Raw genomic sequence first — 144,179 nt, forward strand, 5'->3', positions numbered from 1 at the left:
GGAAATTGCATGGGGAAAACGCGTTTTGGGACCCCCCTTTTTTCTCGGCCCCCGCTTGACGAATCACCACAAAACTTTCAGGGTAGGAGCGGAGCGGAGCTGGCCAAAAGTTTGGAAAATTTCGCGAAGATTCGTCAATCGGCGCCAGACTTATTGGGAATAGAATGTTGCGGATTTCCTATGGAAAATAGGTCCTAACTATAACTATCTACTGGCGACTGCCAGTAGATAATATATATATATATATATATATATATATATATATATATATATATATATATATATATATATATATATATATATACGGATTCAAAGCGCTGCAGGGCAGAAAGATGTAATTATCAGCTATCTCGGCCTGGAGGCCCACTTGGGTATTGTAATGAACTTTATTTATCACAGATTGAACGGAACCCACGGAGGTAAGAGAGTGCCTATTGTCATAAACTACAAACACCAGCATGCTTTTCATGGAGCCCACCTGGGAGCAAAATTTATTAGCGCATGCACAAGAGTGCTTGGGGCAGCGGTTCCATGCTTTTATTTGTGACTTTCCTCCGAAGAAGAAGCTGTTAAGCTTTGAAACTCGTTAGGAACGTGAACTTTGACTCTGGACTGTGCAAGCTGTTTTAATAAATTTGTTGTGAAAGCCACCCTGCAGCAGGCTTGTTCTCGCCTCAGGGCAACTTTGTTTAGAGGGGTGTGTGTGTGTGTGCGTATGTATAAGTGTATAAATATATATATATATATATATATATATATATATTTATAAGCGCATCGTGCGTACATGGCCCATCCCACGTAACGTGGGCACGCGGTGCGCGCAGCGCACCGCGTGACCACCGTGCGTGCACGGCACTAACTGTGTAAAGTGTGCGCGCAAGGTGCGCGAAGCGCACCGTGCGTGCACGGAACGAACTGCGTTAACTGGGCGCGCACGCCACGAATGGCGTAAAGTAACTTAGCATTTAAAAAACCGTACAAATTCACTGAAAAAACCATAGGTTTCACACACGTTATAGTTAGGAATTAGCATTTAAAAAACCTTGCAAATTCACTGAAAAAACCATAGGTTTCACACAAGTTATAGTTAGCTGTACATTTCACTCGTAAAAAACCAATGAAATTCCCCCGTTATAGTTAGTGCAGGCAACTATAACTCACGCGACCGCAATCCTCTGCTGATGACATATGTGTCTTTATGAAAAAAAAATATTTGTAATATATGTATAGCTAAAATTTAATGGAAGAAGACATGGGCAAATAAGTGTCTAAATACAGTATTAGCATCAGCAGAGGATTGCGGTCGCATGAGTTATAGTTGCCTGCACTAACTATAACGGGGGAATTTCATTGGTTTTTTACGAGTGAAATGTACAGCTAACTATAACTTGTGTGAAACCTATAGTTTTTTCAGTGAATATATATATATATATATATATATATATATCTCAAGACCAGAGTAGTCGAAATGCATTGGTTTGTGAGAGGACTTGATGGTGTTGGCTGTTATACACTGGATTAAACAAGCCTTTAATTTATCTCCTGGAGTGCGAGTAATCTTTGGTTTGGTAATAATACGTAATGCAGATCTCGATTCCTTTTCGGCACTACTCGCACCGATCGTGAGCACGCTGGATCAGAGGGATCATTTGGTGAAAAAAAATATCTATATATATATTCACTGAAAAAACCAAAGGTTTCACACACGTTATAGTTAGGAATTAGCATTTAAAAAACCTTGCAAATTCACTGAAAAAACCATAGGTTTCACACATGTTATAGTTAGCAGGACATTTCTCTCATACAAAACCAATGAAATTCTCCCGTTATAGTTAGTTCAGCTAACTATAACTCGCGTGCCCGCAATGCACTGCTGATGACGTCACATATTACATCACTCATGACATGGTCAGTGACATCACTCATGACATCACTGAGGTGAGGTGAAGAAATGGAAGCATGAAAAGGGAGGATTGAGTAATACTAATATTTTTCACTTATTTTTTTTAAAAAATTAATTTTTTCGAAAAAAAAATTTTTTAAAGTATTTTGCAAGGGAACAGAATTTTTTTTTTTTTTTTTCTTTTCAGTTCTGCAAAAAAAGAAAAAAGTATTAATATTCAATCATACATTACAAAAAGCATTACATGTTTTTACATATTTTACAAAGCAATTTTTTGCCCTTTTTTTGCTGTTTTCAGATTTTTTTATTTTTCACTTAAAATAGTGAAAACAATTGTATTCATCATTTAACAGCGGGCAAAAAAAAAACAATCTGAAAGATTGTTTAAAAAAAGCCCTAAAACTTTCCTCACTAAAATATACCTTGTTAGAAATATTACATATATATTACAAGTACTTTTCTAGATGAATAAAAATTTTCTAGACAAACCGTCATTAAACCTTGTCGCAAAAGCACACATGCCAAAATAATTTCTGTCAAAGGAGTCCACAATTGTTTTTATTACTTTTCCTTTAGGCCAAATAGTAATCTCAAAATCCTTTTTAAGTGATATCTTCAATTATAATCCTTTTAAAATTACAAAAAATGCTTTCTTCAGATGCAGTTTTTAGTTTTCAAAATTTAGGTTTCAGAAAAATAAATAAGAATTGGGTAAATCATAAGGCAAACGTTGCTTGAAAATCAATTGGGAATCATTACACAGTGTCCAGCCTTTTTCACATTTAAGATAAACTTTGTATTGTCCAGAAGTTACAGTAGGTCCTTCATGAAAAATTATTGCAACTGTAACAAAAGTTTTTCCAGAAATTGATAATTGTTGTCCTGTAAACTTCTTTATTAAAGTATCCAATTTTGAACCATCAGCTCTACAGCGTTGCATCATTAAAATTACATACTGACCATATTTCTGTAAAAATAACGTGGAAAACATGTCAGATTTGCATTCAGAACATTCCATGTTGTGATTGGCATCTTTAACTAATTTACTAAAAGTCACTGATTCACTCTCTGGTAATGGTAAAAATATGAACCTTTCTGAATCAACATGACTACTACATGTGTTCATACAATTTTCACAGCAATGTTCCCATTTGTAAGAGACACCAAATAACTTTTCTACTTCTACTCCTTCATCTTCAAGTACACTCAAAATATATATTAAGAATTCCTGTGCATCTTGCTGGACATTTTCTTTAAACTGTGTAGAACCACAACATACATCTAAAAGATTTCTAACATCAGTAGCACTTTCAATTTTAGTTTTATCAGTATTCAGCTTCTCAAAAAGGAGACTCAGCAGAGAACACAATCTTTTTCCATGATTTACTATTATCATACTAGCAACTTTTCAAGATAAAATACAACATTCAGCACTACATTTGCATAGCAGTTGACACCAGAGCTATTTTCAAAATGGCAACCAACAACCTCTTCAACACTGTCCTTTTTCTTTTTCCTTGCTATCACATCACTGTCCTTTTTTTTTTTGTTCTGTTCATCCACATTACAGATATTTTCAAATCTCCTTTTCCGAGAAGCAACATGTTTTTCAATCACAGGATACTGACCTAAATGAGGAGCATAGGTTCTTCTTAATCTATTATACTCCTTTACATAGTTTGTATCAGCACTAACTTTTGAGTCATCAAAGTCTATCATAAATAAACCAGATAATGTTTTCACTCGTGACAAAGCAACATATGCCATACCTTCTTTGAACACAGTAGAACCAATGTTTACAAAAGCACTATCTACAGTCAATCCTTGAGACTTGTGAATAGTTACAGCATATGCTAGAGAAAACGGAAACTGCTTCCTACGTACATATAAGTCTTTCACAAGCATGAAACGAACTGAACAACGACAAATGTCTTTAACTTCTTCTATCTGATCAAATTTTATTTTTAAACATTCAATTCCTTCTTTTTTCTGAAAATTAATAAAACCTACAACTCTTCCCATAGCTCCATTCACTAAACCTTTTTCTACATCCAAATTTCTCCTTAAAATCACTCGACAATTCATGCAAACATATAGATTTTTTTCTAATCCAGCTGTTTTGGAAATGTTCTTCTCTAGTGAATCCAATTTATTTTTCAGATTGCCTGTTAATGTAAAAGTAATTCTTTCATGCTGAATTTTGTCCTCTGCTTCCATTTTCTTAATCTCTTCCTTTTCCAATTTCAAAAATTCCTCATTGAATATTGAGCACTCACGTAGTGTTGGCATTAAGCAGATTACAGTATTTTTTTCTGCAATGTTCTGGTATATTTTCTCTGCAACTATTTCTTCATTTGGAAATAAATTATGTAGCAACCGACTCTGTAATGCTTTTTTGCCAACTTCTGTGAGTAGTCCAATTCTGACATCTTTCAGAATACTTGCATAATCTTCGTCGTTTGCTTGTCTCATATTGGTAGTGAGTTCTTTGTACTCAAAGAACGACCAAATATTCGCATTACCAATGCTTCCTAATGACTTCTTCGTGTCTTCATGTGTCACAGTATTAAACACTGGTTGTCCTTTAACTGGAGTGAGCTGCAGAAGATCCCCAAAAACTATGACGTGTTTGCCTCCAAATAACACGTCATAGTCTCTCTTAAGAATTTGTTGCATTCTTAAATGCACAAAGGCAAGCATTACATTTGAAACCATGCTCACCTCATCAATAATGAGAACTTGCATCTTCTTCAACACTCTTGAAACTTCGAGGCATGCTTCTCCAGTTAGCTTGTGGTATTCTATTTTGTTCTCATGCTCCACTGGTAACATTAGCAAGCGATGTAAGGTAATTCCTTTTATGTTATAGGCTGCTAACCCAGTTGGAGCAGTTACCACACAAGACAAATTTGAAGCTGTTTTTTGCTGTAGATAGCTTCTGATGACTTTTATTAAGAAACTTTTACCAGTTCCAGCTTGTCCACTCACATACATCTTGATTGGTTCAAATGATGTGCATGAGCACTCTTTCTTTTCATGTAGTAATCCATGATCAATTTTTTTGATGACTTCTTCATAAATGTCTTTTTGTTCTTCATTCAGTTGTTGTTCCAGATTTAGTAAGTCGATTGAATCTTCCTGTGCTTGATTCATAGCCGTTTCTACTTCAGTCATGGCTACTGCAGCTTCATTTTCTATGATTGGTTGTCCTAGGGGATCTTGACTAAGTGTTCCTGAACTTTGGCTGTCTTGAGAACTGTCTCTAGCTACTTCAGCTGCAATTTTTGCTTCCTGTTCATTTTCTTCATTTAACATTTGGACATAAGTTATGAAAGTATTGCATTCTATGCTGTCTTTGCAAGCATTAAAGGAATCTTCATAGCTCTGAAAATCTCCAAGTAGTTCGTCCTCTGAACGCCATGGTTTAAACAGCTGTAAAAGAGCCAAGTAGTAAAATTCCTTTTGATCAGTAGTTTCGCAACTGAGCTTCCTGTGATTTATCAAACTTCCTTTTGTTTGCTTCACCAAACATCCTTCCTCACCAATGACTTTGTATTTTCCATTGTTGATGTCTTCTGTGGCTTTCCGTGAATAAATGTAGTTCTGCAGCACTTCATAGAGACACATGTTCTCAAGATGATGACTTCTCTTTGGGTAATATGTGTCCAACATGTTTGATTTCAAAATATCTGTACTTTCTGGGTCATTCTCGGCCAAATATTCAATTTCTCCAACAGATTTCAGTACCCGATTTCTCATTCCTGCAAGGCCTAAGCTTACCCAAATTATTCTTCTGGATTTCGAGTAAAGACTTGCAGATGATAACCTATCTGAGCATTCGTAGGATCCAATTTCTCGATGCGATAACATCTTTAAACTGAAACTGTACAGCTTCTTACTGACAGTCTTCTCGTGAGAAATCTCTTCCCACATTTCCTTCAATTCTGTTTACTCAGATTTAGTGATGTAAGATGTCACATACCGAGCAACAGCAATCAAATTGTCTGCCACATACTGAATATCCATGTTAGCATTCCACATGGATAAAATGACTGGGTTGAAGTCATTTATAAATTTTGACTCTTCATTTCTTTTTAGGTTGTAGGTATTTTTGGGAGATTTTCTGGTTATAGTATGTCGCACAGCTGACATAAAACTGTTGACTCTTCCTTTTGAAAGAACAGGTCTAGGAAATCCAAACCGACACTTTGTGTAGAATTTATCTTTCGTCTGGTACTTCCGTCGACAGTATTTTCCACACCGATGACTTTGGAAACGTAAAACTTGCTCTTTTAACTTTTTCTCTTCTGTGCTTTTAGGTATAGCACATGTTGCATATTCTTCAATGAAAGATAACACTGCTTCATCAGTATCTGTTCCAAACTTTGGGGCATCCTTGATCCACAACAGCATATGAATATGAGGAGCACCTCTTGCCTGGTACTCTTTTCTCCAAAAGAAATCCACTACTTCTCCAAGAGGTGGATTTTTTTTATTACAGATGAAGGACATCATAGCCTCAAATCTATGATTGAAATATCTGCAAACATTAACTGGATCCAATGAGCACAGTTCTCCAGCTGTCTTGTATTTAATGTTTTTAATGTTTGAATTTGCCTCTCTTAGAAAATCCAGTAAATCATCCCAAGCGTACTCGGCACAGCTTAGGGTTAGAAACCATGTAGGAGTTCCTAAATTCCGGAACATGCATTTTAATTCACCATGGCGTCGGTACCAATATGCATTTGTCCCACGCTGACAAGCCATCAGATTGATCAGTTGTGTTTCCAAATGATCATCTCGGTGCTGCACTTTCTCCATAAAATCCTTAGCAGACACATTTTGTAAATGTACTCCACTTTTTAAAATGTGATTTACTGCATAAGATAATGCAGACAAGTCGCTTTCAAATAAAAGATGGAACAAATAAGGAATACTTTGACGAAATCTTGGATCTTCTGCATATAGTCTTGTAGTCCGATACTCAGAAGCTGGAATCTGTTCTGGACGTTCATCGTATCGTCCTCCTTTTCCTGTAGGAAACAGCTGGGGAAAACATCGAGCTTCCAAGCTCTCCTCCCATACACTCACGGGAGTTCCTTTTGCTTTCTTCATCTGAAACAGATCAATAGTGTCTCCCATAACTTCTTTTGAATGAAGAGGATGTATGCTAAAATGTTCATAAATTTCTTCTTCCTTTGACTTGTCCACTTTTTCAATTTGACCAGTTGGTGTTTCTGTGTCTTCTTGTAAATCTTCTTCTTCTATATAAATTGATTCATACCATTTATTATTTTTTTTCAAATACAAATTTGCTCTTTGTACTTTTCGTACATCCACCAGCTCCTGCCAAATCTTCTTATTCTTTGTAGGTACACCATTAACCAGAATTACTAATGGTTCAGTTTCCAAAGTATCTGCATCAATAGTTTCCATATTTTTTTTCAAATCCAAGGGCAAATACACCACTCTTCCTTTTAAACCTCTCAGTAAATCAGAAGGAGGTAATTTACCAGTTTTGGGCTCCATACGTACTATGGTCTGGAACGGATGAACACATTGAATGAGTATAGACTCATATGTATTTAATTCAGAAAGTTCGGCAGGAATAGCATCCAATTCTAAATTATTATGTACAGCTCTGGTCGGCATTCTATTTTCTTCTAACTTATTATAACAGTATTTACAAATACGCTGATCTTCACCCAATTCAAAACAATTTTCAAGAAATATATATGTAGCAAAATCCTTCCACTTATAATTATCTTCATTTTCACTGTTTTTATACAGATCAACATTCCTTGTTTGAATTTTATAATGACTTCTGCGGCAACAAATACAAGTAATATTTGGTCTTTCATTAGAGGTGATAGTAAATTTTGTCATTTCATCCTCAACATTTTTAGTAATAATGAGTTCTACATTCTGTTTCTCATTTGCCTCATTTACTGTGTCCTTTTCTGCACTTTCTTCTTCTGGACCAAAGTAACAAAACTGAATCTCATCAGTAACCTTCACTACATCTGATACAGATCCACGGAACAGAGCATTATTCAACTCATTCAACTTTACTGCTGGACTTTTAGCAAAATACAATGTTCTCACAAACTTTCTCATTTCAGTATGATGAACAGCCAGCATCCTAAAATGATGAAAAACACGTTTACACACTTTTCTAGATAGACAAGCCAGAGAATGTCCCTGCAAACCAGTATTTTCTCTCACTCTGCATGGATCTAGTGTTTGAAGCACCTTCATCTTCTGTTTTACACTCTTTTTACTATATTCTCTTAGAAAGTCACGTAATTTATCAATAGATTCCTGACGCACAGTACAAATACTACTACAGTTCCAAGTGTACACTGGGGCTTTTGGACGTCTCCCCATAGCCTCAGCAGCCATTACTTCTTCCTCATTCCTTGGGACCATTTTCTCTTTTTCCATCACACAACCATCCTTAACTTCATATGCTCTACCATTGGTGTCAACTGCATGCAACAAACTATTACTTTGAAGATAACTCTCTTCATTAAAAAATGGTTCAGTACTTGAACTGTGTTTCCATTCTCCCAAGAACACTTTACAAAAGTTACTTTTTTTCACTTCTCTTTTCCTTTTGCTTTGTGACTTCATTGCATTGACTAATTTATCTAATCTACGCATCCTATTCAAAATTAGAATAAAAAGTTTTCTTTTTATTTCCAAAGCCTTACTTACAATATTTTCTATAAAAAAAAATTTCTTTATAAATTTTGTTTTCTTCTTATATTTTTTCACATCCTTTAGCAAATTTAACATCACTCTTCTATGAAACATTTTTCGACGAATATTTTTAAAATCTAATTTTCGTGTTAAATCACTTTGACATACTTCTGATTGTACATTAGCTTTTATTTTTTGCTGTTGACTGTGTTGTTGCTTTGTACATAAAACTCTCTTTGTTTTACAGTTATTTTTGCCATTTTTGTGTTTTTTGAAAATCTTTTTTAAGAAATCTCTGCTCTGTTTACCAGTGGACTTTTTCTTTTTGCCATCACCAGCTTCTCCTGCTATTTTTTTTTCCCAGTTTTGTCCAGATATACTTGTTGTTGCTTTTCTTTCCTCTTTCTTGTCCTTAAAGGCATTTTTTTTTCACTGTTGCTCAGCAATACCTGCAAGGAACTAAAAAAAAATCCTTTTTGTAATTATAATTCATTAAAATATTTTTTTTTACTTTTCATTTATTTCAAATGTTTTTCCATTTGTCTCTCATTTGTGATTTACTAATTTGTGCACAGTGCTAACCACCACAGTTGAAAAAAAACAAGCTGCCCCTTTCCTGCAAGTGCATTTTTTAACAGAAGAACTGCAACACAAATTATATCTGTGGCCACAATTCCTGTGCGCACACAGCCTCATGGTGTGCTTGTAAACAGAAAACAGATTTTGATTTCCAAATTCAAAGCACATTTACTACTCTGGTAGATCAAGTGATAATTGCTGTTACAGCCTTACACATTTTCCTTGTAGATCACAGAGGCAGAAAAGTGCACATTTCCTAACAGCTACTTCATACCATAAGTATCTGCAACCTGGGTGAGTGTTTAGAGTAGAGCAAAGAAAATGAGGCCTTGGTAACGTTGAATGTGTTTGCATTACACACAGTCCTGAGTAGTACGCATGGGAGTGTTGGAGAAGCTGCTGCGTGTGTCCCAAGAGTGTGTTTCTGCAGAGTATGTATTGTCAGCTGCAAGAGACATGAGCAAGGAGATTTCCAGAACTGCATGAAGACTGCAGGGATGTACGTAACAGTGCATGTGTGCTAAGGGATAATTTGTGTAAACACAACAGGCTGCCCCTTTCCTGGGACTGCAATTCTTACTGAACAACAACTTCACAAACTAAATCTCTGCCCACAATTCCTGTGCGCACACAGACTCATGCTATGTTTTTTGGAACAAAACAGTGTCCCTGAATAGTACCAAATTACTGTTACAGCCTGACACATTTCCCTTATCATTTACAGAAGCAAAAAACAGCACATGTCCTAACAGCTCCTTAAGGCCATGACCATGTGTTACAAGGTGAGTGATTAGACTAGATCAATTTACATGAGGCCTTGGTGACGTTGAATGTATTTGCATTATACATTGCTATCTGAAACAGCACACAGAGCTGAGTACTACACATGAGAGTGTTGGAGAAGCTGCTGCGTGTGTGCCAAGAGTGTGTTTCTGAAGACTGTGTATTGTCTGGTGCAAGACAGATGAGCAAAGAGACTTCCAGAACTGCATGAAGACTGCAGGGATGTACGTAACAGTGCATGTGTGCTAAGGGATAATTTGTGTAAACACAACAGGCTGTCCCTTTCCTGGGACTGCAATTCTTACTGAACAACAACTTCACAAACTAAATCTCTGCCCACAATTCCTGTGCGCACACAGACTCATGCTATGTTTTTTGGAACAAAACAGTGTCCCTGAATAGTACCAAATTACTGTTACAGCCTGACACATTTCCCTTATCATTTACAGAAGCAAAAAAGAGCACATGTCCTAACAGCTCCTTAAGACCATGACCATGTGTTACAGGGTGAGTGATTAGACTAGATCAATTTAAATGAGGCCTTGGTGACGTTGAATGTGCTTGCATTACACATTGCTATCTGAAACAGCACACAGAGCTGAGTGCTACACATGAGAGTGTTGGAGAAGCTGCTGCGTGTGTGCCAAGAGTGTGTTTCTGAAGACTGTGTATTGTCTGGTGCAAGACAGATGAGCAAAGAGACTTCCAGAACTGCATGAAGACTGCAGGGATGTATGTAACAGTGCATGTTTGCTAAGGGATAATTTGTGTAAACACAACAGGCTGCCCCTTTCCTGGGACTGCATTTCTTACTGAACAACATCTTCACAAATTAAATCTCTGCCCACAATTCCTGTGCGCACACAGACTCATGCCATCATTTTACACACATAACACAGGCTGCCCCTTTCCTGGGACTGCATTTCTTACTGAACAACATCTTCACAAATTAAATCTCTGCCCACAGTTCCTGTGTGCACACAGACTCATGCCATCATTTTACGCACATAACACAGGCTGCCCCTTTCCTGGGACTGCATTACAAACTGAACAACATCTTCACAAATTAAAACTCTGCCCACAATTCCTGTGCGCACACAGACTCATGCTATGTTTTTTGGAACAAAACAGTGTCCCTGAATAGTACCAAATTACTGTTACTGCCTGACACATTTCCCATATCATTTACAGAAGCAGAAAACAGCACATGTCCTAACAGCTCCTTAACACCATGACCATGTGTTACAGGGTGAGTGATTAGACTAGATCAATTTAAATGAGGCCTTGGTGACGTTCAATGTGTTTGCATTACACATTGCTATCTGAAACAGCACACAGAGCTGAGTACTACACATGAGAGTGTTGGAGAAGCTGCTGCATGTGTGCCAAGAGTGTGTTTCTGAAGACTGTTTATTGTCTGGTGCAAGACAGATGAGCAAAGAGACTTCCAGAACTGCATGAAGACTGCAGGGATGTATGTAACAGTGCATGTGTGCTAAGGGATAATTTGTGTAAACACAACAGGCTGCCCCTTTCCTGGGACTGCATTTCTTACTGAACAACATCTTCACAAATTAAATCTCAGACAACAATTCCTGTGCGCACACAGACTCATGCTATGTTTTTTGGAACAAAACAGTGTCCCTGAATAGTACCAAATTACTGTTACAGCCTGACACATTTCCCTTATCATTTACAGAAGCAAAAAAGAGCACATGTCCTAACAGCTCCTTAAGACCATGACCATATGTTACAGGGTGAGTGATTAGACTAGATCAATTTAAATGAGGCCTTGGTGACGTTGAATGTGTTTGCATTACACATTGCTATCTGAAACAGCACACAGAGCTGAGTACTACACATGAGAGTGTTGGAGAAGCTGCTGCGTGTGTGCCAAGAGTGTGTTTCTGAAGACTGTGTATTGTCTGGTGCAAGACAGATGAGCAAAGAGACTTCCAGAACTGCATAAAGACTGCAGGGATGTATGTAACAGTGCATGTTTGCTAAGGGATAATTTGTGTAAACACAACAGGCTGCCCCTTTCCTGGGACTGCAATTCTTACTGAACAACAACTTCACAAACTAAATCTCTGCCCACAATTCCTGTGCGCACACAGACTCATGCTATGTTTTTTGGAACAAAACAGTGTCCCTGAATAGTACCAAATTACTGTTACAGCCTGACACATTTACAGAAGCAAAAAAGAGCACATGTCCTAACAGCTCCTTAAGACCATGACCATGTGTTACAGGGTGAGTGATTAGACTAGATCAATTTAAATGAGGCCTTGGTGACGTTGAATGTGTTTGCATTACACATTGCTATCTGAAACAGCACGCAGAGCTGAGTACTACACATGAGAGTGTTGGAGAAGCTGCTGTGTGTGTGCCAAGAGTGTGTTTCTGAAGACTGTGTATTGTCTGGTGCAAGACAGATGAGCAAAGAGACTTCCAGAACTGCATGAAGACTGCAGGGATGTACGTAACAGTGCATGTGTGCTAAGGGATAATTTGTGTAAACACAACAGGCTGCCCCTTTCCTGGGACTGCAATTCTTACTGAACAACATCTTCACAAATTAAGTCTCTGCCCTCAATTCCTGTGCGCACACAGACTCATGCTATGTTTTTCGGAACAAAACAGTGTCCCTGAATAGTACCAAATTACTGTTACAGCCTGACACATTTCCCTTATCATTTACAGAAGCAAAAAAGAGCACATGTCCTAACAGCTCCTTAAGACCATGACCATGTGTTACAGGGTGAGTGATTAGACTAGATCAATTTAAATGAGGCCTTGGTGACGTTGAATGTGTTTGCATTACACATTGCTATCTGAAACAGCACACAGAGCTGAGTACTACACATGAGAGTGTTGGAGAAGCTGCTGCATGTGTGCCAATAGTGTGTTTCTGAAGACTGTGTATTGTCTGGTGCAAGACAGATGAGCAAAGAGACTTCCAGAACTGCATGAAGACTGCAGGGATGTATGTAACAGTGCATGTTTGCTAAGGGATAATTTGTGTAAACACAACAGGCTGCCCCTTTCCTGGGACTGCATTTCTTACTGAACAACATCTTCACAAATTAAATCTCTGCCCACAATTCCTGTGCGCACACAGACTCATGCCATCATTTTACACACATAACACAGGCTGCCCCTTTCCTCGGACTGCATTTCTTACTGAACAACATCTTCACAAATTAAGTCTCTGCCCACAATTCCTGTGTGCACACAGACTCATGCCATCATTTTACGCACATAACACAGGCTGCCCCTTTCCTGGGACTGCATTACAAACTGAACAACATCTTCACAAATTAAAACTCTGCCCACAATTCCTGTGCGCATACAGACTCATGCTATGTTTTTTGGAACAAAACAGTGTCCCTGAATAGTACCAAATTACTGTTACTGCCTGACACATTTCCCATATCATTTACAGAAGCAGAAAACAGCACATGTCCTAACAGCTCCTTAACACCATGACCATGTGTTACAGGGTGAGTGATTAGACTAGATCAATTTAAATGAGGCCTTGGTGACGTTCAATGTGTTTGCATTACACATTGCTATCTGAAACAGCACACAGAGCTGAGTACTACACATGAGAGTGTTGGAGAAGCTGCTGCGTGTGTGCCAAGAGTGTGTTTCTGAAGACTGTTTATTGTCTGGTGCAAGACAGATGAGCAAAGAGACTTCCAGAACTGCATGAAGACTGCAGGGATGTATGTAACAGTGCATGTGTGCTAAGGGATAATTTGTGTAAACACAACAGGCTGCCCCTTTCCTGGGACTGCATTTCTTACTGAACAACATCTTCACAAATTAAATCTCAGACAACAATTCCTGTGCGCACACAGACTCATGCTATGTTTTTTGGAACAAAACAGTGTCCCTGAATAGTACCAAATTACTGTTACAGCCTGACACATTTCCCTTATCATTTACAGAAGCAAAAAAGAGCACATGTCCTAACAGCTCCTTAAGACCATGACCATATGTTACAGGGTGAGTGATTAGACTAGATCAATTTAAATGAGGCCTTGGTGACGTTGAATGTGTTTGCATTACACATTGCTATCTGAAACAGCACACAGAGCTGAGTACTACACATGAGAGTGTTGGAGAAGCTGCTGCGTGTGTGCCAAGAGTGTGTTTCTGAAGACTGTGTATTGTCTGGTGCAAGACAGATGAGCAAAGAGACTTCCAGAACTGCATGAAGACTGCAGGGATGTATGTAACAGTGCATGTTTGCTAAGGGATAATTTGTGTAAACACAACAGGCTGCCCCTTTCCTGGGACTGCAATTCTTACTGAACAACAACTTCACAAACTAAATCTCTGCCCACAATTCCTGTGCGCACACAGACTCATGCTATGTTTTTTGGAACAAAACAGTGTCCCTGAATAGTACCAAATTACTGTTACAGCCTGACACATTTCCCTTATCATTTACAGAAGCAAAAAAGAGCACATGTCCTAACAGCTCCTTAAGACCATGACCATGTGTTACAGGGTGAGTGATTAGACTAGATCAATTTAAATGAGGCCTTGGTGACGTTGAATGTGTTTGCATTACACATTGCTATCTGAAACAGCACACAGAGCTGAGTACTACACATGAGAGTGTTGGAGAAGCTGCTGCGTGTGTGCCAAGAGTGTGTTTCTGAAGACTGTGTATTGTCTGGTGCAAGACAGATGAGCAAAGAGACTTCCAGAACTGCATGAAGACTGCAGGGATGTACGTAACAGTGCATGTGTGCTAAGGGATAATTTGTGTAAACACAACAGGCTGCCCCTTTCCTGGGACTGCAATTCTTACTGAACAACATCTTCACAAATTAAGTCTCTGCCCTCAATTCCTGTGCGCACACAGACTCATGCTATGTTTTTTGGAACAAAACAGTGTCCCTGAATAGTACCAAATTACTGTTACTGCCTGACACATTTCCCTTATCATTTACAGAAGCAAAAAAGAGCACATGTCCTAACAGCTCCTTAAGACCATGACCATGTGTTACAGGGTGAGTGATTAGACTAGATCAATTTAAATGAGGCCTTGGTGACGATCAATGTGTTTGCATTACACATTGCTATCTGAAACAGCACACAGAGCTGAGTACTACACATGAGAGTGTTGGAGAAGCTGCTGCGTGTGTGCCAAGAGTGTGTTTCTGAAGACTGTGTATTGTCTGGTGCAAGACAGATGAGCAAAGAGACTTCCAGAACTGCATGAAGACTGCAGAGATATATGTAACAGTGCATGTGTGCTAAGGGTTATTTTCAGTTTTGAACATATGGCATCTACATGTGCCTTTGCTATTTTGAAAGGGAAATCTACCCTGTTGGTTTCAAATTTTTTAGCTTTTACCTCCAATTTGCGATTAAGTGATTTCTGCTGAGTGCTAACCACCACATTTGAAGAAAACAAGCTGTCCCTTTCCTACAAGTGCATGTTTTACAAAACAACTGCAACACAAAATACATCTCTGGCCACAATTCCAGTGTGCACACAGACTCATGCCATCATTTTACGCACATAACACAGGCTGCCCCTTTCCTGGGACTGCATTTCTTACTGAACAACAACTTCATAAATTAAATCTCTGCCCACATTTCCTGTGTGCACACAGAGTCATGCCATCATTTTAGGCACATAACACAGGCTGCCCCTTTCCTGGGACTGCATTTCTTACTGAACAACATCTTCACAAATTAAATCTCTGCCCACAATTCCAGTGTGCACACAGACTCATGCCATCATTTTAAGCACATAACACAGGCTGCCCCTTTCCTAGGACTGCATTTCTTACTGAACAACAACTTCACAAATTAAATCTCAGACAACAATTCCTATATACACACAGACTCATGCTGTGTTGATAGGCACAAAACACAGGCTGCCCCTTTCCTGGGTTATCAATTCTTACAGAACTAATGCTTTTTTCAAATGTGCTGCCATTTTCCTCTCTTTTCTTTCAAAGTGGTTTCTGCTAAATGCTAACCATCACAATTAAAAAGAAGCTGTCCTTTTCTTTCAACTGCAAGTCTTACTTTTCAACAGCAACACAAATTAAATCTCTGTCAACAATTCTTCTCTGCACATAGACTCATGGTTTGATGGTAGGCACAAAACAGTATTCCTCATTGTTACCAGTACACATTAAATTAGGGTGAAAACATACTCCATAATATTTTACATATTCAAAACAGTTAAATATCTCCCAAAACAGAAAATGTAAATCACAACTTTAAACAAATAATCACAATTCTTTTTTTTATATCTAAATTAACCACAACCACCCCCTCTCAAACTCATAACTCACCTTTAAAATTAGTTAGTTGTGAAAGAAATGTGGCAGTCACACAGCAGTTTATCAGACCAGAATCTCTGAGCTGAACACCTCTCTCCTCTCAGCAGAACCAGTTAATGGCACAGTTTCCCTCTCTTTTTTCCCACATATACATGTTAATTTCAAATCTCAGTGCTTCCCACATTTTTTCAAATGAAATCACACATTTCTATTGGATGAAAACTTCAACCCCTTTCCAAATGTACCCTTCCCCCAACTTGACTTCTGCCTGCTACCATAGCAACAGGTCATGGAACACTGCTGTGAAGAGAGAGGTCAGAAGTTCAGCAGACAATGTTTCATATCCAAAGAGCAAGAGTGCTTGACTTTTCAAACCTAACAGCCAATCCATAGTAATGTTCTTTGGTAACACATTTTTCTGTACCAATACAAAACATGCTTTTTAAAATTTAAACATACAGCCTAGTTTTTAGTGTAGAATGGTTTGAAACAGCCAATGAGTTCCTTTTATTAAAAAAAAGTATGTGTGCCCCCATTTTTCAACTGTCTTTCATTTCTTTTTGCCTTTCTACTGAAAGACACCTCCTGAGTGCATCCAGATCTCCTTTGAAGATGTTCACAGTGTGGATTGTAGGTCACAGCTATGTCTTCTGGAGTGAAAAATTTGCAGAAAAAAGAGGTATGGTGAGAGACCTTGCTTTGCCAAATGTAGACATTAAATGGATTGGTCAGAGAGGGTTAAAGTGGCACCAATTAATGCCTTTGGTGAAAACCTTTGTACATCTCCCACAGCCTAACCTTATTATTGTGCACTGTGGTGGTAATGACCTAGGCACTTTAACTGGGGTAGGTCTGGAAATGCTTATGAAGGACACCTTTGTGCAATTGATGGCGCTTTTTCCACAAACTGCCTTTGTATATTCTAACATATGCCAAAGGCAAAAGTGGAACTGGTCCAACCAATTTTGTCCGCACATTGACAAAGCAAGGAAGCACGTCAACAAATCTATTTCTGCTTTCCTCAGAGACTATGGTATGGGATCTATATACCACAACAACTTGCGTTACAACATGCAAGACATTTATAGAGGAGATGGTGTACACTTCACTGATGAAGGGAACAGAGTCTTCCTCTTGAACTTTATACTCTGCATCGGTACTTACTTGTAGGTACCAAAAAACAAACAATAAACACAAGGGCTCTTTTTAGAGCCACCTTATATCTAAACACTTAAATGCGATTTTTTATTATTTTTTTTGAAAAGTTTTTTTTCGGGTGCGCGCTGGGTGCGCGCACTCGGCGATATTTTTTTTTCAAAATATAAATCTTTTTTTTTGCCCTACAAGGTCCTACTGTGACCCCCTTACAATGCCTAGTGGGTCAATATCTCCCCACTCTGCCCCCTTTTCAAGTTCTCCCCCTTTGTTTATCACCCCCTCTTTATGCGAGAGACAAAATGGCGGCCGCTGCTTCCTGATTTCCACCGATTCGAATGTTTACTGACATCTAACAACCAATCAGAAGTGCGCTCGCGCACGGCAAGGTGCGCGCACAGTACTTGCTCAGTGCGCGCACGGTACGCGCGTACAGATATATATATTGATTTAAATGCTAATTTCTCAGGAAATACTGAACAGATTTACACCAAACCTGCAAAAGGCACTTCATGGACCTTATGGCTACCTCTCTGCCAACTTTCACATAATTCTGTTCAGCCGTTCGGGCTCTAGCTGCGACTAAAGTCCCTATGGAAAAATGCATGGGGAAAACGCGTTTTGGGACCCCCCTTTTTTCTTGGCCCCCGCTTGACGAATCCCCCCGAAACTTTCAGGGTAGGAGCTGAACGGAGCGCCCCATTAGTTTTGAAAATTTCGCAAAGATTCGTCAACCAGCGCCAAAGTTATTCAAAATAGAATTTTGAGATTTCTTATGGAAACACGGTCCTAACTATAACTACCTACTGGCGACCGCCAGTAGGTAATATGTATTCATAAATGGGTGATTATACATATGAGATTTTAAATGTGAAATTTTATTTTGTTTGCATGACAGGATTAAAGTCATACATACTTTTCTAAATCTAAGTGGTATTTGGTTGTGTTATGCTAGGCATTTGGATTGTATGTATAGTGTGAGTGTTTGATGTGAGGATTGTACCTAGAGGATCTGAATACTCTTGTGTTTTGTACAGATACATCGACTGGGCAAATGGGGACCAAGAAAAAAGGGAGGGGGCAAAAGTACCATTCCCCGCTTTAATTCCCATAGGAACGTTTGCTCTTTAATTCAGAGAAATGGGCTAAACAAAATTACACCAAATTTGTCACAAATTGGAACTTTACTCAAGGATTGTGCTTTTTTTTTGTTTATTTTGTGGAAATCCCTAAAGGAGTTTCAAAGAAACTAGAGTTTAAAGAGGGACTGAAGGGGTTAAACTTCAAGACTTTTTTGTGATATATGGGCAATTAAGGATCCAGAGATATTCCTGAATCTAAGAATTGAAATAATAGTCAAATCTCATTGGCCGAGGGAGATATTTCTCCCATTGGCCATTTGTAATCCGCGGATCCTGGGAAGGATCCACAGACCAAGATTGTCTGATTGGCTGACCTCGTCACAGTTCACATTCTAGGTGTTTGGAGGGGAGAAGGTACTGCAATCTGTCTAAGAGTGAGCACCCACCTCCAGTATACAAGGGCGAGGACTCGGAAGACGGACAAGGGGATAATGTTTTTCTAATCTCTGTTGTTTTCTGTGCATCTTTAACACAGGAACTCATTGTAAGAATAAAAATTTAAGTTGTCACATACTCGCCTATGGAGTGAGGTTAATATTTTTTGCACTGACAGTTTGCCACACTATTTTCCACTAAACAACAAAACATGTTGAGTATCCTTTTGATGAGGGACAAAGAGGGACGATTAACGAAATATATGTATTCTCGCAGAGATGCTGGGGCTTGCAGGTAAGCGGTGTGTAACATTTTATATGCCATTTCGTCCCTATTACACATTGGAGTGGGCTATGTTTTCAAATTCTTTTATTCAATATCAGAGGTTATTTGTTGTTTTACTTGATTGTAGTCAATTTCTTTTATTGAAAATCACTTAATTATTTAAAACGCCCCACACAATTGCAAGCAATTGTGTGGTGCTTTTTAAAGAATTAAGGGGCATATGTATCAACCGATTTTGTATTCGCAAACGCTGCGAATCGCAAAAAAACAGCGTTTGCAAATACAAAATCGCAAAAGGAGATGTATGAGGCATTTCAGCCTCGCAATCTTAAGGAATCGCAAAATTTGCGATTTCTTAAGTTTGCGTAAGCATTTAAGAAATCGCAAATTGCGATTTCTTAAATGCAATGTAACACGCACCCAAGTTGTGCGATTTCTCCTTAAGAAATCGCAAATTACCACCAACTTCAAGTTGGTGGTAAATTGCGATTTCTTTGAAATATGCACTTTTTTGCATATTTCAAAGTGCCATGTGGTGCACATACATGCCCTTAGGGCATGTATGTGCGCCATATGTGCACAGATGCTGATTTCAGGGGTGCATCAGGGTGTCATCATGACACCCTTGCACCTTTGAAATTATTCTCAATTTGCGATTAGCAAATAGCGAATCGCAAATTGAGAAGGACTTCCCATTCATTGCTATGGCCAAAGGAATGAATGGGAAAGTATTCCTTAATTGCGATTTCGCAATTTGCTAATCGCAATTAAGGAATTTTAAGAAATCGCAAAAGTTTTGCAATTTTTAAAATACATCCCGTTTTGCAATTCTCAAATAGCGATTCTCAAAAAATCGCTATTTGAGAATCGCAAATGGAGATGTTGATACATATGCCCCTAAGTGTTTTTCAATAAAAAGAAATTGACTACAATAAAGTAACACGACCATCTGTCTCATTTTCATCTGGTAAGCTATTTATTCAATATATTGTCCTAATTTTGCTAAATTTGATGTACTAGGACATTTACACTAGAGAATACATGTTTTTCTGGGGTGCCAGGTAATCTTTGTTTGCTCTGGACTGCTTTGAGTTATCTAAATATGATGTATTAGGACATTTATACTAGAGAGTACTGGCCTATCTCGGGTGCAGGGTCATTGTTGTTTGCTTTGGGTAGTGGTGGTTTGTAACCACTGTTTAGGATGTATGTGGGTCACATCCTAGACCAGTTGCACCGAGGCATAGTGTAGTTTCAACAGGCTCCCACAAGTAGCGATGTTTGGTGCTGGACAGTTAAAAGCTCTGACCCCTTTCTTTGGTTGTTTGTTGTTTGGTTCCTCCTTAGGCTTCTTCACTTTCAATTTTTGTCAGCTGTCTGCAACTGAAGAACCCCATGCATGGCAAAATACTCTTCAGGCTGCTTTCTTTTAATGTCTTTGTTAGCACCTAACTTAAACATAGACAAATTACATTTAAAATGGCGCTGCCTTTGGATAAACTAAGACATATTGAATGTTTGCTTCGAAGACTGAAGCTAAAGATCAGGGCCCCTCTTCCTTTGAGAAATACACATCAACGGCTTTGGCTTAACACTTGATTCTTGAGGTGAACTACACAGAGGTACACTACATAGGTTCCCTGCCATAGTTGCTTAGTAATGCTTTGACATACTGGCCATGTGCTCTCCGGTATGCCACTTCCCTCCCAAACTATGCCCGCAATGTGCCGCTGCATGGTATACACACACCTACGGGGACACTCAACTCAATCCACCTGATGTCTTGGGAGGACAATGGGGTAACCACAATATGAGGATCTCTTTAGGGAGGGCGCATAGTGGACCCATCAAGATTTTATACAACAGCATGGAGTACCAGGCTCCCTCATCTTGGTGTATGCCACACTTCTCCGATATATACGTTCACATTGGGCACCAACAGGGGCTGAACCGGATACACACGCACAGGTCATTTTGTTGTTAAATGGTTATATAGATGGTTGAGTGCTCACTTACATACATCATCGCCTAATTGTCACCCCAGTTCAGACATGGCCATATGTAAATCAGTCTTGACCCTGTGCCTCATGGGAACAGTCCAGCCCGAACTGCCAAGCCATGTCTTCCCTGGACCGGAATCAAGCATTCTAGGACTGGTTTCGGGGTTTCACCCCTCTTCAGCCAGGATAGCTTGACTCCAGTGGCGTTGTGAGCACGGGTCCCACGTCTGGGCATACCCTTCCCACATAGGGAGAACAGCAAAACACACAAGATGATGGATGGAATGTTGCACATTGGCAAAACATTCACCCCCAGTCACAGATCTGGGTTTAATCCATCGTTATTTTGCTCACCACGCCACCCCAGTTCAGACATGGCCCTGTGCCTCATGGGAACAGTCCAGCCCGAACTGCCAAGCCATGTCTTCCCTGGACCGGAATCAAGCATCCTAGGACCGGTTTCGGGGTTTCACCCCTCTTCAGCCAGGATAGCTTGACTCCAGTGGCGTAGTGAGCACGGGACCCACGTCTGGGCATACCCTTCCCACATAGGGTCCAAACTGGAATGGCATGGTGAGCAAAAAAAGGATGGATTTCGGCCCAGATCTCTGTACTGGGGTGAATGTATGACATTGTTCTGCATTCTGTCCATCAATAGTTCTTTTTGCATTTGTCACCCCGAGTGGGACGGGATGCTCAGACGTGAGTCCTGTGCTCTCCATGCCACTGGAATCAAGCTATCCTGGCTGAAGAGGGGTGAAACCTTGAAACCGGTCCTAGGATGCTTGTTTCCAGTCCAGGGAGGACCTGGCTTGGCAGTTCGGGCTGGACTGTTCCCATTGGGCACAGGGTCAAGACTGATTTGCATATGGCTGGGTCCAAACTGGAACAGCATGGTGAGCAAAAAACGATGGATTTAGGCCCAGATCTCTGTACTGGGGCGAATGTATGACATTGTTCTGCATTCTGTCCATCAATAGTTCTTTTTTGAATCTGCGTCTATTCTCCATCCCCGACAATCGGGTTTCCGTCCCAGACACTCGACGGAGTCAGCATTATTAGAGATCACGGACACCCTTAAATTCATCTTGGACAGTGGCAGAAAAGCAGTCTTGATCTTGTTAGACTTGTCTGCCGCGTTTGATACCATTTCCCATGACATCCTGTTGGCCAGATTAAGAACATGCGGCATCACAAACTTGGCCATGGCATGGATATCATCATTCCTGTCTAACAGGAAACAAGTCATCTCTTTGGGATCTTGCATGTCATCGGAACGCACTGTCTCTACGGGTGTTCCTCAAGGGGCCTCCATCAGTCCCCTGCTGTTTAATATATACATGGCCCCTCTGATCTCCTTGATCTCTTCCTTTGGAATTGAGACCACATCCTACGCTGACGATACTCAGATCATTTTGTCTCTGGAGGATAATACAACATCAGCAGAGGAGAACTTTAAAATCTGTTTCTCAGAGATCATTAAATGGATGACTAACAACCACCTCTGTTGTAACACCGACAAAACAGAGATCCTTCCCATTGGCAAAAACAACGCTTTCCAACCCAAGGATTGGTGGCCAAAGGATGTGGCAGCACCTCCATCTATTGTAGAGGTTGCCAGAAATTTGGGAGTTTCGTTTGACACCTCACTTTCATTCAAGCCGCATGTAGCAAAATTAACAGGGATTTGTTTTAGCCAAATTCGAACTCTGAAAAAGTTCTTCAATGTCATTCCAGCAACAGCGAGAAAAACAGTTGCAGTTGCTCTGATTCTGTCACGGTTGGACTACTGCAATAGCCTTCTTGTTGGGACCAATAAATCGTCCTTAAGACGGCTTCAGGTTGTCCAACATGCAGCAGCTAGACTAGCCCTGGGCCTTCCTCGTAAATCTTCGGCCTCAGCTGCATTGAAGACCCTACATTGGCTATCAATTCCCAAAAGAATTCTTTTCAAACTCCTCCTGACAACCTTTAGAGCTGTTCGAGGAGTTGGCCCCGCTTATCTCTCTGCCAGGTTCAAACCATATACCACTGCCAGAACGTTACGATCGAGCTCAGCTAACCTCTTGGCAGAGGGCAGGTTCAAACTGTCAACTAGGGGAGGAAAATCAGCCTCAATACTTGGAGCTAAGGCATGGAACCAGTTACCTAGGGAACTGAGGGCAATACAACAGCAAGAGCCATTTAAACGTGCCCTTAAGACCTGGATATTTGGTTTATCTGATGCCTGCTCTCTTGCTCTAATTTAGGTTACTTTGTATCAGTTTGCTTGGTTATCTACAGCGCCAGGAGGCTCCAGTCGGAGTGACAGTTGCGCTATATAAACATACCCTTCATTTCATTTCATTTCATTTCATTTCATTTCATTTTTGCATAGTGTAGTTTCAACATGCTCCCACAAGTAGCGATGTTTGGTGCTGGACAGTTAAAAGCTCTGACCCCTTTCTTTGGTTGTTTGTTGTTTGGTTCCTCCTTAGGCTTCTTCACTTTCAATTTTTGTCAGCTGTCTGCAACTGAAGAACCCCATGCATGGCAAAATACTCTTCAGGCTGCTTTCTTTTAATGTCTTTGTTAGCACCTAACTTAAACATAGACAAATTACATTTAAAATGGCGCTGCCTTTGGATAAACTAAGACATATTGAATGTTTGCTTCGAAGACTGAAGCTAAAGATCAGGGCCCCTCTTCCTTTGAGAAATACACATCAACGGCTTTGGCTTAACACTTGATTCTTGAGGTGAACTACACAGAGGTAGACTACATAGGTTTCTATTGCCTGGGGTAACTTGAACCCCTAACCTGCCATAGTTGCTTAGTAATGCTTTGACATACTGGCCATGTGCTCTCCGGTATGCCACTTCCCTCCCAAACTATGCCCGCAATGTGCTGCTGCATGGTATACACACACCTACGGGGACACTCAACTCGATCCACCTGATGTCTTGGGTGGACAATGGGGTAACCACAATATGGGGACCTCTTCAGGGAGGGCGCATAGTGGACCCATCAAGATTTTATACAACAGCATGGAGTACCAGGCTCCCTCATCTTGGTATATGCCACACTTCTCCGATATATACGTTCACATTGGGCACCAACAGGGGCTGAACCGGGTACACACGCATTGATTAAGGTAGTGTATGAGATGGGCACAGGTCGTTTTGTTGTTAAATGGTTATATAAATGGTTGAGTGCTCACTTATATACATCATCACCATATTGTTCCCGCTGTTGAGCGGACACTGCAGATCTGCTCCACATGTTATGGGCATGCCCTTCGCTGGCACCTTATTGGGTAGATATCAATAAAGCACTCTCTACACTTACAAGCGACTCCCACTGGGATACTGTAGCACTGTCTCTATCTTGGGCCTATACGTCCAAACCTATGAATTACAAAACCAAGAAGCGATTTGTAGACCTAGCGTTTCTTCTTTTTGCGAGACGTCAGATTAAGAGACTTCCAAAATCCCCTTGTGCGCCCCGTACCTCGAACTGGAGAGACGAGGTTATAAACTGGGCTACATAGCCAGGGCCGGCTTAAGTGCTGGTGGCGCCATGTGCGACAATGTCTGTTGGCGCCCCCCAATGACCACCTCTGCCACGGATTCCCTCACTAGCACCCTTTAAGAGTGCCTCTCAAGTCTCCATAACCACTGTCTCTCAGATTCATTTAGTTTTATAGCACCACTCATACCAGTGTAAGGTGTCACAGCACTGTACACCACACACACATTGCACGGAGACAATCATATGTGTGTAAATCAGTGTATAGGAATTGTTACATCAGACAGTGCTACAAGGTGTAGTTTAGGAGTGACATGCCATTGATACTGGTAGGCAATATAGTTTAAGTTCTTATTCAGGAAAAACACAAATTCTGAATTTAAAATGTAACATCATTGTTAGGGGTTCTCTTTCATAATAAGAATTCTTTTCTACCCAAATGAACCCTTTTCACAAGATTAGGATGCTGAAAGACTGGGCAAAAAAACATATAGCTCTAACATAAGCCTTGCAGTTTGCATGCAGCTCTTTGATGACAGTTAATAGCTCAATGTTCTATATTAGGATTTTGACTTAAAAACAAAAAGTAACATAAGGGACTCTCTTGCAGAAGCAGTAACCCACTGACCTATTTACATTATATGCACTTCCTTATCGGCATGGTACACGTTCTTAACAGCAGGCATTTTAACCCTCTGCGCTACCTCAGGATGAGTCAAAACTTACACAAGGCAAACCTCCAGTCCCTTTCCAGGAAGACGATTAATCACTGGACTTCTCTTGACATTTTAATTGATGTCTGAAAGTTGCTGGAGGCCAGGAACGAGGCAGCAGGTGCTTTTAAAATGATAAGACACATTTGCAAAAATGACGCCCTGTACATAGCAAAGTTGTGCCCCGCACAGGAAGGAATACAGAGGCCTCCGTGGGCTACCTATCGCGATGATTTGGGATGACCTCCTGGAGTCCTTTCGCTCCCAAAAAGACACTGAATAGTAGTCCTTAACTAAGTGAAACCATTACCACCTCGTCACCCATGACACCTGACAATATTTAAAGGTTCTTTATTGTAGTCCACTAGGGCACGCACTAGTGACGGACCCTTAGATCTATATTCTGTGATGCACACGTCATATCAACTTGCCGATGAGCATGGCTGATGGCTGGCTGGATGGGGTTAGGGAGGAGGGAAGGGATTCTTGACTGATTGTTTTTGGTATCTTTTATCGTCCATTACGTCACAAATGCATGTCGTCATTATACTGGATGTGGAAATTGTAACTATTTTACAGGCTTTGTTTTTTTTTCAATAATTCATAGAAAGTACTTGTTGTTTATGACAATAAAGAATTTGATTTGTTAACACCCCAACTAACGTGGCCTCGCCGTGCCCAATATGGAACCCTATACCTTGATGCGCAACTCTAATGGGTGGCCCGTTGGCTAGGCGCCAGATGTCTGGCAGACACCGCCGCGCGGCAATCAGGTCTCACCCATCCCCAATTGGCGACATTGTTTCACCCCGGCAGGGTGGGTAAATCACCTACCCAACTACTGACAAAAGTAGCTTACACTTGCTTTCGCCGCAGTTTGTGGCTCAGACACACAGTCACCCCTTATGCACCTTCCCTGACCATACTTGGTACACCTAGGCGGCATAGAGCAATCACTGGGGTGGAACTCTCTCAATGGGAAGAGTCGAGAATACAAACCTTAGGAGACTTACACTGTGATGGGCAATTATTACCATTTGGCACGCTCACTGAAGACTCCAACTTACCACAAGGCCAGTTTTTGCTACATGCGGGAATGATGCGTACACTAAATACAATATGAGGGGATATGGCGCAAGAACCTTCAAAACACCTAACAATACAATATCTGCACGAGCTGGGCACGGGCCGACATCTTACCAGATGGTTGGCTGACTCTTTGCGATTGCACACAACATCCCCACTGGGACGAGGATCTGCAACGGGTTAGCACAGACCGAGAGTGAGAGGATATCATTGAAGGCCCCACAGGCATTCCCCGAAACGCTAGATTCCGGCTCATCCAATATTTCATAATACACAGAGCTTATATGACACGAGACAAGATCAATCAATATTTCAATTGAAATTATGCCAAATGCCCCAGGTGTGATATGATAGGTGGGAACCTCCTGCACATGCTATGGGCCTGCACAGCCATACGATCGTACTCGGTCACAGTCACTAAGGGGCATATTATCAAGCATGACGTTAAAATTATCGCCGCTTTAGCGGCAGAAAACTGCTCCTAAAGCGGCGATAATGGGCTTGAAAATATGTCCGTGAGAAGTCCAATAGAACCCATGTTGACACCAGAACATGGGCATCTATTGGAATTCTCAAGGGCATATTATCAAGCCCATTATAGCCGTTTTAATTTTAACGCTGTTTCTTGATAATATGCCCCCAAATACTTAGCTCGCAGCACGGAGCGCGTTTTAGACTGGTTGTGGGAGACATGCATACTAGGCCTATATCAAAGACCTAAAAAAATACAGAGTGACGACCTGATACATAGACTTAGGACTCATGGTCGCCAAACGGTTGCTTACCACACGCTGGAAATCCCCCGAACCCCGGTTGCGATTTGCGAAGGCCTGGTTCCAATCCCTTGTCTGTTGGGCGCAGGCGGAAAGTGTAGCACGTCACCGGAAGACACTATAGGGATACGTAAACAGCCGCTAGTAGCAGAGTGAGACGTGATACTGACAGACTTTCGTACATCCTGGCAGGAATTCACTGAGGCGCCGGACACTGCCCTCAAGCAGGATAAAGTGTAAGAATCAGCAAATAGCATATCTCAGTGCTTTAAATGGGCCGGTACTCACCGGTACCGAGTACCGGCACTTCTTAGATTTGTCACTTTGAGTACCGGCAGTTCTCTACTGCCCAGGAGAGTACCGGTACTCATGAGAGGTAGGCTCACTGGCTGAGAGTGCTAATGAGCAGGAGTGGAACTGTCTGGCAGCCAAGGCGCCGCTTCTGTAGCCCCGATCTGAGCCCCTGCTGAGCTATTCAGCAGGGCTCATTTGAATAATGTGCGGTGCTCACCGTCACCCTGTGCTTGACAGAGCAGGGTCGCAATTCATTTTACCTGCTAGTGTGCGCGTGTGATTTTCAAAGCGCAGCACTTCAGGTAGTGAAAAGTCAGTGCAGGGTAATACTTTAATCATAGAAATGTTATCAGGGGCAAGGGCGGCGGATTCTCACACGTCCAGTACTTTCTCTCGATCAGAGGGTTAATGCCCAGACAATGCGATCGAAGAGGCCCCTGGAGCGCTAATCCAACTGCTTTCTGCACTGGCGCCTACCTTCCTAACGCCAAAAGCCTCAATGACCCTGTCTGTACATAGGCTTTCTTGATGAGACACTGCAGCAGGGCTCGCTGTCTGACTCTGAAGAAGAGACAGGCTAGAGAGCCCCGCGGTGCCGGCCAGCAGCTCCTCGGTGGATCGTTCTGACAGCTGTAAAGAGATTCAGCTAAGTCAGATATTAATTTAATAATTTCCTGCAGCTGACATTTAAAATGTTTGTTACGGAACTGATTAGGGGGCTACAGCACGGCAGAGAGCCTTGCAAATGGGCAAACTAGAGTGGTCTGTCTGTGCTGAAAATGCGCTATCTTCTGTCTAAACTAGCAGTTCTGCTGATTTATTAGTAGCGCAAAGTGTTTAACATCCCTGATCGACGGTGCACTACGAAGCAGCACCCTTTATTTTCTCAGCACAGTTAGACTGGCCAAGTCAGAGATAAGTCATGTGATTATTGTTCCCGCTGTAGAGAGGTCAGAATTGTCTCTACTGGCAGTTTTCACTCTCATCATTAAGTAGGGTAGAGGGTTAATATGCCTACTTCAAAAAAGCATATTGTATTATACTGTATTGTATGTGGATAGCTCAGTGAGTTGCTGTTTTTGTCACAGAGATCCCTTTGTTACGTGTGGTTTGGCCGCACCTGAAGCTGAGGTTGGGGTGGAGGGTGCTGATTATAAAAAAAAATTAAATAATAGCTTCAAGAGCACCTGCTGCAGAGTTTGACTTCCTTGTTGCTCAAATTAGTGTGATTTCTGATATTTGTCTATTTCCATTGACTTCATTCCATGATGTTGGTAGCAAGAAAGTGCCACTCTAAGTGTTACACATCTACTTGTTGCCTGACTCGTAAATCCACTGAATCTATGAAAATGTCACACATTAGCAATCTGAAACATTAGCAGCTAAACTCAAATGAGTGCCATTTCTGATATTTATATGATTACCTCGTCTTCTTTGCTTAATTTTGCTCGTAGGAAAGTGTCACTCAGTCGTTGAAATGTCACTCATAATTACAATGAAAACATGAAAATGTCACACATAGCAATCTGAAACCTGGGCAGCTCTGGGGTCCATTCAGGCCCTCTGCTGTCAACCACATTCACAATATCCTCTGCATTTGCGCAAACACAGGAATCATGGCAGTCCCTTGTCAGAGGCAATTAAAAAAGCCATGGTGAAGAGTATAACATGGCTTTTAACATATCAGAGTCTTTTGTGTGTCTGCTTATGTTTGTGTGTTTGCCTGCATTTGTATGCCTGTTTTTGTAAGAAAAAAGCAAGAGAGAGAATCAAGACACTCTCAGGAGGTATTTTAAAGAAAATGGGTGGCTCTTTGTGTGTACATGTCTGCGGCGACAAAGGTTCATGAATAACGTAGTAGGGAGGATTGGTGGGTGAGTTAGTGGATGGATGAGTGAGAAAGGGTGGATGTATAGATGGATGAATAGATGGATGAGTGACTGGATGGATGAGTGGATGGATGTATGGGTGAAAGAGGATGGACGATTGGATAAAAGGGTGGATGACGGGTGGATAAGTGAAAGATTGGATGGATGAATGAAAGGGAGGGAGGATGGATGAGTGAAAGGAGGGACTGAGTGAAAGAGTGGATGGAATGAAAGGGTGGATGGTATAAAGAAGTGATAGGGTTGATGGATAGATGAGCAAAAGGATTGATGGATGAGTGAAAGGGTGGATAAAGAGATGGATGAGTGAAAGGATGAATGGATAAGTTCAAAGATGGATGTATGGATAGGTTTGGATATGAAGGGTGGACTGACGGAATGGTAAAAAACCGAATGATGGATGAAAAACTGAATAGACGACAGAATGTAAAGGGTAAATGGTGGACATCAGCAGGTAAATGGTAGGATGAAAGGATGAATGGATAGATCGATGGAAGAGATATCTTCTGGGGAGGGTCATGATGATTTGCTTCATTTGCTTGGTGCCATAAGAGCTTTGGTTTGAAGTGCGGGTATTTTCAGTTTCTTCCTACTCACGTGCTCAAAAATATAAAGTATTTTGCCAAACAACATCAATTAACAGTATGGCATTAAGAAGGTGCAACTATTGCAAAAAAAGGAAATGTTAACATATTATCGCATTTCTCTTTAATTTTGTGTAATGAGTTAACCTGCTTTGTTTATATAAACACATTTATCATGTGTTTTGGTGTGTGCTGCAACTATTATGGAAGTTGTTAAGTATCATTATGTCTTGCTCTTAGCCCCGCCCTTAGCCCCGCCCACTCACTACACCTTTAGCTCATTTTAATGAGTACCTGCACTTATTTTTTCCCATTTAAAGCACTGCATATAGTGAGGAAGGGAAATGCAGATAGGGATGGAGGTGGCAGTCGGAAGTAATGAGGTACAGGGCCGCACACACTATTTGCCCCTCACACGCGACCAAACTGTTTAAGGACTATTTAATAAACAAGGGTGGCAATATATATATTCACACGTATGTAAAAATGTCATGCAATAAAGGTGTAAAGGTGAAGGTGAGGGGAGAAGTATAACTGTCCCATATAAATGCGGATATGGTCCGTTGTCTCACTTAGCTAAGTAAGGAAAGGAGAAAAATGTGATGTTCTTGTTATTGTTGTATCAATGTTATGTTGCATAATGTTTACATCTTAACTACCTTGGCATCGTAACTACCATGCACACACTGGTCAACATCATATAAAGATACCGAGCCAGCCAGTACTATAGTAGCTTCCATCCACCGGGAGCCTGATACTGTAACGATGGATCCTACAATGCTTGATATGCTATGCTCTGACTCTGAGGAAGAGGCAGAAGTATTGGAAGAAATTAAGGGAAAGAGACCTTTTAGATCATGCAGAAGGCAGCAAAACAAGAGGGGGGGTAAGACTGTCCACAGGAGAAGAGGGGAAAACCACCTGCCAGATAGCTACATCTCCCCTAAATCCAAACCTAATGTAGAGATCATAAAGGAACCCAGTATTACACTGAGCCCAGAGCAGTTTGGTTTGCTAATTAAACGTATAGAGGCGGCTGTTGACCTAAAACTTAAGGCTTCCATTGACTGCCTTACAGTCAAATTAGACACCGCGAACGCGGAGCTTAAAAGACTAGGAGGTCTATTGGACCAACAGTTGGCTAAACTTTCTCAGGTGAATCCCTTACCCCCTCAAATTAGTTTAGCAAGCCTCGAAGTCATGGGAAAAAGCGTCACAATAGCCCCCAACCCACCTTCTTTGATCCCTCCGGCTAGTTGTCCGGTTAACAACCCTACTGTTCCCCCAGCCATCCATCCCCCACCAGTAGATCTGGATGTTGATCAGGCTGGGCGCTTCCAGAGATCTGGCCCCTTATATAACACTAATGCTGTACAAGGTAGGCGCATCAATACTATTAATTTGCCCCCGGATTGCGCCCCTTATGTCATTGTACTTGCAAATGTTCCGACGTCTTGCTCAGGTAATTCTGAGCCGCAAGAGGAAGCGCATGATTCTCTTAAAAACAAAGTGGTGGCTTGGTTAGGTGCTAAATGTGGTTTCCCTTCTAAACATGCTGGAGATATTATTACGACGAGGAGAGTGAACTGGATTGGCCCATCGAGGAAAACATGTAGAGGGGATTGCGTGGTTGTGAACTTTAAATACCCACAACATGTGGCCACAGTCCTTCTACGGGCAGCATCCCTGTTGGAGGACAGTAACAGTATCCGAGTTTGTCCGCTTGGGTATTTCTACAACCAGGCAAATTTTCCCTCCTTGCCCAGACTAAGATTAAATCCATTTACCCCGGTGGGGTCCAGTTGGGCTCATCAAAGTTCGTTGCAGGGCCGTGATAACCCTAGTACATTTGGTCCCCCCATTACAACGTATAATAGGTTTAATGCGCTCTCAGGCCTCGACCTCTGTGATTGACGGGGTGAGGGAGAGGGTACAGAGGACGCCGCCGTAGCGGCCCCAACACCAGCGGTCCTTGTACCTTCTTCTGAGGCGGTTAAGAACAGTTCACCAGAGATTATTATCGACAATGGGGACACGGTTAGACTGTTATCTTGGAACATTGCTGGGTTGCGGTCCAAGAAGGGAGACCCCAATTGGGAACATTTTGTAAAGCGCTACGATATTATCGCCTTGCAAGAGACTTGGGATTTGGAGTGTGATTACTGGTTAGACGGCTTCACATCCTTCTTTGTCCCTGCTTTGCCTTCTCCTGCCGGACGGAATAAAGGAGGCCTTATGATGCTGGTTTCGGTGGATTTAAAAGGCAAATTGATCCCGATAGACTGCGCCTCCCATAGTTTTATGATTCTGGAGTTAACTTTAGAGGATGGTGGTAAACTACTTTTGGTTAACTGTTATAGTGCTCCTAACAGCAATCCAGAATCCATGCATTTTAAATGGTTATCTGACTTTTTAATTCTCTACGGAGACAAGCATTCCACTCTGTGTCGATTCATTTTAATGGGTGATTTTAATGTTCATTTGTGCTCACATTGTGTTTTGGTGGAATCAGACGGGCCAGACAGCGTGTCCCTCCCTCATTTAGAACACACACAGAAGGGTCGGGCACTTGAACATGTACTGCAGGAAAATGAGCTATTTGAACCTGAATTTTATGATAATAGTACACGGGTTGCCACCTACACGGGAAGGGCTAGCGATTCGATAATTGATTTTATATTTGTCTCGAGATGTTTCCTTAATTATGTGATTTCATATAATGCCATTGCTATGCCTATGAGTGATCATAATCCTGTGGGATTGGTGTTAACAAATAGTGCCTTTTTGTCGAAATCTGTTGTTCTCCATCGGACTATATTGCCTGTAAAGGAAAAGGATCAGGGGAGAAGACTTAAATGGGAGACGGTTGTACCGGAAAAAATTTTCTTAACTTTATCCAACTCAGTCGCGGAAGAGTTAATTGTGTGTGCCACTCCGTCAGCTGGGCACAATGATATTATATCTTCCTTTGAAGATATTTGCCGGTTTGTGTCTAGCAGTCTCTCAGCCAAAGGGCAGGGGGCCAAACAAAAGCCGGCTAAAGGCTGGTTTGATAAAAGTTGCAGTAAAGCTCATAACCGCCTTAAAAAAGCCCTCAATACTCGCCCAAGGGATAAGGAGCTTGTGGCGCGATTAAGAAAGGATTATAACACGGCCACTACTTTGCGTAAAAACGAATTAAAAAGCAAAGCTTGGGAGGACTTAAGGGATAAAGCCACTCTAAAAAATAGCGCTGAGTTTTGGACAATAATAAACTCCCCATTACTTACAGGAGTTCAAAACTCAGTACAGGAATTAAATATTCCAGAGGAGGATTGGCTATGCCATTTCGAAAAAATCTATGACAGTAACAGGGAGCCGGACCCTTTCACAATCCCTGCAAATGAGAGCCCCATGGAGCCTGTGAGATTTGAAACCAGTGAGGTACTTAGAGCCATAGAGGAGACAGCAGGTCGCAAGGCCCCGGGCCCCGATGGAGTGCCAGCGGACATGTTCAGGGCAAACCCGCTGCTTTGGGCGAATATTTTAACTAGAGTTTTTAATGCGGCTGCAATAGTGGGTTTCCCTCAGTCCAGGTCTTTAGCTACAATTGTCCCAATATTCAAAAAAGGGCAGAGAGGAGATCCAAAATGCTATAGACCAATATCGCTTTTGGACTCCTCGGTAAAAATTTTAGGCAAGGCTGTCCTGGCGAGGATTTCTGCGTGGGCTAAGGGAAATAACATCTTGTCCGAGGCACAATTTGGCTTTAGGTCAGGGAGGAGTACTGAGGACCAATGCCTCAACCTCCACCTCATACTGTCCAAATACACCAGAGCAAAAGGGGGCAGCTTATTCCTTGGTTTCATGGACTTGTCCACAGCTTTTGATCTTGTTAATAGATCTAAGCTGTGGGCAATGCTCCTGAAGATGGGCCTCGACAGTTCCTTGGTACACTTTCTGGCGGAGCTCCACAAAGATCTGAGGGCCCGCATCAGAATGACCACCGACGGAAAGTGTACCGAGAGTTTCAGATCCACTAGAGGGGACCGTCAGGGATGCATCCTGGCGCCAATGTTGTTCACGCTTTACGTGAACTCTTTGGAGGGCTACCTAACGTCTGCCACAAAGGATTTCCCGAGCATGGGGGGTGCACCAATTCCGGTGCTCCTCTATGCCGATGACGCGGTACTTATAGCTAGGACCCCAGTTGCCCTACAAAAGCTACTTGACGCCTTTGGCAATTTTATGTCTAGTCTTGACCTGGTGATCAACAAAAGCAAATCACATACCATGTCAGTAGGATGTGGTAAGCGTAAAGAAAAAACCTTTTTTTGTGATGGAGAGGTGATCACTAGTGTCAAAGTCTTTACCTATTTGGGTGTGATTTTTGACCAAAGGGGAACCTGGACACCGCAGCTAACATCTAAAATGAATGCGGTAAGAAGTTCATATGCTGCAATTTTGGGGTTTGCTAAGAGATTGGGGGGGAAACCTATGGAGGCTATTATGGCCGTCTATAAAGCTAAGACAATCGCAATTGCTAGATATGGTGCAGCTGTATGGGGTTACGTTAATTCTAAAGATATCCAGACTGAGGAAAATAAATTTCTTCGCTCATTGCTGGGTCTACCCCAGTCAACTGCTACCAACTCAGTACACCTTGAGTTGGGGATGGGCTACATCCTAGATATAATCAATCTAGCTCCACTCTTGATGTGGATAAAGCTTTGGCTTAACCCGAACCTTAGCCTTAATCATCGGATCATTAAAGATTGTCTCCAACTTGATCACAGGAGGGATATTCAGTGGCTGTCTTACATTGAAACCACGACAGCATTCCTGGGACGCCCTGAAATTTTTAGTAGACCAGAAGCCCTGTGTAAAGCTGACTTGCCGTGGGTGAAAACAAATTTTTTTAGAATACGCATGGCCGAGCGTGAAGCTTACGATCTATGTAAACCCTCTGTGAGGGCCCATGTTCTGATAACTCCATCTTGTGTGCTGGCTCCTTATTTAACAGTGGTAACCAATCCTTTTCATAGATGGCTTTTATCCAAATTTCGGTTTAATCAAACTTATACGGTACTGTGGGATGAGAAAAACTGGTGCAAGCTTGAGGAATCGTCTCCATGCAAATGCGATGGTTTCTCTACTCAGGATAATGCCCACTTTCTGTTTTTTTGTTCCTTCTATCATGAACCTCGCACTAGATATTTAAAATCTATTTTGAAGGACCTGGGTTTTATCCAGTATAAGCCTGCATTGTTATATTTACAGATGTTGCTTTCTCCATTTATTATGTACTGTACTGCTAGTTTTTAGGCCGCATCTGTCAGATGCAAGAGATTAAGGCTAAGATTGGAAGAACAATAGAAATTTGTATCCATCTTTATCGCATAGTTGAGTGCATTTGTAATGTATTTTATGTAAATAATGCCTTTTTATTCTGCTTTTTAAATTTATCAATTGTTTAATACTGTTTTAGATGAATTCTATGATATTTGCTGTAGAATACTTTTATGATTTTAATTAATCGAATAAAGTGGAACTTGACTTGACTTGACATATAAAGATTGATAAATGTTAAAGAATATAAACAAACCGAATTTGAATCTGAAGATGTGGTTTTATTTCTAAAAGGTGAAGCAATATGTGAGACTCCAGCACATCCGTTTTATTATTTTTGCTCCTAATAGGTTCTCTCTGTTTACCAGTGAATACGATTGCCTCAATTGAGCCCTCAAATTGCCCTACTAGATTGTGTTTGTTTAATCTGCGCTGCTCCCACAATCAAGCTAAGGAATACCAACTGAATGTTTGGCTTCCAGTTTCACATTCCTAACAATAAAGAGCGTTTAAAAAATGTCAGATTTACATTTTGCTTTTTTGTGCATATATACTTTGTTTATCTAATTATTTTTCTTAATTTTCGAAACAGTTGCAGACCGCAAATTGCAGGTTTTCAAAATCAAGTGCTGCAGAAACACCGATGATGTGGTGCAAAAATGTGCATGTCTTCGATACATTTGACCACACGAGGGGGCTGCTTCCCTTCGAAACGTTGCCAGTTTGTCTACCTACCTATGAATTCCTGCGTGGGCTGCTCCTTGTTACAAAATGTCTGAGTCCCGCTATCCTGTAGAACAGAGAAAGGGGGTTGTATCAGGGGCATGGCTTCTGTGGATTCTGGCCTCCAGCGTGGTGCTGTCGCCTACTCCCGGGTATGTCATTGTCAACTCTGTTTCGTGGTCTGTCACCAACGAGGTTGAAGAGGAGCTGGACAGCTCCTCCACCGAGGAGGCCCTGCCCGCGCTGCTGGAGGACACGCTCGGCATTTGGAAGCACAGCTACCCGGCCTCCCTGTACAAGGAAGATGGGGAGACCAAGGCCAGGCCTGGCCCTGAGCGCTCCAAGCAGGCGTCCTCGCCGTCCAGGATGTTTTCCTACAAGAGGGAAGGTGCCAGTGAGACGGCGAGCCCCTCTCGGGCCCCTGGCTCCCCCCAGGAGCAGGGGGCCAGGACCGCACGCTTCCTAGCGCAGTCCAACAACTGGGGCTTCCTGGCGACGGAGTCTACTCAGGAAAAGGTACGTGATGGTCAAGAACATAGAAATATACATCCATCATGTAGCGCTTAATGCAGCGCCTCGAGCCTGTGTATGTGGGCTGTCGGTGTTGATACAAGAGGCACAACGAGATAGTTGTTCATGCACTCTGATTGATAAAGTCAGTTTATGTTTGTGTTCTTGACCTAATAACCCTCTTGTTTTTGGTGTATTTGGTGCGTTTCTGAGCTCGCTGGCTATGCTGGGGCACCCCACTAGCTTTTAATGTCCATTTCCAGCGTTACTTTAAATCTTTCATAGCAGGTTTATTAGTTCATAGCCTTTAGCAATCACATGGGTGTCTTGGTTAGCTGTTTAATTTTGTGTTTTTTTTAGCAGGCTAGCATGGTTCATACTAGAGGAATGTTAACGGGGATGCCTTAAGAATAGCACGCCACTGCTCGACGAAACGGCCCTCCGGAGCGTATTTTAGAACATTTTCCTACACCACAATACCCAAACGACACTCATATTGTAGCCAATCAATTTTCACCATTGTCTCGCGCTTTTCGAACATAAATAACGTCCTCCCCTGCACTGGAGACAGACGGCCCTAGTTGTACGCAACAGCCACAAGCGGGCCTGTTGCCATGGTAGACGCGCAGCAGATAAATCGTGTAGTAAAGCTACAACGTGCCGCCCACAGGTAACTATGTAGCGCCTCTATGTCACGTGCCGCAGGATTATATTAAGTCGCTCCAAAGGCATGGAATGAGCTGCTGCTAATAAAGAGCCTTCTCGAATTGCGCGAGAAGCTGAAGACCTGGCTTTTCGAGTATTCCCGCCCTAGGAGTGCCTTAACTCACAACTGCTCAGTGCCAGGGCACCCTCAGGGTGCTAGTGCGCTCTGCAAATCTGCATAACATTCAGACTTGCAAGGGAGACCCACTATACTCTACAGAAAGAAACGCGGAAGGAGTTCTTTATTTATGAGTATTTGTATTGATTTGTAGATCGCAGTCCCATACCTGCCGATTAGAAGAACAATCTCAACTGTGAGGAGAGGGCGGAGCCTTAAAGGGGGTGGGGCCTCATGCCAGTACCTACGAGGCACTTTTGGACCCCACCTTGCCCCAAGCCCCCTCCCCCCCCAAAACAAGCATTGAAAAGGCAATAGGTCTCGCCTTTGATTAAGTTAAAGCCATTTGCTTTGCTAATGGTATTGTATAGCAAAGCAAACAGCTTTAACTTAATCAAAGGCGAGACCTATTGCATTTTCAATGCTTGTTTTTTTTGTAGTGTGCTAGGAAAAAAAATGCAACACCCTCTCCTCTTACATGGATACTCAACTGAATTGTCACATAAATGTTCTCATTTTGAAGTCAGAGAAAGAAAAATATACACCAAGCTCCCTCTGAAGTGAGAGCTTGATATTTTCCCTCGGTCTTTGAATGCACAGCAAATATGACAAGATAAGAACATATTTAAAGGCCTGTTTACAGAAAGCGAGCTCGTGGAAGAATGCATTAAACAAGGTTTGGCAACAGAAGGGACAAACTCAAGCTGGATAGTCTATAGCAAAACAATTCAGCAAATAGAAAGCCAGAAAATATGAGCTACAAACCACAAAGCCAATGCATGGTTAGCAAAGGGCAGAATGCATTCCTAGTTCAGCTTCATGAAAGTCCTGAAAATGTTCTTAGCAAACACAGCTGCGCTGTCTAGTAGGCTTCGACCAAAAAACGAGTGTAATTCCATGTTATAGGGACAGTTTGTTTAGTTCTAACTTATTATTAATCAAATAATAGTATTTGTCAAGTTGTTGCTTCAATTCAACTCAACTAATTGGGATGGCACTTTTTTTTTGCAGCACGCATATTATCCACTGAGCTATCTCATTTACCTGTATTTTCCGGCTAAATCTATCTCCTCATAACGTGAGCCGTGAATACTCATTTGCGAGAAATGTCCGTTATATATACTTGGTTAAACATGTTTGTAAAGCACCAATGGCAAAGGTCAAATCCAATCGTCATTGTCCCAGGTAGCATTTTTGAAACGTCAGAAACCCTATTTCTGGACCTGGAATGCTGGCAAGCATGCCCACGCATACCACCACTTTCAGCATCCCTTTGAAGGGCGGCGCCGCAGCACGGCGCCAAGAGTGTTGAAATCACGGGCACTGTAAATATGTCCGCACTTGGAAGAGCCCGGAGGCCTTTGGCAGGAGCACCCCACTGATGAGATCCTCCCAGGTGCCTCGCTGATCACCGATGTATAAACACGTGGGTGTGAGCCCGAGGCAATGCCCGCTACAGTGGACTCAAAAGAGAAACGATTTGAAAAGACACTGCACCAGGAACTAAAGTCATAGGAGAGCACGGAAACGCACGGAATACTAGCAGTATAAAACCCACTCTCATTACGAAATGCATACGTCTCATGACCACTTTACATCCCAATGCACGTGTGTGCAAGCGCAAACCACATACGGAAGCAAAGGTGCCTTCCATGTTACCCTGTTTGACCTCTGACACCAGCTGGGAGGGCAGATACTTAAAGGACCCAATGAGAAAGGACCAGATAGATCAGGGTTGAAATCTCTACTGCCGACACCGCTGGGGTACAGGAATTAGGGGATAAAAGGTCATGTGTAACACAAATGTCGTGTTTTCGTTACTCTTACATTATTCTTCAGTGCTCATAGCTAGGCGGAAGGCAGTAACGCGCACAGGCAGTAAAACAGTGACAGAGCAGGCTCGCGCACATACAGACAGCACGGCAATGACACACACTCATGCAGCAGAACAGTGGCAGACACACATACAAACATATGCAGCATGACGGTGACGGGCGTACTTACAAAGGTGGTGAAATACAAAGGCAGTGACACACAAACCAGCATCCAGTCACGCGCAGCAGCAAGACCATAATACAAACAAGGGGTAGTAGAATGAGGGAGGAGAGAGAAAAGCGCGGCCGAAAGTGGACCGCGCCATGCGCGTGCGTGAAAATAATTGCAGTGCAATCAAGTAAATCGCGCCATTTTGTTAAACACATGATTCTGTTGATTTCATGTTTTTTTTAATTCAGGCTTGTTAAATCGACATCTTGGATGTCTCGGAATGTAAAATTCGTACACCAATGAAAAAAACTAGGCATGCTCGCTTTTCCACAAGCCAAAAGCTGACACGGAAAGAAGTTTGACTTGCTTGTATTTTTCCGACATGCTAACATGTAAATAGTGCTTACAGAGTAATTGAAGGAGGCCGTGTCCCTCCGCAAGTAAACGATCAAATCCCGGTGGGCGGAGCCAAAAGGGGACAGGGTGGCAACCCTCAGTGTAATGATTACCTCCGGTGCAATCATTACACTGTGTTTTGCATCAGCCATGACGCAAAACGACGCACACCTATGAAAATTGGAGGCAGAGCCGCGAGACGACTTCTCGAATCGTATCGATTCCAAGAAGCCTCGTAAGACGAGAGCAGCGCATGCGCTGCTTACGTCAAGAGCATGCTGAGTCTGTTGCGGATGTCCTAGGCTGTTTGCACACCCGTTAATGGACGTCGGCAGTTCAAAGCCCCGGAAAACGAGCTGCAAAACCACTTGGTTTTCAGCTCATTTTCCATGCCACTGTGTGATATCAGCACCTCACCAGGAGAATGTGTAATGGGAGCCGATATCATGTGTCACATGGTGGCACCATGTGAGTTGGCAGGTATGCAGTCCAAGGTATCGTGGCACTAGGGTGTGTAGGAATGGCCTGTTGTGAATTTTGTGGGAGGGAGACAGGCATTCGCCATGTGGCTGTGTGTGGGGGAAGTTGACAGGTTGGCCTTTGAGACGTTTCTGGATTTGTTAGAAGGCCGGTTTAATTTGCATATTTTAACCAACAGATGTGTTTTTGCACAGATCCGTGGAGTGCCCTTTGGGACAGTCTTATCTGTGAGCGACGGCCCTGCTGACAACAGCACAGGAATCCCTTTCTTCTGTGTCACCCCCAAAGGCAGTGCCATGTCCGACCTGATGAAGAACCCCATGGCTTCCCTGACACTGCCTGAGACCGATTTCTGCAGGTACCTGTGTTGCAGCAACATTGTCTGTTTGATGATGCTGCTTTTCTTTGTTAGGACTTGGACCTTACCCAGAAAAGTCCATACCTTGTAGTCGAAATGTATAAAATGTGGAGTGCAATGAAGGGTGTAGGGGTAGGGTCAGTGGGGTTGGTGAGGGCAGAGTAAAGGATCTTTTAAAAAAAAGTCAAGTGTAATAATTGTGTAAGCCTTTCATCTACGGGTAACTGCATATAAAATATTTGGTTCAGCTAAATGCTCAGCAGTGGCCCATCTTTAAGGACAGAGGGGCCACGCCCGCACCTTTTGGGCATAAAGATTGTCTGTCAGACTGAGCAAAGTCAGCCTGACAGACATGCTTTATTTTCATGTCAAAACAACAATTGATGGACAGAATGCAGAACAATGTCATACATTCACCCCAGTACAGAGATCTGGGCCTAAGATGCTTGATTCCGGTCCAGGGAAGACATGGCTTGGCAGTTCGGGCTGGACTGTTCCCATGAGGCACAGGGTCAAGACTGATTTGCATATGGCCATGTCTGAACTAGGGTGGCGTAGTGGGTAAAAGAACGATGGATTTAACCCAGATCTCTTGACTGGGGGAGAATGTCTGCATTGTCAGCATTCCGTCCATCATTTGCTTGTTGTAACGCGTTATTTTCATGTCAGGCAGCCAGGAGCTAGACATGTGTTAAATGCACAGGCTCCTTGCTGCCTGAGCTGAACTTTGCTGGGCTGAGGATGTCACAGCTCCTGTGGATGTGACCTCCTCAGCTCGGCAAACGTCCTTGAGGCCCTCATCCTCATGACAAGGGGGAGTGTCATTGATAGCCTCGTACCTAGGCGCTTCAGTTTTAAGCCCTGAAGTGCCCAGGGCCGAGAGTCTGTCACTGACACCTCATCACAGAGTGAGTGGGGTCAGCGGTCTATCTGACCCAGTCCTACTCTGTGACAAGGTAGGGACTGCATCTGAGGAGCGGCATCAGTCCCACCCCTCCTGGCACTTCCAAGGCTTACCTCCCCGAGAGCTGTAGCAGGTGAGTGTTGTGTTTTTATTGACTGTTTGGTGCATGTATGAATGTATGTATATTTGTGAGTGAGTGTTGTGAATGTATATATATTTGTGAGTAAGTGTTGTGAACGGGTGTGTATGCACATGTCTGCTTTTGAATGCATGAGTGTGTATGTTTGTGTGCCCCACCCCTATAAGTTGTATTTTTCTCCCACCACTGTACATGCTTACAGAGTTAAATGTGATTTTATTTGATTTGTAAAGCAGATATTGTTGACAATTGAACACAAAAAAATGTGAGATGCTTGCAGATTTTAATAAACATTCACACAATGTTCCATAATGACAGTAGGTTACTGGGAGGGAGCTCATTTATCAGGATTGGGATCGGTGGCATATAGATTACACATACACACATATCTCCAAAGTAGACTTATAAACCCAGTGGCTGTTCTCACGTTTATTGGAACCCGCTGATCCAGAGCGTATCTGGTATCATGTTGAGCTCCATGGTGGATCTGCATATCCACAGAGCCCCAAAATAAAAACTTTTTTTTACCAATTTGACCCAAGGGGATCCTTCTGGAAACCCCCCAAAAGGCCGCCCAGGGGGTAAGGGGTGCCCTTACCCTGCCCCTTGTATCTATTTTCTTTTATTTTTTAGGACTCGGGGACCGAGTCTTAAGAAGGTGGTTGCAACTTTTCTTTTAGGTTGCAGCCAGCAAATCACAATGGGTGGTTGAGCTTGCGGATCCTCTGTGGAAGTGTGTTGTAGAGTAGAGTGGAGTTGCATGTCGTACATTAAAGTGGAGTGCCATGTCATACAGCAGCATGTCATAGAATATCTGAGAGTGGAGGGGCGTAGATTGGAAAGGTGTGTAGAGTGTAGTGCCATGTTGTAGAGTTTAGTAGCATTTTGTGCAGTGGCGTGGAGTGGCGTGCAGTGGAGAGGTGTATGGTAGAGTGGGCTGGAGTGGCATATTGTAGAGTGTCATACAGTGGAGTTAAGTAACATATAGTGGAGTCACACAGAGCGGAGCAGAGTGTTGTAGAATGGAGTGTCAGAGTGAAATGGCGTGTCGTAGAGTAGAGTGGAGTGGTGTGTCATAAAGTGGCTTTAAGTAGAAGACATGGAGTGGAGTTTCATAGAGTGAAGTTGCATGTCATAGACTGGAGTGACATGTCGAAGAGTGGAGTGGCATGTCGGAGAGTGGAGTGGCGCGTCATGCAGTGTCTTTTGTCATATGTAATTTGTTTTATTTCAATATGTACTGCGGAGTGGTGTGTCATAGAGTGGAGTTGCATGTCATATATGGGTGTGTCTTAGAGTGAACTGGCATGTTGTAGAGTGGTGTGTCGTGGAGTGAAGTGGCGTGTCCTGGAGTGTCTTTTGTCGTAAATTCTTTTTTTTATTTCTCCGGTACTCCGTGAACTTTTTCAAAAATATATACAACAATAACAATACTTTTCCCGGAGGAGCCTAGCGCGCAACCAAGATGGCCGCGTAGGTGCGAGGCTCCCGAGGACCACCAAGACCTCCTGAATTAATCCTGGCTATATCCTGTCCTTGTTGAGGGGACTGCATCGGTGAACCCGAGCTGAGGCTCCATCCGTTTTTCCTTTTCGAATCGGACCCCGGACACCGGTGGGAGCACCGATTGAAGGTTGCGGCCTTCTCCGCGCTGGCCCCCCGGATTGGAGTAGTGGGGCGATCCGGGGACAAAGCGAACAACAGCGGCGGGCAGGGCTGGGCGACTCGCGTACCCCGTGCTTTCACTTTCGCTTTTGCGCTCTCCTTGCCCTCAAGCGAGGTAAGGTTGCGGAGCGGGGTGCGGTGGTGTGGCCTTGTCCAGGTGCCCGGCTGACCCGCCGGCCGTGAGTCGTCCTGCGGCCCAGTGGTCGCCCTCCCCCCCCCCCGGAACCCGTGAACTGGTTTATCGGCCCTTTCGAGGAGATTGGCGCGACGGTGGGAGAGCAGGCATGTCCACCAAACAAGATGGCGACCGGGCGAAGGTGAAGACGACCCACCGCGGCCCGGCGCCTCAATCCAACAGTATGGACCGCTACACCCTCCAGAAGGGATCTCCGGAGACATCGCGCACATCCCCGGCGGGCCCGACGGAGGCATCTGCTCAACCGGTGGATCTGACCCTCCGGGACGTCATGGGCGCCATCGCAGAGATGAAGGCCTCAGTGGACCAGCGCTTCGACACCCTAGCGCAAAAGATAGACTCGGTCCTGGTGGATGTTAGCCTTGTGAGGGCTGACTTGTCCAAAACCAACGACCGGGTCGATTCCCTGGCCCACACCACAACGAGCCTCACGACGGACGTGGTGGCCCTCCAAAAGGAGGTGCGCCGGCTTGGCCAGGCGAGCGCCCTGATGGACCGGCGACTAGAGTATTCCGAGGGTCGGGCCCGGAGGAATAACGTTCGCATTGTGGGAGTGCCGGAGGGACGAGAGGCGGAGGCGGAGGCGGCAGATCTTTTTGTGGAAGAATTGATCCTTACCCATCTCCAGCCCCGGGGGCTGAGTAAGCTTTTTGCGGTGGAACGTGCTCACCGGGTCCCTGGGGGCAGACCTAAGGCCGGTGCCCCGCCGCGGCCTCTCATTGCCCGGATTTTTAATTTCCGAGACAGAGACGCTATCCTGCAGACCTCCAGGCAACAGGGACCGGTCAAGCTTGATAACATGGATGTGCATTTCTACCCAGACTTTACTCCGGCGGTCCAAAAACTGAGACTGAGTTTTCTTGGAGTTAAACGTCGCCTACGGGACCTGAACCTTAAGTACTCAATGCTTTTTCCAGCTAAGCTAAGGGTGGAGGTGGATGGGCGCACGCACTTTTTTGACCGACCCGAGGCGGCTGGGGACTGGTTGGACACTTTGCCTGGAGATCGGGGCCGGGGGGGTGGGGGGGGTGCGGTTGGCGGGGAGGGCCCGCCGGATCAGAACTGAGGGGTGAAGAATAGGCCTTGCTCTGGACAACATTCCTTTACCATCTTCTGATCGTTTATGCTCCCCTCCGATGGAGGTCGGATGGGTCTGTTGGGGGCTTCCCTCCTCCTCTGGGGGACTAGTTAGCTTTTCATCTATGGGGCGACAGGCACACTGCACTTTGGGGGGGCTGTCTGGGCTCATGCAGGGGTGCAGGGAGGGGGGAGTTCTGTTGGGATGGGGGGGTGGGGGGGGTGTGTTGTTTGTTTGCACCGCAAGGCAAGCCCTTTACTGTATTGTTGCTCTCGAGATGCTCTGTGGGGGACGACTGATTGCTTCTACGTATGATGGGGGGTAGGGATTTGACTGTGTTGTCATGGAATGTTAACGGCCTGGGGGACAGGATTAAGCGTGGTGTGGTCCTGCAGTACCTGAAGCGTATCTCACCAGATGTTATCTTCCTGCAGGAGACGCACCTTATAGGTAACTCCTTTCATGCCATGAATCGGCGAGGCTATCGTTTGGTGGCCCACTCGGGCTTCACCTCGGGCTCGCGGGGGGTGGGTATCATGATTAAGAACTCGCTCCCGTTGGAGATTGATGAGGTGCGCCATGATGAGAGGGGACGCTACACTGTTCTGGTGGGTAGAATGGAGGGTAGAGTGTTTGTTTTTATCTCAGTGTACGTTCCGCCTGGGTTACAATCTACTACATTTGCGGATTTGGGGCGCCTCCTCCTGGACCTCCCGGGTGGCCTGCTGGTGGTTGGGGGGGACTTTAATGCGGTGGTTTCTGGGTCCATGGATCGCCATCCCCCTAGGGACCTCCCCCGGGCACAGACCTGGCTGTCCGGCCTTTTAGATACTCTGGGCCTGGTGGATTGCTGGCGACTAAAGCATCCCGCACAGCGGCAATACACCTTCCACTCGGGTGCCCATGGTAGCCTCTCGCGGCTTGATTACATCCTTGTCCCGGCGGCCTATGCTGGGAGGGTGGGAGAGGTGTGCCATCTGGCGCGGGGCATTTCAGATCACTCCGCAGTACTGTTACATTTCGATGTCTTCCCTAGGGGGGAGGGCAGGGTGGCTCCAATCAATGCTTGGTACTTGCGTGACCCCACTATTCGTGCCGACTTGATCAAATCCTTACAGCGATACTTTGATGAGAATGTGGGGTCTGTCCCTTCGGCCATCTCCCTGTGGGAGGCTTTTAAGGTAGTTCTCAGAGGGGAGGCCCTCTCCTTTATCTCACATGCCCGGAGGCGCGAGCGGGAGGAGGTAACCCGGGTGGAGGCCGAAATTGCGGTACTAGAGGGTGACCTGGGGAGCGGGGTAACAGACGCCAAGTTGCATGTTCTGCACCTCAAGCAGGCGGCCTATAGGGCCCTCGTCACGGAGGCGGCCAGGGGCCTCAGTAGAGAGCAACAGGGGCGACTGTATGATGTGGGTGATAAGGCTGGTAAATTGATTGCGTGGTTGGACAAGAGGGAGAGAGCGAGTCGTGTGGTTCCTTTGATTGAGGGGATGGATGGTGTGCCTGTCACCGAGCCGGAAGCCATTGTCTCCTGCTTCGCGGATTACTTCCGCGAGGTGTACTCCCCGGTTTCTCCCTGCTCGGAGGAAGATTCCCATGCCCTCCTTCGGGACATCGCGCTGCCCTCCCTTACGGTGGAGGACAGGGACTCGCTGGACGCTCCTCCCACCTCAGACGAAATTGCCCTGGCTATTCGCTCGGTCGCATCCGGCAAGGCCATGGGCCCCAATGGTATCCCCATCGAGCTCTACAAGCTGCGACCGGATGTACTAGCGCCCCACCTGCGCGCCATGTTCCTGGCGGCCCACTCGCAGGGTTCCCTCCCGCCGGACCAGCGTCTGGCCACAATCGTGGTGATCCACAAGGAGGGGAGACCCCGTGAGCGGGTTACATCCTATAGGCCTATCTCGCTCTTGAACGCGGAGCCCAAAATCCTCGCCAAGGTACTGGCCAACCGGCTGGTTGGCGTGGTGGGCGATTTGGTCCACCAAGACCAATCTGGCTTTATACCCCATCGCAACACGGCTCTTAATCTGCGACGCTTGCATGGGGTGCTCGCGCGTGTCCCGTTTGTGCGGGAGCCGGCCATCTTGGCGTCCTTAGATGCCACCATGGCGTTTGACACGCTTGAATGGCCATACATCTGGGCGATGCTGGCGAAATTTGGATTTGGACCGGGATTCATTAGCTGGGTCAAATTGTTGTATTCGGGCCCATTGGCGCAGGTGGTGGTGAATGGGCGAGTCTCGGCCCCCTTCGCGCTGGGGCGGGGCACGCGTCAGGGTTGCCCCTTGTCACCGCTCCTGTTTGTATTGGCCTTGGAGCCCTTGGCGGAGTGGCTGCGGTGGCACCCCTCCATCCGTGGTCTCCGCTGGACCCCCGAGCATGAGGACCGTGTGTCCCTCTACGCCGATGATATCCTTTTGTATCTCGCCTCCCCGCGTAACTCGCTGATTGTCCTGGTTGATGTTTTGCGCTCCTTCGGTCGTAACTCAGGCCTTGTCATCAACTGGGCGAAATCCTGCGTGTATGTGCTCTCCGGGGAGGCTCCGGCCCTACCACGGGACTGCCCGATCCAGATTGCCTCCCAGGGGTTCCGGTACCTGGGTATATATATTACTCTTGACCCGGAGGCCCGCTACGAGCGGAACTTACTGCCCCCCCTCCAGCGCTTGCGGGAGGACGTTGCGCGCTGGCGGCGTCTCCCGCTTTCGCCGCTTGGCCGAGCGGCCTTGTTTAAGATGATGTCCTTGCCGCGCTTTCTGTATGCGCTTCAGAACACTATGGACTTGGTTCCGGCGCGCTACTTCCGTGAGGTGGAGAGCCTGCAACGGCGCCTGTTCTGGGACGGGAGGCCGCGTATTGCCCTGGCTAAATTGACGCTTCCGTGGTACGATGGGGGGGTTGCCCTCCCGGACATTAAACGGTATTACTGGGCCTCCCAGCTAGCTGCGATTAATCACGGCCTGTACGGGCCCGCCCTGAATCCGGCATTTGAAATGGACAAGATGCTCCTGCCCGGTGGCGATTACAATCGAGCACTCTACTCTGGCGCGCCCGACTCCCGTCTGACGGGACCGACGCGTGTCATGGTGCGTGTATGGCACGCGGCGAATGCAGCTATGGGGTGGAAGGACCGTTTGACCTGGGCGTCACCGCTATATGCGTCTGAGAGGTTGGGCTCCCTGTGGACATCGAAGGGCTTCGAGAAGTGGGACACGATCGGAATCAGCACAGTGGGAGATCTCTGGACGAGGGGGGGATTCAAAACTTTCGAGACGCTGCAGACGGAGTTTCAGCTGCAAGGCAGTGAGTACTTTCGGTACTTACAAGTTCGCCACGCGCTGGGCTCCGTCTTCCCGGATGTCGCGTCCATTCCGGAGTCCTCCCCCCTGGAGGACAGAGTGCTGGATGGCCATGTCCCAGACAGCACGATCTCCCTTATATATAAAAAACTGATCAACGACAGATCGTGCCTGCTGACTAGTCTCCGCGAGGCCTGGGTTGCCGACGGGCTGGAACTGGACGACGAGGACTGGATTTCCGCGGTGGCCTCTCCGAAGGAGGTGGCCATCCCGGCTCGCCTTCGCTTCGTCCAGCTTAAGATCCTCCACCGGGTTTACGTGACGGGGCCAAGGCTTCTACGTATGGGCTTTGTTGGTGACGGATTGTGTAAGCGTGGCTGTGGTGCCTTGGCAACTTTCATGCATATTCTGTGGGAATGCCCACAGGTGGAGCGATTCTGGCGTGGTGTGCATGAGGTCCTGCGTGTGGTGACGCGTGTTGCGCTGTTGCCTGAAGCGAGGAGATGCTTGCTGAATGTGTGGGAACCAAATGACTATTCGGTCCCGCAGACGCGGTGGGTGACTCTGGGATACATGATAGCTAAGCGCGATATTGCTCAATTGTGGGGATCCCGGTGGCCCCCAGCAGTGTTGGCCTGGAAAGAACATATGGATTGGTGTATGTTTCGTGAAAAGGTAGTGTATGTGGCGAGGGGTAAGCCTGGGGCGTGGGTGAAAATCTGGGGCCCCTGGAACGCCTATCGCGGGGGTATTTGTGAGCCGCCACTGCTGCCGGCCGCCTCACCAGCTCCGTCCCCCTAGCCGACCCCCTCCCCCAGCCGCGGGCATGTGGTTCCCCTGTCCCTGATTTATTCCCATTCCCCTCTTCAGAGTTTGGCTGCTGGTTGGGATCCCCCACTTAAGGAGCACGTGCCGTCACTTTGGATGGCGGGTTGCCTTGCGGGTGTGGTTTTTTGTGTTGTTCTGTTTTGAAAAAAGGAAACCGTATTGTGGGCTTGGAGTTATGTGGCCTGCGCTATTGATATCTCCTGCTTTACCGATCTGCGCCGCCAAGAGACTCTTGCTGTAGGTATGTCATATTCTTCTGCCACTCTAGCGGCCGGCCGGATGGTTGTAGGCCCATACTTGTAACCCTTTTTAACATGTAATAAACGGTTTCAAAAAAAAAAAAAAAACAATACTTTTCCCTAACTATTCAGCCTTTGGTAAAGTGGCTTATTTCTTCATATGGCTTAAAAAATAGTAAGAAGCTATATCTCACTGTAACAGGCTAACCGAACAGGACACAACACAGACAGTATGGAAGTTTGAGATATTTATTGACAACACCATGGTAGGATTGGTATTGGGTTTGTTTGGGAAAAAAGGCTGGCAATACAAAAGATCTGTGGATACGGCAGCCTGGAGTTACATCACTCTCTTTTCCTTAGGGTTTTTTTTATCTTTCTGAGGCCATAGGTCTCTCCTCTTCTACTCCACCTTCAGTGAAAGCGGACTTTCGGGAAACAGAAAGAGATCTTTTACCTATCTGGAATTCCAGGCTTTACCCTGTCACCATTCACCAGTGAAGTTGTGCCTTTTAACATGTGTGACATAAACATCCATTTCCAATGTTCCCAGTGAACATAGTCCCTATCTCTGGGCCCTCACCTTGCCCCTGTGTATTACGTAAATCTGACATGTTTTCTTAGTGCTCTTAGCCCCACTTAACAAACAATTAACAGTCCAATTGCCTTGGGCTATGGCTCATCTCCTGAGCCAAAGCGTTGTCGACATCCGCATCCTCTGCCTTGGGGCCGCCGGGTGGGAACAGACATGCAGTCGGCAGGGCTCCCTCGCTCTCCTCAGTTTCTCAACACGACGTCCTCTCAAGGGCAACAGTCTGCTTCTCTTTTTTCCTTGCGGATTGTTCCCCCTTCATAGGTGCAGGACTCTCTCTCGCACATGAGAACGACCAGGTGACTATGTCTGCACCCTTCTCCTCATGCCAGGAAATCGCAGCAGCCATCTTGGGTTTCTTTGCATATTGCTCGGTGGCCCTTCCACACAGAAACCCACAACACAGCCAAGGTGTGACCTAAACAATATGGCTGCCTCTTTCTTTTGTAAGAGCTTTCATTAATCAATAATATTGTGTTTTGTCATTGCTACGTACCGTGGTATATCCTGAAAATACCAAGGTACACCGCATTCCAATATATTGCTAAGTTTTGTACCTTATTACTGAGAAACTACTGAACCAATTTTGATCAAATAAGAAAAAACGACCCTTTCCTAAGATTATCTAAATTCCTGCCAAATTTCATAAAAATCCATTCAGCCATTTTGTCCCTACATCTGTCTAAAAAGTCTATGAAAAATGCCTTTGTGCAAAAATGCGTTTTGTGACCCCCCCTAAATTCTTTGCACCCCCTTAACTAATCACCGCAAAACTTTGCATCTTCAGCCAATGTAGAAAAAGGAATAGGTCATCGATGTTTCATGAAGATTCGTCAAATAGTGCCAAAGTTATTACCAATTAAAAATCTGAGGATTTCCTATCTCTCGGAATCCTAACTATAACTATAGAGAGCGTAGAGTGGAGTAGTATGTCATAGAGTGAAGTAAAGTGGTGTGTCATAGAGTGGAGTAGAGGGCTGTAGAGTGGTGGGGCATAGATTGGAGTAGAGTGTTGTAGAGGGGAGTGGTGTGTCGTAGATAGAGTGGAGTGTCACAGAGTGGCGTGTCGTAGAGTGTCTTAGAGTGCAGGGGTGTAGAGTGGAGTAGTGTATAGTAGAGAGGTGTAAAGTGGCGGTGAGTGGAGTGGTGTATCATAGAGTGGATTGGCTGTCGTAGAGTGGAGTGGCGTAGAATGTTGTAGATTGGAGAAGAGTGGAGGAGCACAGAGTGGAGTAGAGTGTTGTAGAGTGGAGTGGCGTAGAGTGGAATGGTGTGTCATACAGTAAAGTGGAGTAGCGTTTCATAAACGCTGCCTCCGCCCACCACCACCTGGCCTTCTACCCCTACAACCATCACCAGCTCAGGGATCCCTCCAGTTCCAAGATCACCGCCCGTGAGTGCAACAGCACCCTTATGGCCTAGCTGAACAAGCATCTCAAGAACCCCAGTAATGGTGAAAGAACATGCTCCATATATATCTAATATATATTTGTCCAACCCTAATCGCTTCAACTTTTCCTAAAATGTTATCTTGAGTGAATTTGCAACTTGTATATATGTATCTCTAACCACAATTATCTGTAGCAGACATATGCACTTACTACCATTCTTTTTGAGTTTAGAGTGTATCTGTTTTTATCTTTAATGTAATTCATGTACTCTGAAGTCTTTATGTAATGTAACTGGTTCTATTGTAAAGCACTCCGACACCTTCGGGTAAAGTTTGCGCTCTATAAAAACAAATAAATAAATACAGTGGCGTGGTGTAGTGTGTCTTAGAGTGGGGAGGCTTAGAGTGGAGTTGCATGTCAGAGTTTAGTGGCGTGTCATACAGTGCAGTGGCGTGGAGTGTCACTGAGTGGAGTGGCGTGTCCTAACGTGGATTGGCATGCCACAGAGTGGACTGGCGTGTCCTAGAGTGGAATGGAGTGGTGTGTCATACAGAGAGGTGGGTGAGCCACTGAAAGTTTGAGCCAGGCTCAAGCCTTAAGCCTGGCTCAGGCTCAGTTTGAGGCTCTGTTGGAACCTCAAGCCCATTAACAAGCCGAGCTTTCTTGTGGCTTCAGGCTGTGCCTCTCTCCCCGTATCCTAGATTTGGCCTTAGCGCCAGAGCTGTCAACTTTATACCTGGGTAATCCGCTCAACATCATGTGATTCTGGGCAAATCACTTAATTTCCCTATCCCTAAAACAATGAATGATGACCTTGTGTAATGTAACGGGTGTTTATGTTAAGTGCTCCAATACCTTCAGGTTGAGATCCTTCTATATAAAAACTGCCAAAAGATGCAAAAAGAGGTGAAAACAAAGCCTTAACATAAGGAATGTTACTTTATAATAATCTGGGCCAGTACAGGGCTTGCATGACAATCGTCTTGCCTCTTAGTTCTCTAAAGGCTCATGTTTAAAAATTATCACTTTTACTAAAGCACTTCTCAGTGCAGTGCTATAATATGAACTATTAATGTCAAACCTCCCACATTCTAAAGAAATTAACTTTTATGAAATTTGAAGAGACTTAAGGGCCTGATTATGATCTTGGCGGATGGGATACTCCATCACCAACGTGACGGATATCCCGTCTGCCAAATTACATGTTCCATAGGATATAATAGAACTTTAATTTGACGGACAGGATATCTGACACATTGTAATTGAGTAACCTTGTCCGCCGAGAATTTAATCAGGCCCTTGATCATATTTTACGTGATATTTGGTCTGTGATTTACATAAAAACATTTTCAGGCCTGGATAGTGCACAGGCTCTAAGATCCAAGACAGACCTTTGGCTTGGCTCTGGCTCGGCTCTCCCTGTTAATTTGTTGGGTTGCCAATTCCTAGTCATAAAGTGGTGTTCAGTGGATGGGGCATAAAGTGGAGTGGCATAGACTGGAATGGCATGTCGTACAGTGGAGTGGTGTGTTATAGAGTGGTATGTTGTAGCGTGTCTTAGAGTAGAAGGCATAGAGTGGAGCAGTGGCGGCTGGTGACATTTGAAAGTGGTGAGGCGTAAAGTTATCATGGTACTGCACTGAGGCGAGCGAGCCCTAACAACTCCTCCGAGAAAATTTTGAAAAAAAGAGTGGCTGAATGGAGCATTTTCAAGCAAATTTGAGGAAGCAGGAAGGTTGATAAAGCACTTGCGAAAGTATTATTTATGACAGGATCTGTAATAACATCCTGAACCTGACTATTACCAGATCATGGCACTTGCCAAATGTGCTGCTAAAGTCTTCGCTGTTGCAGCCATGATGATACATGCTCCAAAGTGTTCCAAAGAGGTCTGTACTGCTAAAGAAGAGACCGAGTAAGCACAAGACTCTTGCCTCGTGTGCCCACACGGATAGTGGCCAGCCCTGGAGCACTTGCCAATCATCTACCTGTATGTACAACGCTTTAAGAAAGAAGCTGCTGACTTGCAGCACTTGCCAGAGGGTGCCCAAAGGACTGTGCAGCTACTGAGTTACTGATGGAAGTGTGCCATGATCCTAGCTCAACCACTGCTGCTGAGGCACATTGAAGCTCTTCAACTGCTTCGCTGGATCTACGCCAGAAGTGGACTGCATCACCACCTTGACCAAGGAGAACAAAGCTACTCACTTGACCTTCTCACTAAAGTCTTGAGAATGCCCTAACACAAGCTAGCTGTGTGGCCACCCATCACTGCCAACCGATTGCATGGAAGAGAGCGGCCAGCTGATTATAGCTGCTGCTGCCACTACCGCTGCCTTCAGACTCTTCTGCAGCCCACATTATGCGCCAAGGAGGGGTGTAGCCATGCCACACACCTGTGGCTGGCACAGTTATCCCTGATTGCAGGAAAACCAGGACAGAAGAGTAGCCGGATGATGCAAGGCCAATCACAAGCCTTGAATACAGGGGATTTGAACATTGAGGGACTGAGTATTGTTAATGCCTACCAGACCAAAGGGATGTGCCCTGCACCTGTGCTTTAGCCCACACCAGGATACATTCAGATTTAGTGGTGGTAGAAGGGGGCACAAAGGGACATTCTTGCCAAAGGGCTACCAGAGACTCCGAGTACCAAATACTTTTGTGTAGTGTGTACTATTAAGTTTCACTCTGTGTCAAAGTAATTTTCTCTTTACAAAGCTAAGCTCTGGACTGGACAATCAGTTAATTTGCTGTAGTGTAGCGGTTGAATATTGAGCCTGCTGTATTGCCCACACTAACCTTCTTGAGAAGCCTGTGGTAGTTCCCCATCATTAACACTGAGTCAAGTGCTGAAAGGGTTGCACATAGCTGGGTTTTGCAGAGCTTTAAGAAGATGGATCCCAGGACATCCGTCCCTTGTCTCTTTACCGGCGAATTGCATGGGCTTGTAAAGATGAGAACTGAGCTGGTTCTCAACTTCCCCATCATGTACATCTTGGACAAAACACTGATGTCTTGCAGTGTGCCAACCACAAGTGTCAGTCCTTGCACTCACACTTTTCAACCTTTATCTACAACTGCTGCCTACATTATTTGAACCGGAAGATGTTTACTTTCATTAATATGTGTGTATTTTACTCGAAAACGTATTCATTCAGCTCCATGCCTGTCATCCCTCCTGCTTGACAAAGAATGTTGAAGAACCTTCTGACAGTATATTCATAACGTTTCTGCTCATCGAGGAAAAATAAATAAAAAAACAACCCTAACTTCTCATTAAGTCAATGTAGATTCTTTTCCCCATCCATCCAGTCCACAGTAAAATCTCTGAGCTTCATCCTTGACTCCACTCTACCATTATCCTTGCATACTAAGAGCAGCTAATTATCACACCTATGAACTTAAAAATATTTTAAAATTCTTTTCTCCCACCCACTTAAATTCTGGTGCAAAAGCACTTGCGATTTCGAATCTTGATAATTTATTGACGGGCATACCTCAGTCCTCTCTCACACTACTGAAAACAGTTCTAAACTCCATAGCTCCATGTTAACTATCAGTAATAATTTCAAAAAATAAGATACATTTATGAACAATACAGAACAGCCTGAGAAATATGATTAAAACAAAGGACAATTCAAACAATGTCAATATCTTCTCCAAATTTGGAACCTCAAAATATTTCCAGAATGTAGCAGTTGAGCCTGGTATGACCCAGTACATATAGTACCTTTTAAAGTCACAGTTCCGAATTATTTGAGAAAGAAATCTGCTTGGTAATGTACAACAGTTACCATAAATAAGGTGTGCTTGCAGTTCAACCTCGCCGCACTCAAAAGTATATATTTGTTCCTTATAAAGATTTAGACGATGACGGAGCAGGACTATCAATACATGTTGCTTTATTGCTTACGACAATTTGACAAGAGAACTTTCCACTAAGAATGCTTGAACATACACCGCTGCGCTGTAAAATGATTTTCACGATAATACGCACCTAATGTCATAAGGTAGAAGCCGTATGAGGTAAGACAATTAGCTGCTTGTTACGTGCCGCTGGGGAGGAGGATGATAACAACACAGCTTCCAATCTTGATGTGACATGACCCAGAAATGTGGAGTTAATCCCTCATAATATAAATTAAAGTGGAGATTCTCTTTGACGTTAAAATTCTTGTCACAACATGCAAGGTTCGTCAGTTACTCACATAAAATTCAGCCTCGGGTTGCCAAGATCCACGTTAGGTAAAAGGCGCCAGTACAAAAATCATGCGCGTTAACCACACTAAACTCCATAAAATACCTACAATGTCTGAAATGAAAGCCTGAAATAAATTCATGATTAGACATGGCGGGAGAGGGGAGGAGGTCGCCGGGGGTGGGGGGATTACAATTTAAAACGAAAGCTAAGCTTACCAGACCAGGTCCGCGCGGCGCCTCTCTGCTTCTCGGCCGGGTGACGGTCCCGTTGGCACCTCTTTTCTAAGGAACAGGCACAGCACTGGTTGGCAACCCCTCTAAGCCAATACTGACGCTGCTCCAGCAGCGCCAGCATTGGCTTAGAGCAGGGTGACTCACCGCCCGCCTGCCCATTAGGAGACCGAGGTTTGAGCCTTTGCTCAACCCTCGCTCTCCTAATGGGCATGCGCCAGCCACAGCAGACAGTAGTGCGCATGACTGGGCACGGAGCGAAAATTCGCCTCCTTCACCCAGCATGCGCACTGCTGCCTGCTGTGCACTCTGCGCCACCCCTGGTCTGCTGCATGTCAGTCACTCAGCACTGCAGCATGACGTCGGACCGCCCTCCCCCTTCAGAATCTGAAGGGGGTGGGCAGTCCGAGTTCATGCTGTCTGCTGACTGTGACTGACATGATTGTCACAAAATTCTCCCTCGACGCCGAGGGAGCTGCCGGTGCGGGCGGCTTGTGGGGCAACGCCCCAGCGACCTTAATGGACGCACCACCACTGGAGTGGAGTGCTGTAGAGTGGAGTGGCCTGTCGCAGAGTGGAGTGACATCTCATAGAGTGGAGTGGAGTGGTGTGTCATACAGAGCAGTGGCATGGTGTGGAGTAGAGTGTCGTAGAGTTGAGTGGAGTGGTGTGTCGTAGACTGGAGTGGCATGCCGTAGAGTGTCTTTTGGCCTAAATAATTGTTTTTATTTCAATAGGTACTGCAGAGTGGAGTGGCTTGTCGCATAGTAGAGTGGAGTGGCGTGTCATATTGTGGAGTGGCATGTCATAAAGTGCAGCGGGGTGTCAGAGTTTAGTGGCACAGAGTGGAGAGGCGTGTTGTAGAGTGAACTGGCAGGTTGTGGAGTGGGGTGTCGTAGAGTGGAGTGGCACATCCTCAAGTGTCTTTTGTGATAAATTCTTTAAAAAATATATATTTCAGTACGTACTGTGGTACCGCGGTACTCCGTAAACTAAATATTTACAACAATAAAAATACCTTATACTAACTATTCAGCCTTTGGTAAAGTGCCTCATTTCATCAATGGCTGCCTTTTTATTTTGTAATGGTTTTCATTAATCAATAATATTGTGTTTTGTCATCGCTTTGTACCGCGTTATACCTCAAAAGTACCACGGTATACCGCAGCCCAGTATATTACTAAGATTTTGTCCCTTATTGCGGAAAAACTACTGAACCAATTTTGATCAAATAAGAAAAAGGACCCTTTCCACACCATAATCTATGTTCCTGCCAAATTTCATAAAAATCCGTTCATCCATAATGTCGCTACATCTTTCTAAAAAGTCTATGGAAAATGCATAGGTAGAAAAAGGTGTTTTGGGCCCCCCGTTTTTTCTTTGCACCCCTTTAACTAATCACCATGACATTTTGCACCATCAGCCAGTGTAGAAAAATGAATAGGTCGTGGAGATTCGTCAAATGGTGGCAAAGTTATTACCCATCAAAAATCAGAAGAATTCCTATCTCATGAAATCCTAACAATAACTGTAGAGTGGCAAATCTGTGCTATGCGTACATGAAAAATAAATCCGGTAGTAATGCACAGAAATGAAAAAATAGAAATTTTAAATATTTTTGTCTATAGTCATGCATTGTTTCCTAACAAACAGGGATAACTCAGTTTATAAGTAGTTGAAAGTTACAACATTTAAAACAAACTTAAGAGACGCTTTGTACATTTCAAGTGCCCTTTCCACTGAGTAACCAAATGATCTGTGTGTAGTGGTATAGCTTCCAGTGGTGCACCAGATACAGGGTCTCAGGTGTCAAAGGGGCCCACTGAAGCCTGATTATTGCTGTATTTTATAAACATCCCTTTTCTTCCTTGCACTAGGGCACATGACACACGGTCTACGTGTATTTTTTAGAGTGATAATGCTTTGGGACTAATGTCCCCATAGCGGTGTGAGATGCAATTGCAGCCCTATGGTATTTTCTAAGCATCTTTTAGCTTTGCAAATAATACATTTTAACATATTTATGTTTTTAGGTCTCGCCTACCAGACTGCACAAGCTGTCTGGTTATGAATGACATATTGTGAACTTACAGTAGGCTTAGAGCTCCCCATTGCTTAACATTATTGGCAGTCTCATTTGTTTGCTTGCTTATTTGTTAGCTTGCCTACCACTTCTTGTGTTATCCTTCCCCTGGAGCATCGCTTTTTTACAATCCTTTTGATTGGCTGACTTGTTTTCTTCCACTGACCACTTTTGAGGAAGTACTTTTTTAGGTCTCGCCTGAGCCAGCGCATGCGCTGGTCTGGCGAGACATTTAGTGAGTGGGGGCTTTAGAAATGCGACCACAAGCTTTTGCTTGTGGCCTAAGGCTTGCTGTTACGCGCGCGGGTACACGCACAGCGCACACAGCCGCCATCTGGCTTTCCTCTCGCTTGCTCTCCAGACCAGCGCATGCCCCTCTACCCTCCCCCACCACAGAGCGCGTCTCGCGGCCGTGTGTCTTGTTTTAAACCTGTTAGTGCAAGCCAAAATTCAGTTTGTATTGTGCGCTCTCTATTTTACCGTTATCGGTAATTATACATAAACATCTGCATACTGCGGATACATTTCATTTAACGTGCATCGAATGGGCATAGTGCTGCTTTCCTGTAAAGCCAGGATACACCATATAAATGCACCCTTTGTTCTTCTTGAATCGTGTAGCCATTTTCATCATAAATCCTTTGGGTTTATATACTGCCAGTAAGGCTAGGATGCTTTCATACCAACTAGTGAGTACTGCGCTACGGCCTCCGGGTGCGTCGCAAGATGCCAAAGTGCACCCCCACCAACAATTCTTGACAAAGGGCATTACTGGGTGGCGGTCGAGTGATGCAATTGGAGAGTGGCTGCGGTGCCCCTTTCAGCACTCACCACTTTGTCTTGCAAGAAAGTGCTTGTTGGAAGTCACAATGGACTGCCTAACACAAAGACAATCAACCTGAAATGTGATGTGGGCAACCGGATTCAGCGTTGTGCCCAACTAGCGTCCCTCGTTTATATACTGGGAAGTAGGATGGATCAGTCCCCGTAGCAGTGAGTGCATGCAGGACCCCTGGTGCCCCCTCCCTGCAGTCATGAACACAACAGCGACCACCAGGTCCGGCAGAGAAACCCAAACAAAGGCTTCATTTACGGACTGAAGAGACTGGTCGTCGTGCACTCCCGCGTATACCGGCACAGCTGCTCGGCTCACTCAAGCTCTGTGCCAGGCTTGGCTGATGGTTAAGAGGGTGGGGGCGGCTCGAAGTCACTGCTGCAGTGCAATCTGCCCATGTGAGAGGAACGTACCTCGGAAACACAGTTTACCTGCTGCACGTCTCGCCGTCAATCCATCTAAGGATCCCTAGCTCGTTACCCGGGTGACTCTGCCCGTCAGGTACTGTCAAGGTCTGATGCAGCTTTGTTGGATTTTGTGTTTATGTAACCTTCATTTTTAGTCTCCTGTTTTTCTTTGTAATGTTTTATTTTTTTCCACTTTTCTCTTGTAAAGTAACTGGCTCTATTGTACAGCGCTCTTACACCTTCGGGTAATGTCGACACTTTATAAAAATGCACTAAATAAATAAAAAATAAAAGGCCCTTGTGATCAGCAACGGTGTTGGTTGAAAGACTTCCGCCGAGAGCCACCCGAGCTATGCATTACGTCATAAACTCGTCGCTTCCTGTGACCGCTTCTAACCGAAAGCGTCTTTCTGCGGCGCGCGACTTTTTATTCTGTGCTCGTGTAGCCGTTCAGCGAACCTATTCAGGGCCCACTGTGGCTGCCCCTTCTTATAGTCAACCTTCACTGGTACTACCAGGAGGGTGATGGTGAGTGTGACGTGCTGTCCACGCCACACCTACTGCTGTATAACCATAGACGTGAAGGGTAGGATGCAGTTACGCTCACCTTTCAGCCGTAGAACATCCATCGGAGGTCCTGAAATTTGCATTTGTAGACCTATCATTTATTTTTTTTGTTGTTTGTGCGAACTCCTAGTTTGCCAATCTCAAGTGCATACTTGGTTAAGTTATTATTTATGCTGTTTTACAAATACATATGTATTATATTTACGGTATTTGTTTGTGCCAACTACGAATCTGGTGCCTAGTCACCCAGCAATGGTGCTCCCTATACCCTATCGCTCTATCTCTTGCCCTCATATTTTTCGCCACCTCCTCGCATCCTCTTGTTTGCTTCCATTTTCCATTTTCCCCTTTCCCTCTGTCTTTGCTCTTGCTCACGTTATTACAGTTTCTGCTTGCGACTTCTAACCGCACAGTCCTCACCGTAGATGATTCCCTAGGTGTCAGACTGGATCCAGAAAATCAGTACTATTACTGCGCACTGGTAGGTAGCGTTGAGTGGCACCTCATCATTAGGCGACTCCGCATCAACATTGTCTGCATGGAAAGGGACGTGTGGTGTTTGTATAGGACCTATCCAGTTGTTCCTTTCTGCCTTAACAGTGGGGATTCGGAGAACTACTTCGACCACTTTTTTTTAACCTTTTAGTCTATTATTTTTTTTACTTTTACAGACATCCATACCGGAATAATGTAAACACTACACTATGGGCATCATGGTTGGTGTAGACCAATCCACACATTGGGGAACAATTCCAAAAGTTTGAAATGCACGCAGACTCGAAATACTGCACTATCTGCCTTATGCCATCAATGCATCCCGACACATGGACTATAAATATTGTACTATTTGTATAATAAAGTTAATGCAACCAGACCCAACACTGCACTTTTGGTATCATATACTTCCACAACAACAACTGCGTAAATGTTTCCTAAGGCAAGCATGCATCACGCTGCATGAACGGGTGTGTAGTAACTGTATAGCTCTTGAATCCCTGCCGGCACAGCACCCAGGATAATGTGCTGCATGGCTAAACACATATAAGGTCCCAAAGGCGGGACCTATTGGCTTTGCCAATGCTTGTTCTTGTTGGTTAAGCACTCCATGAGTGTGCCTGTGTTTTGTAGCTCTTTTCCCCAATTTCATTCTCTTCCCCCTCCCACAATCCATGTTACTTGCATGTATGTTTCTCCCCTACGCTCCAAGTTTCTCTCTCCCACATTTTCTTCTCCCTATGTCTGACATGTTGTTCTCTCTCTTGTGTTCTTCTCCCCTGCCCCCTATTAGGCTTCTCCCGCACCATACATATTGCTCTCGCCCTTGTGTGCTGATTTTTCCCTTCTCCCCCCCAAACTGACTTTACTTCTGTTTTACTACCCCTCCCACCCACTCCTCTATTAACACCCTCTCTCCTTGTGAAACATATTTAAAATATATATAAATATATTCTTTTTTTTTAGGAGGGCCAGGCAGCAAATAGCTGCTTACCGCTCCACCTTAAAATAGTGCTTTTACGCTACTTCAGTTGCATTTAAAAAACCTTTACAACCTATCTCGGATCTGTAAATAAAAATAATGGTGCCTTCGTCATTTCATAGGTGCACATGTGTGGTGATGCATGCACGCTTGCATGATGATGCATACCTGCATAAATCATCACACATGCTCACAACTTCAAAATGATACTGCTGCTACTGCTCGAGTCACCACACATTTTTGTTCTTTTGGCCATGCTACACACAGTGACAAAAAGTGTTTTTCGCCCACACTGTACAGCATCACCAAAAGGCATTGGCAAAGCCAATAGGTCCCAATGGCTTTGGCAATGCTTGTTTTGAAAGACTAGGAAACCCAGTCTAGTACAGACTCAAAGCGTTCTTTTCACCAGTAGTTCAAACCAACGTTTTTGCTACTTCGCTCAACCTCTGCATCCCTAAGAGTTCTGTCCATCCTTTTGGAGAGAACCATCAATGCTTGGGTTCTCCCAGAGTAGTCCTCTCTTCCCCTGCCAACCATGCTGGAATAGCTGGGCCAGAGCCATGCAGGACTGTCCACCCTGGCAACTCAACTTCAAACCTTCCCTCCTCTAGGACTAAACTCTAAACTAAAACTTTCTGTCAGATTTAGACGCTCCCCTCCCTCTCAGGAACCTGTGGGCCGGCAGAAGCACCAACCAAACTTGTCCACACCTGGTCTCCATGCGCATTGTCCCACACCATTGGGAAGAGGTCCACACTGCCCAACCCCCTTTATTCTGTGCCTCAGAGCCAGTGCACAAGTTCAGTGTTCGTATATGTTTACACCTATTATTACATTTGCCACATTCTTTTATGTGCACAAGTCTCAACAGACCCCAAGTAGCCCTAAATCACACATTCTTCTGGCTATATACAGGCACAACAGATATTATATTTACTCTCCATGGTCCTCGGATTTGCAAAGACCTTTCTGAACCCACAAGACAAGGCCACTCACAATATATAACTATTGCTCTCCTCTGTGCACAGGCATATCCCCTAACTAACCTAGGCAACAAACTATAGGTCAGACCTTCTCCACAGCACCTTCCGCTTTCAGGCTTTTCGTCAACCACCATAACAGGCATAAAGCCAATGTGCAATCTTATGTGATTTATAAGGCAAATCTCACACCAGCCATCAGCCACGACCTCCACTGTAGCTCCAAATCCTCTCTTCCTACACCAATGAAAGACATCCAACCTAGATACTAGGTATCCACATCCGGGTGCCCTATAAACACAAGTTGGGTCCCACGATAGACCCAAAGTCAATTCCCTCTCTAGTTCAAGTCACATAAATGTTGAATACGCTTATGTGCATGCCGAGGCCTATTCTCTGTAGACACTCACAGGCTTTCTCACTCGTACTCAAACATCAACAAACTCACACATGGCAGACCCTCTGCTGGACTTGGCCCTTTCTGCAGGGTCATCCCCAAACATTTTGCCTTCCTCCTCCATTTTTGCTGACCTCGTTATTGCTGGCTTTAGGACTCTGTGCTCTTTGCCATTGCTAACCACTGCTAAAGTGCTTGTGCTCTATCCTTTAAAGATGGTAAAATTGGCTTTCACCCAATTGGCATATCTAATTTACTTGTAAGTCCCTAGTAAAGTGGTACTGCATGTCTCCAGGGGCTGTAAATTGAATGCTAATAGTGGGCCTGCAGCAATTTTGGTGCCACCCACTTAAGTGGACCTATTGCCCAGGCCGAAACCTTCCTATTTAATACATATGGCAACCCTAGGGTAGTCCCTGAATAGCCCAGAGGGCAGGGTGCAACATATTTAAAAAGCGGGACATGTATTTTAAGTCTTACATGTCCTGGTAGTGAATAACTCTTAAATTATATTTTCATTACTGCAAGGCCTACGTCTAAAACAGGATAGCATTGGGTTTCCATAATACATTTAATAAGTGATAACTTTCAATCAAGAGCAGGTAGGACTGGCGAGTTTGGTGTCTATGGAATTGTAAAAAAGCCCTCTTTAATGATAAACTCGTATTTGTAGTCACCATTCTGAAAATACCACTTTTAGAAAGTTAGCATTTTCTTGTCCCAACCATTTGGTGTCTGTTGACTGTATCCTGGGTCATATGACTAGGCAGTTAGTCTTAGCGCATTGCTCCCAGACAGTGAGACAAAGGGAAGCTAGGTGTTGGTAGGATGGGCCACTCTCAGTCAACGAGGGAGAGGAGCTGTCACATGCCACACGTGGACATCACAAATGCCCAGCCTGGGCACAGTCATAAAGGGTTTGACACTAGTCTATTGTGACCCCAGACAATCTGGGGTCAGGGCAGGGAGACCGGCCATTCCAAGCACCTCTGGGGGGTGAACATCTCTAAAAGACTCACCTACTTCAAAGTGGGCATCTGGAATAAATATTGGACTCTGACACCAACACTTCAGTACACTCCTGGACCTGTGGATACTACAGATGAAGGACTGCTCTGCTGCTTTTCTGCTAGAAGGACAGCTACTCTGCTGCCTGCTGACCTGCATGCTGAGAAAGAAGGCTGGACTTGCACCCTTCATTCCAGGCAGAAGTGACTCTAAGCCACCTGACCACCTGTTCTGTGCTACAGGGACGTAATAAGCACCAGAGGCTTCCTGCAACTGCCCAGCTGATTTGCTGCCTGGACCTGCAACTGGACCTGTCTGAACCCTGATGGCCTCTGCTGGAGTGAGTTCCTGACCCCCAAGTGGTACCCCTTAGATCCTGGACCCCTGGTGTGGCCTTTGTTGAGCTTCCCTGAAGTTTCTGGGCTTTTTGTGAATGCAAACGGGCCTGTTTGCGCCAAGATGTTGCCCCTGGCACCTCCCGGTAAAGTGAAGTTCCGGCAAACCCAACTCTTTGTGCTACGTTGACCACCGACAATGCTTGGCAGCGCGAGACCTGCACTTTGCGCTACAGCATCAACAGCTCGCAGTGACCACCAATGCGAAGTTCTGGCAACAATCGTCTGAGACGCCCAGCCTGCTCCTCGCTGCCTTTTCCACTGTGAACGGAAGTCTTTGTGCTAGGCTTTGAAGGTAACTCTTTCAGCGGGACTAACCTGGCCCCTCTGTCTAGCCCACACTCTATCACAGTCGGCCTGAACTTGTAACTTTCACCTGATCTCACACGACCAGATAGCAGCGAGTGACGCTTTGTGCTTTTTGGTGCTATTTAATTTAAATCTTTAAAATCGTAAATCTCTGGTTCTTCTGATTGGAGTTTTGTCGTTTGGCTATCCAATTATTTATAGAATTCTACTCTGTTTTTCTAAATTGGTGTGGGGTTCTTCTTGTGTTGTGTTTTCACTTTATTACTGTCGGAGACAATGTGTAAAGTATCTATGCAACACTTCAAAGTTAATCCTGACTTCTTTTATGCCAAGCTATCAGAGGGTTAAACACAGGTTAATTTGGGGTTTACTTGTGTTTCGCCCTGACAGAGATAGGGGTTGCTGCTTAGGTAGGGTTTCACCCCCCTCAACCAACAACCCAATTTCCAACACCCCCAGTCTTTTTAGCACTTACGCTGAACACTCACCTTAGACTCTGTTGAATCCCATCCTCATGGCAGTGATGTGATCTATTTCATTGTCTTCACATGTCTGAGGGAGAAAGATGCATGAAGAAGCACAAAACATGCCTACACACCTATACCCTATACAATAGAGCATGTATACCTAGAGACCCTCTCCTTGCATAACACATGCTTACTGACCAATCCCATTGCTCTGTGGACCTCTTGACAGACTCTGGGCATCATCAGAAAGCTGAGGAAGGAAATCACGAAAACGGTACCTATTACTGTGCAGCCCCTGCTTCCCACTCTTTGGGACACCATCCTTAGGTGGTGTGTTCGTCCTGGCCTCTACTCCTTACAGGACACCACTGCCGTCCTAGGTCAGAGTGTTGTCTCGGAGTATGTGTTTGCAGTTTACCCTCATATAGATACATAAACACCCCAGCTCTTTCCATGACCTTATTATGCCTTAATTAATAGAGAAGCAGTTGTGGAGGATATGTGGACCGGTGTGAGTCTTACCCTCCTGCGCGCACTACAGGTCCAGCAAAGAATAGTTTGTCCAAAGTCCCTGGCGAGGGACTCTGTGGCTAGTACTTCCCACAGGTCCGCGTTGGGGACAGGGCTCAGTCCTGGACAGTGGAGCAGGTCCCTCTTTACCTCAACTAAGCCAGTCTGGAAGATGACTGCTTGATGCCACTTGACGTCATTGAACCTGGGCTGTTCTCCAAGTACTCTTTCTCCTCTGCACCTCGTGCAGACGGTCTGGGGATCAGGATGGCCCCAGGACACTGCCCTTTGGTGGCTCATACTCAGCCTAGTGGTACACATCCATCTCTATTGGTCCCTCAGGATTGTGTCCACCTACCACAAGTGACCTACCCATTCTTGAGCCCTCTCAAAGAATATTTTTATGCTATGCTGGGGCAGCAAAGCCAGCGCCCGCATGAATTCTCTGCTAGCATCCGTGCAACCTCTTGCTTTCTATGAATAAACTAACTATCAAGGACAATTTTTACCTCTGGCACACTCATATGATCTCCTGTACAGGGACATCTTAAGGGTTTGAGGTTCCTGTACAGGGACATCTTAAGGATTTGAGGGTCAAAGGCATTTTGGGGGCCTCCTGTTCGCAACAGCTTTGAATTAATTTTTTGTTTGAATCTGTTTTTATTTTTTAACTTTCCTGTTGTGTTCCACAAGAATACAGCATAATGAAAAATAACATACATAACAAAAAGTTGACCTTGCAGTGAACCATCATTCTACATAAGACAATCTGTATAGCGACTGGGTAACCTATATCAGGCGTTCGTTTGTGGGCGCCGTGGGTGCAACTGTAAACTGGGTCTTGGCAGATTGTACAAGTTCCGTAGGGATAACAGCTTGCATGTATTTGGCTTGGTTCCCTTGTTCCCTTTGTGAAGAGTGTTGACGGATCAAACAGTTTGGGCATGTGTGCAGATATTATGAACAGAAAAACTCAACAATTAAAAATCAAATGTAAAACAAACAGCAGCAGCATACATCGGTTCTCAGGTGTGTGTGTTGTACCCTGTCTCTTGCCACCCCGCATGCCCCCCTCCCCCGGACTCACCCCCTCAGGGACTACTCTTGCATCAATCCTCCGTGCTATAGCATATCTTTGCTGTCAGGTGGTCTGCACACTCTTACTCATCACCGCAGGCACTTGCCGTTAGGGCCCCTCTCCCCCCTATCAGGGTGTCTACTCCACTCCTCGGTTGTCCCCCCAGGTCCTCCCCCCCCCCCCACCCGATACGCATCAGGGCCTGGAGCATTTCCACCCAGCGCCCTGCAATGGGTGTCTTTCGTAGCCCCAGTGTCTCCTCCCGCCTAATGGCGATTCCCTCCACCGTAGCCCATGTTATGAGTGAATGTCTCCATGCCCATGTGTGTGGTGGGTCTTGGGCCTTCCATTTCCTGGTGAGAAGCCTCTTGGCCACCATCAGCCCGAGGTCTAGGAAGCGAGAGGATGCCGTCATGGTCTTGGATCTACGGAAATTATGCAATAAATAAACTGGCCATTCAAAGGGTATGACTCGGCTTGTACAGGTGTGCAGCGCAGCGCCGACAGTTTGCCAATAATCGCTCAGCCTGTGACAACCCCAAAACGTGTATCATACCCGCCCCCGCCTCTGTGCATCGGGGGCACAGCGCATCTGTGCGGTGGAAGTACCTGTTTATCTTTTCAGGCGTGAGGTATGCCCTGTGGACAATAAATAGTTGTATTTGCCTGAAGCGCATGTTCCTAGGAATGTGTGTTGGGCTTTTTAGCATCTTTTCCCATTCCTTGTCCTTCATCGGCCGATTCAGATCTGCCTCCCACTTGCAGCACAGCGGGTCTAGAGCCACCGCCGCGTGCACACGAAGAGACGCTGCAAACCAGTGGATCAGGTGCCTACCACGTCCCATAACATGAAGGTATTGAATGGTGAGGTGTTGCGTTGGTTCTTCTTGCAGTTCCCCCATTTAGAGGACAGTGTCGCGATGAGTGTGCGGTGTCGTAGAAATTGTCCCGGTGGGAGCCCCAATTCATCCACCAGAGATTCATAGGGTATAAGCCTGCTGTCACGATACAGATCTCCCAGTGTGTGTACTTTCAGCTTCATGCCAGTCAGCGAGCTTGAGTGTTGTTAGCACCCTGGGACCACTGGGGGAGCCCGCTAGTGGTATGGCCGGCGCATAAGGGATCACCGACTTAGTAAGAAACAGGCAGCGGCGATAGCATCTATAAGCCACCGCTAGGAAGAGAGGGGTAGGCACCGGGGCCTTGGAGGCCGGGTGGAAAAGTCTGGTAATGGACGCAAGGGAGTGGGGGGGGCTTCTAGTTGCAGTGTCTTCACGTCCTCTCTCAGCGAGCCAACGGGCTATCCACTGCAGTTGTGCAGCCAAGTAGTAGTGTTCAAAACAGGGCACAGCTAGTCCTCTCTGATCAGTGGGCAAGTATAGCTTCGCCAGTGCTAGCCTGTGACGCATATTGCCCCATAGGAAGTCCCGTAGCAACTTAGTGAGTATGGCTAAGAAGGACGTTGGGATATATAGGGGCAGGTTAGCAAAGTAGTACAGTAGTCTGGGTAAGATCACCATCTTAGATAGTGCCACCCTGCCTATGACTGTCAGGGGTAGCGTGCTCCAAAAATTCATTTGTGACTTAATTGCCGTCACTGCCCGTCCCAGGTTACCATCGAAGAGATCCGCCGGTTGACGGTAGATCTGGATACCTAGGTAGTGGAAGGTGTCCACACTCCACCGCACCCTCGTGCCCTCCAAAACATAGCCCGGATCACATGTATCTCCTCCTAAAGGGTAGAGGCAGGACTTGTGGACGTTCACTCGGAGGCCCGAGAGAGTGGCAAAATCACGCAGCGTGTGCTCCAACTGGATCGGTATATCGCCCACGTCTCTCACAAAGACAAGGAGATCATCCGCGTATAATGACACCTGGTGGATCGCGTCTCCCAGCGGTATGCCGTCCCCTAGCGTCACACGTATAGCCGCTGCCAGGGGTTCGATGGCGAGGGCGAAGAGGAGAGGCGACAGCGGGCACCCTTGTCTTGTGCCCCTACGGATAGGGACGGCGTCGGATATATATGGTCCCAACCGCACTCTGACCGTGGGTTTTTGTACAGTAAGTTGACCATCTGGAGGAACCCCAATCCCAGATTGTACCGTAAGAGCACCGCTGCCAGGTAACTTCACTCTAGGCAGTCAAAGGCCTTCTCAAGGTCGAGCACCAGGCATTCCACCCTAGCTAGTCCCTCACCCCGTCCGTGGCCACCCAAAAGAATCTCCTCAGATTCAGCGAAGTGCTGCGCTTGGGCAAGAATCCGTTCTGGACAGCATGAACCAGCCCGGGGACCACTGGCGCCAGCCGCTCTTCCAGCACTTTAGTGGGTATTTTATAGTCCACGTTTAGGAGCGCCAATGGTCTGTATGACCCTAAACTTTCCTGGTCTCTGCCTGGTTTCAACAGCGACACCAGATAGGCCTCCCGCATCGATGGGGGGAGTGTGCACTCCTCCAGAGCGGTGGAGTACAGGGCATGTAAGAGGCTCCCGGTAGGCCTTTTAATATTCCGCCAACAGGCCATCCGGGCCTGATGTTCTCCCAGAGGCCATCGACCTTATGGCATCGTTTATTTCCTCTAGGGTGAGGGGGCCGTTAAGTGCCTCCTGGTGCTCCCCAGTAACTGTGGGCAATTGGAGCGGTTCAAGGAACCTCTCTAGGGCAGAGCTGGAGCATTGTACTTTGGATTGATAGAGCTGAGAATAGTGATCCAACATTACTTTGTGTATTTCCCTCTGCGTAAACACAAGGTTCCCCTCCATTGTGCGTATTGCTCCTATAGGAGTATGCCTGTCTTCTTGTTTCAGCAGCCAGGCCAACAGACGCCCTGCCCTGTGGCGTGGGTACGGGCCGTATGAGCGGTGTAGTTGTGGCACCGTAGTTGTTCTATGAGTTCTGCGTGTTGTGCCCTAAGGTTTCCTAGCTGGGCAGATTGTTCGCCTCCCCCCCTCTCCCTCCTGCACATATTGTAAAAGCCGTGTTTCAATCTGGCGGAGCGATAGCGACAGCTGCCTGCGGATGTTCCATGTGGCGCCCAGGCATTGTCCCCTAACAGCCACTTTGTGAGCGTCCCATTCCACTAGTCTAGAGCTCGCCGACTCCTCGTAGAGTTCAAAGGTATTCGAGAACCATTCTTTCAAGGGAAGTGCGGAACTCTGGGTCTTCCAGCGCAGTTGTTTGGAGATGCCAAGTGGGTACGGGGGGCCGGCCGGGCTCCCAATTCAACCGAAGTGACATGGGATTGTGGTCGGAGTGTGTCCATCCTAGGTATTCCGCCTCCTCAACGAGCGGAAGCAATTATTGTGACCCCACTATCCGGTCGAGACGCACATGTAAGTCGTGTACCGCTGAGTAATATGAGCATATACGGTCTGTAGGGTGAAGGACTTGCCACAAATCCAGTAATTCCCACTGCATCAGCCAGTCAGAAAGTGCCGCGCATTCGAACCAACCGTCGTCGCTCGAAGGGGTGGGAATGATCTATCCAAATGTATATCGAGTACCGAGTTATAGTCCCCACCCAACAGCCAGGGGAGTCCAACATAGGGGGTCAGGGCAGCAGATAGTTGTGCCAGGAACATGGGTTGGTCCGCATTTGGGGCATACACGGAACCAAGCAGTATCTGTTGGCCACTGAGTGCTCCCTGCACAAAAGTAAATCAGCCTTCTGGGTCTACCACTGATTCTGTGCAAAGAAATGGAGTACTCGCTCTCACCCAGATCAAAGTACCCCTCGCATGTGCCGAGTATGTTGTGCCGTATATTTGTCCCCTTCAGCGTTTATGCAGCCTGTCTAGCTCCTCTCTGGTCATGTGGGTTTCCTGCAGGAGGGCGATTGCGGCAGAATGTCTCTGAAGGTACGCAAAAATGGAGTAGCGTCGAGTAGGCGTGTACATACCCCGTATGTTCCATGTGACTTTGGCCGCACCTGTCATTGGTGTTGGGATTTAGGTAATGAGAGCGCTAGGGGTCAGGGGCACCACAGGGTGTGGAAGCCAGGAGTATATGTGAACGTGCTGCAATAAAATCAACACCAATAAGAATACTGCAAACAACAACATCATAACATCTGGGGCAGGCATTGCGAGATGCCTGTCCAAACCTCATACAACAAATGAGCGATATAAACTAGGCCAACATGTTGCCTATGGGGTGCATGTACTAGTGTTGTTGTAAAATGTCCACCCCCTCAGTTCCAGTGTGTCTATTGCGCCAGCTACTTAGCCTGGGATGTTGTTGCATGGGTCCCGTACGTTACAGGCCTGACCATCGGGACCGGGCGGGAGCATGTTGACCCACAGTTTGTGTGCCACAAACTATAGCAGGAGCCCTGTTACCGCCCCTGCGCATTGCAAGTTACTTGACTTAGCTTGTCTAGTGTCCCCAGACTGACTAATGATGTCCTAGACAGCAACAGACATAGTTCTACTTGCGTGAGTTTCTCATGCCGCCGGTTTCCAAATCTGTCATTCTTCATATGATACTGTCAGCAGTTTGTGGAGTGATCACTGGCATGTTGAATTCTTCGGATATCTCCGTGGACGGGGATGAGGAGCCGCTGGCCACCAGTATCTCCCGAGTTGAGATGCTTGGTCTGTCCGTGGACGGTGGAGTCCCCAGGGTCGTGACCGCCATCAACACATCTTGCCATTCCTTCCTCATCTTCTCTGGGCTGGGCGCCACAGCCGACAACTTCGCGCTTATTGGGGGTCGCATTTTTGCCGTTTCCGGGGCCTGTTACTCATGGAGTCCCCCCCGTCCGGTGCCGGGGGCCTCGCTCCTGTCCACAATCCTGATTCCTCCAGCCAGCCGCACACATCTGCCGGGGTGTCAAAGATGCGAGTCCCTTCTTGGGTGACCACTTGCAGGCGGGCTGGGAATAGTAGTGAATATGGCAGTTCCAGAGATCTAAGTTGGCGCTTCACCGCTGTGTAATTGCTTCTGCGTTTCTGTACTAAGGCTGTGTAGTCCGGAAAGAGCATGACCTGGTTGCCGATCATTTGGATGCCATTCAACTTACGCCTTTCATGGAGGACCCCGTCTCTATCTCTGTAGTTGAGCAAGTTGAAGATAAATGGACGTGGTCTAGCTCCTGGTTTAGGGCTCTGCGCAGGCATGCGGTGGGATCTCTCGACCGCGAATTGCGCTGATAGAGATCCCTTGGGTAGTAGCTCACGTAGCCATTTTTCTGTGAACGCCTCCGGGTGTCTCCCTTCCTCGCCCTCTGGCAGACCCACCACACGAACGTTGTTGCGTCGGGAGCGTCCCTCCTCATCCTCTGCCCGGTCCTCGAGTTCATTCACGCGGTCCATCAGGTCTTGTAGTGCAGCTGCGTGGTTCCTCGTTATGGGCTGAAGTTCTGTCAGTGCCTGGTCTTGTGTGGCAACTTTGTCCGCCAGCTTGCGGTGATCTGCATGGAGTAGGGTGAAGTCCGAGGTGACCTTGTCTATCCTGGTTTCTAGGGATGTCCTTGTGTGGTCTAGCGCGGTCCCAAGCTTTTCCACCGCTGCCAGTACTGAGTCCATTTTGGCCTCTAGTGTTGCGGTTGCCGTCGCCGCCCCTCCTCCCCCAGGCATGTTGGTGGGGTTCGTGCAAGACGTGCTCTGGGTCTCTCTCTGAAGGTTGGCTCTCATCCGGCCCATCACTAGTTGTTGCGCCGTAAGCATTGGAGGCAAGTGTCAGATGTATCAGCGGGTGGGCGAGCAACACAGCCACTCAGCGGTGGGGTCTGGATTCTATCTTCCGATGACGGCCGTCTGTATTCTATGTCTTTGTTGGTCACTGCTGCTGCAATGGCCTCGGTCGGTGCACCCCGCACTGTCACCCCCAGTGCCGCCGGAGCCCAGCGACGAGGCATGTATGGACGCCCCAGCCGGGGCCCGCCGCAGCCGTCAGCACCACCTTTCGTCCACTGCCTCTCTCCACCGCTCAGGCCCAACCTCCCTTCACGGGGGTCTACATGGTTCTGTCGTTCTGCAGCCACATACTCTTTGCCGCAGCCGATTCACTTCCGGGGTCGTAGTGTACTGGGCCCCTAGCTCAACCTGTGCCGTTGATACCTCCGAGGTCGTGCCGCCCACGGGCGCACCTATCTCGCACCTTCTCCACCCTGCAGCGCAGGTGGCTCCACTGCACGGGCCATGCGCTCCTTGTAACTTCGACCCTCAGGTCCTCAGCCATCACCCCCGTCGCAAGTGGTGGTCCTGGGGGTTAGGAGATTGTGGCCAGGTGATTAAAGTAGGCGCTGCTGAGTCTGCAAGGGCTAGCAATAGGAATCCTGACTGCACCTCTTCGCCACGCCAGCAGCTATTCAGGGCCCCTCGGATCCTCTTTCGCGAGTGCCACGTATCCGCTGACTAGTCCGGTGTGACCAGGGCCTCTGCTCCCCACGCTTACAGGGCTGGTTGCCCATTCAAGACATGGCCTCTCCAGGTACCCACTGGTTCGCTAGACCCAGGCTCCCCAGGTCCCTCGCCCGCTTCAGGTCCCGTATCCGCAGTCCCATTAAAACTCTCTCCGGGCTCAGCGGCGATGGTGATGCCAAACACACTTCTCTGTGCCCCCCGCACGTCTCAGAGGCCCCCAGCTGGTTTCTCTCCGCAGCCCCCACCTACAATTGATCTTCACAACAGCCGGTGTTTCATGCAAGTCTCGGCCCCAGCGCCTCTCCGCGAGGCTGCCCAGCACGGAGGGTGCTGGGTGCTGGTTGTCACCGCTTCTCACTCCTGCGCCTCATGGGGTCTTGCGGGTCTCACCACACTATTTAGTCACTCAGAGGCCGCCAGCACCCTACAGTTCTCCACTTATGGGGTGCTGCGGCGGACGCCGGCAGTGCTCTGCATCCCAGGCATCGGGGGGCCGCAGATAGGATCGCGCGGGAGTCCCTGCTGCAGATCGCTGCCAAGGTGCTTCCTACTCCCGCGCGGGGTGTTTTTTTTTTGCTCACCGCGTCTGGTCGCCGCCTCCGTCCCCCGCCTCTTCCTTATCAAGTCTTGCTAGGCTACGCCAGGGCTCTCCACATAGCTCCGGACCACCAGGGATGAAAGGTCGTCTCCCGGGTGCAATCGCGCCGTTTGTTCCTTCACTGGGCAGCGGCGCGGGCGGACATCTTCTTCCACAAAATGTCCGCGTTCAACTTCCCCATCAGCCAGGCCTCACACTCCGCTCCTATGTCTTCGGTCTCCCGCTGGGTTAGTTGGCACAACACCGGTCGTAAGGGATGCAGCGCGCCGTCCGGTGCCCAGATCTGGCCTCTAGGGACCCAGGCGCCGCTTATAGGAGAAACTTAGCGGATAATGGGGGATTAAGGGACGGAGCACTAGCAGTTTGTGTCCTCCATGATGGCCGGCTAGCCATGCCCCCGCAACAGCTTTGAATTAATTATCCAGTTTCACCTCTTTGGTGCCCTCTTTGGCCAGTGCTCGAGCACACTGGTCCAAATTCTAAATCCGTTTGCATCTAATATTCAGGCATAGTGACATGTTTTTTCCCAATATTATATTGCAGCAGTAGCTCACTAATATTATTGCAAATAATCCTTGTGATCTTATATTTCTCATATGTAAGGTCCTGTTTTGATCTAAAACAAGCTTTTTTTATGGATATTGCATAGTCATATCACTCGCATTAAAAATAAATTAAAGGAAAACAGTATTCTGTTTAAGAATAATGTGTAATCTGATAAGAATTGTTCAAGGTCCTCAGGGCAGAACGAGCTGAATCTATCTGGGGCCCCCTTGAAAAGCTGGGGCCCTGAGACAGGGCCCACTTTGCCCATGCATTAAAACGTCAATGTTCCCGTATACACAACATTCACTACCATAAAGTGCAGTAGCAGTTTTTAAGGCTTTGCTGTAGTTCTAGTTACTTTTCTGCTTTACAAATCTGTGACGTTTTCCACAGCGTCTCGTTCACAGTGCTTGCCCTTAACGGAGCATGCAGTTTAGAGAAAAACGCGATTCCTGCATCACCAACACTCGCCGACAGGAGGCAGTCTAGAATGCTGCTTTGATGACGTCCAGTGAGGTTTTTAGAAGGGTTATGGCATCACTCACTGGATTGCCCCAGTCCCAATGCATGTTAATATTTTGGTCCCTGCACAGATATCCAGGCAAAGAACTACGATTGATTTCTGCTGTCAGTTTGAAGTTTCTGTAGTTTTTGGCACAATTATAAAAAAAATCTTTGTTTAAAAAACAATTAAATGAAACTTTTAGGTTTCTGTGCAGCACTCAAACTATCGAGGATTACTTGTAAATCCAGGTAACTTGTGAAGGATGTACACTTCCAAAGGCATAATCTTCCTGCCAGAGTTCCACCTGCGAAGGTATTTTTTCACAATTTGCTTCTGGCAAAACAGTCAACGGACAGACATCCCGCCAGTGAGCTTCCTGCATCCAGGTTTGTCTGGGATGCACGCCCAAAACATTCCTCAGAGCTGAAACTACAACAGAAACGTACGTAGGGCTCATTGCGTAACTGTTCCCGGAAGAAAGTCTTTATTTAAACAGGTTCCATCGCATGCCCATATATATTTCTTCTCTTTGACTCACCAAGAAGCCTGAACACGTCTTGCACTTCAAAAAAAACCTTGGTTCCGTTTTTGACAAACAACGGTGGCGTAGCAAGGATGTCTGCGGGCCTGGTGTAAACAAGAACAAGCATTGGTACATGCAATAGGTTTCACCCATGTGCAGGGCCGGCTTTAGAGATTGTGGCGCCCTGTGCGACAATCTTTGTTGGCGCCCCCCCCCCGCACCCCCCCAGCAAACATTTTTTGTGTTGAGTTGTATGGTTTCTCAACCGCATATTAAATATATACAGGATACATTTTATAATATATAAAATGTATGCTCAAATGTCATGTAAATTAAATAGGGATTAGATGGGGAACAGATATTACGACACCATCAGTCAATTATAGCTTATTTTATAGCCCAAAACAATATACATCTTGTTGATGTAATTATTAACATTTTCTAACTGTTAATTTTGTAAAAACAATTTGCAAATTTCAAGAAAATTGAACTTTACGGGCTTTCATTTTTGCAAATGCCAATATTGATGTGGATAAGTCCAGTTGTTGTGCAATATCATTTTCAATGGATAGGATTGCCAAAGATGATAGCCTTTCATCTTTCATTGTGGATCTTAAATATGTTTTAATTAACTTTAACTTAGAAAAACTTCTCTCTCCACTAGCTACTACCTCGTATTCCCTCACTGCCACCCTCCAACAGAGCCCCTCATCTTTAAGTAGCCCCTCTCTCATATGCATTTAATTTGTTGTATAGCGCTACTCATATCAGTGTAGTGTGTGTCAGTACTTTACACCATGATGCAAACGGAGGGACAAGATAAACGGGCTTATTTAATGAGGTCCAGTGTACAGGCCCCAACAATTAAGAACAAAACTGGGTACAAAGTTCCTCTGGTGCATAGAAGAGATTGCTCAGGATATTAATGCCATTATACAGAACCGGAAGGGCCTGGTAGTGACTTGGGAAATTCCCTTGGTTGAACTAGAGCTCTCACACACCCAGCAAGCTGGATGTCATGCTTCATCATATGAGCTCTGCCCCTCGTCAAGGCGGCGCTGCAATCCTTGACGGGCACCCGAACCGGGGCTCTTTATCGGGGATCTTCAGTTCCTGCCGGTTGGTGCATGGGGGTGAGGGGCCTAATGTGTGTAGATGTGTGAAGGAGTGAGATTAAAACGGGTCAGTTAGTCCTTATCAATAGTTTATTCGGAAGGTAAACTACATGATCGAGGCACGAAACATGTCGATCTATAGAGTAGAGCTTCATGACTAGACACCTTCTCTAGTACACTAGCCACTCTACACCATTTTTAATCGGGTAGTTTACCTTCCGAATAAACTATTGATAAGGACTAACTGACCCGTTTTAATCTCACTCCTTCACACATCTACACACATTAGGCCCCTCACCCCCATGCACCAACCGGCAGGAACTGAAGATCCCCGATAAAGAGCCCCGGTTCGGGTGCCCGTCAATGATTGCAGCGCCGCCTTGACGAGGGGCAGAGCTCATATGATGAAGCATGACACCCAGCTTGCTGGGTGTGTGAGAGCTCTAGTTCAACCAAGGGAATTTCCCAAGTCACTACCAGGCCCTTCCGGTTCTGTATAATGGCATTAATATCCTGAGCAATCTCTTCTATGCACCAGAGGAACTTTGTACCCAGTTTTGTTCTTAATTGTTGGGGCCTGTACACTGGACCTCATTAAATAAGCCCGTTTATCTTGTCCCTCTGTTTGCATCATAGTACTAGCACGGGTATCCACCCGTGGGACACTACCTATAGGTTACCAGCAGATTTAAATTAATCTAGACTGGACCATCTATCCTTCCATCCTTTTTCTATTGATTGACCACCACTTTAATTCTATCCTCATGGATACTCAAGGGCTTAGCTTCGGCGATGCTGCGGTCTCAGATATACTTGAGAGAACACCGTCCCTTCTACTAAATGATGGTAATGTTGCCTCAGGTTCACAATCAGACGATTGGAATGCCTTGATGCAACTCAAAAGAGAGTGGTTAAAAATAACTCTCCATGATGCCCTAATGACGGAATATTTACGTGCTAATATTGCACCCAATGGACTCATCATCAACAATTTCCCTAGATTATTTCTAGATGATGCTACCTTTAAAAAGGAATGGTCCCTGGTTGCGTGGAAATGCACCAGGGATTTATTAGTACTCATCATTAATACAGCAAGACGTCTAGCGGAAGCCCTCCTAGTCAGGATACAAATTGCTGAGGGAGCGCTCAAAACCACCATCCAGATTACAGCTTACAAGAGTAGACTTGCTGAGATCAATGCAGAGATCACCGATAACAAGGAATATCTGATGAAACAAAAAATAGCGAAGCTTCAGAAAGATATTCTGAAATTCGATAAAGAGAAAGTCTTCCCTTACCTTAAGGCAGACTACACATCGGTCAAGAGCAGCTACTCTTCTGATGACTACTCCGATAGAAGAGACTCCTCTGACAGCAATTCAAGTACAGGAAGCTGGGGCAGTAACAATGCACGGAGAAATCAACACTCCAATTACCATTACAACGCCCAGGCCTTCCAGGGACCTCCCCTGTTTCCTGGCCATCCTCCACTACCTCCATATTGGCAATATCCACCATTTCAACCAGGACCCCCTCAGTTCTTCAACAATGGCCCCCCTTTTTTAGACAGAGGTTGGGGCAGAGGAAGAGGGCGCAACAGAAGAGGCTCTCAAAAACGGGTCCAATGGCAGGACCAACCGACAACAGGGATGGACACACGCAGCAAAACGGTGAACAAGAGAAACTAGTGGTGAATTTGTCACCACGCATTCTCACTGAATCTGAGACATCTATATTACAAAAGGGGTTAGGCTTTGTCCCCACCCCGAAAGTAGATAAATTCAGAGACCTATGTGAAGTACAAAAATTGTTCCGCAAGATACGACTTCAGTCCTTTTTTCAGGACAAACCTAACAACACAGAGGATGACTCGGGATTGAGGAATCCCTCTACCTTCACCCCACTCAATGCTATGGTCCCCGTGGAAGTGTTAACCTTTGAGAAGGCAGTACTAAAAGATCTAGCCTTAATACCTCTTCCTTCTCCTTTCCACAACCTTTCTAAAATTGAAATACAAACTGCGAACACACTTGCTGGGGACAAATCGATAACCATCAAACAAGCAGACAAGGGTGGGGCAACTGTAATACAATCCACAGTTGACTATGATATAGAATGTAGACGTCAACTTGACAATGACAGATATTACGCTCCAATCACACTTGATCCAACCCCACGCCTCGCTAATGCCATCTCTGCATTGGTACATGAGGCTGTTACCAACGGTTGGATTAGTCAACGAGAGTCAGCTTTTTTGATTGCGACAGAACCCAAAATACCGTACTTCTATACCTTGCCCAAAATACACAAAGGCACAGTTCCGGTTCCTGGGCGCCCTATTGTCTCTGGAATTGGCTCAATAATTGAGCCCTTGTCCAAATTCGTTGACCATTTTTTACAGCCCCTAGTCAGAAACACACCATCTTTCATAAGGGACACGACTGACATCCTCAGAATCATCGGATCTATAGAGGACCCAGGAGAAATTGATTTCCTCATTACCCTGGATGTAGAGGCTCTCTACACAAACATTCCCCAGGGAGACACTCTGACTGTTGTAGAAGCGGCCCTCAATTCCCTAGATTGGGACTCTCCCACTCCTATCACGTTTATCATGGAGTGTGCATCCCTGTCATTTACTGAAAACTTCTTTGAATTTAAAGGCCAACTGTATCATCAATGCCAGGGTACTTCAATGGGGAGCACTTTTGCTCCTAGTTTGGCCTGTCTGTACATGGCTTCTTTTGAAATGAATGTCATCAATAACAACAACAATCCATATGTCCACCACCTGAAACTGTGGAAACGGTTTATCGATGACATTTTAATCTTTTGGCATGGCACTATTGACACATGTATGGCTTTTATAGGCTGGATTAATCAACAAAACACCTTTCTGAATTTTTCTCACACCATTTCAGAAACCAATGTTGCATTTCTTGACCTTAACATTAGGCTATCTGAGGGGGCGCTCTCCACTAGTCTATATAGGAAACCCACTGATCGTAACAGCTTACTCCTATACCAGAGCCACCATCCTAGGGCTCTCAAAGACAACCTGCCTTTTGGACAGTTCTTGCGCATTAGACGCAACTGCACATCCACCACCGACTATAGGAAAGAGTCCGCGACTCTAGCTACTAATCTAAAGACTAGAGGCTACCCTACCAAAGTGATCAATGACTCTATGAAGAGAGCCAGAAATAACCCTAGGGAAGCACTATTAGAAGTTCACTCTAAACCACCAGTAGACTCAATTACATGTGTCACCTCCTACACAGCCACCTCAGCCCCAACCAAGAAGATCATTTTGAAGCATTGGAACATCTTGAATACAGGTGACTTAAGGATATCAAAACCTAGATTTGCATACACCAGAACCCGCAGTTTGCGAGATATTCTGATCCATACGAGACCCAGGACCCATGCTGATGTGACACAAACCACTTTATGGGGCCTACCACCTGTTCAGGGACATTATCCCTGCGGTACTTGCACAGTCTGCAAGTACACGACAATTACAAAAGAAGTGACATTACGATCCAACTTCAAGTGGTGCATCCAAACACATACTAATTGTAACACTAGACAGTGTATCTACTTGATTACCTGTCCTTGTGGTTTACAATATATAGGGATGACCATGTGTCCGGTCAAGGTTCGCATCACCGAACATAGAAGTAACATACGTTGCCAACGAGCCACTACGAGATTATACAGACACTTTACCGAGACTCAGCATTCGCCTGATTCTATACACTGGATTGTATTGGAAGCTCACCACCATATTTCCAAACAGTCTCTGTTCAGGGTCGAACAGAGAGGGGTACACAGATTAGCGAGCCACACTGAGGGTTTAAATGATGATATCCCATGGAGTCTAATTTCTTTATCATCCAATATCTAACCCAATTCCAATATTGCCACTACTTTCTTGAATTATCGCATCATATGGAATAGAGGCTATCCACCATTAGTTGGCCTTCCCTTTGTCACTACTTCATTGGCACTGGTCCTTCAGCCTTACACAGTCTCTTCCATAATGTTGACGATATTGGGTTTACTAGCGTAGATTACTCCAATCTATTCTGCGATGTTTTGCCCTTTCTGTACCCACTTTATGAAAACCAATGTGTATTTTCTGCTAGTCTCTGTCACAATACACTCCCTTTATCGGTATACTCTACGTCATCCCTGCACTAACATGTCTGCCAGAAGCATCATCTCGTGCTCAGAGCTCTGTATATTAGACCAACTCCCCATACCAACATCTCCGCCATAGTTTCTGGCGGCATCACATGACCTTATACGCCTCACGTGATCACCATGGTGACGCGCTACGTCCGCACCACACCCCTTTGACGCTACGAATCAGGAAACAGTGGGTATATCTCTCCGAGTTATCCACACCCGGTCACCACCCCGGTTCCTGGCGGTATTGGGTAGGTGTTGCAGCTTAGCGTGATTCAGCGCGGGTGAGTATACCTCTACCTCCCGATTCCGGTCACTTCGTACTGCTCGAGAGAGCTACTTCTGGGCTCTCTTGGTGAGCTTCTCCTCCGCCTGTAAATCGCCGTACCCTCCGCCCGGATCAGACCGCTTGACACACCCCTTGCGTTGCGGCTCCTGTTCGGTGTGAGTGGGTCCCGCCTTACACGGTTGAGTCTCCACCTAGCACCCGAGTAGTGCCTCTCATCACCATACCATTACTATCAGTTTTGGTTTGACTGATTGCCTGCTATACTTGCGTCACGTACCAGGCTCTCCTAACCCTCTGTTCCCCCCTTTTCTGACGCTTTTATCTCTACAGGACCCAACTGGTGTCCTCTAGTAAACCGCCAGGACTGTTGCTAGCAATTTCTAGCAACCCACTAGGTGAGTTCGCAGTTGTAATCCCCTTGACCATGAGTGTTGAATTTTTACTCACCATTAACATATGTTTATTTTAAAAAATGTTAATTGCACAATTCTTTATTCTTTAGATTGCACACTTGGTCTAAATAGACACCATACGCTATAATAATTAAAGAGTTGATCTACCTTTAAGCATCTGCAACCCTAATAGCGTGGTTTTTTCACTTTTACTATAAACCCTTGTTGATATTTAGAAGAGAATTGTTTAGATTGTTATCTGGTATTATACTTTTTCTCACCCTTGTCCGCAGGTAACGCACCTGAAGACGTGGTAGGTAGAATGCACCTCTCCACGTAGTGTAGATAGTTGCTTCTGATCCTGAAGAAGTGCCTAGATCCTCCTGACACACGAGGTACGAAACATGTCGATCTATAGAGTAGAGCTTCATGACTAGACACCTTCTCTAGTACACTATCCACTCTACACCATTTTTAATCGGGTAGTTTACCTTCCGAATAAACTATTGATAAGGACTAACTGACCCGTTTTAATCTCACTCCTTCACACATCTACACACATTAGGCCCCTCACCCCCATGCACCAACCGGCAGGAACTGAAGATCCCCGATAAAGAGCCCCGGTTCGGGTGCCCGTCAAGGATTGCAGCGCCGCCTTGACGAGGGACAGAGCTCATGTGATGAAGCATGACACCCAGCTTGCTGGGTGTGTGAGAGCTCTAGTTCAACCAAGGGAATTTCCCAAGTCACTACCAGGCCCTTCCGGTTCTGTATAATGGCATTAATATCCTGAGCAATCTCTTCTATGCACCAGAGGAACTTTGTACCCAGTTTTGTTCTTAATTAGTACTTTACACCACGCACACATTATACAGAGACAATGAATCATACAAGTATATAAATCAGTATACAGGGAATGCCACATAAGCAAATGAGGATTACAAGGTGTATGAATCACATTTCATCCATGCTGGTGGGCCGGATATTTTAAGAGGGTTTGGTCTGGGGAAACACAACCTTAGGATTTAAAGAGTATTCCATGGGGTCGGTTCAGCTTTACTGATAAAAATGTATATCTGCCCAAACATACTAATTTTAGCAAAATTAGAATAATGAAAGACTGGGGAAGTTCTAACTATGTCACAAAAAAAGAAAGCGAAGTTCTAACTATACCATTCATGTTTGTATGCAGCTCTTTGATGACAGTTCATTGGTCACTGTCCTATGTTTGGATTGTAACTTCTGAACTGCAAGTAACAAAAGGATCTCTGTGACAAAGGCAGTAACCCACTGAGCTTCCACATAAAATACAGTTCATCTGCATTTAAAAACTACTAACAGACAAATGATTGCTCTCCAGCAGGATCATTAATCACCAGCGTTATCTGGGCATCTTTTATTGTCTTATTGTTGTCCTGCATCACACACGAAGTATGTGCCCTGCTGGGCCTGCGCATATTTTAAAAAGAAAAACATATTAGTAACACATTCTCTTACCTACTCCGTTAGTCAAACTTTGTGTCACAGCCTGCTGTGATAAGCAGCTGCAGGAGTCAGGAAAGGTGAATATGAATAAACAAACTTATTTTCTCCTGCGCTGCATAGAAAAAGAAATATCCACGCAGCAGAACATTGTGGCCATTGCCGGGAATGTGGAGATGAAGCGGTGAAAAAATAAACAAAGCCTCGTTAACATGAAAATGGTCTTTTAAAGACCTGTGAAGTACTCGGGTGCGGCTGCGATAATCTCTAAAACGTTGTGTGTGCGCACGCCCGGGAAGCTGTCTCTGCCCGGGCTGACACACACGACGTGTTCTTTGCGCGCCTGCCTTCAAGCCCTCACTGCGAGGGCCAAGGCTCATGTTTGGGTCGCTAAAACCGGGCCTGAGAAGGAGGGGACACAGTGCACATTTAAATTATTGATTGATTTTAAAAAAGTAGACCGTCACCTAACTCACGTTATGTTGCTGCAGAGAGGAGGCTCAGTCTCTGTGCCACTGCCAAAAATCCCGTGGACTGTCGGAGAGCGCGCGCAACCACCAGTAACATTAGCCGCCGGAAGAGTATCTGCGAGTTTCCCAAGGCCCGCCCCGCGATGTAGGTAACGGTTTCAGTTACAGGCCAATCCAAATCCAATCAAACGTTCAACACTTAGTTAGAGGCAGTCAGGCAGAGCAACGCATGGGCGGGCAAAACAAAAGCGTGCCTCCTGATTTGGTAACACGGTTTTCCTCTCTTTCCATTTCTACGAAGATACATCGTAGAAAAGAAAGAGGGGACAACCGTTTAACAGTGCAGGCAGGCTCAGTGAGTGCTGATTTAAGAGTAAGAGACGTAGGTGGCGGCCGGCGCCCCCCTGACCTTGGCACCCGGTGCGGTCGCACCGCTCGCACCGCCCAAAAGCCGGCCCTGCCCTTGTGATTAATAATAAGCAGTCTTTTTGTTGTAAGTTGTAGCTTGGTGAGCAGTTGTGCAATATAAGATACTGAAAAACTCTGTTCAAGTGTTATGGCTTGTTTATTGAGAAAGGCAATATATTGTGCTGTTACTGGTGGTACCATAAAACGGCGAGTAGCAGTAAATTTAAAGCACTGACTACGTCTAGTACCAAGGGAGTAGCCAGAAAATTAAAATACTCCACACTTATAACTAAACCTCTAATGACAAAGTGAGAAAAGTGACCCTTCCTCGAATAGTTCCATCCACCTTCCATTCATGCATCCTTTTCTCCTTTCCATTCTTCCATCGTTTCACACTTTTATCCATCCTATCACTGCTCTATACATCAGTTGACACATTTATCAATCCTTGCGCTCATCCATCTGCCATTCTATCCAGTACCCTGCCATCCATTCATCGTTTCATCCAGTCTTGCCTCTTTTCTTCTTTTTCAACCTTCCTTCCTTTCCTTTCTTTCATATTTTCTTACTTTCACCCTTTCTTTTTGCCTTTTCCCATATCTTTTCTGCTTTCTACCTCCAGTTTTTGTTTCTTCTCGCATATTAGTTTCCCCTGTTACCTTTCTCTCTCTTTTTGTTCTGTTGGCTGCCTCTCTATTTCTGATGTTTTCACAATTTCTTTTTCTGTTTCCTTAAATGAACTTGGCTGACTTAGCAGCCCTTGACTCTCATCTCAGTCTTGACTAGTATTCCCGTAATGCGTTTTTATTGGCTTTTGTCTGCAGAATCTAAAATGTAACCAATAAACCTTTCAGTGGGTCGTTTTACCAGGACATTATGTCCAGTGGCAACCACCACTTTAGCTGCTAAAGCGAGGGGTACATGCCGCCACTGTCTAGACCTATTCAAGTGATATTTCTACTAAACTCACAAGGTATCGGATGTTTTATGTGCGAAAAACAACACTATTGTAACACTCGCATCTCAAACTCTCTGATGTAAGGAGCAATACTGCAGCAAGGCTGGTTATGCTGTTTTCCTTATGGCAGTTTCTCCTGCAGCAACAGGTACGGTACAGGGTTCCTCAGTGCAAAAAGGGCCAACAAATTTGGGGGTACAAACTGTGTCATTATGGAAATCTGTTGGAAAAGAATTACCATTAATTTCACAACTTTATCACCAAAAATTGCCACAAAAACATTGATACAACAAACATTTTTTGGAAGTGGCAGGGAGAAAAAAATATATATACACACTCTCACTTTTTAATAGAGGACTATATATTCCTCTGTTGTCAGTCTATAATCCTGTATTCATTGCATTACATTTTAGTCAAAAAGGCAATCACATACCGAGAAAACACATGATTACATAATTTAATTACCGTAATCATAAATCACTTCATCAACATTTGAAAACTTTTTTTTAACAAATTATATACATATATATACACACACAAACGTACATATACAACAACATACACATCACAAAGTATAATCAACAATTCATAAGTTCCTTCCACCCGATTCGTCAAAAAAGAGAAAGTGTTCGCCTATTTCCTACAGGGAATACACTTCGAGGTAGTCTTATTTCCACAATCAGTTCTATTTTCTCCAGAACCTTAATACAGTGATTGTGCGAAAAAATATTTCCAAACTTAATATCATCAGACTCCTCAGATCGTGATCTGTCGACGCAGACGTGTTTCGGCCTCCAAAAACATCTTGGCCTCCTCAGGACAAGGGTGAGGAAAACGACTTGTGAAAAACAATTCCGTGTACCTACATTCTGGACCAGGCTAGTCAGCGTTCATAAGTTAGGGTGTCTCACTCCAATTCATAAGCTGTGCGCATCTAAATAATGGAACAAGCACTGAAATCCATACAAGTTCACCACTTCGAGCTGCCGGTGTCAATCGGTAAGCTCCTTTGACGTGTATGTCCAGTTATGCCGACTCTCCACCGTGCAGTGGTATAGTGGTTGGTGCTGGCACAAAACATTGATGTCACAAGCAAGTAACTGCCTACTTATCAGTGCCAGTTTTCTAAATCACCTCTGCCCGTTATCACCAAATAACGCATTTAGGGTGGGCCAACATCAAAAGAGACGCACAGCAGAAGATACTAAAGGAGACAATCTAGAAGAGTTACTTCAAAGTGCCAGACAGCCTGAAAAGTCCGTTTAATACTAATTAGGCCTCATTTTACTGGACCAGATTGAAAGGCCATGGAGAGGGGTCTGTAAATTTGCAGATGCGCAATTATGCAGCAATGGGGAATACCATGCAAATAGCCTATGTTTCTTCCACCTTGTCTGAGTGAGTGAAATAGTGTAGTTCCTCTGTTTTCTCCCGTGACTTGGACAAGGTTTCCCTAGCCAAAACTGCTGGGAGCACAGCCCTGAAATTTGCACCCCCACCATAATCCTGTTTTGGGCAGTGGGGGCATGGCCAAGCTTATGGCAGAGTGAGTCGCATCGGGTGCGAGCTCCCACCGGAATTCGTAATCCTGACTAAATCCTGCAGCATAACCTGACCACTACAGCTCTAAAAAAACAGATTGGGTGCCACCCCACACACCGCTGACCGGCAAACTCACTTGATCGTGCCGGAAGAGGTGCGAGGCGATGTTATTGCGGCTGGGTCCCGGAACGAGTGGCCTAGATAGGATGGCGGCCGTCGATGCTGTGGCTGGCAGTGGCGATTCTTGGATCCTCTACGGGGCCCACGGAGGGTGCTGATCCTGGCCGCGGTGACCTTCGCTTCCCGGCTCCTCCCCTCGGTGAGTGATCATGCTCCACAGCGGTGTGAGCCCGACTGGTGGAATCTGCCCGTCCATTCCGGAGGGTGGGGTGGGAGAGTGAGTGGAGCCTTCACCGCCGAACCGGAGCACGGAGCCTTTCGGAGGCAGTATAACTCCCTGCGGCGCAGTGTCGGTGGCAGCATGTCGGGGTGGGGACGGTACTGCCTGCACATCTGGCCCTGTCCTGTGCCGCGCTCAACCTGATGATTACCGGGTAAAAGGGACGCTGCGCACGGGCTCTGGCGGCCCCTCTCTGTGCTCCCCCCGAGTGTGAGGAGATTTGGGCACTTATGCGGAACGGCTGCTGCCTGGGGCTGGAGACTGAGCTGGGACACGTGTGGTCCCTGGAAATGCTGGTCTTGGCCGGGATCCTGGCTCCGTGGGGCCTGCCTGGCTGGGCCCTGATTTAAATGTCAGTCTCGGGGCAAATGAAGCAATACTCCTCCACAGGCGACCTGCCCTGACTTCCCCTGTGTCCTGATACTACATCACCCCTACTGAGAGGTGTTAGAACTGAAAGGACACCGTTGGTGGACAACTGATCCAGCATTGCGGTCATGGACAGGATCCTCCACACCCCCTCCCTGCAGACGCTTTAATCGCACACAGGACTCTAGCGATGATGGTGAATGCATGATCCTGGGCCTTGGGGGGGCTGTGCAGATGACCAGGTTGGGACCCCTGCTGTGTTCTGCATCTCCCGTGACTGCCACACGTGAGAGCGGAAATCCTACCCGCCGCTGAAGATTCCAGGAGCCACACTGGACGGAGTGGCTGTCGCAGTCTAGTGTGGCCCGGTGGGTGAAGTTCTACATTGGTTCCACAGACGACCGGCCTGGCCATAGTGACGTAGAACCTGAAGACGTGATACGCCGGACTGAGAGCGGCAGTCAGTCCAAGTGAGTTGTAAAGTGCGCTGAGGACAAAGATACGGTACCTAAATACTAACTAAGAAAGGACTTTTCCCCTGCCCCAGCCTGTGTTGATGGAGAGACAGTGCCAGCCTATAACTAAGTCAGCGGTTAGGCTCACGCACTAAGGGAACACCAAGGAATATCCTGCCCCCAGACGAGCGCCAGAGGGAAACAATATCTTGAAACCCAACAGACGTGGGGAGATAGAGGCGGGACGGAAACATGGCCAAAGATAAAGACCTGAAGGCCTCGAGACAGAGCAAGTTGGACAAATACACTAGTGCTCCCCACGCACCCTAAGGGGGCAGAGGCTGCGCAGCCTCCCTCAGACATGACCCTGCTCCTTCAGGCCATCCAAAACTCCAGAGAGGTGTTGGAGGGGATGATCGGCGAGGTGTGTTCCGAGGTCTCGTTGCTCCGCCAGGATCTCCGTAAGGTGTCAGAGCGGGTGACAGAGGTCGAAACCCTGGTCTCAGAAGTGGAGGACGCAGCCAAGGGCCCCCAGAAGGGGATGTAAGAGGTCCGCAATACCACTGCGGATATGCTGTGGAGGATAGACGATGCGGAAAACCGGACCCGAAGAAACATCCTCCGCTTCGTGGGTTTTCCAGAGGGCGTGGAGGGATCCAATGTTGCAACCTTCCTGATTACTTGACCGATGTCATCCCACTGGAGCAGTTCTCCCAGTGCTTCATCATAGAACGTGCTCAGCGCCTCAAGTGCTAAACCTCCTCCCGGAGCTCCGCCGAGACCCATTATTGCGAAACTCTTGAGTTTTCTAGATAGGGACATGATCCTCAAAGAAATGCGCCGCAAGGGGGAAGTCTGCTTTGAAAGCTCGAAGATCATGACGTTTCTAGATTACAGCCGCGAGGTGCAAAGACAGTGCTGCACCTTTGATTCGGTTAAGACTAAGTTGCGAGCCCTCCAGCTTCATTACATGCTCTTGTTTCCGGCAAAGTTAAAAGTTCTTTTTAAGGGGAAGGTTTTCTTCTTCCAGACATCGGAAGAGGCATGGGCATGGGTAGAGGAAAGACCAGCGCTCCAGCCTCCAAAAGAGACGTCTCCAGACTCCCTACGAAGAGGGGCTAGAACTAATGAGGATGGGTCTCCGAGGAGACGGAACCGCACAGCTACGGGGCGACCACTGAGACTCCTTAAAGGCACACCGTATGCTAGAAAAGTACTTGCGCCTCTCACAAGGAGTCAAGGTGGTCGCAAAGAGGATGACACTCCATCTGAAACAGACACGGCACAGGGCGTCGGCTCCCCCAACCAGCAATCGGGCTCAGACGATACCGACAGGTCTTCTGGCCCAGCATCAAGACATCCACTAGAAAAGGCAATCTTGGTGCTCGAACAGAGTGGAAGAGTTGAAGAACTGAACGTGGACACTTTGCCCACGAGTGGTGGGCCCATCGACCAGGCTGCTGCAAGCTAATCTCCGGCGTGGAGGACCTCCATGCCGTTTCCCACCCCCCTTTCTCTCTCTTTTCTCTTTCCTCTCCACTTTTTTCTTTTTCTCTCTTCTGTCTATTTGCTGTTTTATACTTTCTGTCCCTGCCTCTTCGAAGAAGAAGTGCTGGATCCTGTACAGCAGCTGGACAGACCACCAGTACACCATAAACTGTAAGAGTTGGGGATTCTGGGCTTGTGAACGGGAGGGGAGGGAGAGATCGACAGACCGACCTATCCACGCCAACCAAAGGCCATTTACAGAGATGGTGGGGCAAGAGGTTCGAAGGGGATTGAGGGAGGTGGGGTGGGGGTGGAGTTTTTACAGTTTGATGTTAGAAGTTTCTATGTTTGTGTGCCAAACACTAGGATTAAGAAACCGAGATAATTGTTTAACAGGAGAAAACAGGGGGGACATTCACCCTCCCCATCGCAACTTCCCCGATATAATGTTACCAGCGACACCATGGCCGGGAGTCCCACCCTGACGGTCCTGACTTGGAACATTAATGGACTGGGAGACAAGATCAATCGTGGACTTGTGTCACAACACATAAAATGACTCCACCCAGAGGTTGTGATGCTACAAGAAACGCATCTCAGGGGAACACAGTGCGGGTTTATCGCTTGTGGGGTTTACAGGGTTCTGGCACATTTGGGGTTCACCACTGGGGCATGGTAGTAGTAATCCTGATCAAGAAGAATATTCCCTTTCAAACTACACGCATTTGGCACGACTCCCTAGGCAGATACGTAGGAGTCCAGGGGATGTGAGGCTGGGTAGAGGCCCTCCTGATATGCGTATATGCACCCCCCCAGATTGCAGGCCCCCACCATGAGGAAGGTAATTGATGTATTGATCGAGATACCTTCCGCACTACATATAGTAGGGGGGACTTTAATGATGTAATGGATCCGGCCATCAACCGCTCTGTGGGTGGGATCAGATCCACAACAACCACACTACTACAACGCTTCTCCATGACGATGTGACTGACGGACATCTGTCGGGCAAAACACCCCCAAACCAGACAATATTCCTTCCACTCGGGGGGCCCTTGACTCACACTCCAGACTGGACTACATATTTGTTCCCAGAGGGGAAGTATACGGAGCGGGGCATGCAGAATATACAGCCAGGGGCCTTTTGGATCACTCCCCACTTCTGGTGGAGTTAGGTTTGAGGGAGCGAGGAGGGGTTCGGGGATGGAGACTGAACCCATGGGACCTGCAGAATACCAAAACTGCAAAGGGTATCATGGCAGACACAAACATATATTTCCTAGACAACAAAGACTCTGTCTCATCTGGTGTGACGGTCTGGGAGGCTTACAAAACGGTGCTACGTGACAGGGCCCAGAATCGTATTGCTTGGGAAAAGCGAGAGAAAAACAAGAGCCTGATGGATCTAGAACAAAAAATAAATGATTTAGATACATAGGTTTTTCAGCATAATGATTCCGAACAGTCCAGTAAACTTGTAACCCTACAAAGGGAATACAAGGAGCTGGCCTCTGACGCCGCGAGGAAACTTCACCTGGTGACCCTAAATTGCCTTTACGAAGTGGGGATAAGGCTGGGAAGCTTCTGGCCTGGCTTAGCAGACCCGAAGTTCAAAACAGGTTGGTAGCAACAGTGATGGACCTCCAAGGGAACACTCCATGCACAGATGAGGGAGTGGCCACTGCTTTTGCCGAATACTACAGAGATCTTAATAGGGCACGGCCCCAAAAATCGTTGGTTGAGACGCAGGAATATCTAGAGGTAATCCCCACTCCAATGTTGGAGGAGGCGGACACTCGGGCTTTAGATGAAGACCTAACACTAGCAGAGGTCCAAGAAGCGGTGGCAAAACTGCGCCCCTGAAAGACCCCTGGTACTAATGGGTTGCTCACAGAATTTCACAGAAGATATGCAACCACTCTCTGTCCCATCTCCTCTGGCTTTTCCTTGACGCCCGAGAAGGGATTCTTCCCCAGGACCTGCGGATGGCCACTATCGTGGTCATATATAAGGAGGGTAAACCTCGCGATCCGTGTGGGTCTTGTAGACCCATCTCTCTACTGAACTCGGAGGTCAAGATTTTGGCCACCCTGCTAGCGACGCGCCCTTATGAGTGTGATTGGGAGCCTGATTCACAAAGACCAATTCGGTTTCATGCCAGGTAGATCCACCTGACTGAACCTCAGACGCACTCACAATTGGCTTATGGAGGTACATAACCGTCCGAACTTACAGGTGTTTTTGTCACTGGACACAGAAAAAGCGTTCAACGCCATTAACTGGCAATTCCTGGATGCCACTATGTCCAAATTTGGACTAGGGCCGAAATTTCGAGGTTGGGTGGCACTTCTATAGAATCGTCTGATGGTCACAGTGCGGGTCAGTGGTCGATGTTCAACTCCCTTCCCTATCAAGAGAGGGATGAGACCGGGCTGCCCCCTATCGCCCCCTCCTCTTTGCGCTTACTCTGGAGTCCCTTGCCTGTGCTATTAGAATACATCCTTCGATCCGGGGCTTCCACATCACAGATGCGGAAGAGGAGAAAATCTCCCTTTACGCGGATGACATCCTGCTATACATCACTTACCCTGAGATGACGATACCAGTCCTCTTTGATTTGATTACCGAATACGGACAACACTCAGGTTACAAAATCAATTGGAATAAATCCACGATATGCTTTCCGTCTGACGCCCCACTAGATTGTCCTTTGCCTGGGGAATTGCAAGTGGTGTCGAGGGGTTTTAGGTATCTGGGTATTTTTGTTACGCCCCACACGAAGGTGTGTAGAAGTGAGAATCTGAATGTTGTCCTGGGCAACTTTAAGGCTGATATCGAGAGATGGAAGGACCTTCCTCTCACCTTGTTGGGTCGCTCTGCTCTCTTTAAAATGATCACCTTGCCACAACTCTTATACGCCCTCCAAAATACATACCATCTTCTGCCTTGGGCTATCTTCTCTGAAATCGACAGCAAAATTCGATCTCTATTATGGCAGGATGGACACCCCAGAATTGCATTACAGACACTGAGACGCAACCCCTACAACTGAGGGATTGCACTCCCTGATATAGAGGCCTACTATTAGGCAACCCACCTGATCCCCATCAAGGAATGTGCACACAAACATAGAGACCACTCCACATACCATCTTGAAAGGAAGACATTGCAACCTCACACACGCCTACATTATCTATATGGGGGAAAGGGCAGCTCAAGACTGCTACCGGCGACTCAAGTGACACTATTGGTGTGGAAGAGGGCTAGCAGGACCCTGGGTTGGACGAAGCGGTTTACGCGCTCCACACCACTCCATGCCTGGCTTAGAGAACTCTGTAAACTTACTGGATTCGAGACCTGGGACCTCCTTGGCATCTCTACGATAGGGGACATAGTTAAAAAAGGAGAACTTAAAACATGGACTAAATTTAAGCAGGAATATAATATGGCTGATTCTCAATTCCTTAAGTATGCACGACTGCGACACGCGTAGCAGGCGGGAAGCATCCCCCATGAGCAACTCCCGGAATACGCTCCCCTAGAAGGTAGGCTTCTACAGGAGGAACTTATTGGTAAAGCGGTCTCCTTCACATATAAAACCATCAATAATAATCTTCCCGACGACTTGCTAGGTCTCCGAACAAGATGGGAGAGGGCCGTTGGGTCCCTAGAGGATATCGATTGGGAGGCACAATTGATGCATCTCAGAGAGGAGGCCATTAAGGCTCGGCTTCGATTAATTCAATTCAAAATATTGTATCAAACGTATTATGACAGGGAAAGACTCCATAGGAGAGCAGAGTTGCCGCTGTGTCTGATGTGCAAGATCACTAACAATGATTTCTACCATATGATCTGGGCTTGCCCAACACTCAGGCCATACTAGACGCAAGTGATTGGCTTATTGGGAACGGTCTTGGGGGTGACATTACCAATGGAACCCAAATTTGTGCTCCTGGGGATCCCTAGTGAAGTGGACGTCACTAGGACCCAGTTGATCTTTGCTTCGTTGGGGTTGGTGGTGGCCAAACGGGACAAAGCTAGGAACTGGGGTGTGGCCGACAGTCCGGCCATACAGGAAAGGACTAAGGGGATGGACATGTACATGACGGCCGAGCAAGTCACATATCGTAGCAGGGGGTGCCCGAAGAAATTTCACAGGATATGGGACCCATGGAGAAAACACTTTGGGCTGGAAACATGGGATGAGACGCAGCAGTTCACCGGTCACACGGCGCAGGAGACTCCGACAGATGCCTGAATCTATAATGTCTCATAAGACTATTCCACCAACTTCCCGACAACCGTTTCTTGGTCCGAGACACAGTCCCCTCACGAGGACAGTTGCTAACTGCATATACTGGCTTTCAATGGCTCATTGGTCGAGAGGGGGAAATGGGTCTAATGATAATGATTATATTCGCAACAATTTGAGTTCTACTTCTGTTACTGTATCATACATGACTTCCTTAGTGCTGATGGAAAAAAAAATTTGGGTACCATTGTGATCAGGACTGTGTATTTAATTTTTGTACATGTTTGATGTTGACTGTGTTCTGAAGAATGTCTCCAACAATGTCAGTGGGGAAGGACTATGTAATTTCCTTTGATACTGCTTCAGTCGGAATAGTCTCTCGACAAGAGGGCTTTGAGGACCCTACCTGAAAAAACAATATGATTATTTATCCATCACTTTCTTAAGTATGGGGAAAGCTGGGCCACGTTTATTTTATGCTAATTACTGCTGACTGCCTGTAATACATTTCTTTACTATTGCCATTATCAATAGTACATCGAGGGCCTTTTCATCTTCTCAAATAAACTCATCGGTATCTTCCATGGTGGCGTTTCTTCATTTAAAAATTTTTCAAGCGACTCGCCACTATTTTGGTAAAACTAGCTTGGGCGGGCAAACAACCGAGGGTTAAATGGCAAATTCTTACATTACCATACCACATGGGGGGTCTAGGGGCGCCCGATTTTGATCTTTATTATAGAGCAGCACAGTGCGCACATGCTTCCCTATGGGGGAACAACATTTACAACGCAACTGTTACAACGCACTACACTTACAACGCATTTTTTACAACGCAACATCCATTACAACGCATTCCATTACATAGCATGACACTACAACGCATTTTTAAAAACTACCTTTACAACGCATTCCATTACATCGCATACTACCTTTACAACTCATACCATTACAACGCATAATATTACACTACACTATCCAACACTTACCCTACTGTTGCACCCCCTGGAGTTAGAATAGTAATTTTTACCCCTATACTATCCAACACTTTCTCTACTGTTGCACCCCCTGGAGTTAGAATAGTAATTTTTACCCCTATACTATCCAACACTTTCCCTACTGTTGCACCCCCTGGAGTTAGAATAGTAATTTTTACCCCTATACTATCCAACACTTACCCTACTGTTGCACCCCCTGGAGTTAGAATAGTAATTTTTACCCCTATACTATCCAACACTTACCCAACTGTTGCACCCCCTGGAGTTAGAATAGTAATTTTTACCCCTATACTATCCAACACTTTCCCTACTGTTGCACCCCCTGGAGTTAGAATAGTAATTTTTACCCCTATACTATCCAACACTTACCCTACTGTTGCACCCCCTGGAGTTAGAATAGCAATTTTTACCCCTATACTATCCAACACTTACCCTACTGTTGCACCCCCTGGAGTTAGAATAGTAATTTTTACCCCTATACTATCCAACACTTACTCTACTGTTGCACCCCCTGGAGTTAGAATAGTAATTTTTACCCCTATACTATCCAACACTTTCCCTACTGTTGCACCCCCTGGAGTTAGAAAAGTAATTTTTACCCCTATACTATCTAATACTTACCTTAAATGCAATTTAATATTATGCGTTGTAATGGTATGCGTTGTAAAGGTAGTATGCGATGTAATGGAATGCGTTGTAAAGGTAGTTTTTAAAAATGCGTTGTAGTGTCATGCTATGTAATGGAGTGCTTTGTAATGGATGTTGCGTTGTAAAAAATGCGTTGTAAGTGCATGCGTTGTAAAAGTGTGCGTTGTAACGACATACATCCTTCCCTATGGATGCACGGCACATCAGACATCCCTCATCTTAGCATTGAAAGGGAGGTTGCTTCCCCCCCCCCCCCTGCCTACTCTGCTTTTTTTGCCCCCTGACCGTAGGACTGGAATTCTAGATTCGATTAATGTGACCACTCATGCCTGGCATACCCTCTTAAAGCTGCAGGCTAGGGCTATCCTTTATTCACCTCTCGCTCCGTTGGAGTGGTGTCATTGGTTGCCGCCGTGCAGAGATGGAGGCGTTGTACGTGCACTCGCTTCCATTAAGATCAATACAGCAGGGGATTTATTTGTGGGAGGCACAGCAAAAACTTTGGACACCATAACAGTTGGCGTGGAAACACCCACTCTTCTAACCAAGTTTCAATTTCATAGTACCAGACATGCAGTACTTCAGCTATTGGGGACTGACTTGGCGGAACGGCCGGAACTGAATGCCCTTTCATTAGTTATAAAAACTGACGTACCGACAAGACTAGTTTCTAAAATTTCTAAACACACTATGTCCTATAAGGAGAATTATTTTACTAAGGCTCGCTTGGCATGGTAAAGGGTCCTGAATAAGGAGATTGATGACACAATGTGGTCATACTGTTGCACTAACACAAAAAGAGTATCCCTCAACAGTAGACACCGACTGATGCACTTCAAATATCTCAATAGAGTTTACTACACCCCGGAGAGACTTAGAAGGTATGGTCTGAGGGAAGACTTGAGGTGTGTGAGTGTTGCAATGAGCAGGTGGCTGACTTCATGCATTTGGCACGGTTCTGTCCGGGTGTTGCGTAATTTTGGGATAGTGTATTCTCTGAAATAGCTGCGATTATAGGGCGGGAGCTTGAGCCGGAGCCAGCCCTGGTGCTGCTGAGCTACTCCAAACCTTTCCCTCCAGGGATGCGCAGGTTAGTGGACATGGGGCTACTGATAACCATGCGCAGAGTGACGATCTGTTGGTCAAAAGGGCCGCTGCCTACGAAGACCCAAAACGATGGATTTAGGCCCAGATCTCTGTACTGGGGTGAATGTATGACATTGTTCTGCATTCTGTCCATCAACTGTTGTTTTTGCATTTGCCACCCGAGTTGGACGGGTATGCCCAGACGTGGGTCCCGTGCTCTCCATGCCACTGGAATCAAGCTATCCTGGCTGAAGAGGGGTGAAACCCCGAAACCGGTCCTAGGATGCTTGTTTCCAGTCCAGGGAGGACCTGGCTTGGCAGTTCGGGCTGGACTGTTCCCATGAGACACAGGGTCAAGACTGATTTGCATATGGCTGGGTTCAAACTGGAATGGCATGATGAGCAAAAAAACGATGGATTTAGGCCCAGATCTCTGTACTGGGTTGAATGTATGACATTGTGCTGAATTCTGTCATCATGTGTAGTTTTTACGAAGACCCAATGGGCATCTGATATGCTGTATTGTTGTACTCAAACGGAGTACTTTAGCAAACTCCTCCCTCCCGCAATAGGCCTAAGAACTTCTGGGCGCTGTATAGTGCGTATAGAGCTGCTAAGGAAGGCGACAATGAGACTGCTGAGGGTGAGTGATACGCTTTGAGTTTATACTATCATGTAGTATAGTTACCCCGTAGTGTACCTTGACATGTAAGATTGCCCCATGGGGTTCCCGTGCGAAGAGTGGTGAAGTGCGAAAGACCGTTAGTTATAGTGATAATTTGTGGTTGGAGGTACAACATTGGTTAACCATTTTGATGGGAAGAGACCACGTAATGATATAGACATGATGTGTTATACTATTTGAATACAGTATTGTACTATCTTGGAATTTCTGCAAATGTAATGCCATGAAAATAGGAAAGTGTCCTTTGTTTACTGTGTTGTTAAGACACGTTGGTTTGAAATGAAAAATAAAGAAAGAAAAAGTTTAAAAGGGTGCATTTGCCATGATGTGGACATAAACAGTTTGTGGAATCTGGTGACAGTGCCAGCAAACATTTCGCTTTCAGACTAAAACATTGGGCTTTCAGATTTAAACAGATGTCAGTTTCAAGTACTACTCTGTCCTTTAAAATATGTTTAGCCTTGAAAATAGCAATATGATAATCACTTTTTAGGTCTGGCTTGACAACAGAGGAGTTGGTTTCCTTATGTGATTACCAGAAAAAAGAGCTTTAAGAGACAGAGAGAAGGGTTACTGCATGTGGACCAGAGGACAGCCACCATCATCACCATTCATAAGGAGGGGAAACCAAAATCTGACTGTGGTTCGTACAGACCGATCTCCCTCCTAAATGCGGAACCTAAGATTTTGGCTAAACTATTGGCCAACCGTCTGATTACTGTTATCGAGAATCTAGTCCATTCCGACCAGTCGGGTTTCATTCCGCATCGCAATACTGCACTTAACCTGCGAAGGGTGCATGCGGTACTGGGCAGAGTGGCCTCTATTCTGGAACCAGCGGTAATAGCCTCCCTAGACGCCACTATGGCCTTTGATACCATTGAATGGCCGTATCTCTGGGCAGTGCTGGAAAAGTTTGGGTTCGGCCCAAACTTCATTCGATGGGTACAGCTCCTATATGCTAACCCGCTGGCCCAAGTAGTGGTCAACAACAAAAAATCTGCCACCTTTGAGTTGGGCCGGGGGACCCGGCAGGGGTGCCCCTTTGTCCCCTCTCCTATTTGCCCTATCCTTGGAACCACTGGCGGCATGGATACGCTGGGATACGATGATCCGGGGCATGCGCTGGTCCCCAGATTGGGAAGACCGCATTTCGCTCTAGGCAGATGATATCCTGCTGTACTTGACCTCTCCGAGACGGTCCTTGATTGTGGTTTTAGATATTCTTGCCATGTGTGGCAGGTTCTCTGGGTACTCTATCAATTGGGGCAAATCTTTGTGGTTTGTTTTGGCTGGGGAGCCGCCCGTCCAACCGCAGGGATGCCCAATACAACTATGCTCCAATGGCTTTAAATATCTGGGCATTTTTCTCTCCCTGAACCCATCGCTCCGTTATTCCCAAAATGTACTCCCGCCCCCCCCCCCCCTCCACCCCCCTTGGCCAGGCTGCGCAAGGACATGCGTAACTGGAAATCTTTCCCGCTCTCAATACTGGGAAAGAAGGCCCTTTTTAAGATGATGTCTTTGCCTCGGTTTATATATGCCCTGCAACATTCCTTAGACCTGGTCCCAGCGTCCTACTTCAGAGAGGTGGAGAGCCTCCAACGTGACTTGCTATGGAGTGGAAAGCCACGTATTGCCTTTAAAAAGCTCACTTTAAATTGGTATGATGGGGGCATTAGCCTCCCCGACATTAAGAAGTATTATTGGGCGGCCCATCTGGCAGCCATAAACCATGGCACTTACACTCTCCCTGGGAACCCAGGCTATACTATGGACAGGTGGCTCCTACCGGGTGGGAACTATAATAGAGCCCTCTATTCCGGGCCGCGCCACTTTGCCCTCACGGGTCCCACCAAACATACAGTCCACGTCTGGCACACTGCCACCAAATGTCTCAGCTGGAGTCGCAGGCTCACTCTCGCAACGCCACTGTGGGACTCCGAACAACTGGGTAGCTTTTGGAAAAGCAAGGGGTTAGACAAGTAGGATCTAATAGGACTCTCGCAAATACGTGACCTAGGGGATAAAAATGAAGTTAAATCATTCGCCACCTTACAGCAGCAGTTCGACTTAGCAAATTCGGAATTTTTCCGATACACACAGGTCAGGCATGCTTTGCGTTCCCATCTGCAGCGCGGTAACACCCTTCCTGAATCCTCTCCACTGGAGGACAGAGTTTTAGATGGTCTTGTCCCCGATAACACTATATCCCTAATATATAAGAAACTAATAAACAACACGCCGGACCCCCTCCAGTCGCTTCGGGAGAAGTGGTCCAGGGATGGAATTGAGATGGATGATGAGGACTGACAGGAGGCCGTATCTTCGCCTAGAGTCGTGGCAATACCGGCATGCCTCCGGCTAGTTCAGCTCAAAATCCTCCACAGGGTATATGTGACTGGTCCCCAATTGGTGCGAATGGGAAAAATGGATGAGGGGAACTGTAGGCGTGGGTGTGGCCAAACAGGCACCCCCATGCATATAATCTGGGAATGTGCTATTATTCAATCTTACTGGCATAGCGTGCATGATGTTATTAATGCTGTCCTGTCCACACAGCTCACCCTGAATGCTCGTAGATGTTTGTTGAATATCTGGGAACCGAATGATTTGAATGATTGCCAGCTACAATGGGCCTCTCTGGGGCTTATGCTTGCTAAAAGAAACATTGCTCAGAAGTGGGGGGCATCTCGGCCTCCAGAGGTGGGCGATTGGGAGAAAGACCTAGACTGGTCAATGTTCAGAGAAAAAACTGTGTATGTAGCCCGTGGCTGCCCTAAGAAGTGGACACGTGTGTGGGGCATGTGGAATTCATATCATGGGGATATATGTCAGCCACCTTTCTCCCCCATGGAAAAGGACCCTCCCTCGCCCTAGACGTTTCATATGACTTATATTTTTGCACTACTTGATGTACCCTGTCGCCAATTTGTGATGCTCTTATTTCTCCTCTGTAATGTGATTGATATGCTGGTGCTGATTAATAAAAAGTATTATAAAAAAAAAAAAAGAGATAGAGAGATGGGCTAAGCTTTACCCACATACTGATTTTTTTTTTAGGTTGAAGCCTACCAGACAGCACATCGGCTCTGTATTTTGTAACTCGCATTTGCTTGCTTTCTATTTGCTGACTTTATTTGTTTTAGGCTGTCCAGCTTGAGTTTGTCCCTTCCGTAGCCCATACCCTTTTTACAGTGTCCTTCCACCAGTGCTTGATTTCTGTAAACAGGCCTTTAAATCTTGTTCTTATCTTGTCACATATGCTATGTATTCAAAGATGGGGGTCAGATGTCAGGTTCTGTCTTCCTTGCTGATTACTTTTCTTTTTCAAAGTTAGAGGATTTATGTTGCAATTATGCTGGCGACAGGAGGTGTGCTGGACAGAGGGCTGTACTTTTCTAGCACACAACAAAATTGAAATGTCTGTAAATAAACTGCAGATATTTCAGAATATATCAGAATTGGGGAAGCACAAATGGGGCACATTTTTTGTGAATCCCAAAGTGTGGGATTTAATATGGTAAACAAAAGATCAATACAATAGATGATGACATTTCCACACATTATTGTTTTGCCCTGTACACTTTTATCAGTAAAACGGTACATATGTGCAAATGTAATGGTCATTTCAATTGAAGATGTGTTACCTGTAATTGCAGTGCACTACCACACCGTGCATACTCCACTTTACCCCACTCCACACTATGCCACTCCACTCTATGCCACTCCACTCTATGCCACTCCACTCTACGCCACTCCGCGCCACTCCACTCTACGCCACTCCACTCTGTCACTCTACTCTACGTCACTCCACTCTGCATCACTGCAATCTACTCTGCACCACTCCACTCTACACCTCTCTACTGTACTCTGCACCACAGTACTCTATGCCAATGCACTGTATACCAATGCACTGTACACCACTCTACGACGCTGTACTCCACAAGACTGCACTCTCCACCACTGAACTCTATGCCACTCTACTCTGCCCCACACACTGTATGCTACTGTGCTCTACTCTACACCACTCAACTCTACTGCACGTTACGCCAGTGGATTCTACACTACTACTCTCTATGTCATTCTACTCTACAGCATTCCACTACGCTGCTGTACTCTACCATACTACACTTTACATCACTCTAATCTACTCTGCATCACTGCACTCTACCCTACACCACTCCACTGTACCCTGCACCACTCCACTCTACTCTAAAGCAATCTATTCTATGCCACTGCATTCTACGCCACTCTACTCCACCCTGCGCCACTTCACCCTGTGCCTCTGCAATCTGTGCCATGGCACTCCACTCTGCGGCACTCTACACCACTGTACTCTATGTCACTGCTCTCTATGCTGATGCTTTCTACACCACTTTACTCAAAACCAATGTACTCTACGCCAATCTACTTTGTTTACACCACTCTACGCCACTCCACAACACTTCACTACATGGTACTCCACTCTAGGACAATCCTCACTCTACGATTTTCTACACAAGTCCCTCTATGCCACTTTACTCCACTCTATTCTACAACACTCTACGCCCCTCCACTCTATGCCACTCCGCTCTGATACTTTACAACACTCTATTCTCCACCACTATACTGTACTCTATACCAATCCACTCTACGCCTCTACAATCTACTCTGCACCACTCTACTCTATGACAATGTACTTCACTCCGCTCTTCTCTACTATGCACAACTGCACTCTACGACACTCTACTTTATGCCACTCTACTCTGCAGCATTGTACTCTATGCCAGTTAATTTTACACCAATGCACTCTACTCAGTACCACTCCACTCCAGTGCACTCTGCGCCACTGCTCTATGCCACTGCACTCTACGCTGCACCACTTGACTCTACCCTGCATCACTCCAAGCCATGCCACTTCACTCGACTCTGAAACAATCTACTCTACACTACTGCACTCTATCCCACTGCTCTGTACACCACTCCACTGCACTCCACGCTGCTCCACTCTACTCTGCACCTTTCTTCTCTACACCACTCCACTCCAAACCAAAGTTCTCTCTGACAATGCACTCTACACCACTTTACTCAAAACCAATGCACTCTACACCAGCTACTCTGCACCACTGCGCAACTCTGTTCTACCCTGCACCACTGTACTCTACGCCATTGCTCTTTATACCAATCTACTCTGCACCACTCTACTCTACACCACTGCACTCTATACCAATGCACTGTACACCACTCTATGACGCTGTACTCCACAAGACTGCACTCTCCACCACTGAACTCTATGCCACTCTACTCTGCCCCACACACTCTATGCTACTGTGCTCTACTCTACACCACTCAACTCTACTGCACGTTACGCCAGTGCATTCTACACTACTACTCTCTATGTCATTCTACTCTACATCATTCCACTACGCTGCTCCTTGTTTTGTTTTTTCTTATTTAGTCAGGCTGAACAGCCTCTGGGATAATGTACAGCATGACAAAAACATTGACAAAGCCAATAGGTCTCAATGGTAAATCCTATTGGCTTTGTCAATGTTTGTTTTTATTTCTCTTCATTTAACCCTGAACTTGTATTCCGCACACTGCATGGTACCACTGTGCACTGATTGTCAGCAATTGAGGGAAAACGATATTTATTACACAGTGGAATTTTGATGGTCCATCTCTGCAGCACAGAATCATTATACATGCCATAATGATCGAGATTCATTGACATTCCCAATTTTCACACAGGAAGTACAGCATTGATCCTGAGGACCCTCGGTGTGCCAGGCTAACCCTCACTGGCCAGGTGATAATGGTGCCTTCGGAAGAGATGGACTTTGCCAAGAAAGCACTGTTTTCCAGGTCAGTCATAAACCACTGAATACCCCTGGATAGACCCCCTACCTCACTTGATTTCCTGTCACAGAGGGATATGAGGTGGGGGCTGGCAGATCTGGAAGGCGTTTGAAAGAGAATGAGAACACAAAGGGAACACAGACACCAGGAAACAATTAGGGGACAAGGGGCCTAATAGAATACTATTTAGAGCCCAGAATGGATGAAGTACCGTAGATCAGGTTTCTCTGCTAATGCACTAGATTCAGCCTCGGCCAAAGAACAACTACAATGTTGTGAGTGAGAATGAGTGAGACTGAGTGACAGTAAGATTTAGTGCTAGTTGGTGTTAGTGACAGTGAGTGAGAGTGAATTAGAATGAATGTGTGATAATGAGTGTGAGGGAGGAAGTGTGAATGCATAGCAGTGACTGAGAATGAGTTTTCGAAAGTGAGGATGAGCGTGAGTGAGAATGAGTGGGAATGAGGAGAAAAAAAGAATGCCGGGTAGTGTAAGAGAGTGAGAATAAATGAGTGTGTGAATGAGTGAATGAGTGTGAGTTAGTGAGCATGTTTGTGTATCAGCTATGCTAGCAAATCTCCTTCCACCCCTGGCGTACTGGTGGTAGTTTGTGGCTGGCAGAGGCACCCATGGTAAAAATGCTGCCACTGGCATACTGAAAGCTGGAGGTAATTCTTGGAATATGAGACATCCATTGTAAAATGCTGGTGCCGGCATACAAGAGGTAATTTATTGCATGTGGAACACCAGTGGCAAAATGCTGGCACTGTCATACTAGAGGCACTTTTTAGCATGAGTGAGGACAACCATGGCATATAGGGTCCAGCCAACCATCACAAAATGGTGGTCCTGACATTCTAGAGTCATTTGTGACCTATGGGTCACCCAAGGTATCTGGATGGCATATATTGCAAAATTCTGGCTCTGACATATTGTATTTAATTCTTGTCAGAAGGGGCACCCCTTGCATATGGTGGTCCTGCTGGGATAATGAAGATACTTAGTGACATATAGGGGTGGCACCCATTGCACATTTTGAAAAGCTGAGGTAAATTCCTGGAGAGTGTCAGGGTGCATTGCCTTGACACAACATAAAAGTACTTGAATATTTAATGGGTGCCCTTTCAAAGCCTATGTCTTTTTAATAAATATATGTCAACATTGTGTTTTAAACTGCATGATTTGGTGCCAAAGTGGTTTTAAGCAAACACAAGGAGATAATGGACGGAGCGTTGACACCCACCCCCAGTCACAGATCTGGGTTGAATCTATTATCGTTCTTTAGCTCACTTCACGACCCCAGTTCAAACCCAGACATATGCAAATCAGTCTTGACCCTGTGCCTCATGGAAACAGTCCAGCCCGAACTGCCAAGCCAGATCTTCCCTGGACCGGAAACAAGCATTCTGGGACCAGGCTAGCTTGAATCCAGTGGCAAAGCGAGCAAGGGATACACGTCTGGGCATACCCTGCCAACATTTTGTCTTTTTAAGGCATGGGCAAAAATGAGCAATTGCCTAGAGCCTCAGCCTTCCAAGTGGCTCTCCATAAAGTAAATGGGAAAGTGGAAATTCCTACCATAAAAACGCTGCTCATAAAAAACAGCTTTTTTTTCTAATTTGACGACTGAGCATGTTTAACGGAAATTTAGGGCCAGATTTGCAAACGATTTGGGTCAGGGCAAAGTCATACAAGGTGGTACAAACTCTTACAAAGGTATTTACTTTTCAGCGCAAATAGTATTTTGTGCTGGAAAGGTGCAATTTATCAGTTTAAATAGGGCTTTGCATGGCTTTTTGCACCACTTTGCATCAACTTGGGTGTACCTTGGGCAGGCTAGCGCAAGCAAACAAAGTTTTCAACGTAAAGTCTAATTTACTAGAATAGCCATATGGGCTTTGCTTAAAAGAACAGCCTGCTTGAAGCAGGCGCTAACATGAAGAAATGTTTTAATTTCTGCAAATATTACACACATTGCTTATGTACTGCACAGTACAGCACACATACAATGTGTGGAATTCTAAAAAACAGTCTAGGCATAGGTTTTTGCACTAAAAGAGTATGCCTCGAGCACAGTCTCCTATGCTAGACCGCACACAAACCCATCCACTCACCCACTTTGATAGTTTCGCTTACGAATAATAAATCTGTGTGTGCAAGCCCTGTCCTGCCTTAATGCTCACACTCCCAGGCAGCTGGTGGTAATCAAATAAAAAAAAAATATATATATATATATATATATATATATATATATATTTCAGTGTCATTTCTCCTGCCTAAATTCATCTAACCTCTTCTACAATTATCCTCTCTCTTAACCTCAGTATCCCTCCTTATCTATGTACCTTTATCCTCTCTCTGTCCCAGCTGTCTCTATGTCAGCTTTGTCTACCAGATGCTTTTCTCAAAGACCCAATATAAATCACTGAACTTCACCTCCATCGACATCTTTCTCAAGACCCAGCCCCATTCTTTAACATTCTCTGTACCTATGCCTATTCCGATCCCTCTCTATCTCAACTCTCCCTCATCCCTCTCTCTGTTACTCACTGTTTCTTTCATCTGTTCTCCCTGTATCTCTTCTCTATTGGCTTCACTTTTCACACTAACTCATCTCTAACTTTTCTATGTCTCGCTCTTTGTCTCTTCTACCTTTTTTCTCTCTACCTCTCTCAGACCTTTCTCTACCCCACCACTCCTCCTAACAACTCTATTTCATTTCTCTCTCTACCTCATATCTCCCTCACTACCTCTCCTCTTTCACCCCACCTCCCTACAGAAAATATCAATTTACCTCGCCATTAGTTCACTACCTCACTTCTCTACTTCCCCTTTCTCTTATTATGCCTCTTTTCCTTTTCCTTCCCCTCTCTGTCTTACTCCTTTCTGGCTACCTCTAATTCACTACCTCTGCCCATTTATCTTTATCATCAATTCTCTATCTCTGTCTCTTTCTCTCTCACAAAAACAGAAATCTTTCTGGACCTCCTTCTCTATTTCAGCTTACCCCCACCACCTCAAATATCTCTCAACCTATTTCCTTCTGGGTCACTCTCTCACATCTCTTTATCCGTTTAGACCTCACCCTTTTTCCCTTATTACACACACATTTCTCAATTTCCTCTTTTTGCTCTACACCATAATTTTCTTACGGTGTGCACCCTGAATATCGAACCCAGAAATGTTGAGACTTGCAAATATCAAGGACAAAACATAGAATCCAAAGTATCGAAGGGTAAGTATAGATTTTCTATAAATAACTCCATATATATGTACCATGGTGATATATATCTTCAAGGTACATAGATTTGGGTTTAGGATTAGTAAATCTATATTTGAATATATGCACTTACCATTCAATATTTTGTCTCTCAATATCACAATATTCTTGCATGTCGATATTCTTCGGCTCGATATTCATTAGTACAAGCTTTCTCTCTCTCTCTACCCATCACTCCTTTCCTGACCTATTTGTCTACACCACTTCTCATTTTTCTCTCTTTACTTTGCATCTTTTTTCTCAAGTATTTGTACATCTACCTCTTGCTGCCCTTACCTCTTTTTCTACTTTACCTCTCCCTCTCTACCTCACCCCTTGGAGTCCTGTTCTCCTCTGCTTCCTCTCTCTACTTTCCTTGCTTCCCAAGTCTATCTCTCTCTACCGCGCTCTAAAATCTTACCCATTTCTCTACCTACATCTTCCTCTTTCTGCCTATCTTTATCTTTCCTTCTCTATGTTTGTCATTTGTCTCCCTAACCCATATCTTTCTACATCATCTCTATCTCTACGCCATTCTCCCTCTACTTCACGTCTCTCGCTATACTGTTCTCTGTCCATCTCCTTTATTCTGTCCCATCAGATGTATCCTACTCACCAGGGTCGTCACAGATATCTGTTTAGCCTAAAAAGTGCCCACAAACACATAAGAGAAAAGTGACAAATAGGGGAAAAGAAATTAGTAAAAATGTGTTATATCCTAACCAATTGCATGATGAATATCCTCAAAGCAGTGCTTTGATTACATTTTCCCTATTGCACAAGAACACCAATGGTGAAGGGAGTTATATTTGTGATTACAAATATTCAGCTACAAAAGGTACAATTTCAAGCACTATGTGCGTCGGACTTATTTTTATATTATGCACTGATCCACTTAACATCTAACAGGTCACCCTTAGCATGTATTTCCTAACATGGGAGTAACAAGCTGGCTAGACACTGAATTCCACATAAAATATTGCTGTTGCAAATAAAAATATCTTGATCCAAACGAAAAAATAATTGCTTGCATGCATGCTCAAGGTTTCTTTTGGTACTATTTAGCTGGCCAACATCAAGCTGCTTGAGCTTTCAGCTGTTTTTGAAGGTTTAACATATAATTAAACATTGCTTGCTTTATGAGGACTTGAATAAGCAGAAATTGGATAATTCATTTGAAATGGTTTTAGAGGACCCAAAATCCTTAAGATGTCACCGATTTGATTCCCTTTTCCTTGATTATTTCAGTGCAGTACCTCCGAGCCCTCCTATGATGCTTGTTCGCTTCAAATGCCACAGAATTTCACCTAGGCAGAAATGGAATGGCGGTACTGATCCTGTTGAACCTTTATGCCGCCTTCGACACTGTCAACCACCAAATTCTGCTTACCCACCTAAAAGAGGTTGGGATAGGAGGCACACTCCTTAAATGGTTTGAATATTGCCTATCTGGAAGATCACAAGCAATATCTCTTCCCCCTTTTGTATCTGACTACAAAGATATCTGGCATGAAGTGCCTCAAGGTTCAGCCGTAAGGGGCTTATGGCCGAACCTTGAGGCATCCTGCTCAATGTTTATTTTAGGCCATTTCTGACTTTGATTAAGTTCTTTGGGATATCATTTGTACACAGATGATAATAATAATATCATTGGATAAATCAGTCCCAATTCATCTAAATAATCTTCATGTTTGTCTGAAAGAGATGACCTAATGACTCAATGAGAACACATTAAAATTCAACAGAGATAAAACTGATTTTTTGTGCTGCTTGCCAGGGAATTTACAACAGCAGCACCAAGTTAACTTCTGGTCATGGACCAATAATACAGATTTGGAATTAGCACATTCTGTGCAGAATCTTGGAGTCCAAATTGACGCAAGACTCAACGGAGGCTCACGTCAATAAAACTGTAGCTGTCAGCCACGGACTTCTTAAAAATCTAAAGAAAATTGTCCATCTGCTCCCACAGCCTTCTAGGAAGTTAGTAGTACAGTGTACTGTACTGAGCAGATTGGACAACTGTAACTCATTGCATATAACAAGTCCAGACTATCTGATCAGGCGGCTTCAAAGGATTCAGGTGAAGGCTGCCAAGTTAGCGCTAAATAAATTGAGATTTGACTCGGCAACCCGCACGGTGAAAGAACTTCATTGGCTTTCAGTGAAGGAAAGGTGTATATTTAAGGCTCTGTTCATAATGCACAGAGTACTGAACGGCAAAGGACCTAGGTCTCCACAATAGAAAGTTGATTAATATAAACCCACACGAAATTTGAGATCATCCCCTGCTCGCAGGGTCTGTATACCCTATTTTAAAAAGCCATGGCTTGGAGATAGGGCTTTCCAAGTCAAAGCAGCTCAACTGTGGAATACACTACCTCTCTCTCTCTGATAACTGATTCTAATCTGCTGACCTTCAGGAGAAATTTAAAAACCTGTCTTTCCCTCCAGTAATGACATTATACCACTTAGTCCTCTGTAAACTACTCACAGAACCTCTTCTATACTGATCAATACTAGTGCCATGATGCCCGCTCGGTGATAGTTGCTCTCTATAAATGGTTAATAATAATAATTGGGATTAGGAAAGTGCTCTTAATGAGAACCATACTAGGACCTTCTATGCTGAGTTCATAGCCAGGCGAATATGTGTCCATGATGGATTAAAATTACACATTCAAGAAATAGTACTCAGGCCGCATGTGAAGCCATAAATAAATATTACCTTTATAAATTGGACTAATTTCTAGCATATGAAGCCTCTCATTATTAAAGAAACTACTTTCCATTCCAGAAAACTCTGTCCCATCTAAAAAGCATTTGAATCTTGTTGAAATTTTGATTGCTGTTCTACTGAAGCAAGCTCTTTGCTTATGGCCTGTTCAACAAAAGTGTATGTTTATTGTAGGTTTTCTTCTTCTTTTAGTGTAGTTTCTAATTTTTTCGTGGGCTGTCTCAAAAAATTCCAGGAGTACCACTAGAAAGCTGACACAGGTTCACTCACAAATGTAAGCATAAGGATGAGTAAATGTAGCAGGTCTATTTTTACGTGTGGGTTAATACTTAGAAAAGGGCATATGCATAAACGATTTTTACACAGGGCACATATTTTACCTGTGGAGAAAAAAGCTTTTCCTACCCCAACCCCCCATGAATTGCTCTCATCACTACAATCCTGGATATAGGGCCTGATTTAGATTTTGGTGGACGGTTACTCTGTCACAACAGTGACGGATATCCCGTCCACCAAAATATAAATCCCATTATATCCAATAGGATTTATATTTTGGTGGAAAGGATGTCCGTCACCGTTGTGATGGAGTAACCCTTCCTACGAGATCTGATCAGGCCCATAGTCTTTCTCCTGCTCTTGACTGGAGTGTCTCTCCAAGCTTTTTCAGTGTGAGAGTGTACATTACAAACATTTGTGAATACTCTTCCCTAGAACGCCAACTCCGAGCCCATTGAGTAGTTCCACTTAAACGTAAAATCAATTTGAAATTGTAAATTCCCTTTTTTTAAGACCAAACAGGAATTACAACTCATAAATCAAGCTGTTTGTGCAACTGCATTTAACAACTTGTCCAAATGGCTGTAGTCAGTATTCACTAAAAGTGTTTCCTTTTTCAGCAGATATTAAGACTTTCTTTTCTCCGATCAATAGGCCTGTTACCTTGACCGGAAATCACGGATTTAAATCTGTTGTAGAAGTCCTTGCTCAGATTATGTTTAAAATAAAACCCAGGGAACAGAAGGCCATGGAGAACAAGAACTCCAAGTGGGAAAGAGAATCTGAGAGACAACTCTGGTGGGACAGGAAAAACGAGGGGACAGGTAGACACCGATACAGGGGTTTATGGGACAGAAGGGCACTCAAAGAGCAACAGAAGTCTGGGAAAACAGGTAGTACTAGCACCGAACTACACCAGAAACAGTACAAGGTAGGGATAGGCCTGTCCCAACTACAAAGTGCCATGCAAACAAGAACGCAAGGTCGCACGGTTCTAATAAACCTAGATTAGGAACAGTGAACTTAAATGAGAAATGTAAGATCCACAAACATTGCACTAGTAAGGCTCTGACAAACACCCATCTAATTTGTTTAGAGGGGCAAAAGACCCAATACCCTTAATCAGCAACAAAGCTGACACAGGTTGGTTGCCGGGCCTCAAGACCTGAGCCCACTTTGCGAGAAAAAAAAAACTGCATGTTATGGGGCTTATTAACAAGAAAGTGCCGCAGCACGGCACTGCAAGCCCTTTGGCTGCGACCCGCTGCAACACTTTCAAAGCACAGGGATACGTCCTATTTACAAAGGTATAAGTCATATTTACAACAATATGATGCATCCTGTACGTTCCCCTGGACTGGCGCACAATCGGCTGCCATGCCTTACACAAGCACCCTTGAGCCATGGTGCAAGGGTGCCTGCATTGCGAGGAGATTGTTTCTGTGCAGGTAGGGGAACCTTTCTGCACAAAAACAATAATTAAAAAAAGAGGTGATTTTCTTTTCCTATGTGTGCTGGAGAATGCAACACCCGTAGAATGAGGAAAAACAATGAGAAATGTAAACAGTTCTCCTCATTGCACCTCGCGACACGGCCCCTGCGGTGGCATAGCCTTCTGATGCATTTCCAGGTTTACGAATTCTCGTAAATCAGGAAATGTGGCAGAATACATGAGTGTTGCATGGGAATACCCAAAGCAACACCCATGTCACGCCCCTTTCACGCATAGTGTTGCGTGAGAGGGGGCCATATTTACAAGGACAGGGAAAGCCACGCAGGGGGGCTTTACGTGTCCTTGTAAATATGGGGCAGGTTGCGCCAGCGATGCGTCACAAAAGTAACGCACTGTAGGTGCAAGGGGCTTGTAAATAAGCTCCTCGATGTGTAAGAAATAGAGATTCCCTAAACCATGGTGGCACTTCCCTGAATCGTCTTATAAATTACAGCATTGCTAACATAAGACTGTGTAATTTGTAAATACATTTTTCCATGCCTATTTGTGTCGTTCTTCATTCCTTGTCTCCCCCTTTTTCAGGTATCCAGGCATGAGAAAGTGGCCTCGCAATTACGAATGCTTATTCATGAAAATGAACATAGAACATGTCTGTCTACAGAACTGGTATGGAGCAGTGTCCACCATCGACACAGACAAATATTTCAGTGCTGTTCCAATTAGCGGCTAATGGGCTCCATCAAAATAACCTACTCCAAAGAGTTACTTGTACGCTTGAAAGCAGTGTTGAAAATTGAAGACTGTCTACAGACAGATGTGAGATTTCAGAGGATCCTGGTGGGACATTGACTTTCGTACTATAAGCAAAAAGAAGAAAGATTGGGAGAGATGGACTTGTCTAAAAGAGCATATGAAACCTCAATGGGAAACTGCAATTTATGAAAGAGAGCACCTTCCCATGAAAAAAAAAACACCAATAAGCACTCTAATGAATGTTGTTGAAAATTTGCTATGCTGTTTTACCTACCGATGAGAGCTTCTCACTTGGGGTCTGGTTCCCAAACAAATTGTGCTCGTGCAGGTTTACTTCTGGGTACAGTGTCAATTTACAATTCTGGGGGAATCCTCAAAATATTCAAGTTGTGATACCAAGCTGGGAATTCTTGTGGATCTACAGCAGGAATCCATGCCACTTAGTATTGTAGGAACCAGTGTTCACTGGAATGACTAACATTGTTTTGCAACCAGGTAAGCAGGGCATCTTGTCACACATCCTGATGCAGATGGACTTGCTCAATCGTTAGTCATGCCTACACATTACGCGGTTATGCGTCAAGCACACCACAAAAGTGTTCTCTCTGCATGCTTGCTCTTGTCTAGCATGTTTCACAAGAGTATTAAATCTGTCAGTGCTGCTGCAGGCGAGTCATGCGCTATGTATTTTATTTGTATTGTGTGTGAATAATAAAGGTTGTTCCAGGCTTTAGCTACGAACGGCAACCACACCAAGAAGCTTCAGGGGTAAAGGACTCAATAAATAACAAACAGAAACCTGAACTTATAGAAACAGGAAAGAGTGAGAAGTCAACGTGAAAAGCAGATCGTGATAAAAGGGTCACTTGACTCATTTTGTAGGCCTTTCTTTGTGTTTTAAGTTCTCAAATTAAAGCATTACAAATACTGCATATTAATAGTTCAACTTTCGTTCAACTCTATGCTTTACCCTGACACCTTGTTCTTTTTTGGTCTTTTGAACACAGGGTGAGATAGGGTTAAATATTGTGGTATACTCACTGCGCCCTACGCAGGAGCCTATTGGAGGCTGAGCTGATGGAATGCTTGAATGTTAGGAAATAAAAGTTTGTCTTTTTGTTGTTTGGGAGAGGTAGAGGAGCCAAGTGGCCCTGCACAGCTGCTGATTGATGGTCTGTTTCATCAGTAGGTATCGTCCTGCTATGTTGGGGCGTGAGTGAATTTGATGAATCGGATCCCATCACTTTTCAAGTCCTAAGGGTTAAATATTATCATCAGTCATTTGGCATCCATGGATCTCTACGCATTGGAAGAAAGCCTTGCAAAGGTGGTTATATTGTTCATTTATGTCTGACTTCTGCCACATCATCTACATGCCACACTCCTTATTTCTTCATCTTGAACTTGTGTTCCAAGGTATAAGCACTTTCTCTTCAAATAGGCAGGTCTTTTTGCTACAACTGTTGTTATAGTTGTTCATAACAAGTGCTTCACAACCCAACCTGTGCATAGAAACTAATTGCATGAACCGGTTTAACACCCCCAAGCACAAGATTGGGCAGAGGAAGAGAGATTAAGAGCAAACCGTGAAAAGCCACATCTTATCATTTCTGTCATGCCACTGACAAAGACTTCAGGATTATTTTTGTATAGCCTATAACTTAAATTGCATTGCACTATCGAAAGGCGTTGTCAGTGTTCGTTGCGCAAGTGGATTATACTGTAACATTTTTAGTTACAACCATTCCAACTAAAGGATGATTTTATCTCATTTTGGTTGTATAGAATCTTTGGAACTGGTCTTGCTAGACAAGCTGATTGACAAATACATTGTAATAACGGTCTCCAGCACCTGCAAGAAGGGAGAACATGCTTGAGAAATGTCTCTCACACAGTTCATGGGTTATTGTAAACAAATATAACTATAATTTTGGAAAAAACTTAAAGTATACTATCTCCACAGGTTCATCAGTCAAACTGCTGCAGGCTCAATACTACAAATATTTATCATACACTGATCACTACGGAGAAAGGGAGAACAGGCACTTATTAATAGCGCCTAACAGGAAAGAAGGATGGACAAGGCGGGTCACTGAGGATGGTAAGAAACAGCAACCAATGGAGAGCCCCTATTTAGGAGGGTATAGAAAAGATCCAAATTTCAATTTCTGTCCTTTCTTACCATACTACTTGTTACTGGTAAAAAGATTAGAAATTTTTTGACAAGTTGCTTTGACCATAAGCGAGGGAAATGTTATACTCTTTTTTTTTTTTTTTTTTTTTCTTTCAATTCAGTGCGTTGCTGCATTCATACTTTTTTTGCTCTGAGGCCCAAATTGATTTGTATTCGGTATATCGCTTGATTATTTTTCTTTTAGGATTAGTCCTACAAGGAGTGAGTTACCTGGTGGCTGCTGTCAGTTATCCAAACCTCATTCACTCCGACGGCTGACCATTCTAGACACAAGTAAAAATAAATGCAACAATCTCATATCGTAGAGATGCACTTGCACCATCTGCATAGATTACTACATGCGTGTAGATACACAAAAATCCCTGGGTGCATTCTTGGAATACCTATGTCAGCCCTAGATTTTCAGGAGCATTCTTATCCTCTATACTTGGTCCTGCAGATTGTCCACAGTGAGGTTCATTGATAGATATATTTGTACAGAAAATGTGCATCTGCAAATTTACACCATTTTGTCTCCACTTGGAAAATATTTCATATGAAACGGTATGCTACTTACTTGTATAGCACTTTAATGTTACCTTCAGGTCAACACAAAACTTTGACGGGTGATGGAGAAAGAGATGATAGGAGCTCAGGACAGTGAAGAAGGGACTAAGGAGAGTCGAGAAACGCTTTCCTAAACCTATTCAAAAATGGGAGGAAGGGGTTAGAGCAACCGTGGCCCGTGCAGGTAAGAGAGGTGGGGCCAGGTTGGGGGGGATTCACCAGACGACCACGAGGGAAAATTAAATAAATAATGAATTTCCCCCCCGTGGTCGTCTATCGAAACTCGCCCCCCCCCCCCAATCCAGCCCCACCGCTCATACCTGCACAGGCCGCGGCTGGTTTAGAGCACTTTTACACCCAATTTAGTATATTTACTTCATCTGTTTTTTTAGCACAAACGTAAAATGAACAAATTAGGCGTGAACCCCCTTCGGTAATGACTGAATACCCACAAAGTTACAACTGTGGGCGTTCAACACATTTCCAGTATAAATCTCCTATCCCTTTCCCAGACAGTGCATTTTTTGTGCCCCAACTCTGAATGTATAACTGTGGAAAAGCTGCCGTTTTGGTCAGTAGTAAGTGCTATCATCCTGCAAAAGTATCAACCCTTGACTACTAGGGACTTGTAAAAACGTAAACATACAAAAGAGTTACTTTATTACTGTTACACTCTGAAACATTCAATGTAAAAGTTGTGAAGGCTGCTACAAGAAGTGCAAATCACGTTAACACCATGTAGGTCTGTTCATCTTTTTTTAAATGTACTAATATAAGAAAAAACAACAGCTTTCTGGGAAGATTTAAACCTTAAATGTCCATGAGTGATATACTGTTTTTATTATAAGTGTGAAGTATCAGAAAAGTATTTGTTTAGTATTATTCATTGAAGAAATACACAGTGATGATTGACTTGGAAACACATTAGTATCAATTTAAAACAATAAATATCCCAAAGCAAAAGGATATGGGCACCTGTTCATGTGCAGATTTATTAAAAACCCTCTGTTGTTTATATGTCTGTGTTATGCTAACTCTATAAAGACTACCCCAATTTAGGTTTTATCAAATATATATATATATATATTTTACAAACTAAGGGGCATATGTACAAGCCCCTATCTCCACAGAAACGTCACTTTTAGTGATGTTGCCGTGGCGATAGGGGCTTTGCCTTATTTACAAGACAGTGTTAAACCACTTAACGTGGCTTAACACTGCCTGTAAATAAAGCCCCTTTACACGCTATGCTTAGCATGAAAGGGGTGGGCAGTGAGTGTTATGGTGGGTGCTCCACCGCAACACCCATTGATTATGACGGTGCCCCCTATTTACAAGTAGTCACAAAAAATGGGTATAACCCAGAAATGCCACTGGGACCTGGGTAGTTATCGATACAGAAGAAAAATGGTCCCAATGGGACACCTTTATAAAGAACAATTGCTAATGCAAACGTATTAAATTGCTTACACTATAAGGTTCTACTCAAAATTGTTTATTCATTTTTAGCAGCCAAAGGAATGTTCAGACTCCAGAAAACATCTGGAAAATATTTACACCTAGGCTAACAGTGCCACAGATATGGTATATAGCTCTCTGAATAGGATACTGGCTGGTACAAAGAATAGTTGCTGCACTGAAATTTGCCAGTCTTGATGAGAGAACAAATTACAAATGTAATTTATGAACTGCACAGTGTTAGAAATGACCTTTGTCGAAATAGGGACCCTCCTTCCTAGTCAGGATAAGGGAGTTACACTCCTAAAATAACCCCTGCTCACCCCCTTGGTAGCTTAGCACGAGCAGTCAGGCTTATCTTAGAGGCAGTGTGTGAAGCATTTGCACATAACCAACAGTAATACAGTGTAAGCACTACAAAAGGACACCACACCAGTTTAGAAAAATATCCAATATTTTTATATACTTAAGACAAGACCAAAAACGATAAAAAAAAATCCACAATACAGTACTTGGAAATCTTCAGTTATCAAAATATCCTTGAAAAACAGTTCTTTGAAGTCGATAGCTCCCTCTGGGGCTATCATGGCGTTGTGAACAAACAAATCCAAACAGTTCTGGCTGACGGTGGTGTCGCGGGCCAGCTACGTTGTCGGGAAGACCCGTAAAATAGTACCTTTAGAAATGCAGGGCGTCGGGGACCTCTCATCGAGCTTCCAAAAGTACGGCGTCTGCAGGCGTCGGTTCCGGAGGTCGGTGCAGGAGTCGTCTGGCCCTCGATGTCACACGTGTTCCAGATCGAACTCCTCGCGGTTGAAGTGAGTAACGCTGGCGTCGGAGGGCATCCGGTGCTGCGGTGCGAAGTGCAGCAGTGTGGCATGCAATGCCCTCAGGTCGCGCTGCGAGTAGCTGCTCAATGGCGGTGTCAGATTGCAGTGTTGGTGAGACCAGGGTCGTGGTGCGAAGTGATGCGTGCTCGTCACAGTGCTGGCAGGTCACGGTGCAAGCAGCGGCGTCGTCGTTGCTGAAGCGCTGTCATCGGCAGGCCAAGGCTGCGGTGCGGAATGAGGGCGGTGCGTCGTGTAACTTTACGTGCAGTGCGGTGCAGTGTCGATTTCAGCATGGAGCGGCGGCGGAGGGGATAACAAGGCGGCATCGTGAAGTGAGGTGATGTGGAGTGTGGTGCCCACAGGTCGCGGTGTGAGCAGCAGCATGGTGGCGGCGTCAGCAGGCGTCGTTGGTGAGACCAGGGTTGCGGTGCCCTCTGCTGTGCCTTCAGGACACGGAGTAGGCAGCGGCGTCGTAGACGGTGTTGGGTTGCTTTTTCTTCTGTTGCAGCACAAAACACACAATCCCCAGTACTGAGGGCAGAAGAGCTTGACGTCTTTGCTGTTCCTGAGACTTATTGAACAGGGGGCAAGCTCTACCTCAAGCTCTTGGAGAAACTCACAAAAATAGATTGCAGAAAGTTCAGTCCAGTCCTTTCGCTGCCCAAGACAGAAGCAGCCACTGCAGGCCAACACAGCAAAGCACTCAGCAAAGTGGTAGTTCCTCCTCACAGCTTCTCCAGCTCTTTTTCTTGGTATTCTTCTTGGTCCAAAAGAGTTCTAAGGTTAAGGGGTTTGAGACCCACTTGTTATAGCCCAAAATCCTTTGTCCTCTCATGCAGAGAGTGTCTGTGCCCAGCCAGAACCAGTTCTCCCCTCTCTGGTGTGGCTTCCTGGCAGGAGGTGGAGACAGCATTGTCCGAGGCAAACCAGGCCCATTCAAGTGAAAGGAAATCTCCTCCCCCTACTCTAAATGCAGCCCAGGTCTATTCAGCCCTTTCCTGATCCACCTAGACTATCTGGAGCCAGGGCTCCTCCCCAGCCCCTGTCATCCAAAACCCAGACAGTTAATCCACAACCCCGGCAGAGGCCTACTGGATGGCTGAGCAAGAAAATACCTACTTTCTAAAAGTGGTATTTTCAAACACAGAATGTAAAAATCACCTTCACTAAAAGGTGCATCTCTAGATTCTGAGTTCAGGCATTCTAAACTTTATTTTTCTACCAAGTTCCCAGGGCCAGTTATGTTTATAAGAGGATATAAACAAACACCCCATTCTGTCCAATGGGAACAGGTAGCCTTGCAATAGTGAAAAACTAAATTGGCAGTAATTCACTATCAGGACATGCCACACACACCAGTGCATGTCCTACCTTTCACATACACTGCACCCTGCCCACAGGGGTACCTTGGGCCTACCTTAGTGGTGACTGACCTGCAAGAAAAGGGAAGGTTAGGGCCTGGCAAGTGGGTACACTTGCCAAGTCGACATGGCAGTCCCATACTGCACACAGGCTCTGCAATGGCAGGCCAGAGTTACATTTACAGGCTGTTTGTGTGGGTGGCACAATTCAGTGCTGCAGCCCACTAACAACATTTGATTTACAGGCCCTGGCACACTCAGTGCACTTTACTAGGACTGACATGTAAATCAAATGTGCCAATCATGGAAACACCAATCCATAACACAATTTACAACAGGAGCACTTGCACTTTAACACTGATCAGAAGTGAGAAAGTGCGCAGAGACACTAAGCCAGCAAAAACAGAGTCAAAACCGGAAGGTCAGAAAGCAAAAACTCAGGCGAAACACCCCAAAAGATGCCAAGGCTTAACACACAGTAACAATAGAATCTCTATGACAAAAGTAGCAACCGACTGAACTATCCACATACAATATTGTTCTTTGATATGCATGATACATGTTCTTTGCAGCAAGCATATTAACCCTCTGCACTACCTTAGATAAGTGAAAACTGCCATTAGAAAATACTCCCATCTCTCTCTAGCAGGTACATTTATTAATCACCATAGTTAACTTTACACTTTTATTGTTGCCTGAAAACTGCTGAATATACAAGGAACTTTGCAGTGCTACTGCTGAACTGCTACAAAACTGGTCCCCACTAACAAAAGCTGACCCCTACCCTTCCAACCTCCTGGGGAAACGCCCGCCTGTCACCAGATGCCCCGTATGGCCATTCTGACCTTGGTTGGGTTCAAAATAGACAATGTCTTGTTGGCCAGTCCACCAGCCCTGACCGGCATGCGCATGCTGTGGCTGCATGGATGCAGTGTTTCACTTAAAGCAATGACAATTAATGTGTTATTAAAATTACCTAAATCATGTCTAGACCGCTAGAAGGGTTGAACCTGAAATGTGCACTCTTTTACAAAAATTTCTAACATTTTGCAGGGCATTTGAAAATCTTGAGTCGACTACAAAAACAGGTAATCTTCTCTTACTTTACATATTGCTTCTGTTAGAGTTTGCCCAGGGCCCACAGCTTACAGCAGTCACAACAATCGGCACCACTACAAGGGGAGTCGCAGAGTCGAGATTCTAGTCAAGTTGATGTGACGACTCAGTCAGTGTCACTCTCACACTACAGGTAGTGTGAGAGTGAGACTGACTGTCTGAGGTCCGACTCTGTCAGAGAGTGACAATTAAGTAAAGCAAGTCACTCACAGCCTGGTCAGGACTGGGAGACTTACCAAACTTGCGTTGAAGTCAGTCACTCACTCTAGAGACTAGTGACACCCAGCACTCACACCACGCAGCAGGTACAAGTCCGACTCCGAGGCCGCGTGTTGTACTTTCTTTGCAGCAGGAAAATTAACACTCTGTGCTACCTTAGATAAGTGAAAACTGCCACTACACAAAACTCCCCTCTCTCTCCAGCAGATACATCAATAAATCACCTGAGTTAACGTGACACTTTTATTGTTGCTCTAAAACTGCTGAATAAACAAGGAACTTTGCAGTGCTTTTAAAACTGTTGCACTGCTACAAAACTGGCCCCACTAATAAAACTTGATCCCCACCCTCCCGGGGAAACACCTGTCCATCGCCCTATAGAGGTATTCCAGCCTTGGTGGTGTTAAAAAAAAAAAAGAAAATGTCTTTGTGGCCAGTCCACCAGCACTCACTGACTGGAGTGGGCATGCTGTGGCTATACAGATGCATAAAATAAGGGCAATTATTGTTATTCACAGAGATGACTCAGTCTGTCTCACTCTCACACGACCTCACCTGCCACACAGCCCACCCAAAGTCTGACTGCCGACTCATTCTGAAGGTGACAATTAAGTGAAGTAAGTCACTCATTGACGGGCCCGTGCTTGTGTGTTTCCAGAGTTTTGACACCCAGCACCCGTGAAGAAGCCATGAGTACAATCGACTCAGAGACCGTGCCGCATCAGCGTGACCTTTACTACCACGTGGGAGCTGTCCAATAATTTTTGCCAGGGTCATTATCATTGGTAGCGCTTTCACGCTAACAGATTGACGGCCCTGAGTCATGGTCGGTGGTCCCAAACACGATGGTACACATACGGCATTAGGCACTACGTCCTCCGCTAGGGTAGGGTGCAGCAGGTGCGCTCTTGCACTTACAGACACGTGTTGCTAGCTGCAGCACTTGTAGTTAGTCACTGTCCAATCATGGCCAGCCATGATGCTTGCACTTTGTGCTCTTTCGCTCAGCTTCCTGGCCCAGGCCTGCAGCAGATACATACAATGTTTCAAATTAAGGACTGTGCCGGCCAGCCCGGGATCACCATAGCAACAAGTGAGACGAGTTCTTTCCTCCACCCAGGCCCAGCTTGCAAGCCATCATGATGTTTCTGTTGACAGAGCTTCAGCACAACAGTGCAACCAAGCGCTGCTCACACTGCTGCTGATTTTATGCCACCAGAGGCTTGCCAAGGCTGACAAACAACCAGAGGTCGCAAGCAAGGTGGCAGGGGTCACAATGGGTGGCCTAAATCGATGCCCATGTTGTAGGGTAAAGCCTTGTCCATGGGGCCTCACTCCATAATCTGAGGGAAGACTTTAATTGTTCCTACATAAACATTTGGATAGATCACAAACCAAGACACATTCTAAATCGATGGTAGCCACTCACCTACATGGTATCATGAAACAATTTAAGCTGCTTGATGTCTGGATCCGTAGGAATCCTCAAGCTCAAGAAGATACATTTTACTCCCCCGTACAGGATATGTGGTCTAGAGCAGATTTTTAGCTCCTCACAGAGCACGTTTGACCCCTGGGTAAGAGAGGTGACACATCGTCCCACCACTCTGTGATCATTGTCCTGTCCTGTTTAGCCTGGATCTTCCAGGTTAGGCTTCCCCGGGCAGAGATGGTGATTAAACCCTGATTCACTACTAGACATGGCCTTCGCTAACAAATTCAAATCCGAAATCCAAAACTACTTTAAATTTAACCCCTTCGATGCGAGTGACGGAGCGGTTCCGTCATGCGTGTCGGTTGCGCTGTGCGCATGACGGAACCGCTCCGTCACGGCCCCGCCCGCGCACGGAACCTTCAGCACGGCGCGGTAATCCGCGCTGCGCTGAAGGGGTTAACCTGCGGACCATGGAGTCTTTGTTTACAGCGTGAGAGGCATTGGTCTTCCGCAACAAGACCTCACCATGGGACTTCATCTGGTACCCACTTCCACAGGCCACGCAAGAACTCTAGGGTTCCTCCTAGATGACAGGTTCAACATGACGGCTCAAGTCAACGCAGTGTGCAACTCCTGCTTCCACATCCTATACATGATGCAAAAAATCTTCAAATGGTTTTCTCAGAACACCAAACGGACTGTCACTCAAGCACTCATCACCAGCAGGCTTGAATAAGGCAACACTCTGTATGCCAGAATCTCCAAACAATTCCTACACAGACTCCAGACCATTCAGAACACAGCTACAAGACTCATACTCGACCTTCCATGCCACACCTACATTACACTGCACCTCAGGAAGCTTCACTGACGCCCCATTTACCAGTGCAGCCACTTCAAACCTTTTGCGCACACATAAAAAGCCCTATACAACACAGGACCAGAATACTGCTGCATACACTTGCACCAACCCACCAGACACCTACGCTCTGCCTCCTTCTTGCTCGCACACTTTCCCCACATCTGCAAAAGCAAAACTGGAGTCGCTCATTCCATTACATCGCACCAAAGACATGGAACGACCGCTCTCAACACATCAAAGCCTCCTCCTCACTTCTTAAGTTCCGCTAGAAGCTGAAGACCTGGCTCTTCTTATAAGCACCTTGGGGACCACAAACCTAGACACCTGCCCAAGAGCTTGGATACCCTTGCGGGTGATTAGTGGGCAAGGGCGTTCGACCTCGGACCTGGGGAACTGGGTTCGAGTCTCGGTAATGATGCTAAACATCCTGTGATTCTGGGCAATTAACTTAATCTCCCCGTGCCTAACAAAAATGAATGTGTGTCCTCATGTAACGTAACTGGTGCTCTGTTAAGTGCTCTGATACCCGATTCGGTTGCGGATCAAGTTTGCGCTATATAAAACTCTGCAAAATATATCATAACAACAACATAACATATGGTCTGCTATATCCCCATAACAAAATATTTCTAGTCTATATCATGCTATACAGGATGAGATGCCAGTGGCTATGCTTACGGGTTGGGTTGGTTGGGCGGAGGAGCTTGGGATGCCTTTGACAGAGGAGTTGTGGAAATTATCCCAGCCAAAGAGAAGGCACATGAGCCCATCATAAAAGGTCCTCAAATAGCTTTTATGGAAAACAGCTCTACTGCTGTTTATCACCTCCCTGAGAAGAGTCAGTGAGATACAAACCTCCATAATAGCCTTACCTACAGTTAACCAAGGACAAGGTCATCTTGCTTAATAATCCTTGATTAATTTTTAAGGTCCCGACAGACTTTTACACTAAAGAGTCAATAATTGTCAAGACTTTCTTCCAGAACCCCTCAGGTGTAGCAGAAAGAGCACTACACTCATTCGACATACAAATACGTTTTACGTTTTATCTAGAAAGGAGACAAGACTTTAGAGAATGTAATCAGTTTACTGTGCTATTTTCCAAGTTATGTAAGGATTCTCCAGTATCAAAACAAGAAATTTCTAGGTGGATGGCAACAACAGTCACTTTCTGCCACGAGGTTAAAGTTTCTTATTAAGTATTGCTAATTTGAGATTCCTGAAGCGTGTTCAGACGTTGTGAACAGTTTGGCCTGCATATTGTTTTCTACAGCTGTGGCGTTAGCACGGAATCACATACATTACGTGCATTGATCAACATGTAAGATGTTCTCTTAAGCCATTGATACTGCCTATACAGAACTTGTTAATGAGGTTTTTAAAAGTTATTCATAAGTGATGCACCTTTCAGAATAAAAGGAGTGAAGCACTGCATTTGTGACAGCTTGTTTGATTTCAACTCTCACAATGAGAACTTAAAAAATTAAGAGCTTGCGATAAGCAATGGCTGAACGCTTTGGAAAAACCTTTTTGTCGTTTAAATGTTTTTTGCATTATGTTTTTATAGTTGGGGGCTGATGGATTATAGCATACTACAAATGGGATTGTTTCCTGCTATTGGTGTTTAGTTTGTTCTCTTATCATACGAAAAGGATTTGAATTTGAAAAGGATAGCCACACCTTCGGAGTAATCTAACAAGCTCCTGTGGATGTTCTTTACAAATTTCCTAATTGCTGCAAATGGGGGGGGGGGAGAGAGAGAGAGAGAGAGAGAGAGACTGACTCCCTCCTCAAGTTATATTTAGGCATTCCTTTGATATTTGACCATTAATACCTTCACAACCTTTTGATGAATCTATACAAAACTTTGCAGACCTATTCCTTTTTAGGTCTCGCCTGGCGTAGGCTGCGTTCATGCGCAGTCTCGCTGGCGAGATTTAATGATTTGGGGTATTTTGTGTAAAGGGCTTTAAGCCCCGTCCCTCTTTTCCATTGGCTGGCGTCACCGTTTATGCTAAACGGTGGCCAGCCATTGGAAAAGAGCTGGTAGTGACGTTTTTGTTCGGCTTTTTGAGCCGTCCCATTTGGACGGGCTCGTCTGCCTTCCGTGCGTCGTGAAAGCTTTCTTATCTTTACGGGGCCATGTGTTTCAAACACATGGCCCCATAAAGACAAGAAAGCTTTCACAACGGACGAAAGTGAAAGCGGACCGAGTTTGCTCCTGGTCGGCTAGGCTGGTCCAAGTGTTATCTTCAAAGCAACCAAATATTAGATGCTACATGCTACATATTTTACATTGATGTCCACAAGTTAGTTATCGGTTTAAGGTCACGAGTATATCTGTATTTTGGTTTGCAAGTATAAAAGTCGTTCCCCATAAACGCGAGGTGATTGCGTCCGCTCACTGATCACGTGCCCCTCCATGCTGAGTTTTGCCTTTCCTGCCCGGAGTGGAGATTCCAACATGGCTGCGCTCTTGAGATCTGCCCGGCTTGTGCCACTGTCATGTCACTCTGCTATACTTCAAAATACCTCCTGTCACGAGGCATCCTCCAGCATCGCAGCCAAGGCGCTTTTCCTTGCAGCCGCCTGCGCCCACCGTCAGAGCTGGTGAGTCCTATACTTTGCTGCTGCGCATTTTCCTCTACACTCTGCTCTGCAATCATATGACCTAACAGGTCTCGCAAAGGTCGTATTGTTGTCACTTGACCCTGCTCACTACGTTATTTTATAACCTACACCCACCTTCATTGTGCCAATATTTTATAGTGGCAACATAGGCTATCCGATAGACTGTAGAGCAGTGCTTTCCAAAGTGTGTGTCCCGACACTCTGCTGTGTCGCCTCCAGTGTGTGGGTGTGTCGCGCTGCGATGATGTCGGCCGGCATATTAAGGCTAATCAAGCTTGCATGCAGTGACGTAGTACAGTACAGCGACATACGGAGAGTAAGGAGAAGCATTAGGCGAGCGTGAGGCCTTGTTCCCTTTCCCACGGAGAGACCCCGGAGCTGCCTCTGTTCCCCAGGCACTCGGTAAGTGAAATCTTTGTTATTTTAAAACTCCATTTAGGCCGCCCGGGATTGCATTTACAAGTGGGTCGGATTTCAGAACACCCTGTAATTATAGTTGATTTAAAGACCGAATGACCCCCACCCCCTCCAGCGTAGATTTATGCAGGTCAAAGCTGCTTGGCTCCTGGGTATTTTACCATTCTGGCTAGTGTTGAGAAAAACACTCGAGCTAACGATGCAAATCCGGCTTTTTTAGCCTTTGAAATGTAATTGTAAAGCCAAAAATAAAATACAAAGGCCATACCGAGTATCCTAGAATTTTCTACATTCTTCCGATTTTAATTTAAAGTGTCGAAAGGAAGCCCAGAAGACTTGACACGAACTAATTATAAGTGCCATAACCTGGTCTGTCCAGAAAGTTAATTTTTGTGCAAATGGTCGACGTTTTTCCCAGAAAAGGGTTTCAACCCTCTCTCCGTAATCAAAGGATGGAGCCTGGCAGGGTGTTCTGATAAAGTCAACGAGAGAGACAAATCACGGCGGTAATTGTGCAGGGATGTAAAGTTACTTGCCATTGGAGTTTAGGACTGTGAGATGAATGAGATCATTGCCATTGTTTTTGAATTGGAGCATTTATATTTGACTTTGATAAACAAAACCAAGACTCTTACTATGCAAAGCGGCAATATAACTTTTAACAACAGAACCTTGCATATTACAGTAACGTGGTCTTTCTTCACATTCGTGCTGGCAGTGCCTTAGTACAGGTCAAATTTAAAGAAATGGACCATGAGTTTGACTCAGAGTAGCTAATGCTTAGTATTCCTAAGTGTTTGGTAGCATACGTAATGAGCATAGTTTGAATGCTAAAAACAAACACTGTAATTATATTTGTGTCCTGAGCCGCTCGTGGTGTGTTTCATTTCTGAACAGCTCCTGACAAAGCACTGTATTTTATTTGCAACTTCATAGTCTTTTTCTCCCCCCCAAAACAGATGTTTAACACATGAACTTTATTCCCTTACCAGGTGCCCTTTCCTTGTGTACTTGGTTTTAATTTTAGTTGGTTTGCTGATATTGCTCGAAATTAACAGCTCCCTCCATGAGCACGAATTAATATGGGTCAGTGGAGCCTCTGGTCTAAAACCATGGCTGCCCTGAAGCCACTGTAACCCAGCAGTAAGTAATTAGCCACCTTTCAGAAAAGAAAGTCCTTGCGTCGCGCAGTGGGAGACATGCCCCACTGCCAAGAAATACACTCTTCTGCGTGGCACTTTGCTGTAGCGAAATCACTTCTGCGTGTGCTTCCTGGAGCCCAGAATAGAAAACGAGGAGCATTTCGAATTTAATTCAGTGGGTAAGTTTAATTTAATTTTCTGTGCTACTGAAGTAAACTTCATGCAACTGCAACAGGGGAAATCGAGTTTATTCACAACCAACCACATAAATGAAGCTCTCTTGCCTGGAGAGCTGCCACCATAGTTGAATGCAGGATTGCAATCACTAATCAAAATCCTGAGCACCATGGCAACAATCACTGAGCAACCTGGCAGCTCACATTATAACTTTTCTTCTCTCTTTACACAATAAACCGTAGAAAATTATTATTAAAACTAACAAAACCCATCACTTTAAATATCCCCCCATAACACCTTACTCCTACATAATAAACAAAACACATCATTTAATTACACAATCTTGAAACCTGTCAGGCGCATGTTGTTGGCTGCATCCATTATCCCACGAATCACCAGCTTAATGTCTCTCCTTTTCCACACTTCTCATCATGCCCTCCATCACTCTGCCATCCACTCCATTCTTACAACACCCCGCTTTTGCCATTTCCGTATCATCCATCAACATAAATCTGCTGCATCTCTGTTCCCCTCATCCCTACCGTCCCATTTTTTCCTCACTACACCATTTCTTTCACAGTACAGTGCCACCCTTCTTATATTCCTTCATAGCAGTGCAGTTCCATGCACACACAACAGCCGGGTCGGACTGGGCCCGAAAATACTCCTGGCATCAAATAAAAGTGGCCCCCCATCAGGCCTGGTCCCAGGACTTTTTATTTGGGTGGGCCAAGGGTGCATTCGGGTGGGCCACTGCGGGCCCGATTTGTCACATATATGTCTAGCCAGGCCTGCTCAGGGCCCTCCTTTATCTCTCCTTAGGGCCAGGAAAACGCATTATTTTCTTTCCAAATCTCTTTTTATATGTTATCACTTTATAAAAGTGTTTTTTTCTATGTAATGCCACATTGATCGGAAGAGGAGGTTTCTGAAGTGGGAGTATCAGGCAAGTGACACTTCTCGGGCTCTCCCTCATGACCTCTTCCTCGGATTCCCTCACTGCCGCCCTCCTCCAGTGCCCCTCATCTCTTCATAACCCCTCCCCCTCATGGCCTCATCCTTGAAATCCCTCACTGCCACCCTCCTCCAGTGCCCCTCATCTCTTCACAGCCCCTCCCCCTCATGGCCTCTTCCTCGAATTCCTTCACTGCCACCTTCCTCCAGTGCCCCTCATCTCTCCGTTGCCCCTTTCCCAATGACCTCCTTCTCAGATTCCCTCACTGCACCCTCCGCCAGTGCCCCTCATCTCTCCGTAACCCTTCCCCAATGACCTCGTTCTCGGATTCCCTCACTGCTACCCTCCACCAGTGCCCCTCATCTCTCCATAGCCCCTTCCACTCATGACCTCTTCCTCGCATTCCCTAACTACCATCCTCCACCAGTGCCCCTCATCTCTCCGTTGCCCCTTTCCCAATGACCTCCTCAGATTCCCTCACTACACCCTCCGCCAGTGCCCCTCATCTCTCAGTAACCCTTACCCCTCCGTGACCTCCTCTTCGGGTTCCCTCATTGCCACCCTCCTCCAATGCTCTCATCTCTCCGTAGCCCCTCTCTCATATGCATTTCATTTGTTGTATAGCACTACTTGCAGTGTAGGGTGTCACAGTACTTTACATCATGCACACATTATACAGATACAATGAATTATACAAGTACGTAAATCAGTCTACAGGGAATGTCAAATGAACCAGTGAGCATTGCAAGGTGTAGGAATCACGTCACCCATACTGGTGGGCAGTATATTTTAAGAGGGTTTGGTCTGGAGAAACACAAACTCAGGATTTAAAGAGGTCTCCAGTGCTTGGGGGTTGGCTTTACTAACATAAATGTAGATCTGCCCAAACAAACTATTTTTTAGCAACATTAGAATAATAAAATACCTGGAAAGTTCTAACTATATCACAACACAAAAAAAAGATACGTTCTAACTATACTATTCAGGTTTGCATGAAGCTCTTTGATGACAGTTCATAGGTCACTGTTCTATGATAGGTTTGTAACTTCTGAACTGCAAGGAACACACAAATCTCTGTGACAAAGCCAGTAACCCAATGAGCTATCCACATAGAATACAGTTTATCTGCATTTCAAAACTACCAAAAGACAAAGGGTTGCTCTCCAGCAGGATCATTAATCACCAGATTTATCTAGACATGTTTTATTATAAATGAAGCATACATGAAGTATGTGTCTTGCTGGGCCTGCCTTGATTTGTAAAAAGAACAAATAGCCACACATTCTCTTACCTGCTGGTTCCTCCTCACAGCCATCTAATAAGCAGCTGTCGGGCCAGGAAAGGTGAATCAGGATGAACAAACTTTTTTCTCCAGCGTGGAATTGAAAAGGAAATACCCAGGCCGCAGAAAGGATAAAGTTACAGTTAAGGTTGCCCGGTGCCAAAGAAAGGATGTGTCCCCTTCCAGTGACCCAATTGTGCGTGCACGAGTGGACGGGGACGCAGCCCACCTTTCTAAAAGGCGATGCGTGATTGGGGGTGCCTGTGGGAGAGCCCAGGCCCAATCACGCAACTCCTAGGAATAAAATCAACCTACGGAAGAACGTTTTAAATTGAAGTGGCCTTTTACTACTGGCCTTCAAGACTTCACTGCCAGGGCCAGGCTCATGTTTGGGTGGGCCTGGCCCACCCGGCCCACCCACTAGAACCGGGCCTGACCCTCATTAGTTAACCTACTTTATATACTCTACCATTAGTGTGGATCATGTAGTCACAGAAGCAAGCTGCCTCAGTTCGGCTTCTCTAGTTCTAATCTAGACATTCATTTTTAAAGCTGCGCACTTGAAAAACCATGTTCAAATAACCTGTGTTACATGCTTACCATCCTATGGCTGCTCTGTTACTTGTGCACTAAAGTGAGCCTTACTATATGCTGGATTGAGATGTTTGTGTATATAACTGTAAAACTAGAGTTGGTCAGTTAGCCATCAAGGTAGTGTTGCACTCTGGTTGTTTGTACGTTCCGAAAGTCACGTTTCAAGCAAGCTGGTTTTTTTTTTTTTTGCTGTTTAGTAAATGCTTTGTTTATATTTCTGACTTTCAAAATTGGTTGAGATTCCAGCTCTGTGTTTACTGCTTACTCTTCCAGTGTAAATTCATTGTCATATAGCTGAGTCTGAACTGAGGTGGCACAGTGAGCTAAAGAATGATTATGGATTAAACCCAGATCTGTGACTGGGGGTCAGTGTCTGTAAAGTTTCAGCGCTCCGTCCATCATCTTCTTGTGTTTGCTTCGTTGTTTTCTAGACCAATCTTAAGTCCTTTGATATTATTGACTAGATTAGAACTAGATTATTGAAAGATGACAACACAGCTCGGGCAACCGTTTGATTTCCTAACCATTTTTGAGGTTTCAGAAACGTGGTTCTCCAACTTAATTAGAATTTCCCATGGGCAATGTTGGCGTGGCTCTTCCACCTTCAATGTCATGTTTTCCGCGTGCAGCACGGCTACCTCATTTAGTTCGCCTGTCTCTGATCCAGTCAAAAAAGCTTCAGGATCATAGCGGAAGAATATGTGGTTGTTTATGTGATTATCTCTTGATTGCTTCCTGTTCAAATAGGTAGATTAAAAATGAGACATAAATAGTTTTTTAGGAAAGTAAGCAATCTAGTTTGGCGGGGAAGACCATGGCATGGAAATGTAAGGGCCTTCTGATAATGGATGGAATATAATTGTGGGTTCGGGAGAGCTCACTTGGCATCCTGAGTCTGTCCGAACCAGCGTCAATGCAGTTATTACTTCTGTCCCCCTTATGCTGAGAGCTCCGATTTCACATGATTATCTACTACTCAAGGATACTAGAGAGAATGAGGACTGTAAGCAAGGCGCAAGAATGTTAAACTCCGTGTCCCATGTTCTTCCTATCTCTAGATTTCCACGTCTTCATATTCCCGGAAGGCAAACAGAAACTCCAAATGGATAAGTTTATAATTAGGAAGCGAAAAGCTGGTGAAGATGGCGTTCGCGAAGAACAACATGTAGCAGCTATTGAACAAAGTACCCAAGAATCAACTGAGCGGTCTGTCTCCGCACGTAAGAAGTGTAAAGGGAAAATCTCCAATTCTCATTTATATAACAAAGCTTATATGAAACTGGGGTTCACATTTTCTGGTAATGAAAACCATCCTTGCCCCCAGTGTTTAGTTTGTGGGGAAATACTTGCAAATGAAAGTATGGTACCAAATAAGTTAAAACGACATTTTACCACAAAACACAGCCATTTGTCAGAAAAACCAGAAGAATACTTTATTGAGCTTTCTAAATCTACAAGGAAGCAGTCTGCATCATTCACAAAGAGAATGAAGACATCAGAGAAAGCTCAAAAGGCAAGTTACTTGGTTGCTCAAATAATTGCCAAAAACAGGGAACCACACACTGTTGCCGAAACCACCATAAGGCAATCTTGCTGTGCTATTGTTCGAACAATGTTTGCGGCAGAATTTGAGATAGAAGTTAATAAAATCCATTTGGCAGATAACACAATTGGAAGACGTATTCAAGATATGTCTGCTAACGTTAAGTTACAAATGAAGGATATTTTCCAAGACGATAATATGGTCTTTACATTGCAATTAGACAAATCTACGGATGTCAGTGGGTTAGCTCAATTACTGGTTTTTATACGTTTCATTCATAGTGACAGAATTATTGAGCAATTCCTGTGTTGCCTAGAACTTCCCTTGAGAACTAGAGGTGAGGATATATTTACATCTTTAGATTGCTTCATGAAGGAAAATAATTTGCGCTGGTTAAATTGTGTCGGGATATGCACGGATGGTGCACCCTCAATGATTGGCTCAACAAAAGGTTTTTTAGCTTTAGCAAAGAAAGAAAATGCAAATATCATATTTACTCATTGCTTTTTACATCGTGAGGCACTAGTCGCACAAACCATTGGAAATGAATTAAGAAAAGTTATGGACAAAGTGATTCAAATGGTCAATTACATTAAAAGCAGACCTCTTAAATCACGAATATTTGCTCATATTTGTGAACAAATGGGGACAAGGTTTAAAAAGCTCCTACTGCACACAGACGTTCGTTGGCTCTCAAGAGGTCGCGTGCTTTGTCGTGTATACGAATTGCGGGAAATGATGCTGAAGCTTTTTGAGGAAAATCAGCAACACGAATTCTGCGATATAATTCAAGACAAACTTTGGTGCACAAAATTGGCATATCTTGCTGACATATTTGAACATTTGAATAAAATTAACACCAGTATGCAAGGAATAGGAGAAAATATCTTAACAGCAGTGGATAAAATTTGTGCTTTCAGAGACAAAATAAAAATTTGGGAAAGGAAAGTGAAAGAAGGCAGTTTTGAAATGTTTTCCAAAACTGATGAGTACCAGCTGAAAAACGAGATCAGCCCGCTGATTGTTGACCATTTAACATTGCTCGGAGAGAAAGTTTCTCATTACTTTCCAAATGTTGAAATCCAAGACTATGATTGGATCAGAAATCCATTTCTTGCAACTGGGAACTTTTCACTAACTAAAGAAGAAGAATTAGCTGAAACAAAATGATCGAAGTATGTTCATGATGCATGCAGAGGGTGATTTAGACAGCTTTTGGATTAGTGTTACAAAAATGCATCCAAACATAGGTAAAAAAGCGTGAAATATTCTCTTGCAGTTTTCTACTACATACATTTGTGAAGTATCCTTTTCAACGATGACAAACTTAAAGACACTGAAACGTGGGTGCTTGAAAATGCTTGATGATGAAATGCGAGTGTCTTTATCAAATATTCAACCAAATATTGACCAGCTGTGTTCATCCTATCAGACTCATACTTCTCATTAAAATAGTAAGACAAGTGCTGTTGGTTTTTACTCAAATTTTGTAATTCTTGTGCTATGAGAGACAAAAGAGCAATTTGAAAAGGCAAAGCGCAAGGAGGGAATTTTGAAAGGTTTTCCAAAACTGCTAAGTGCCTGCTGAAATGTGATATCAGCCCCCTGATTGTTGACCATTTAACATTGCTCGGAGAGAACCCTCATCATTACTTACTAAATGTTGAAACCCATGAAAATGCTTAATGCCGAAATAAATGCCTAATATTGACCAGCTGTGTTCATCCTATCCACCTCATTCATCTCAATAAAATAGTAAGTGCTGTTGTTTTTATTCAAAGTTTGTCATTCTTGCACATATTTATATTGTTACTCATAAAGGACAACATGTTTTGGCAATGTATGTGTGTTATATTACAAATCTTATTTTTTTTCTTTTAAAAATCAGTTCAGTTCAGTTTAAAAATCAATGAAAGGTTTTCGTGAGATATGTTGTGTCCCCATACATTTTGATATAGTTACAATTTATATGGCATGTAAGTATTTGTCCTTATGTCTTATATCCAGTTAATTTTACCTCAAAGTACTGAATGGAAAAACATATCACTTGTCTTATTTTCTGTTGCCTTTTGGCACGCTGCAATGAGGAAAGCGGTCCCACCTGAGTTCAATGCGCAGAGACCGGCTGATAGGTTGAATGATAGTTTTAACACTCACAATTCCCCCTTCCTGAACGGATTTTTGTATAACTCATATTCAGCAAGGCAACAGGTGGACTTTGTGCATGGTTGAAAGGGTTGGCAGTGCGTGCACCACCCCCCCTCCCTTTTTGTGCCGTAAATCACTGGAGCATGTGTCAATGTGTGCATGATTATATTCCTGTTTCAGGCACAAACCTAACCTTGCTTACACCCAGTTTTGCCAGTCACTGTCTTTGTTAGAACAGATTCACAATTGCTTTATTAACCTTCCTGCTTTCTCAAATTTGCTTGGAAATGCACCATTTGGCCACTGTTTTGTCCAAATTTTCTCGGGGGGAGAACCCCCCCGGACCCACCTGAGGTGGTTTGGGCTCGCTCGCTGCGCTCGCTCGCATTACCGTGTCCCTAGTTGAAGATTTTCTAAAAAGTGTGTCACCAACATGAAAAGTTTGGAAAGCTGTGCTGTAGAGTTTCACATGTTTCAGCAATCGTGCACACCAAAGTCATCATGTTGACCTCCTTCAAGATGACTTTTCGCTATCCCATGGAGAAAAGCCATTATATATATTTTGGTTGCTCCTACAGCTCACATCCACAAAGGTTGCTTCTCTAGCTTAAACTGTCAAAGGCCAATTGGGTGCTGACCAATGGTTACATTCCCAGGAAGGCACCATTTGAGTTTGTGTAGCCCCTTTCAAGAAACTGCCCAAAATTGCGTTGCCAACCTGCCCCAGTCCCGTATCGATTTTACTGCACCAAAAAACAATATGTCTACAAGTTTTTTTTATTCATAATATTGGTTTCGCTTTCACTACCGAAAGTTGTGTCAGCTAACTTATCCTTCTTACAGCTATATTTTGATATACTTGGGGATACTGCCCCATCTCTGTAGATCTACATGCCTGCAAATCCTGACAACCTACTCGGTATGTTTTTGCATAGAACACGTTCATCATTTTTTAATGGCCCTGTCAGTTGTGTTGAAGTATACACGCCATTTAATGGTTTGACTGAATACTGAGTGATTTCTGGTGGGTGATTAGTAATGTAACCCTCGGTGTCTGTGTGTTCACACCAGTTCTTATTTTATCTCATCTTTTGTGTTTTGTTACTTGATCTTATTCTTTGAGGCTTTTCGATGATTGTCTATTTTTGCTCTTGTTTCACATGAGCTCGCCTGCTTCTCTGACTACTTGCTCCTGACTGTGTGTTATTTCCATAGAGGTCACAATCTACTATGCCTGTACAAAATTGTGGAGGCAAAGTATCCAATGGATTTATTGTTGCACTGTGACACAGTGTACTTGTCGGTTTTACCTGGTATCCGGTGCCCTGCTATCTAGTTGGTATGTTAGATCGATTGCCAGTGTTTAGACAAATTGCAAGCATTTGTCCCTTCACATTTTGTGATTCCAGAGTGTGAAATTAATGAACATCCACCTGTGTCCCATACTTAAAAAATCCAATTTTATGGTGCCTGTGTTAATTTTTAGGTGTTGCCTCAATGTTGCCTCACAGCAGCGAATTGAGTCGAAACGTATTGTCTAATCAATAATTCAGGTTTTATAAAGCGATGCTTATCACCTTATAGGGTTATTCAAACAGTCAGTTCTTAAGGGCCATTCAGAATTCTGGAAGTGAGGTGATGGTCTGGAGGTGCGTGAGGAGGCTGTTCCAGGTCTTTCCTGCGATGTGGGAGAAGGAGCGTCCTCCAGTTCTGCATTGATAGATGTGGGGAGTATGGGCAAGTGAAAGGGAGGAGGAGAGTAGTCTTCTTGATGGTTGGTGGAAGTTCAGGCGGTGATTAATGTAGGCGGGCCCTTGGTTGTGTAGAGCCTTGTGTGTGTGTGTGGGTCAGCAGCTTGAATTGGCATTTCTTCTGTACGGTGAGGCAGTGGAGTTTCCTGAGGTGGGGAGTGATGTGGGTTCGTCTGGGAAGGCTGAGCCATTTGCTTTGCTATACAATACCATTAGCAAAGCAAATGGCTTTAACTTAATCAAAGGCGAGACCTATTGCATTTTTAATGCTTGTTCTACATTGGCGGAGATGCAAAGTTTTGCGTTAAATGGTCAAGGAGTGCACAGAAAAAGGGAGGTATCATAACACATTTTTCCCCCAATGCATTTTCCAGAGACTTTTTACTCATGTATAGCAGCCAAACGTCCAGTTGAATTTTCATGAAATGTGGCAGGTTTATAGGTTAAGGTGTGCAGATGATCATCTTTAGTAGTACAGGTAAGGAGGGTAAGCATTTTTGAAGTTATAAGGGTTTAAACTTGGTGAAATATCAGGTTGCTATTTTTTTGTGAAATTTTGCGAACCTACTGCGGTACATGTCGTTGCCAAGGCATTATGCGATTGGCTAATGACTGCCTTTACAAAAGTTAAAGGGCGCCATGTTGTTTTAATTACACTTTAGTTGTGTTCAAACAATCGTACACTTACACAAAACCGTAAGTTTACCTTTGTGAATCAGTCACTATAACTTTCAAGCTATATTTCTGACACATTTCATCAACATTCATTCTGCTATTTTTATACTGCCTCTCTTTAAACAATACTGTACGACACGCCACTCCACTGTATAACATGGCACTCTACTCTGACATGTGACTCCACTCTATGACACCCCAATCCACTTTAAACCAGCCCAGTCGGACACTCCACACCACTCAATGTTACAATGCCACTTTGCTCTATCATATGCCACTCCACTCTACCACAAGGCACTCCACTCTACGACATGCCACTCTACTCTGCACTATTCCATTCTATGCCACTCTACTGTATAACACTCCACTCTACTCTAAGAGATGCCACTCCACTCCATGCCTTTCCACTGTATGCCACTCCACTCTACACTTTTCCACTCTTTACCACTCCACTCCGCTATGGCCACTCCACTCTACGCCACACTTTATGCCGCTTCATGATATTCTATTCTATGCCACTCCACTGTACGCCATTCCACTGTACTCCACTTCAATCTATGCTATTCCACTCTACTCCATTCCACTGTATTCTATGTCATTCTGCTCCACTCTACTAATGCCCCTCCGCTCTACGGTATTCCACTGTATGCTCCCCGACTCTACGCCATTCTGCTCTGCATCGTCCTTGTTCACTTTAAACACTCTATTGTATGCCCCTCCACTCTAAGACACTGTACCACACACCACTTTATGACCCACCAATCCGCTGTATACCAATCCACTGTACAACACACAAGTTTACTCTATGACAGTCTACTATACTGTATGACAGCCACACAACTCCACTTTACGACACGCCACTCCACCCTACAACATTCCACTCCAATATACCACACACAGCTCTACTCTATGACACGCCTCTACACTCCATGTCACTTCATTCTACACCACCCCACTCTATGCCACTACAATCTACACTATTTCACTCTACACATTCCTTGTATGCTATTCCATTCTACGCCACTCCACTCTATACCACTGCTGTCTATGCCACTCCACTCTACTTTACGCCACGCCACTCTATGCAACTCCACTCTATATCATGCTGCTCCACTCTACCCCGCTACAGTCAACATCCCCCCACTCTGCAACACTCCACTCTAGTCTACAACATGCCACTCAATTCTACGCAACTCCATCCTACTCTATGCCATCCTACTCCACTCTACGTCCCTCCACTCTACCCCACTCTACTATATGCTATTCCAGTGTATGCCACTCCACTCGACACCACTGCACTCTACGCCACTGAACTCTACGGCATTCCATGCTACACTATTCCACTATACATCTCTCCACTCTACACCACTACACAGTACACCACTCCAGGCCACTCTACAAGACTCCTATCCACTCTATGATACTTTACTCCACACTACTTTACTCCACTTCAGTCAACTCCACTGTATGATACTTTACTCCACTCTATGCCACTGTACGACAATCCACTCTACGCCACTCCATTGTATGGCACTTTACTCCACTCTATGCAACTCCACTCTACAAAACTCTACTACACCCTATGCCACTTTACAACACTATTCCACTCTATGCCTCTATACTCCACTGTACTCCACTGTATGCATACAAAACTCTATTCCACTCCATGCCAAGATACGATACTCTATGCCACTCTACCACACTCTATGCAACTCTCTATATGCTACTTCACCCCATTGTACTCCACTATACTCTATGACAATGCAGTCCACTCTACTCCAGTACTCCACTTTACACCACTCCACTCTATACCATTTGACTCTTTATCAGACTCTACGACACTCTACTGTATGCCACTCCATTCTACAACACTCTACTTCACTGTATGCCACTCCACTCTACTGTACTCTACAACATTCCAATACTTTACGACATGCCACTCAACTCTACTGTATAAAATGGCCCTAATTTGTGAGAGTTTACTCAACTCTACGCCTGTCACGTTGGTTCAGTCCTCGGGATCGGATTGTTGCTATTATGGTCCACCTCTCGATCTACCCAAGCCTGATAGCCGTAATGGCACAGGTCAGTGGGAGGATCAAGCGAGGGAAGGAAAGGAAGGGGACAGCAGGGAAGGAGATCTGCAAAACACAAGGAACAACATTAGCGTTCTTCCGCCTATCCTAACCTCTTTACTCCACCTTCCTTGCTACAGTGAGAAGGAACACTGATTCTAGTGTTGTACCTGTAAAGAAAAAGAACGGCCCCCGTATAACCAGACCCTCTACCTCTGGCGAGAATGTTTAGGCTTTCGTTGCGATGTGTTTGGCTGCAAGGGGGGAATACATACAATAAACAAGAAAGACTTCATAGGGTAATCTCACATCGAAATTCGAGCCTGCACAGTAATCTCGCTAATACAGTTAACACCAGGAACACAAACTTTCTCCCCAGAACCTACCCTGAAATAGACTCTACTCTGCCTCACAGGGATAGAGCGTAGTCCGCGACCACTCTGATAACCCCTGTTAAAATAGAGTCACAAACACAATAACAGACAGCGATACAAAACACCAAGAATGTCAGAGTTCATCATAGTATGAGCCTTAAACTTTGTAAGATCCAGGTTACAGCACCATGGATTCCCTGGGGTGCTCAAAAGTATAGTTGTATCTTTGTATATAAGCCAAAACGAATGAAGTTCATGCCCAAAGTAACCCTTGTCTCAGTTCCGGTCTCACTGGGACTGGTACATCCATGAGTCGCCCTTAGGGGCACAATTATTGCTATTGCCCATTATACCTTCGTGCCTTTCTGATAGAAAACAGTGCACAAGGAGCTATGCAGAACGCTCCGGAAATGAAACCAGCTGTGTGCCTGTTAATCCAATCAAATTAGAACAGTTGGTGAGGACTGGAACCCTCCTGTGGGAACGTGCTGTTCCAGTAAAGGTCAACAACCCTCCCTTCCTCCGCACGAGCCAGAAGCATGGTCCCCAACGGAGAAGGGAGTGGAAGTAGTACGTATGAGCATCGGGGAGAGACTGGTGCACTGCACCCTTACCCGACCTTCCGCCGGACGATGCTCCACCAAGGCCTGCAACGTGAGGTATGCCAAATCCAAGGGATCTCGGAGGACCCCCGATGCTAGGATACACCAAAGCGCCAGGACCTTCCTAGCACGACCAGGTCTTCGGTAGCCGGGATGAATTTCCGACGCGCGATCTCGACGCGCTTCCTCCTTTGTGGGAGGCGCGACTACGTGACGTGCGTGCGGGACTGCTGGGAAATGTAGTTTTTTAGCGGTCGCGTTAATCCTACCCTGATTAACGCGCTCTGGAGCTTGTGCCCGTAACAACGCCGCTCCACTCTAGTGCACTCCACACCACTAAATGGTACGACAAGCCACTCCACTTTGACTTTGCTCCACTCTATGCTACCCTACTCCACTCTACTCTACTTCACTCCACTCTACAAAGCTTAATTCCAGTCTGTGCCACTGTACGATACTCCACTCAATGTTGCTCCAGTTGCATAATACTCTACTCCACTGTATGCAGCTCCACTCTACAAAACCCCACCACACTCTATGCCCTCTATGACATAACTTCACTTAATGCTCACCCTCTGTACACCAATCTACTACTCTGTATAACACTCTAGGGCATGCCACTTTTCTCTATGACATGCCATTCCACTATATGACACAGTAATCCATTCTACGACATTCTTCTCCACTCTACTCTACTCTACAGCATGCTCCTCCACTGTCCTCTGCAGCACTCAACTAATGACACTGCACTCTACAATACTCTACTCAACCCTACACTACTCCACTCTAAAACACCCTACTCCACTCTGACAGTGACAATCTACTCTACAAGACTGCACTTGATGATGCTCCTCTAAAGGACACAACACTATATGACACTCCACTCTAAGATACTCCATGACATTCCACACTACGACAGTCCACCCCACTCTACTCTGACACAGCACTTCACTCTACCTCATTCTACTCTAGAAGACTATTCCACAATATGCCCCTCCACTCTCTGCCACTCTGCTCCACTGTTCGACAACCTACCACAGTCCATTGTACGACACACCCCTCTACAGCACTCCACTCTACAACATTACACTGTATGAGACTCTACTGTACAACACTCCATACACAGAGTTGTCAGTTCGCTTACAACATTATATTACCTAAAATTTGGCACTCTACCATGCACAGTGTTGTCACAAATTATGTCATTTGAGATGTCATAATTGTTGTTACAAATGCTGTGATTTCACATGGTCTCTGTGAAGTAATATGAAAGGGTATAAGCAGTGCATCATGAAGGCACGAGTTATAGTTAATGTAGTGTTCCGAGTGAGCTCTTGGTCAGATCAGGAGTTGCCCTGAATTTTTCTCACGTTGACAGTGGTTCAGATCATTGGGTAAGAGACCCACTATAAATGTGGACTTTCCATTTCTCCAAGCTCACATTGTATTGACAGTAGTATGGGAACCTGTCTAGGTGTCCTCTTTTCCAACTTGACAGTTCACTAAACTAGGCTCGGGTGTGCACGTGGCCTAATACTGATCTATTTTCACGTTCCTCTGTCTGTAATCCATACTTATGGTTTTACACTTTCTGGTGTTTTCCAGTCCTTGAGCAGGCATTCACACATGTGTGAGTTGCCTATTTTGTCTAGCATGCTATAGAAAGAGATTTTGCTACTCTTCCAATGTTATGGATTGAGCATTGGTTGTGTAATACTTATGTCTCTTTGATCTGTGAAAATAGGACTCAGCCCTCCCCTTTTTTCTTAAACAGTAGACTGTCATGTGAATGTAGTGCTATATGTAGTTAAAATGTTTTTAAACCAGTTTTTAATTATTATCTTGTACATATTAGCCTGTACATATTTCAAACTTATGACACACATGTATTTTTCATATTTGCCGCCCTGATGACGCCTTTTGTAAGACGAAAGGTGTTGGCTGTCTTGTTACAAAATATATATTAAAGAAAAATTCTGCATCAACACTCATGACTTACGATCATCTGTTTACTCTAAATACACATTCCTGTTGCCTCTCATTTTGTGTTTAATTGTTTGTAATGTATGGTCAACGTGCAGTTGACCATTGAGGTGGGCAACGGTATTCTCTACTTGTTCTTTTGTGTACTGTAGTGACTGTCTCAGGCAGTGCGGCTTTGAATCTCCTGGCTGCATCCTCTAACTTTGTTTAGCATAATCACAAAGCGCTTCGCTGGTTGCACCGACTGCAGTGATAGGGTCACACACTGCTGCAGTGTTTTCCCGCTACCCTGAATGGTTGTCGGAGTGAAGCGCTCCTGAGATCTGCCTCCCTATGCTATAACGAAGCTCTCGCTACAATAGCGACATCTGCTGTGTACGACCTACCTGCCCCAGTTTGCTGCAATCCAGCCCAGCTCCAGTGCTGCTACACCGCCCCTCTGTAAGGCTCACCATCAGGCAGCCAATGAAACCTCAACTGTGTTTCGGAGAATCTGGCCCTCAATCCAGCGCCCACCATGTGGCTAGCATTAGAGGCCTACCCAACTGCCAGCGGCAAGACCCTTCCCCAGCCTATGACACGCCGGCCTCCTGTGATACTTCAGACCGCAATGAGGAATCCTCTGGTAATGGGCCCCGCATGCTGCAATTGCCACTATTCCCAAGCTCAACCTACTTATTCCTGACTGTCTCGCACCAATTTCACATCAGCTCCGCTGTGCCGTCTGACTGTATCTCTGGCTGTGATCCTGCCATGACTAACGCCTGCGGCCCACCTTATTGAAACCCAGAGGGGACTCAGCGACGCCAGCATACACGCATCCGCTCGCCACGCAGCTGACAATTAGAAGCCCATTGAAGTCAGACCTGTTCCTGGCACCACCAGCGACCCATTTGGAGAGCACAACTTGCCGCCTGACCTTAAGATGGCAGCCGTATAGCCGAGACATAACAACTATCCTGAGCTCTGCGTGGCACGTCGGTGTTATCAAGCAACACATTGGTCAGTATCTATTATCAAGCAACTGTATTATCAAACAATACAGAACACACCCCGGCTCCCTCTCTCTTGCTCATTTACCAGCTGCATCTGGAGTGACAAACAGATCCAATACTTGGAAAAAGATTACTCAATAGGAACACCATCTTACATCTGACAGATTGTCCAACTACTCGACAGAAGATCTTCCAGATACCTAAATCAATAGAACCTTGGTCAACAACCTGTTGGTTCCCAACAACCAGTGAGGTTACAGCTTATGGACACTAACAGACATCATCTGTTAACATTCATTATCCAATAGTCAGCAGACTACAGTGATCAGCAGTTGGTGCGATCTCTACTTACTGAGTGTTCTGTTCTTCTCTCTCCAAGATGGTACGCAAAAAAGAAAAGGGTCTCAGAGATCAGAAAGAGCACAAAGAAGTCAAGCTCCCCACAAGCAACCGGACTCCCCAGTGAAAACTAAAGGAGATAGTCCGTCAACATGGAAGTCATCATCCAATGTCTGGATGCTCTCCATGATCTAACCCAAGCTACAAAATCCAGCACTGATGCCATGCGGCAAGAGAATGTATAACGTTACTACGTGAGCTAATACCATGCGGTAGGTTACAACGCGGTCATTACAACGACCGCGTTGTTAGCACGCATGGCTTTACATCGCAAGTCGTTTCTATGACTTGCGCTAGATGGCGCTCTTGACTTAGGAATAGAATAAATTACTATTCCTACTCCAGTTAGAGCAGCAGCAGGGAATGTGTTGGACTTAAAATCCAACACATTCCTTGGTGTTGCACGCCATCTAGCGCAAGTCGTAGAAATGACTTGCGATGTAAAGCCATGCGTGGTAAAAACACAGTCGTTGTAACGACTGCGTTGTTACCTACCTGCGTGGTAACAGCAGCGTTGTAAACGCTGTTTCCCGCGGCAAGATATCCAAGTTCTTCACAACAACGTGAGGGGTCTCTCAAGCAGACTCACCGAAGCCGAATCTAGAAGTAGCCCCATAGCGGACGCCAACACCTCGACTGTGAAACACCAGGATCATTCATATTGCTCAATGAAAACGATAACGAGAGAAATCTCTGAACTCGAAGACCGTAACCGAAGAGGAACCCTTTGTATCTTGGCTTGACCAAGAACGCAGAGAACAATGCCAATTCCTGGAATCTTGGATCCCTCTCACACTGGCCATCAAGTTCAACACAGACTTTGAAATTAAACGAGCGCACAGGATCCCCTCGAGCACTCCGCCCAACTCTGCATCTGGTCACTTGACTCGCCCCAGAACAATGATGTTTAAACCATTGCACTATCGTCACACCAAATTAATTCTTGCCCACATGAGGAAAAACCAACAAGCTATATAGACCGGATCACGTATCACGGTCCCCCAGGACTACTCAAAACCAACTGTGGCCACAAGGAAGGGCTTCCTGGCCTTGTGACAAGGTCTGAGAGAACACAACATTCCCTTTTCTTTCACTGGCCCGCGAGATTCTGCATATTCTTCAAAGGCAAACCACTGGTCTTCTGCACTCCTGCCAATCTTCAGGCCTTCCTGGACACAGCCACCCGAACAGGCATGTCTATTTGACCAGACATTGGGTTTGTCCTCTATACGCGTCTGTCCATGTGCCTACCATTACTAGCCTGGCTGATTAGCCAGAAACAGGTCTCAGGATGCTTGTTTCCGGTCCAGGGAAGACATGGCTTGGCAGTTCGGGCTGGACTGTTCCCATGAGGCACAGGGTCAGACTGATTTGCATATGGCCATGTCTGAACTGGGGTGGCGGAGTGAGCTAAAGAATGATGATGGATTACACCCAGATCAGTTGACTGGGGTTGAGTGCTTGCAATGCTCAACACTCCGTCCATCATCCCCTTTGGTTTTACCATTACGCTTTAGCACACCTGTGTACACCTAACTGCACCTGTCCTTCGTCTCTATACTAACATTCACCATTGAGTCGTCGCCTATGTGTCTCTCACAGTAGGGTAATTACCATGTTTCAGTTTACTCAGTTATAACCAGTTATCCTCTACATCAAACTCCAGCCTAGTTACTAATAGCATGAACACTTTAACAATTCCGCCAAATACCAACCCCACATCATCCTTAAAAGTGCTCTTTCTCTATTCCAATAACATCTTCTGGCTATTATTCCTCAATGTACTTCCTCGACTATTCTTCATCATGTACTTGCTTCTGCACACATTCAAGTGCTTTGTTACTACAACTTCCTTGCACTCTTACACTAAAACACAAAAATGCTTGGTTACATCACTGAAACCACGAATAGCATACTAGTTTCATGTATGTCGCCTGGCCTACTGCTTTCCCCCAGCTTATCCCATTTGAATGTTTCATAGATCTTTTATTGCATTTGAAATGTTTCTTGAAACACAATAAGTTATATATCATGCACCAGGATATTGGTACCACTAGGATTGAGCTCCCCTGCTGTCGTCAGGCCCGGCCCCCTCGTAGCCTTCCTCTCCTCAGCGCTAGATAGGGTGGGGAAATGCGGTTCTCATGCATTTTAAGGGTGGGTTGGCGGGTGGGATAGGATTTGGGGTCCTATTTGGTTTAAGTTACTTTCTCGCTCACTCTTTCTTCTTCCCTTCTCTCTCTTCCCCCTTCCGCAAATCCAGCCTACCTCTCCCATGTAGGTCCCATAGAGGTGTATGCTCCCCCCAAGTAGATCTGCAAGGCTTGCCCACTGGACTATGATCTCAATCCCCCCCTCACCGGCCATGAACACCAAGACCAAGACTTCATGAAGACATACCCCCACCCACATCCATGCGAATCTTTCCTGGTTGCATATCTCTCCACCACATCTTCAGATCACACCATATACCTCCCTGCGGTCTCACACTTCCAGCTGTTCTCCATTATTGACTCCTCACAAACCACTCGGCTGCTCCATTACCGGATAGCTGACATTAGAATCCTCTCTCAAAGCACCAAGGGACTCTCTCTCACCCAGTTAAACGGAAAAAAAAATAGCCAACTATTGCAATAAACTGGAAGGAGATGTTATTCTCCTACAAGAGACCCACATTGAGTCAATTAAAGATGCCATATTCTATTGCTCATAGGTCGCAGATACTTTAATTTCCCCAGCCATAGCCAAGAAAAACAGTGTTATTTAAAATACTCCATAAACAAAACCATCCCTGCTGCCTTCAGAAACTATCTAGGTCACAGAATTACCTGCCCTAATGAGGTTCTGGAGGTCTTCCATAACTTCTACTCTGACCTCTACACACCAAACAACGCAATCAACCCTAAAGACTGCGCTTCGTATCTCTACTCCTGCTCTTTCCCATCAGCCTCAGCAGAAGACAGATCCCTACTTAATGCATCAATCACTTCTGATGAAATCTATTCAGCCATTAAATCCATCACCCCAGGCAAAGCTCCTGGCCCAGATGGGGCCTTCTACAAAACATTTCATGCCACCATAACAAAACCTCTTCACGTTTTGTTCCAATCATTTGCCTCTACCAGCCAAGTATCTGGCTCAGCCTCAGAGGCCACAATAGTTGTTATCCCAAAAGAAGGGAAGCACGCACTGTGTTGTACATCTTATCAGCAACCTATCTTTCTATCTTCTCTCACCCTACCTTTTCATCTATCTCTCATTCCTCTTCTCTTCTTTTGCCCTATCACACCCTTCTCTCTCTATGATGTATCTCTCTCATTTCACCAGTATATATATGATGTAATGGAATGTTCGTGCATTCCAAACTTTGACTTGAACTGATGCTGTGCTTTTCTTTCCACCTGCGTGTGGGCCTTATTGTTGACTTAACTTAAATAAATTATTCTAGACAACAATGGTCCCTAGAAGGAAGAATTTTTTAGAGCAAAATGAATATAGACTCAGTCGTTACTATATTGGCTTGACTTGCCAAGCCGGGCAGAGGTCTAATATTTACTTTTAAACAATTTTAAAAACAATTAGTACAAACAGTACATAAAGTGGGACACAAGCCTGTGTCCTACTTAGCCATGAGGTACAAGAGAGAGCGGTGAACAACAGGAGGCTCAGGCAATGCTAATTGGTTTGTTACACATGAGTATACACAGAATTGTGAGGAACACATCGCAAAAAACACCTTTACGAAGAAATAAATAGCAGTTTTTCATATAAGGTGTATCAAGGTGTCGACGGCGTTTCGAACCGTGGAGAGAATGAGCTGTTCATCATCAGGACATAAGGTACATGCCTGTTAGGTAGAGCCTATTAGCCTGAAGGGAAAGTGTGGAAGGAAAATACAACAAGGAGGCAATTAGGGTATATATGCTTAGATGTCACGGTTTTAAACTCAGGAAGGTGTGGACTGAAGAACAGTGAGTGGTAGTGAGTTGCGTAGTTAAGGAGCGGTACTGGAAGTGATAGGGTACGTGGTATAGTGGATTAGGGATATGCGTGTGACCTATCAAGGTGGCTAATTAGGCCAAAAGCGCACAGTGCTGATGCGAGCAATAACGGCAAATAGGAACCATGCTGGTGAAGATGTGAATAGGATCAGTTAGATGCTACGAACACGTAGAATGAGCATATTTAAGGTTAAGGTGTCAGCGGAGAATAACCGGTGTGCGCATTACAAAGTAGGGACGCAATAAGAATAAGAGGAAGTGAGCCACTAGAAAGTTAGAAAGGACATGCCAATTATAAATATGCAAATCGTGATCATTCGTGTTGAGCCCGCATGAGTCGTGCACACAACCGG

General features: G+C 45.1%; 1 protein-coding gene across 1 annotated transcript; it reads left to right on the plus strand.

Annotated features, from left to right (window-relative positions):
- The first annotated feature begins 36,115 nt into the window (after nt 1-36,115).
- On the plus strand, nt 36,116-110,993 carry CREG2 (cellular repressor of E1A stimulated genes 2). Its single transcript, XM_085622756.1, has 4 exons — nt 36,116-36,651; nt 40,525-40,688; nt 101,476-101,589; nt 109,891-110,993. Exons 1-4 carry the CDS (start codon nt 36,184-36,186, stop codon nt 110,036-110,038), a joined length of 894 nt encoding a protein of 297 aa, XP_085478882.1. The 5' UTR covers nt 36,116-36,183; the 3' UTR covers nt 110,039-110,993.
- The last annotated feature ends 33,186 nt before the right edge of the window (nt 110,994-144,179 follow it).

Source organism: Triturus cristatus, chromosome 8 (genome assembly GCF_964204655.1).
Source record: "Triturus cristatus chromosome 8, aTriCri1.1, whole genome shotgun sequence".
Taxonomy (NCBI): Eukaryota; Metazoa; Chordata; class Amphibia; order Caudata; family Salamandridae; genus Triturus; species Triturus cristatus.

Bases quoted from the DNA above. Each gene is read 5' to 3' on its own strand.
- CREG2 (XM_085622756.1), top strand. From the start codon at position 36,184: ATGTCTGAGTCCCGCTATCCTGTAGAACAGAGAAAGGGGGTTGTATCA. The intron at 36,652-40,524 runs GTACGTGATGGT...GTTTTTGCACAG, and splicing joins CGGAGTCTACTCAGGAAAAG to ATCCGTGGAGTGCCCTTTGG. The intron at 101,590-109,890 runs GTCAGTCATAAA...CCCCTTTTTCAG, and splicing joins AAGAAAGCACTGTTTTCCAG to GTATCCAGGCATGAGAAAGT.